At 42.9% G+C, this 120,254-nt stretch overlaps 2 protein-coding genes across 10 annotated transcripts; both read right to left on the bottom strand.

The window, feature by feature from the left end:
* Positions 1-17,146: 17,146 nt before the first annotated feature.
* Positions 17,147-75,855, bottom strand: CYLD (CYLD lysine 63 deubiquitinase). 5 transcript variants are annotated; one of them, XM_068527710.1, is made up of 18 exons: positions 75,802-75,855; positions 75,093-75,170; positions 68,810-69,460; positions 67,345-67,647; positions 65,068-65,173; positions 43,748-43,846; positions 42,060-42,176; positions 36,916-37,295; positions 35,846-36,011; positions 34,724-34,865; positions 33,320-33,442; positions 30,550-30,641; positions 29,650-29,716; positions 26,294-26,426; positions 25,274-25,382; positions 24,328-24,446; positions 23,829-24,045; positions 17,147-22,170 (listed from the first exon to the last, which is right to left on the bottom strand). In XM_068527710.1, the coding sequence occupies exons 3-18, from the start codon at positions 69,311-69,313 to the stop codon at positions 21,986-21,988; spliced, it is 2,862 nt and encodes a 953-aa protein (XP_068383811.1). In that variant the 5' UTR covers positions 69,314-69,460; positions 75,093-75,170; positions 75,802-75,855; the 3' UTR covers positions 17,147-21,985. The 5 variants fall into 5 exon arrangements, with proteins under 5 accessions (XP_068383811.1, XP_068383812.1, XP_068383810.1 ...); XM_068527711.1 differs by having other exon boundaries at positions 68,810-69,433; positions 75,710-75,847; XM_068527709.1 differs by having other exon boundaries at positions 75,710-75,847.
* Positions 75,856-83,354: 7,499 nt separating this feature from the next.
* Positions 83,355-115,050, bottom strand: NOD2 (nucleotide binding oligomerization domain containing 2). 5 transcript variants are annotated; one of them, XM_068528778.1, is made up of 13 exons: positions 114,978-115,016; positions 109,954-110,193; positions 108,606-109,072; positions 106,868-106,973; positions 101,938-103,753; positions 97,282-97,365; positions 96,967-97,050; positions 94,603-94,686; positions 92,602-92,685; positions 92,026-92,109; positions 90,252-90,335; positions 87,039-87,122; positions 83,355-85,561 (listed from the first exon to the last, which is right to left on the bottom strand). In XM_068528778.1, the coding sequence occupies exons 3-13, from the start codon at positions 109,062-109,064 to the stop codon at positions 85,489-85,491; spliced, it is 3,042 nt and encodes a 1,013-aa protein (XP_068384879.1). In that variant the 5' UTR covers positions 109,065-109,072; positions 109,954-110,193; positions 114,978-115,016; the 3' UTR covers positions 83,355-85,488. The 5 variants fall into 5 exon arrangements, with proteins under 5 accessions (XP_068384879.1, XP_068384880.1, XP_068384878.1 ...); XM_068528779.1 differs by lacking the exon at positions 109,954-110,193 and having other exon boundaries at positions 114,978-115,050; XM_068528777.1 differs by lacking the exon at positions 114,978-115,016 and having other exon boundaries at positions 109,954-110,286.
* Between the last annotated feature and the right edge of the window lie 5,204 nt (positions 115,051-120,254).

Raw genomic sequence — 120,254 nt, forward strand, 5'->3', positions numbered from 1 at the left:
TGTCTTCCCTTCTCTTTTCAGGACACTTATCATTGGATTTAGGGCCCACCCGAACCCAAGATGATCTTATCTTGAAACCTTAATTACATCTGCAAAGACCCTTATTCCAAATGGGGTCAAGTTTATAGGTTCCAAGTGGACATATCTTTTGGGCAGGGGCAAGGAGAGACCACCATTCAACCCATTACCCCTAGCCATCACAAATGAGGATGCCTTTACATCCCGTGAAAAATAGCATACATTTACAGCCTGGCCCTGGAATATGGTAATTCTGATTTCTGTCATAATACGGTCTAAAGTGACCTAAATCATCAGGACACTTCCCAGAACCTGACATTAGTTCCCTGTCTCAATGATGTCATGTCAATTGGATCAGGTGAGAAAGAAGAGGCAAGTCTTCTGGATGCCTCATAAGATAAATGCTTTCCAAAGGATGAGAAGGAAAGGATTCAGAGGTATGCATCAGCAAAGTTACCCTGATACCAAAACCAGACAAAAATCTAACAAGAAAAGAAAACTATAGATCAATGTCCCTCATGAACACAACCTCAAAAATACTTTTTAAAATATGAGCAAATAAAATTCAGCAATATATAAAAGGAACACTACATGATGACTATGTGGGGTTTATCCCAGGGATTCAAGATTTGATTAGCATTCAAAAATTCACCACATCAACAGACTGAAAAAAGAAAAATGGTCATTTCAATCCATCTAACAATAGAGATTCAAAGAATGCCCACTCATACCGCCTCTATTCAACATTGTACTGGAGGTCTTAGCCAGTGCAGTAAGGAAAGCAAAAGAAACAAAAAGCATATCTATTGGAAAGGAAGAAATTCAATATGATCATCTACATTTAAAAAAATCTACCATAAACTCTACCAAGTAGCTATGAGAACTAGTATGTGAGTTTAGCATAGTCACAGGATACAAGATTGGTATACAAAAATCAATTATATTTCTATGTGCTAGCAATGAACAATTGGAAACTGAAACTTTAAAATACCATGTACATGGGAGGGAGGGAGACGCAAGAGGGAAGAGATATGGGAACATATGTATATGTATAACTGATTCACTAAAGTGGCAAAAATTGGTTCTCAGGAGACTAAAAAACTTTAAAATATCACAGTGGTATATGTCCCTCCAAAGAGCAATAGTGCATAAACAGATATGCAGTATATCTGTGGCATTAAATTTCTTGGGCAGGGGTAGTGCAGGCATTAGGGGAAAATGTCTAAAAAGGCTCAGGGGTTGGGGGAAGTGTGGTATTCAAAAATATGTCTTGAGAAACACTGGATAAAAAGTTTGTATCTAGAATACATAAAAACTCTCTTACAACTCAATAATAAGACAAAGAACCCAATTTTTAAAATGGGCAAAAATCAGAACAGATACTACATCAAGAAGATATATGGATGGCAAATAAGCACATGAAAAGATGCTCAACATTATTAGTCATTAAAGAAATGCAAATTAAAACCACAAGAAGATACTGATACACCTGTACAAGAATAGCTAAAATTTTAAAAAAGACTGACAATCCAAGTGATGGTGAAAATGGGGAACAACCAGAACTCTCTTGGAAGATATTTTGCCAGTCTTTGGTAAAGTCATAATATATACACCTGGTTATGAGGTTTCTGCTCCAACCTTACTAGTTACAAATATGAACAAGAGACAGTCAAGTAGTTAATTTCTGGGCACCCAGTTTCCTCAGCTGTAAAATGATGTTAATCATACCTGGCTCATAGAATTATTATTCCTACGAAATGAGAATTATGTATAAAGCATTATTAATAGGGTAAATTTTTATCTAGTTACAGCTTCTTCACTGGACAGGAATCAGAGTTTCCACTTGTCTGAATCTATCCCCAACCCTTTAAACTTGCACAGTAGGAGGCGCCCCTGAAAAGCCAGAAGACACCACCCTCTAAAATGCAAACCCATCAGCTGGCAGAGGACCCAGGAAGCCAGGATCACCCGTTAACACCTCAGCAACATCAGGTTATCTGACAACCCACCATGGCCCAAGGAGGGCGGGACACCAGTAGGGGAGAGGGCTCTTTGTGTGGGTGGGGTTCTGATTAAGACTCAAGAGCAAACTTGCCCACTCCACATGGTACAGCCCCACCCCACGCACGGACTTCAGCCCACCTTTGATATTCACTTGTCCAACTGTCACATGATTCACACTCTCAGTCACTCAGGAATTTGTTCATTCATTCATCCTGAAAAGTATTTATTAAAGGACCAGACATTGTGCCAGATGTCAGGTATGCAGTATTGATCTCTCTGAGCCTTTGTTTTCCCATCTGTAAAATGGGCTGCTGGCAGAATAAGTTGTGTGTCCCTGAAGTGCCCTGTATGGTGCCTGGCTCAGAAAATGTCCCTTCTGTGTTCCCTTCTCTTCCTGTTAGCACACCAGGCTCTGAGATTTCCTTTCCCTTAAAATGAGACCAGTGTTAACCTTTCCTGGGAAGTAGGATACGTGGACCCTGGCAACCCCACTCTTTATGTCAGGGGTTGCAAACTCAATTATCTCTGGTGTCCAGGCCTTGGGGAAGGTGACCAGGTGTGAGCAGAGCACAGAGCTTGTCCTCGGTGGTCAGCTTCAGCCCCTGGTTGCCCTTCCAGAAAACAGCCCCCAACATGCCAGATTTCCCAGTTTTTCAAGAAAAGCTGGAGGTCCAGATTTCTTGTAAAAGCTTCTATTTTTTTAAACAAGGGCAACTTTTCACATTTATTCCAAACACCATGCAGACTTTGAGTTTGCAACCTCTACACAGTGGAGAAAAGGCTGTGGTTCACAGCCTTCATCGCTTCCCCTCACAGGGGTAGAATTTTCAGAGACACAGACCGACCTCATCCTTAAAGGCCAGCCCATCCTCACAGCCTCCTGGGCCCACAGTCCACACCGACCAGAGCCTCTTCAGTTCTCAATATATGCTTGTTATATCCACTGCCGCTCCCCATACCCTCACTCCTGGGTAAGGAAATGTCAGATCCCAGCTCTTTCTGCCTCTGGAGTATGTTGACCAAAGTGCCCTTTCTTTGCTGCAGACACAGATGAATACGGGGCTGCAAGGTGCCTGCCACGTGCAGGGGCCACTTACAACAAACAGGACTCCCCTCCCTCCCTGAGGCCCCGCTGCCCTGCCAGCCGCCCGCCTGCATGGCCACTGCTCTCCCAGCCACGCTCTTGCGCACCTCGGCCAGCTCAGCTCAAAGCGACACACGTGTCCCCCCAGTGACAGAGCTGTGCGGTATGAAAGGACTCGGAGTTGATAAAAAAGACTTTTCCCCTTGATGACCATTTGGCCTCTGGACAGGCTTTCCAGACAGCCTGGAGAGAGTTATTACATGATCAAACACCTAGAAAAGCAGTTCCTCTCTTGCCATATTCCAATCCTTAAAAAAAAAGAAGAAAAAGCTACAATCTGGAAACAACCTAAGTGGCTACATTAACCATGGCACAACCAGACAACAGAGCGCTATGCAGCCGTGTGAAAAACTAAGGAGCTCTGTTATGTGGTTCCATGAAGAAAGCAAAGCACAGAAGCAAGTGCAGAGTGTGTCCCATTTCTGTCCACAAAATGGTGATATTTAATTGCCTGAGTTGATTCATGAAAAGAATATTTCCGGAAGGAGATAAGAAACTGGTAAAAATGCTAAACTCTAAGGAAGGGAATTGGGAACAGGGAGGCACAGGTAGGAGGGAGGTTTGCCTTTCCCTTTTATACTGTTTGACATCTTTTTAACCTTACTGTTATCTTAGTGATTTTTTCACAAACTTTTTTTGTTTGGGAATCTTTTTTAGGCTGACAGAAGATTTGCAAAGATAACACGGTTCGCATGTACCCTTCATCCAGTTCCCCTTAAGGTCAGCCTAACTATGGCACATTTGTCAAAGCTAAAAAGCTGACAATGGTACCATCTTACAGACTTTATCCAGGTCCTACTGGTTTTTACACAAATTTCCTCTTTCTGTTCCAGGCACCCATCCAGGGTCCCCTGTCGCATTGAGGTATCATGTCTCCTTAGTCTAAGTCTGTGACAGTTTCTCAGACTTTCCCCGTTTTTCATGAACTTGAACACCTTTGAAGAGTAGTGGTCAGATGTTTTGTCCGGTGCCCCTCAGTTTGGGTTTGTCCTGTTTCCTCGCGGTTAGTCTGGACTGTAGGTGTGGGGGACAAACAGCCCGAAGGTGATGCGCTCTCCCTGCCATACCACGTCGGGGTCCGTGATGCCACGCTCACCCCTGGTAAGGTTAACCTTGGTCAGCTGGTTAGTAGTCTGTTTTGTCAGTTTCCCCGCTAACATGGCTGTTCTTTCCTCTCCACACTCTGTTCTTCTGACGGGGGTCCCGGCGTCCAGCCCGCAGGCAGGGAGAGGGGATGTTCCCCCTCCAGATGCGGCAGCAGCTCCATGTGTTATTTGTCATTTTCTAAAAGAGATATTTGTCCCTTTCCCCCATTTTTTAATGTATTCAATCATTTCTTTATATTAATATGGGTATTTAGGTTATTTGGGGTGTTATAATCCAATACTGCAGCTGTGCGTTTTGTCATCCAAATTATTCCAGCTTTGGTTACATTTGTTTTTTTAATGGTTTTTGATGATAAAAACCTACAGTCATTTAAGAAGGCTGTGATCAAGGATAAGGACGCTTGAGATCATCAGAAATTATTCCCGGGCCTCAATCTTCCATACCAGAGGGGAAAGTACTGGGGAGGGATGACAAGCTCAGGCCCCAGAGTGAGAACCAGGGTTCAAATCCCAGCTCTGCCACTTAGGAGCTGTGCAGCTTTGGGCGAGGGGTAACCTCTCTGTGCCTTAGGTGAAACATTAAAAAATGGGATGATTATGATACACAATAATACTTCTTACCCCCAGTTTTTGTGAGAAACAATTACAACAGTATCTGGGAAGCATTCAGAACACTGCTTGGCAGCAGGACAGCACCCGGTAACCGTAAGCCATGGTTGTCATTGTCATGGTGTGGGGTACTGGGCGCCGGGTGCAGTTGGGGTCCCTGCACACTCATCTCCCCCCATCAGTCCTGGTCATCAGCAAGAGTGGACAGAGGGCCAACCACACGCCCGAGGAAGGGAAGGCTTGGCAGAGATGGAAGGGTCAGAGGCAGGAGGCCTGACTTCCAGTACAGCCCACCTCTGGCTCTGCTGCCGCAGGGAGCTGGGGTGGAAGCTGCGTCAGCCCCCCTGGGCCTGAGTTTTCTCACCTGTGGGGAGGGGGCTCATGAAGCTGGGCTGTCTTTCTCGACAATGGATACATAAGAGCTTTGGAAACTGCCAAGTTCAGGGGACCCAAAGAAGTTGTATTCGGTTGATTCTCAAAGCTGTCTCCAGGCAGGGGGTCCAGATGCTTTTCCTAGCCTGTTCAAGGGGGTCCTCTTTCAGGCTTCAGCAGCCTTGAAAAACTCCAGCCTGCCTGCCTCCTCTGCTCTGCCCCCAGGGTCCCAAGCAGAAGCTAAATAAAGTGTGAGATCCCCACTGCCCACAGCTAATTCACTTGACCTGCCAGGCCAGGGTGACAGTAGCTGGACTGCCCTCCAGGCCCTTCCCTTGAGTGTTGAGTGGCTGGGAGCCCATTTCACAGCCCTAGAAACTGAGGCCAGAGTGAACCACCCGAGTCAACCTGGTGAATAAGTTTCCAATCCAGGACTCGACCCAGGTCTAGACTTCCCCCAGGGATTCCGCTCTGCCCACCATCCCACCGCAGGCATCATCCCTCTGGGCTGGGGAAGTAGCAGGAGGCCACTGGAACGAACCATCTCTTTCCTCCACATCTGCTCTTCCTGCCCTAATCTTGTTCCTTCAGGAGTTAGCCTAGAGTATCCACTCAGCCCCCTCTAGAAATCCAAACCCTTCTCCAAGGCTCCCCACACTACCTCCTAAAGGAAACCCTACTGACCAGATGAAAATTCCAGAAAGGGCTCTGGATTCTCTTGGACCCGACTTTGAATTTTGACTCCCTATTGCTTAGCTGAGACATCTTGCGAGAATTACCTACTTCCTGAGCTGAGACATCTTGGATGAATTACCTACTTCGTGAAATGGAGGTACTCACCTCGTGGGAATGTCACAAAAACTAGCTGAATATATATAAAGGACTTGGCTTCGGTAAACGTTTAGAAAGTGGTAGACGGTACACTCTTCTCCTTACAGCAGAACTCACAGAATAGCACAACCTCGTCCTGCATCATCCATCCCTCCATTCATCCATCAAGTCCTCATGGAGTTCCTGTTCTGGGTCAGAATCCGGGAACCCAGTACTAAGTAAAGCAATACGGTGGCTCCCACAGAGCTTGCAAGGAGCCAGATGCCATCAGAGTGTCACACGATGTAAAATGACAGCTGGGAGGGTGAACCTTGTTGCCCTGAGAGCCCATACTTGGGGGACTTGGTGGAGTCTGGGGGGGGGTCAAGTGAGGCTCCCCCACGAGCCAGTGATGTTTAAGTGAAACCTGAGGGGTGATGAGGGGTGAGGAGGTGTGGACCAGACCAAAGACCAGCATCCCAGCTTCTGGAGGAAGGTCCATGTGCCTGAGAGAGGGAAGTGGAGGGGCAGAGGGGCCAGTGGGCCAGGTGAGCTCCAGGGAATGGGTGACTGAGGGAGCTGTGGAGCCCTGTGTTCTGGCTGGGGAAAGGGAAGCCATCAGGAGCTGGGCAGCCGCTTGTGTCCAGAACATTCTACCCCTGTCCACCCCAGCTGCCAGAGGGGGTTCCCCATGCTCCCTATTCATTACCTGACATAACTAATTGCCTGGTGACATTTCCCATATTATAGACAAATGTGAATTATGGGCCCAGCTGTTCCCCTGCTCGTCACCAAGAATCGGTTGATAAATATGTTTATTCGAGGTCAGCCCGGCCTCATCCATTAGAAATATTGTTTTTCTAAACATTACATTGATTTAATTTAACTCTAATCAATTTAAAATGGTTCTGACAATTAACAAAAGCTTCAAATATGACCTTAAAGTAATAGGATTCATTAGCTATGTTTAGGATTAAACTTGCCCTAATAGGGCAATTTTTCTTCTGAGGGTATTTGGTAAGCGACTAGTGGTCAGTCAAAATGAAATCAATTATTATAAATTATACAGTTAAAGTTGATTATGTATCCCCTGCTAATTTGTATAAATAAGAGTCTCTGACAATGGGAGTAATTTATTAATAACTATCTCTACCCCAGCCCGGTATCACACTTCATGTAGCAGCTGCCAGGGCATCTGTAACCCATGAAGTATTATTTTCCATGGCTGCTCTCGATGTATGCTAATTAAACCCATAATTAATTGGAACAGTTATAGTTAAGACACAATGCTGGCGCCCTTTGCCCTATTATTCATTACAGTCAACTCATTCAAAAGGCAATCTGATCAAAAATTCATATGCTAGCTCGGGCGCCCCTAAAGTAAGGCGATCTTCCTACAAAGGGTGCCTGTGATGTGACAGCTGGCGCGCTGGGGGTGGAGGAGACGTAGTCAGAATCCCAGCCCCGAGAGCTTCTGTGCTTCCCACCCCGCCACTGCCAGCCAAAGCCCGGTGCAGAAGGAACGGAGACTCAGAGCGGCAGATTAGAGGGCCTGGGACAGAATGCCTAGGCCAGAGCTCATGAACTGGTGGTCCATACAATGTTTAAAAACAAACTAACTACAAAAACTCATGTTTTGGTCAGAATTTTACAAATTTGGGAAATTTCACATCTCCTGGAAATTCCTGGCTTTGAAAAATCAGCATCCTCTGGGCCTGCTTCTCCCATCCCTTTAACACCCCCATGCCTTTCCTTCCCTTCTTCCATTACCTGCCTGGTCCCTATAGGCAGTGAGCTTGAGAGCCAAGGTCTAGGACATCTCCCCATTTTATAGGTGAAGAAACTGAGGCCCAGAGAGACAGTCTCATCAAGGAGCATGTGGTGACCAGGTTCCAGGCAGTCTGGGTATGGCTGCTTTCACAAGTATCTAGGTGGAGCTGGGGGCCCAAGGGGAGGTGGGCCTGGCCATGAGTGGACCCTCTCCCTGCTGTAGACTAGATGGGCCAACACCACCATGTTGGATGTTTGCAGTTGGAAACCACAGACTTGAGTCCCTCTAATCGCAGATTCTTTGAGTCGGCTGGCGAAGGATGGGGGAAATTCTTCCCTACCCCCACGTGGGCTCTCTGAGACATATGGCTGGAGGAGGGGACCGGAAGAGAAAAGTCCTGACAACTAAAATGGCATGGGCCAAAAAGAATATTCAGCTTGGAAATGCCCATGAAAATGACCTTCACGTTAACTGTCCAGTCCTCCAGTGGACATGGCGTGCTTCCCGTTGGGTCATCCTGGGATGGGTGCTGAGGCAGCAGGGACCACGCAGCTCCTGCCCTCTGGTCGCCCTCCTACCAGAGCCAACAGACAAATATAAAGCTTTGTGGAAGTCCCAGGAGTCTTGGGAGTGCCTGGGGAGGGGTCCCCTCGAGGATAAGGGAGGCAGAAGCTCTAGAGGTGAGGCTGGGCCTTTCTCTGCACTCAGGCAAGTGAGAGTAGCATTTCTCTAGGGAAAGTCTTGAATTCTTCCTGCAGGAAGTGGCAGGTTGGCGAGGAGCGAGAGGTAGGGATGATGGAGCAGGTCTGAGGCCCCAGAGGCCTTGCTGGCAAGGAAACTGGGAAGCTTCGGATGACTGTGAGAGCCCTACAGAGCCGTGAACTAGAACCACGGATACACACAGATGAGTGAAAATCACAGACACCGCACTGAGTGTGCAGGAGCCTGTCCCCCTTTACATGGAGTCACAAACCTGGCAAAATGAATCATGGGGACAGGAGTCAAAACAGTGGTCATTGCTGGGGGAGGGGGAGGAGCTGCCTGGGCGGAGCAAAGGGAGCAGGACCAGGTGCTGGAAAAGCCCCGGAGGTCGACCTGAAGGCTGTACGGACACGTGAAATTCATGGAACCCTGCACAGAAGACCAGCGTGCTTAAACAAGGTACATCTCAATAAGAAAGGCCGCAGCCCCACGCGGTCATGGCCGCGGTGGACGGGGCATCCCCCAGGCTCCGGGCTCCCTCCCGCGGATCCCTGAATAGATCCCAGTTCAGCGCCCCTAAGCGCTGGCGACCCTCCCTGGCAGGGGTGATGGCTTGCTCTCTGCAGGCGGGCCAGAGCACAACTCCAAACGCAGGGCCACACCACAGAGCATCAGATTGAGCCCTTACCTGGTTGGCATGGAAACCCTGCCAAGGGCCCTCTGTCAGAGGGGGACCTGGATCGGGCAGGGTCCTGCAGACGTGTCCAGAAAGATAGCAGAAACGAGTGGGACCAGAGGGAACCGTCTTGAGCAGAACTCCCCCAACCCTGCCTCCTTTTAGAGTCAATGCTAGGCCTCTGGAGGCAGGCAGCCCTGAATTTAAGTCCCACTGGCTCTGCCTGGGCCTCAGTTTCCTCATCTGGGAATTGGGGTGAGGTTCTTGTAAGAATGGGAGAGGGCATATAGGAAGCACCTAACCCAGGGCCAGATGCTCACCAGCTGGGGAAACTGAGACCCAGGGAACAGACAGGCGTGCTTCTCTCCATGTGTCAGGACCCTGTGGCTGCAGAGCCCCGTGCTGGCTCCTCCTGCAGCCCCAATTCCCCCCAGGCTGTTCTGCCACCAGCAGGAACACGTTCAATCCTGCGGTTCCTCCCTGGTCCCCTCCTCCTCTGGGTGTCGGGACACCCGGTCCTGCCCACCACCGCCCTTTGCGTTGGCCCCAACCACCCCATCTCTTGGCCTCCTCCATCCTCGCATGTCCCTGATGCCCAGCACGCCTCCCCAGCCCTGCGTGTCCAGACCCCTAGCAGGCAAGGCCGGAAGGGGAGTGACGTTTGGGGGCGGCAGGGCTCCGCTTGCTCTCCCCTCCCCCTTTTCCGCAGTGAGCAAGCAGCAGGCTCTGTGCCCATGGCCTCTGGGGAGGAACTCAGCCTGCTTCTCCTGGTGCTGCCTGCCCGGGAGAGGCCAGCTTATATGTTCGCGAGCACCACAGTAGAAGTCTGCTTAACCCGAAACTCCTGCCAAATCCCCAGCTCCTTTGGCCTCAGTTTCTCCAAAGTGCACCTCTCCATTCTGTGCGGTCAGAGGGTGAGGGTGAAGGCTGTGAGCTCTGGCAGCCACACGAAGGCTTGAACAATAGCAGAGAATGGAGCAGAAAGGGCCGGGCGCAGCCGAGTCTGTTTACCCCAAACCGCCCCAAACACAGTTCTCTTCCTTGGCCACCTCATGCCTGCTGGGCTGCCTCAGTCTCCCCAGTGTGATCCTGGCGGTTCCCGCTGTCCCTTCAAGACCCCCTCACCCAGAACGCTCGTCGTGGCCTGGGAATAGCTTCTGTCTTGATCGGGTCATTGGCAGCACCCCCGAGCCCCCGCTGACTCACCCTTCATGCCAGCTGCAATCCCCTCCCTCCCTGGGGTCCTAAACACCCTCTGACCTCCGAGGCCCCTCCAACCTCCCTTCCCTTTCCCCAGGAGCCGTCTTTTCTCCCCAGGAGTGCCAGGAGAGAACTTGAAAACTGGTGGATATGCACCTGTCTTCATCATGCCAAACGACCTCCAAAATCACTGCCCAGACTCCCAAACATCCTAGCAGTATTTGATTTACAGCTCACAGACTTTCCCACATCCATTATCTCCTTCTGATACATGGCCCCTGCCCAGCCACCTCCTTGCATAGCCTGTCATTCAGTCAAACACGGGTTTTGATTTGGATAATACTGACAAAGGGAAAAAACGAGAACATCAAAATCATTTGCCAAAAAAAAAAAAAAAAAATCATTTGCCGTCACTGTAATCTATGCAGTCAGTGTATTCACTGCAAACTTTTCAGTACACTCATACAAAACTTTGTAAAAACAAAATTAGACAGATCTATTATGAAACGTGTTTTATAATCTGCTCTTTTTCACCTAATATATTGTGGAACTTGGCTCATGCCATTTAAAACAAAAAATGATGTTCTAGAAGCATCTTCAACAGCTGCCAAGTATTCCATAGTCTAGCTATACCAGAAATTGATCAAGGTCCTGCACCCTTAAGCTTCTCAAGTGTAGCCACACTGTGAACAATGTTGCCTGTTGCCATTGACTTTTACAGCTAATCTTGGGCATCCTTGTGATTACGTCCTTAGAAAAATGTCCTAGCAGTAGAATTGCCAGGTAGAAGAAAAACATCAAGGCTTTTGAAAAATAAGCACACGTGGATTGAACCCCACATGTGGATTGACTCACAACCTGTGTGTGATTGTTTAGGGTCAGGGGGCTGAGGAAGAACCAAAGCAAGAGAAGTCAGCGGCCTGAGGAGGGGTCTGAGCACATACCAGACCAAAGCACCCTCAGATGTGAATATGGGGAGGGGGCTTAGAAAGCAGTGGGGCCCCTGAGTGTCAGAGGACAGCGGAGATGCTAGCCCAATCCCCCTATATTAAGGGGTGGAGAAACAGGCCAGAGAGACACCACCCAGAAAGGTGGCGACCTCCAGTTCCGGAGTCTTTCCAACAGAGCCCTGTGCTTTCTGTAAAGCGAGCCCTGCTGGGGAAGAGCAAGCAGGCTGCGCCTCGGTGTGGGAGCGTGGACTGGTCGTATCCAACCTGCCAAGCAGAGCCAGGGAGACACGGTGGGTATGAGCCGGGGTCACGGACATACAGCGGCTATAATCAGCATGAGCACCTGTGATGTGCCAGGCGCTGGTCCAGGCATTTGGGTCTGTGATGACAGAGTGAAGGTAGGAGCTATGACTATGCAAGAGATTCCAGCTCTCGCTCACACAAAAAGCAGTTTATGTGAGCCTTCGTCCACATGCAAATCCTTCCTGGATTTTGCTGAAAAAAGTCTTTGCCACAGTGGCAGAGTCTAGGGTAGTGGTTCTCAAACACACACAAAGAGTGTACAAGACTCACTTGGTGGGGGGAGGGGGAGGTGTGCAAAGTGCAGATTCCAGGGCCCCATGCTGGGAGTATGATTCTGTAGTTTTAGGTGGGGCACTTGAGCCTGCATTCATTCTTTTTTTTTGAGGTGACTGATGTGTCAGCCCCATCACATTTTTTTTAAAGTCTTTATTGAATTTGTTATAATATTGCTTCTGTTTTATGTTTTAGTTTCTTGGCCTCGAGGCACGCGAGATCTTAGCTCCCTGACCAGGAATCGAACCCGCACGCCCGCCTGCATTGGAAGGCGAAGTTTTGACCACTGGACCGCCAGGAAAGTCCCTGAGCCTGCATTCTTAAGGCTCCCAGATGACTCAGATGCAGGCGGGCCACAGACCACTCTTTAGGAAACACTGATGAGGGTGTGGTTGATTTTCATACTGAGACCCTGACAACTTTAGCTGTAGTAAATTTAGTAGATATTAGGCTCACCCCGACAGTCTTTTCCCACACCCTGTCCCCCCCCACCCCAGAAGAGCATGTTTCTAATGAAGGGAGAAATGCATACCAATTTAGGGGCTTGACATCAGTATCCCATGATTTACCTACTTTCTTCTCATAAAGCTAGGGATTAGTACTCTATTCTTCAGCAGATCCCTGAGAGAAGCGCTCACACCCGACCTTACGGCATTCACCCAGCAGATGGCACTAACTCATTTTAAATACCATTTGTAAAAGGAGACAAAGCTCAAGATAGATGGAGAGACAGAGAAAGGGCAAGACAGACAGACAGTGAGAGGCCAGTCACAAGCAGAAACGTCCTGAAGTGACACAGAGGGAGCTTAAACCCTCCTGGATGTAATTTGTAATCTGACGTGTAGCCTTGACTAATTGCCACACGTGTTTTCAAAAATCACCTGCTGCTTCCCAAACCTGGGATCTGGCTGCACAGCCAGCTGGGAGTTAAGATCTAGGACATTGACATAACCTATGATCACCACAAGATGGCGATGCTGTGCCAGGAGGACCAGAAGCACAGGAAAATCTAAAACTTAAAAGGCAACATATGAAGGCTTGAGAATATGTCTTGAAAATAAGATCATGGAGGGAGAAGAGAGGGGGGAAAGAGACATGTTGATTAGATTTGCAGCCTGTCTCTCAGAGTACACGATTATGCTATTACCACGACAGCTGCTGCTACCAGCGGCTGCCATTACTGAGGGGTTACCACGTACCAGGCTGTGATAAGCACTTTACATACATACACAGTTTCATTTCAAGTTCATCAAGGCTTATGAGGGAAGTTCCACGATGTCTCCACTTCTGAGAGGAAGCATTATGTGGGGCACCAGAGGCTGGGACCTCTTGTATTTTCTCAAAAGAAATGGGCACAGTGATCTAATTCTGGCCACATCAACAATAGTGAATGGGGTGACTTCTATGCATAAAAGGCTGAGAGTTCCTTCTTTCACTGAGCAGATATTTGAGTGCCTACTCATGCCTGGCCCTGTTCAAGGTGCTAAGGAGAGAGAACTGAAGGAACTAGAAAAAAAAACCCCTGCTTCTAGTGCAAAGAGAGCGCAGTAAACCACCAGGTCCCAGGAGGGGTGCCATGGAGAAATTGAAGAACCCCAGGGCCAGAAAGTGCCTGCAGAGGCATTTTAGAGGATGTTGGTGGTGAGCTGGAGCTGGTCCCACCGACCCACAGAACCAACTGTTTAATTTTCAGGAATTCTGTGAGCCAGGTCTTAAACACATCCATTATTAACGTTAAATTATATGAACTTACAATTGTTATTTTTAAAAGTTATCATTAAATAAGTCATATTTAAAACTTATTCCTTCCTAATTATTTTACATTTCACAATTATCTAATGGGAAGCACACTTCTTCCATAAAGGACCGGATAGTAAATATTTTAGGCTGTGCGGGGCATACAGTTTCTGTCGTTAACTACTCATCTCTGCCCTTGTATCTTGAAAGCAGCCATAGATATGTAATATGAATGGGCGTGACTGTCTTTCAATAAAATGTTATCTACAAAAACAGGCAAACGGGGTGGGCTGGGTTTGGTCCCCCAGCCGTAGTCAGCAGCCCCCGGTCTGTGCTCAGCTATTTCTGTCTGTCGTATCTGGTTGGTGGATATGCTATATATTGATACTTGTGTGCTAATCCTAGCTGCATCTCTTCCCGGTGCCACCTTCAGGGATGTCACACTGGCAGCTTGCAATCAGCCGCTGTGAAAGCATTTACACCTCAAAATTGGCAAACGCTGCAGATCAGGGCTTTTTTTTCTCCCTGGAGAGCTGGCTGTTATACATTTACCAGCACACCAGTGGCTAATGTGGTCTGAGAAGGCCTCTCTGGATACGTGAACTCTGCACAGGAACCTGAAACTGCGCTTAAGTCTGTCTATCCTGCAGCTGCCCACCCCACCCGCCAGAGGTAACATACAGGACATAGCTTGGAAACAGATCTGAACAAAACAGTCTAAAGTTCGCAGAGATGGCCAGAAAGAGTAAAACACACACTTGTTTAAAACGTAGAGATTCCAGTGTCATAACCCCACCATGACACACTCCACGGAGCAGCCTTGCTTGTCTGTCTTCAGCCACGTAGGACGCACAGCCAAGAAGCCATGCATCATGCCCCAAGGCCTGGCCTCATTTATTGCACAGGCTGGTGAGACTCTGCCTGCTGTCAAATGGGATTCAACAGGTACAACCTCAGAGGTCACATTCAACGTCTCACAAAGTAGGGAGGGATGGCAGAGAGAGACTCAGGAGGCTTCCCTGGGGAAGTCAATTTCAATCCAACTCTTCAAACCCGAGTAGCAACCTCAAACTGCTTTGGAAAAGGCAGTATTTGAAACAGACCTGGGTGTTATTTGTAAGGGGATGGTTTGATGTATAACATTTAAGAGTTTTCATAAACTCCTAGGAAAGGGGTAAGGTGAAAGCAGTGAATGCAACTTGCAAATTTCTGTGGCGCTTTTGTAATGGAGGTCACTGCTGGGTAACTTACTCTACCTTTATGATGTCCAGTTCAGTCTTCACGCACCTAATTACTTCAATTAGACCTCCAACTACTCCCCCTTCCAATAAAATTCAGCATTGCACAACAGCCCTCCAAAAGTGGCAACTTGCACAAACCTGACTGTCCACAGTTCAGTGTAAAGGCTGCCCCCCAAAACACCGAGCCCCTTCCTAAGAGCTTTCCCACCTTCTTACCTAATCAACCTGGTGGGTTTTCTTTTTTGTTTATGACATCTAAGTTTCTACACACCTTGGAATATTTCCTGAACAGGATATGCCCCTTGAAGGATATCTTCATTCAATCCCTCTTAGAAGTAGTGACGTTCACCCTGTTTCCAAATCCTTTCTCTGGCCTCTAGAATACATCCCACATAGAGTTCCAAGGCTCTTTCTCAATAGTCTGGGCCAGGAGCTTTACAGCAGATTTTCTACTTCCCCTTTGGAGCCTGTCCAAGTCCATAGTCCTCTTTATCAGAGCAGAAGTTCCACCAGGGAATGACAGGTGGATTATGTTTCCCTCAGTAAACTCCATTCCTCCTGACAAGTGGCCCCCAATCCCAGCTGCATGTTGGACTAATGTAAAGAGCGGTGGAAAATGCCACGTGCCTGGCCCCACTGTCACCGAGCAGGACCCTGTGGAAACTTCCTGGGACAGATGCCTATCCTATATCCTCTGCTTTAGCTCCTCTCTGAAGCCCCTGGATAATAGTATCTGATGCTCATTTCCTGAGTTTTTCAGATGCTAAAACCACCACCAAATGAAAGAAATTTACTACTTGATGATCGGGAGCATTAGCCCCCAGACCTTCTGGCACCTAAGGACTGATGATGTTAACCCCTGCGAGACGGCCCTGTTACCTCACCATCAACCAATCAGAGAATTGTGCACGAGCTGATCACACACCCCGTGACCCTCCCCGCTCACCTGGCCTTTATAAGTGCTTTGCCGAAATCCTTTGAGGAGTTGGGGGCTTTTTGGGCACGAGCCCCCAGTTCTCCTTGCATGGCCCTGCAGTAAACCTTTCTCTGCTCTGAACTCCGTTTCGGTTTGTTTGGCCTCACTGTGCATCAGGCACAGGAACTTGCGTTTGGTACCACCACCTGCAGATTCCAGTGGGTTCGGATGGGCACAGGCATGAGTTATCTTAAAAGCCTCCATCCGTGAATTCAGTGTGCAGCCAGGATTGAGAACTGCTGCTGTAGGCGGCACAGCCCTTCTCAGGAAAGTGAGGGACACGAGGCCTCAGCAAGTCAGGAAAGGAGCAGGGAGCCAGGACCCAGGAGAAGAGGCCTAGACAGGCCGTGGTCCTCTGCCAGCCGGGCAGCCTGCCTCCAACAAGGTCTGGTTTTGACTGTCCACATCCACAGGTGGACACAAGCATATAAACTATCACTGTCTCACTGACACACCCACAAAGAGAAAGAATGGATCTATGAAAAAGCATGAAAACCCTTGAGTCTGAATGAAGGAAAACCTGAGTGATGTTAAAATGGCAAAGTTTCATTATCACCAATGTGTCATTCAGCTATGCATTTCTGAAACAGGAAAGTTCTCGAATGTTCTATAGTCATACGAATATTGCCAACTCAGACCATTCTGGCTTTCTTACCTTGGCATAACAAGTGACTTAAAATCCAAGTAGTTAATTCCTTTAGAAGGCTTGTTATATCAGTTACCTAAAAGAAGGTAAAAGTTTCGGTCCTTATAGCATCATGTAGTCATGCCTCTGGATTATACAGAAAAGTAAAGTGTTTAATTGCCTCCTTGGCAGCTGTGAGGGACCAGGACACACTATTCTATAGTCAACGGCTTTGTGAACATGTTTAGAGATGAACAACTTCTGGCTGGATTAGAGACTGGTGTATCAGAGCTTGGAGGTGCCAAGCTATTTCAAGAAACTCCAAGGAGTCATGATGTCAGGAGGCGACCCAGAGGCCACTGGCATATCTCCCACAACAGGAAAAGTCTGTAAGGTTTTCTAAAACAATCGTGATGATGGCAGAGACTCGATGAAGACACAGGTGTGCCCGGTACAGCATTTTCCTAAAGCAATCTTCTTTCCCGGCACCACTGCAAAAAACTTATGAAGTTGTACTCAATTCTAGTCTTCCCATAACCCAAAACCCTTCCCCAAAGAAATCAAGGAAAAGGAACCATACAAATTTAATTTTAATGATACAGAAATAGTATATAGTACATTTCTTTCCACAGCTGCACTTCAATCATCTCTAAAAAATTTAACAAAATTAAGGCTAAATCAGAGCAATCTGATAGGAAGGGGATATTTTATGTGGTTTTATTTTTAAAGAATGTCTTCATAAATATAGAATGCTCATCAGGCCAAAAAAAAAAAATGTTGAACAAGATACCAAATATGGGAAATGCAATAAAAAATGTGCTCCTTTATACCAATTTCCTAATAATCACGACTTCCCTGGGAGGTTCCAAATGGGATTTTTTTTTTTTTTATTAATGTTTGCGACAGGATACTATGACTTTCTGAAGTACTATAGGCCATTTTAGAAAATAAAACTAAGGACAGTTGAGTCTCCAACACAATCTCTATTGAAAAAAATAAAAAGCAAAAGTGGACAGGTTTAAAAGTGCAAGAGAATTACATCTGAGGCTGCAATGCTCCCATGGATGAACCCTCCATACCTGGCCTTTCCCCCCACCTGTGTTATAGAAAGACTTTAAAATACAGTGAAAAAAACTGGCATCACTGACAAGACAGAGTCAGGAAAGCAAATGGGGTTCTTGAGTGACCTGCTCCAAATACTGATGTTTATTGTGAGTAGGAAGAAGGAATGTCTTTCTTTCCCCCTTTTTCATTATCCTTGGCCATATTTGCTGGTTAGCTTTTTACCACCACTTTCTGACTCAAGAAAGACCCTTCGGCTGTTCCAGGATTTAGAGTAAGATGAAGAGTCTTTTTTCCTCTCTTTTCCCTCCAATAAAGCTTCTGAAGGGAAACTAGACAATGCAGTGCTGAGTCCCTGCAGGAAGCCTCGCTCTCTGCAGTCCCAGTCTCTGAACAGCGACATAAGCCTGCGAGCAGAGAACGCACCTTCACAGGCTGGGCACCACACCTGGTGGCCTTCCCTCCTCCACCCTCTCTCTTGCACACATTTCCATTTTAATATGCTCTCCTCCTGCACCACCCCAACTTGCCTTGGGAAATTCCAGTATTATTTTCACTGAAGGAGAATTGTGGGTGTGTTAACATCACTGACCCCTAGAAAAGGTAGTCTTATTTCTTCATCATAAGCCTTAGAGTCCCCCTACTTTAACAAGGACAGTTTACTTTATGACCAGAATCTTCTCATATAGGGTTAAAGTTTTCATTATAAAGTAGCAGCTAGTTAGTTAACATTTTTTTCTTTAACTTTGCGTAAGAATTTTGTTTTTCCATTTCTTTGGTTCCCAGAGCCTCAATTTCCCCTCAAGAAATTAAATGAAATGCAAATAGCCAGGTAAATAACATCCAATATCCTCTTTAAGTCTTAAGTGTGTTCCAAAGATGGCTAAAACCTCTAGGAAACAGTGGGCTGAGGCATAGATACTAAGATGCATTTCTTTTATAAATTCACATGTAAACACAGAAACAATATGACAAACATACAATTACCCACGTGAAATGTACAGTAATTAACACAATAACATTCCATGATCACACAATCACGTAAAGAGAAGGTATTTTTGAGATCTTTCAGTTCAGTGCCTTTCAAATCTGGCTGATCATCAGGGTCACCTGGTTGGGCTTTTGACGTTTCCTAGACCCCATTCGTGAAGTCAGATCCAGCAGGCATAGCCAGGGACCCAGAAATTTGTCTTTTTTTCCTATAAAATTCAATAGTCCCACCCTCTTGCTATATAGAGGAAGACACTAAGGCCCAGAGAAGTCAAGATGTTGCCCGAGACTAACAGAGCAAGCGACAGAGAAAGGGCTAGCACCAGCTCTCTTGTCCCCTTGCCCACCACTTTTTCTGTCACACCTCACTACGTCCCAGAGCTTTCCCCCAACCTGGTACCCTTACACTTAGGCTAAGCAGCCTTTAGTAGACAATCTGTTATTAGAAGTAGGTGGTAAACTGCTTGAGGGCAGGGACCATGTCTCATGTTCCTTCTGACACAATCCTAGGTTATAAGTGTCTAAGAAATACTTGTTGGCAGGCAGTCCCTCAGCTAAGGCCTCATTCTGTATTCTCCACTCACATCTCTGCGATCGTCCACACAGATGCAAAATCATCTGGCTGGATATCGAGATCCACCTGAGGAGGGCAGTAACGCCTCTGAATTTATGAAGGTGCCATGTTCACACAACAGGAATTTGAATGAAAATGCAAGTTCCGTAAGAATTACCATGTCTTCCCCTTGTTCCTGAATTATGTGAATTATGTAAAAATAATAATAATAAATGAATCCATGGGATAGAAAGAAGTTATTTACCTATAACATTTGGCAAATATGAATTATAAAAATCCTCAGCTAGCCCAGGGAGATAATCCTTAGCAACTGTAACAACTATATTTTATTGAGTTTTGTTACTGTTTCTCTTGGTTTGCAATGTGTATTCCTGGTCTTATAAAACATTCTTTTGTGGATGGAGTCAAACTCCTTCATAAAGCTGACAGCAAGGGCCTGAAGCCATTAAGACATGGCTGCTCTCCCTCCCCACCCCACACACATAACTTCTCACACACAAACGCACACACACTTACATGTGTGTACTTAATGGAGGTGGGGGAACATGACTTGTTTTATAAATAAGATGATTCTACTATATTGCCATCTTGATTGTAGATATGATATGGAAGAAAGGATAACAAAAACATCTCAAAAGCCAACAGGAAAATATTAAAGAAAATTTAAGGCTGAAAAGTAAATAAATCAACAGGCACATGGGCCACTGGTGCCACACAGCCCAGCCCTGCCTGTGCCCACCTGACACACGGGCCTCTGCTGGACCAGGAACAAGACAGGACTGCTGGGGGGGGGCAGGGAGGACACCCAGGGCCGGAAAGAACCCCGCCTCCCCAGGAACCACCACAGAAGGCCCTGCCTCCCTTTACTGGGTACTCCCTCCCCAGCTAATGCTAAAAGAACTGTCAGCATTCTTCAGCTAACGCTCGAAGAGTCTGTCCTTAGAAATCATTTATGGATGAGGTCCCTCCCACTTGAAAGCGCCTCCACCCGCCTTGGGACACCGCACACGCGCCCTCACAAGTCCTCTTCAAGTCTTCTGCCGCAAGGGGCCGGGCACGACAGACCTTCCTCAACTTGTATTCTGTTGTAATTTTCACAGGAAAGGCACTGTCTTCTCTTTTTTAACTGTTAAATCCAGTCTTACCCAGATATAGAGTCCTACTTACTCCTCCAGATAGCCTTTTAAAATCACATTGATAAGCTCCTTCATCCATTTATTCCCCAGCACGTATTGATTAAGCGGTGACTGGACTTGTAGAAGGTCAGGGCTAGATGGGACCGTAGACATCCTGCATCCCATGCTCCTCATCTACCCCGGGGTGATAGGGCGGGGTCACCCCCAACCCCCGGATCTAGTAACCATCTCACCACCTACTCAGGCACTGAGCAAAACTTCATGCACAAGTTGCGTACTTTTTCATTCCAAAACTGAAAAAATCACAAGATGAAAGAATTTTTTGTACCTTATTATGATTTATAAAGCTAATAAATATTAGGAAAATGGAATGACAGAACCAAAAAGTAAATGTGACTTGAAAAAGAAACAATTGCAGGGTTTGCAAAGATTCTTTCCTTTTTTTTGGACATTCAATGTTTTATGAAGTCATATGCTAGACACACATGACAACCTCTGCCTTTCCGCGTGGTTAGGAAGTCATTCCAGAGAGACAATGACGCCATACAACACATCCCACGGCACTTACATTTACAGCCTATGCTTCTAGTCTACAACAGACACACACTACGGATATTAGCTACAAAAACATCCATTTTCTACTTATTTAATCAGGAGGAAGGCAAAGCTACTGCTAACATTTCAATAAAATAACTGATTCGTAACTGTCATTATCTCAAGGGAAATCAGATGGAATTTAATGCGGGGACTGATCTAAGTTCTGGACAGTCTTATCTAAAATAGTAGAGGTTTAGATATCCAATACATCTCTTCAGGGAAATTTTAATGAGTGATTCTATATGCCAAATTTTTTTTCTTATGAACCATATATATTTGTGTAGGAATATGTTATATTTATCACCCCAACGCTTTAATAAAACTTACTGTGCCCTGTTGCATAAGATAGTTAGAGAGCCTTAAAAAAAAAAAGCTGTTAGCTGACAGTTACTACTCTGAACGTAGAGCTTCATTTGCTGTATACGCTAATCCTCCAGGAAAATTACATCAAAAATGGACATTTTATGACAAAAATCACTCATTTATCTCAAAACCAGAACAAATAGAAAACACCACTAAGGGAATTTAAATACTTTTCTGACCACTACTGCAGAAACACAGAAACTCAGCAGATTTCAGACATGCAGGAATCAGCACTATACAGGGAAGAATTAACAAATCAAACTCAGTACAACTTTAATAACTGGATTGAAAGTAGACTCTTAATAAAACCAAAATATATCCTCCTCAAGGCAACCATCAGCTACAAAGGAAAAGTGATTTCATACCCTTGGTCCATAAAGAAGACACATTTATTTACATTCTCAATGGACTAGAAGAGGTTTTAAACTGTCACAATTAAAATTTTATGCTTCCAAAAATATCTTATGATCAATGCACTTAACTTAAAGCTTCAGGTATTAATAACTCCATTTAGACATCTTAAAAAACCAACACAAACGTACTTTCTAGAGTGCAAAATGCTTCTTATTAAATACTTTAGTAACACAAAAGCAATTTGTTTTTAAACGCAGGAATCCTCTTCTGAAGGATCATCACCACAAAGACATCCATTGCCGGCAATGGACGTTGAACAAAACTGCCAGCTCGCGTGAAATGCAACATTAAAACTGTGCATCGCGTTTCTGCACCTGTCCAGATGACCCCGTTTATTTGTACAAACTCATTGTTGGACTCTGGTACATGCACATGTATGCATCACAAAGAAGTCTTCGTGCACAGCCTTGGATTCTTCTGGAATCCAAGGAATGCAGATCTTCTAGAGACATTTTCAAGTACTCTCCTACTTCTGGGCATGGGGTAACTTGAGGAATGTTGAAGCCATTCTGACCACCTACGGAAAAGAGGAAGAGCTGTATTTAGGGCAGTCAAGTTCTAAACCCTTTTGCTGTCCTGCCCCACCAAAGTAATTTTACAATTCCATAATTTAGTTAAGGCTAATTCCCAGGACCTGAAAGACCTTATTTTACTTCCGATTTCTAGAAGTTAAATCCTCTTGTTAACTCTTGACAGTCTCATTTCTTGGTTTCTGAAAGGATTCCGGGACCAACAGTGAATACTACTGACAAAAGGACACATATCCTGAGCAAAGTCCAAAACCTACTTCCCAGGCTTCTCTGTGTATTCAATCAGGGAATAATGTTACATACACATATGCACACACATTCAACTCTTCACATTCCCAAATCCCTTCCCAGACACAAGCACCCCTCCCTGTATGCTTTACCATGAGCCTGTCCAGTTTAGGGCAGATCTAGTAAAATGAATACCATTTTATTCTGCTAAATTTAAAATATGTATTTGTGTGATTCTCGCAAGGTTTTGTTCTACATTTCGTTAGACTGAATGAAGATGCTATGAGGCGTGGTCTTAGGGATTCCAGGAAAGGCTTTAGCCTCCCAGTGGCTTTTCTAAAAACGCCTGGAACCCTTGTGCTTTTGAGTTACATGGCTAAATGCAAATTTTTAACTGGGGTAAGGACCTATTTACAGCTGGGGCTGTGCTATATCCCTCAAGCGTCTGAGAGCTGAGAAAACACTGAGAACCCTTGGGGTACAGCTTGGGCATCTGATCAAGAGGCTGCCACAAGGTGGCGTCCTAGGTCACCAGAGGGCCACACCTGAAGACTCGGGGTCTGGAGCGTGAGAGAGTGACTAAAGGAAAAACGGGGTATCAGAGAACTGGAGGAACGTTAAGTCATACTTCACAACCTTGCCTAGGACCAGTCCTGATCTGTAAACTATACAGGCAGGGGTACAGCTGTTTTGACAACGGTTTCGTTTTTGAAACCTACTAGAGCCCCAGACACTTCACATGCACTCATTAGGTATCTGTTAAATAATGACCGAACATCCTAGAAAGCAGCCTAGAAGGTGCAGTATATTCCCCACTTAAGGAAGACACATTACACACAGAATAAGCTTATTTTTCCAAAGAAGACATTTACTTCTATTCTTAGCTTTGTCATCTAGAAGACAACAGAAAAAACATAAGCACTGAGGTCAGAAAGACTGAATTAAATACAAGCTCTGAGACCTTAGGCACCTTAAATCTCAGCTTTAGTAAGAGAAAAATAGGAATCATTCCCACCTTGCAAGGATTTAGGTATAATGACGTAAAGTACCTCCCTGAGAGCTTGGCACGTAGGTATTTAGGAAATGGTGACTATGGTACAGAAAATAAGAGAAGCCTGAAAGTCAAAGACGACAAAGCTGAAAATAAAACCTTTCAGCCCTAAAAAAAGAAATTTCCAGCTCCTTTTTTTTTTTTTTAAAAAAAAAGACTCTATGCATGTCAAAATATCACAACAATATTATCCCTTAGTTTAGTAGCAGGGCTGTTAATGCATTTCAAGATTTCGGACTTTGTCACCAAGAAATTCCTGAACGGATTTTCCCAACACTATTTTATTACTCAGACCAGGCTAGCCCACTATGGTTATCCCACTACAAACTCAAATGTCGCCACATGTAGAAAAGGTGTGGAAAGTACCATCCCGATCAGCCATGCTGTCAAAGAAGAGCCAGGCAGAGTCGTCTTTCCCGTACTTCACAAAAGCGACATAGTGGCTTGTTTCTATGCAGAGGACAGCAAATAACTCCATCTTCTGACAGGGGATGCAGCCGTGTCTCCAGTCCCAGTCAGGTAAATCTTTGGGAAGTGACACTGGGTTATATTTATGATTCAGCCTCTTGGGATGAAGGTGAACCTGAAAGGGAACATGAAGAGAATGCCATTAAGAAGCCGAAACACAATGCTTTGAAGGGAATGAATGCCACTTACTCTAATTGAATACATCCCCACAAAGAGCAACTGAGTACTCGACAGAAGTCCATCAAATAAACAGAGGAGGCATAAACAATACCATTTAATTATGGAATTTTTAAAGTTAATTATGATTCTGAAAACTTTTCAAAACCTGAAATCTGTTTCAACTACAAATGATTTACTGCTTATTAAGAGAATATCCATTAAGTGAAGTCAAACTTACTTGAGTGTTGCAGGTTTTACAAAACTGCTTGATTTTTCCAGCTGAGATGTCAGGGTCATCGTAGCATTCTCTACACTCATACATTGCGAGCCCTCCACATATCCGGCACTGCCTAGGGGCTGAAAACGTTGGGGGTGGCGGGGAGTTAAGGGGTCTTTAAAAATGCATTCTTTCATTAAAAAGATTAAAAAGAAAAGTTAAGCTTTAAAAAGGATAATGTTCATGGACTCAGTGAAGTCCACCCCTCCCCATCCCCATAAACATTAAATTGGATTTTCTTGGATTCAGGATATCTTTAAAGACATTTTCTCTGACCAAATGACAATTTTTAAAAAATAATATATTCTAGAGTGTTTCCCCTGATTATAAAATTTCTATTGGTGAATATGCAAAGATACAAGAGAGTATAAATAAGAAAACTGACAGCATCTACAATTTCAGTTAGCAAGAGATAACCACTGTCAATACTACTGTGAATTTTCTCAGGTAATTTTGTATCTGCACACTCACATAACTCGGCGTGTGTGTGTGTGTGTGTGTGTGTGTGTGTGTGGCTCCTCTTATAGAAAATTATCAGCACACTCTCCTTTTCACTTAACATTACATCATGACCACTTTCATATAACATTGGTCTTCAAAAACATGAATTTTAATGGCAGTAGTTCTGTTGTAGAGAGACACCATAATTCACTTAACTACTCTCATTAACATATAGAGTGCTTCTAATTTCTTACTCATAAACATATTTACATATGAAATATTGATTTACATGTCTGATTATTTTTTCAGAATAAATTTTAGTGTAGTATTTCCAGGCTCTTCAGCCTCTTCAGATACCAAATTGTCCTTTAGAAAACTCGTATCCTGTTAAGACTCTTATTCGCAATTAATGTGAATGACCTGACAGACTATTTCTGAAAAACAAACTAAAAAATCTTATACTTACTGTCTTCAAGTAAATCTGTTATATTTAATTCCAGAGAAGGAAAAATTTTTTTAAATAGTTTAAAGTCTTTTCCAAATCGAGGCATCTGAATAATCAGACACGATGGTGCCTAAAAAAAAAAGATACATAATTTTAGAATCAAAACGCTGGAAAAAAAATTTCCCTGAAATAGTCGTGGTTGTCAAACCAAGCAGTGGCTCCACCATAACGTGGATGGCTACTCCGTGTTCACAAATGGGATCCACATGTGAAATGGACTGTGAAGGCAGAGCGCCAAGGAGCCACAAGCCTCAAGCAGTCCAAGATCTGTGGACACATGGACACGGAAGTCAGGCAGTTCAACAACCTTGGGTCTCAAATAATATGATGACCATGCAGAGTCATCTACTTTGGGTTTATATTTTTAAAAGGCTTTGGAAAAACCTGAAGGACACTATTCCTTATATTTCAACAAATAAATAATGGTAGCTGTTAAGGTTTTACCAGAACATTCCTTCAGAGATGGATACAATGAAAATGAACCACAAGCATGTACTACTAAGAGCATGAAGATACTCAGTAAACAGTAAAAGAAAAGTAATTTAAATCACTTGTTCATTTACAGTAAGTGAATTTTGTCTTTTATTGAAGGAGGAAAAGTAAACATTTTTTTTGGATATATTTGGATAATATGCTTGGGTAAAATTTTTAATTGGGTAAAATGTTAACCTGGGTGAAAAGACAACAACAACAAAAAAACACAAATCTTCTTTGCTTTAAGCTACTTAAAAGTTTTCAAGTTACAAATTAGAATGATATTTTCTTTGGCACCAAAAATCTAAAAAGTTCAATCTTAATTCTAAGGTATTTTCTACATGGACAAAGTTGAAGCATGGCATATTTTTTTTAAATTTGTGTTTTCTTAACAATTTGTGCTCCTAACTGTTCTCAGTGGGTTAAAAGTAATAGTTATAGAAGCTATAGTTGTCTGGAGAACCCTAATGACTTGCATAAAAAATACAATAAGTAATTATCACTAACCTCAGCAAATTTCAGGTTGCTGTTGATAAAAGACCATTCTAATAATTGCTGAATTGTAGGAACTCCAACTTTCTCATCTTTTTCCATAAAAATTTGATAAAAGTAACAATCTTGAACTTTTTGACCTGCTGATCTAAAAATATGCAGAAAAAAGCCAGATAATTTATTTATGAAATGCATCAAAAAGTGAAGTGGTCCCAGAGGCATTTGAGAACAGAAAAACTGTTGAGAACAGAAACCGATGGTGCAACTCTGACACTCAGAACAACAGGGGCAAAGACAATCATTTAGATAAAATAATTAAATGTACTTATGCATAAGACCTTGCAAATGATTTCTTGTTTAAGTTCTCATATTGAAAAGTTGCCTTAGTGATTAGAAGAAAAATAATGCAATAACATCCACAGTCAAGGAGCACTGTGTGAACAATAAAAGCCAGAAGCTAACGTCACTTGGTTCAACTTAACTGCCGAAGCTAGAAAGGAGGGAACCGCATTTAATGCTTGAAACAGGAAAGTTAATTTGTACATGCCTGAATGGGACAGACCCTAAGAGACCTTCCAGATGCAACTTTTCATTTCTAAAATGAAGGCCCTGAGATCTGGGGAAGGATAATCCTTCCCAGTAACTCAAAATCAGAGCCAGGTATAAAACCTAGGTGTCCTAACAACTGCTTACTATTCTTGGCACTAAAGCATGCTGTCTCTTTAGATGGTCACTCATTTATTCAACAAACACCAAGTTAGGGCCCACTATATGCCAATCACAGTGCTACCCTTATACTGAACATTTTCCCTTCTAAATATTTTACTTCAGAATGCATGAAAATTCAAGACTAACTCTACTAAAAGAATCAATAATCTTTCAATTTACTATTTACCCTTTTTAGCAGAATTTCTGCATATAGAATCAGACTGTTTATAATTAGATTTATAAGTACAGTTCAAGATTCTTAGGGAAAAATATTAACGTAGTTTTCATAATAAAATCTCAGCTATTGAGAGGCCAACCTCAGAAACCCTCAGTTTCCCAAAGCAACTTCCCTATTCTCTCTAGTGTCTCCCTATTCTCTCTAGCGTCTCCTCCTACAATGACAATTAGAATTTGTCTTCCATGTCTCTTATCTCCTCTTTCTTGTTTTCTAACTCTTTATTGCTTTGGGCTACATTCTGGGTAATTTCTTCAGATCTATCTTTCAAGTAAGCAATTCTCTCTTTAGCTGTGCATACTGCATTCAGTGAGGTGCCCTCTCCCAGCCATATATACATATATGGCTATATATATATAACTACATATATAGTTTTTTACTCTATTTTGGGGAGTTTTATTTTTGTTTATTTTTCTTTGTTATCAAATCTGCATTTATCCTCCCTAGGTATCTAAGTCCTCCTTTTTTCTCTTAAACCATTTAAGAATATTCATATTAAGAATATCATTTTAGAATGGTCTCTTTTAGACTACTTTACTATTTCAAAGTTTTAAGGTACTCATCCTCCTATTTGTTGCATCAGCTGACGCTCCCTCAGTCAGAAAGACCGGCTCATGGAGGGGAAGAATGACACTTGGGAAAAAACTGCTAACTTTTAAAGTTTTGTTTTTTTTTTTATCTTTTTATAATCTTCAAACTAGTGATTCTCAATCTGAAGAGGCTGCTGAAGGGGGAGGAGAGGCAGAGCTTCCCAGGGCCCTCTTCAAACTCCACAAGACCTTCAGACACTGAGACATATTCCTATATGTGACTGACCCTTCTTCACCCACTCTGAGAATCGCTGCAGTATTCATCCTACGTAACACACCAGGAGTGTATTACAACCCAAGGTGTGTTGGGCTATGAAAAAAAAGAATGAAAACTGTTTTAATCATCTGAAATTCATCTCTTCAAGATGAAAAACAGAAGTGATTTTTTTCCTCCCAAACTGCCTGGCAGATTTCCTACATCATGTATTCAATATATATTTCCTTCCTCCTTTGTGTTTGAAGGTTGACTTATAAAATACTGAAATACCACATATAGTTAATTCTATATCTGGGCTTTCTATTCAGTTCTATCTATCCAATTTCTAATTGTATACCAGTATCACACTGTTTTAAATGTCTGTTGTTTTGTCTTTATAGCTTATAATAGAATTCTTTAAAAAAAAAAAAAACTGCAATGTTTTCACCCATTTCACCTTGTAGAGAATTCTAAAATCATTTTACTAAGTTCCAAAGGAAAAAAAAAAAAGTTAAGATCTTGATTATGTACAAGTTATTTTGTAAAAATTAACATCTTTAAGTTATTTAATCTTCCTACCTGGAACACAATCTTTCTCACTAATTAATTAAATCACCTTTTAGCTCTGTGCAAGTCTTCTTTAAAAACCTATCTCAGTAAAATTGATTTCTTGGCATTTTATACTTTCATGAAGTATGAAATTATCCCTTTTTCATATTTGCTAGTGGGGATACAGGAATATGACTGATTTCTCCATGGTTTTTTCCTGCATGGTCAAATTACAAATTCTTGTGTTAACACTAGTAGTTTCCAAACAATTCTCTCGGATTTTCTGGGTATACATATAGCTATGACCTTATTTGAATAGATAATAAATATATCCTATCTTATTTCATTAGCTAGAACTTCCAAAACAATATCAAACTATAACTGCGGTACTGTCCACCCTTCCCTCCGTCCTTCTTACTCATCAATTCGACACTGGCATCAAAGAACATCACTTAAGACACTGAGATGAGTAAGAATACTTGTCCGTGATTAGCTTTTAGGGAAGTAAATAGTATATAAGCAAGATTTTTCAACAAAGAAACCCAGACTAAAATGTAAAAAGGCCCAGCATTCAATCTGGAAAGTTCATCCATTTAGAACATCTCACTAAGAACTTCACTGCATTAGATTCAAGGCTTTCATTGAAGATGGGGGGAAAAAAGACCAAGTTATAAAACTGGGAACAAGAGAGCTAATTTAGGGCTAAATTAATTCTTTGACTAATGGGTAGTCAAAAACAGTGCTCCCACGGTGTTTGATTGAGTTCGAATAATATTCTCTTAAAAGGATTCATTAATTTAAATTAAAAAAATATTTATATACAGTTTTATAAGAAAACAATTTGCAACAGTGCTTATTACTGGGGTTAAAATTAAAAGCACAAATTTACACTGGATTTGTTCTTCAAGTTAAGTATGATACTATGGCAAAGATAATGATTTAAATTAATTTGCATTGCGGGAACCTAACATATTAAGATCCCTAAATAAATACAATATTAAGTAATCATTAAGGAAATCATTTCTACTGAGTGATGGCAGTGGAAATGAGGATTGTCTATTTTTCCAACGCTTCTGTAACAATTTAAAATTACCTTATTTTTAACAATGGTTCTACCCTTAAAATATGATGAAACAGGATATTCAAGAATTCTTCAGGATCTAGGAGAAAATAAAAAATCAAATAAGTCACAGACAAGATTTTTAAATCATTCTATTTTTTCTTTATAACAGTCATATTCCTATACAGAATTCAATTTCATAATCAATATTATTTCAATTAAAAGCATAGTTCTCAATTTTTCCTAACGACAAACTACAAAGGATATTTAAATGATATGATAAAGTATTACGTGACAATTTTGTTATAACTTTATTATATTTCAAAGGGTATAATAATTCACATATAGGGAAATAATTTTAATTTCTTTGGGGGGGGCTTAAGTGTAATAAAACCTGACGTATGACGTTATTTTTTCCTGCTGTTTAAATAATTATCAAGTCTGTAAATATTATAGCTAGTTACAATATGCTGTTAATACATTCAAAGTCAGGAGTTGAATCTCTGAGTAAATTCATTAGCTATGAATAGATGAAAACACTGTCTCTGACCATAAACTTAATCCTAATCAGCCATTTGTAACTCCCTTTATAACAAGGAAAGCTAAGTGAGAAATGTGGATGACTCAGTGCAACTCTTCACCCCTGAAAAGAAAACAACTCCGAATATCATTGCCGGATGGAAAGATCTCCTTATTTATTCATAATATAGTAAAACCAGTCAGCTTCTTAAAGGGGTTCATTATTCCACATATCACTCACTTTTAGAAGAGAGAAAGCATTTACAAAAAGAGAAGAAAACTGTACATCACATAGAAAAAAATTATAGTTTAAAATAAAATCCCCAAAACTACACAGATATAACATTTCAGCCAACAATTTAGCATTTATGCTTTCAAGTTATTTTAATGCATATCCTATAAATTAAAAGTCACCTTTTTCTTCAGAGGTAAATCCTGATGCAGCCTCAACTTTTTCAAGTATTTTCCTCAGTTTCATAATCTTTGTTGCACATACGTATCCGTATCTATGTTAGTAAAAAACTATTAATTAATATTAGCATATATATTAAATTAATATAACACATTTTTTATTGAAGGATAGTTGGCTTACAATGAACATAACACATTTTGATAATCAAATATTTCTTATGTAACTCCAGTGTGTCATAAATTAGTAAGCTTAATACGTATTTCAGAAAATACAATTATAAGCTTCTTCTTGAGGTTTGAAAATTTTAAAATCTACAATCAGAATTATCCCAGATACTATGATAACCTAAAAATAACTATCATATACTAATAAAAGAAAAAATATTTTTAATTTATGATGACTGTTTTTTAATACTATTTTACTTAAGGAATTAAAACATTTACTTTACAAAACAGAATATACAATTTTGAGAGAGAATCCTTTTAATGTACTAAAGGATGAAATAGCTACTACCAAGGGGGATGGAAAAGGGCAGTGATAAGAAACTGAAATTCTAAAATCTGCAATCAAACCAGTCTTCGTAATTATGACATTTTCTCTTATCTTTCTCTGAATACAGGATACATTCAATAAGCTTCCTGTCAATCCCTGACAAATTCTAATTCTAAAAATGGCTTCAGAAGACAGCTTAGAGGCCACCAGGGGCTTCATAAGAGCAAGTCAGAACCGCCTAATCTTATATCCATTTTTCATATCGGCTATTCACTCACTCATTAGCTCTTTGCAGCCAACATATATTGAGCATCTACCACTTACGCAGTAATCTAACCTTTCAGTCACTGGGAATACAAAAATGAATAAGGTGAAAAAACAGGGTCTCTGCCTGCAAGAAGCTTGAAATGGAGAGAGCACGTGTTTCAGTACCAAGTAAAACCAGTCAGCTATAATCTAGATATGACTGCTGCAGACACAGGGAATCTTGATCAAAACAGGGCATCTGACTAGTTTCTTGTTGTGGACAGGGTGACAAAGTCTGATGAACCATGATTCTTAACTGGTTGGACAACAGTATTCAAAGAACGCTTATCAATGGACTTATGGTGTTTTGGAAGGAAAGAAGGAAGTGGTAACATGCCTTAGAGTTTTGGATTTAATCTGTCTTGTTCTAGTATCAATCACTTGGGGGGAACATAGACAGTATGTTTAAATTTTGCATTTATACAAATATAATACAAAAGAATTGATGTAAAACTCAAGATTCATAATTATCTTAAGGGGGTAAAAACTACAGTTATTTTCATCATTACAGAATTCAAAGAAAACAAAAGATACAAGTGGGAAATCTATTCACCTATAATATACTTTCCTAGTCATGTTATATAGTAGGTCACTCTGAATGCTCATTATATTTCAGTGTCCTGCATTTTGGGGTCAAAATCTTGTATCAAACTATTTTTTATTTTAATTGTTAAATAATAAAAGTATGTCACAAAATTTAAATTTATCCTAATATGGACTTTAAATTACATAGTTTGCTCCCTATATTCCTAAAAGAACAGATTCGTTTTGTGATCTATGGTCCTGACTCTTCATAGTTTAAATTTTATACTGTGATATTATCACACATTCCTCCTACCACTTAACAAAAGTCCTTACTAGATGTCTTGTACTTATACCATTACAAATTGTTTCCTGTGGCCAAAGAAAGACATACTTATAATTCTTAAACTAGGAGATAACCAAAAACATCACCTTTTTAAGAGAGGTGGAGGGAGGCCTAAATATCTTCCTTTAACCGAGAAATGTGTTAATAAAATACATCTCATCTATTTCTAACATAAAACTATTAAATACTTGCTACTCTATAAATAAAAATTTCCCTTGCTGCTATTCATTCAGATAAAATTAAGTTTAAGAAGCCAGATCATACCGATTAAACTAATAAGCATGATTATATTAGGGGTAGTATTGGAGAAGATTAGAATCCCAAATACCTTATATCAGCTTTTATAAACCTACTGTAATTGCTGAATTATAGTACACTCTACCAAAATGGTTTAATCATTTCATGGCTTACACTATGTACTACACCTTGGCCAGATTTAAAATGTTAAAGAAGTAAAGACAGTACAACGGGACTTCCCTGGTGGCGCAGTGGTCAAGAATCCGCCTGCCAATGCAGGAGACACAGGTTCGATCCCTGGTCTGGGAACATCCCACACGCCACGGAGCAACTAAGCCTGTGTGCCACAACTACTGAGCCTGTGCTCTAGAGCCGGCGAGCCATAACTACTGAGCCCGCGCACTTAAACTACTGAAGCCCATGCACCCTAGAGCCCGTGCGCTGCAACTGCTGAGCCCACACCCTGCAACTACTGAAGCCCGTGCACCTAGAGCCTGTGCTCCGCAACGAGAAGCCACCGCAATGAGAAGCTCGTGCACCGCAACAAAGAGTAGTCCCTGCTCACCACAACTAGAGAAAGCCCGTGTGCAGCAATGAAGACCCAATACAGCCAAAAAATAATTAAATAAATAAACAAAATAAAAATTAAAAAAAATAAATAAAAGTAGCAACAAAGACTGAACAGAAATCTTCTTTAAAAAAAAAGATAATACAAGGACTAAAAGTTAAAAAAGATGTTAATACATCATCAAGAGAACTAATTCTCTCCCATTTCTCATTAAAGGAAAGCAGGGAATAAATTAATTACTGTACCAAAAAACAGCACCTAGGATACCACCTAAAGGCAAAAATAACTATCTTCTACTTACATTCTCAGAGGATTAACGATTTCTGTCCTCAGCAGCTCTTGAGTTTCACTATAATATTCTACATCATTCTTTTCTTTGGGTCTAAGTAACACAGTGTCCAGAACGGAACTAAAAGCAAACAAGCTGCAAAATAAAAAGAGTATTTTTCCTCATGCTGTAAATGTACTAATTTTTGAGAAACACATACTAAAAAGAATATGAAGAGAAAAATCACAAACTCTGGAGAACAAATAACATACAAATTAGTGTTTTTTATTAATACAGGTAACCAAGACCCCTGTCAAGGTTCCCATGGTTCAATCATCAGGGCCTAGAGATCCTTAAGGAGAATACTAATATCAAGAAGGCAAACTACAGATTGACAGTGTTAAAGGATTTAAAATACGCCTTCAGTACACTGGAAAACTTCTTTGCAAAAGCTGAAAGAAGGCCTACAAACCTGAGTCAAACTACAACAGAGGAGAAAGTTTGGAAACTAATTCCCCAAGGCAAACACATAGCCAATATGTAACCCACTCTAGATATACTTCTCTCTCTCCACAGCCCTTTGCAGAGGTCTGAATTCCTTTAAATGTCAAAATCACTTGCGAGTGACTAACAGCAGTGACTTGCTGATATCAAAGAAAAAGAAAATTTGGCTAAACAGATTTTTATCAGAAAATCTGAAGAATATTACATCAATTCTTGCTTTTGTCAACACCTCTGAGAGACAAAGTATTCTGCCCAAAAAACGGCCCACCACTTTTATTCTTCTCCCTGTCTTTAAAATTTTAACATCCCATTAACTTCCTAATTCTTACAACATGGCTGTACAGAGCTGGCAGGTTATGCTCAGTTTAACTGGCAATGTTCTTGGTTCAAGCTTCAGAGTGTAAAAATTCTTGCCATGTTAAATCGTTCTACTTTGGAACAAACTACTTATACGAGGGCAACTGTGCTTCTGCTGAAAATACTTCTTTAAAATAAAGTAGTTTTATGATTGCCTCTGCCTAGTAAAACAAACACACAAGCCAGTCAATGGCTTATGACAAGTTATTTGATTTGTGCACAAAGATCCTGTACTTATTCTCTTCAGTCCTATGATTTCCCACATACCCTCAGAATATCTGTACCACCTGTAACACTATCATTCACCTCTTATCCATCTTTCACTGCATTACTTTTTATATTAATTTTTTGGATACAGGCACATGAGGCAACATTCAGTAGCTTCCAAGGAGTATATAGTGAAATGCAAATCTCCCTTTCTCTCCTGAACCCCAGCCCCCAGTTTCTCCACTCAGAGGCAATTAGCAGTTTATTTCTCTCTCTCTCTCTCTCTCTCTCTCTCCGACACACACACACAGAAACACACACACCTGCCCCCATGGCACTATATTCCTACTGCATTAATTTTAAACTTACCAGAATAAGGTTGAGTCTAAGTAACAAGAATTGTAATGACCCTGGATACCTTTCTTCTTTCCAATCATTATCTCTAAACCTTCTTTTTCCATTTTTGGTGGAGTATTTTCTTCTACTACTTCACTTAAGTAGCCTCCAAATGCTGCAAAGATAAAAATGAAAATAATTCTTTTAAACTATTATACTTATGTATTCCCATACATATTTCTTCACTTAAAAATATCTTTTTGTATTTTGATGCACAATTTATTACCCAACTTAAAACTAAGTTAAAGGTAGGTTTTGGTTAATTGTTATTCAGCTTGGCTTATAAAAAATGCTAACGTTCGTTTTCAACCTTATTTCCTCCACAATTTAAAGAACACTTTAGAGTATCAAGTAACGTAAAAAAGCATCTGCCAAGTAAAATATTTTGTTCCCCAAATATTTTATTTGTCTGAAGATGTTCCATTTCCAAGTTGGAAAACAAAAAATTCCAAAGCACTACTTCAACTGTAAGAAAAATTGTTTTTCATAAAGATGGCTTTCCTATTTATACCTGTTTAACCCTCAAGATGCTTCACCACGATTATCCAAAACTGGAAAGGGATAGTATCAGGAAACTGCCACCTACTGTAAGTGATGAGGAGATCTGTCCTTCATCAAGCAATTCAAACTACTTCTTAAAATAATGCTGACTTCTTGATAAGATATGCTCATTGACGTACTAGACAATACACTGAGAAGGAAGTCATTCTTGATAAGATATGCTTATTGATGTACTTGAACAATACAGAGAGAGGAAAATCAGTGCCATAAAGAAGGCCACATTTCAATCTCTACCTCCTGGGTTGTTGAAAATTAAATGTCTGTAATCAACAGGAAGGGGAAAATAAATCCCACTATTTCTCAACTTTTAAGTCTCAAGCATGGTTTCCTGGCTAGTACTTTTTTTAAATGTCCCCTCTTAGGATAACTGTAACTTTCTCATACACCAAGTAATAATTTTTTTCTGATTTAAAAGCTTGATGAACACTGGCAGGAAAGAAAGAAACACTGTTTACTACCAACTACTGCAAAATGACATGAGGTCAGAACTAGAGTCATTCCAGATTGATAAATAAATGAAAGGCACACAAATACCTAAAGAGTTACAGCGTTCGATCTGATTGGAAACTGGCTGCAGGGACGCAAACCTAGAGTCCGGCCGGCAGCTCTTCAGTTTAACAAACAGCGCCTTTTTCAGGGCACAGGTGAAATACCGAGTACCCCTAAAGGTTCCATCTGTACAGCCTGCACACTCGTCTTCCTGAAAAAGAAAAAAAAAAAAAAATGCTTAGACATGCATTATTCTCCATCTTGCAAAGATGGTATACAAAGAACTAATAAGACTTGTTTCAAGTTTACCCTTTCTTAGAATTCCGTTGTCACACCTGTACTGAGAACTCCATCAGGAAAAAGGGGTTGACTAATCAGTGTTTCAGCCCACAGCTGACGATTTGAGAAATTAATGCCTTATTCCAGCATAAAATCCTCAATGTATTTCCCTTCAGAATACATGTTAAACCTTCCCTGGTTAACTGACTTCCCTGCACCATTTCCAAAAGCATTAAAACTAGTGGTGAGAGGGGGCCAGAAGGGACTGTTTATTTTAACAACCCAAAGAGAAAAACAGCATTCAATGGCCTGTAAACCAACAAATAAAAAAACAAGAAATATATTTAAATAAAAGCTAAATGTACTCAAATTCTCTTTCTGATTATGAAATGTCAAACAATATGCTTTCTAATCTCCAAAATCTTTCCCTCTACCAAAGATCTCAAAAGGTCACTAAAAATGGTGATTCATCTTAAAGTCAATGATAGAAATATTAGAACTGATTGCAGGAGGGAGGCTAAGAAAAAAAAAAAAAAAAAGAAAAACTGGTAACAGTTTGCTTTCCTTACTGCATTCTGTTTAATATAACGAGCCTAAACATATTAGCCTAAAAATCTACTTTCATTCCTTGAACATAGATCAACTAACATTAAGAATAAGTGGATCAGATGCTTAATGGGTGGCAAAGGATGTCAGGCAACGTGGTAATAAAATTTTTCTCTAGTGATGGCTTTGTGGATAAATAAAATATCTCACCAAAAAGCAAAGAATAGGGAAAGACCTGTACAAAACCCCAGACAGAAAAGAAATGCAGTTTTTAGGTCAAATTGAATTACCAGTTCCAGTCCCGCCAGTACTTCATTGAGTCCTGGCGGCTGCCCAATCCAACGGATCACCCCGTAGAAAGGAGGATTCTCTTTAACCTCGGCCAGCGAGCCCACTTCCAGGCCATGCGAGTTACCAGAAGATACGGCCAAGGGTGGACTCTCCTGCACGGGTGCATTGTTTAGCTCTCCCATCACAGACTGCACTGACAGAGAGAGCGGACTGTGGCTAATACTTCCATTGGTGTTGGGCATCTTTGTCAGACTAAATGGTAAAGAATGAAATCTGTTCTCGCTGGATAGTGAGTTCATGGAAGGAGGTTGCAGTGGTGGTGAAGCGTGTCCAAAGTCTGGAGAGATCTCCGTAAGCGATTTTGCAGGGTCTTCAGCAACTATAAGAAATTATTCTTAATTAGAGAAATCTATTCAAGAATATTAAATATGTCCTACATCTCTAAAGATTAATATATACATAAGTCCAACTGCCCACCTGACCTCTTCTAGTATGATTCTCGTAAGCATCACAAACTTACTACCTCCAAGACAGTGTTCTTGATTCACATCCCCACCTCCAAATTTTTCTTCTTCAGTAAATGGCACCCAATTATCCAAACCAATAAAATATGTTATTGATTGGAATTGTATAGGTTATATTCTTTGTCCAAAATACAATTAAGTTACAAAAACCAATACAAAAAAGAGAGCAAAAAATTTAAGAAAGATGCTTCTAAATAACTAATGAATCAAAGAAGAAATGATAATGTAAATTTTTAAAATAAAGAAAAAATAAACACTTGAACACAACTAAAGTAATACTTATAAAAGAAATGTATAGACTTAATAGTTCACTTTAGAAAAAAAGGAAAGGTAATATTAATAAACTCAGCATACAACTTAGGAAGTTAGAAAAACAACAGAATAACCTCCCAAAAAGTAGTCAAGAGGAAAGAATAAACACAAAAACAGAAATTAATGAAAGAGAAAACAAACATCCAATGAAAAGAACCAAAGCCAAAAGCTGTTTAATTAAAACAACTAATACAGTTGCCAGGCAGGTACTGCAAATCAGTGTGGAAAGAACAAACTTCTTAATAAACGGTGTTGAGATAATCAACTATCCACATTTTAAAAAAATTAAATTGGACTCCTCTGTCATACTCTACACAAAAACAATTTCCAAATGTCTTAAAGAAAAATGTCAAAGGCAAAACTACAAATTTTGGAAGAGAATATAGAAGAATGTTATTTATGACCTTAGGGTAGAGAGAAATATCTTAAACATGAGTATACAAACCAAAAAGGAAAAGACTGACAAATATGACCACATTAAAATTAAGAGATACTTGTCCATTAAAAGGCATCCTAGCAAGAGTAGAAATATGAGCCACAAACAAGGAGAAAATATTTGTAATCCTTATTTCTGACAAAGGATTAGAATTTGAAAAAGGTCTATAAATCAATTTTTTTAAAAGACCAGAAAAAAATAGAAAAAAAAATGGACAAAAGACTTGAAAAGGGAGCTCACAGAAAAAGAAACCTAAATCACCAACAAATCAATAAAAAGATTCTTGCCCTCACTAGTAAATACATAAAAGAAAGTCAAAATCAACATGAGACAGCATTTCAAAAGGTAAAGGTCTTAGAACATTAACTATTGGTGAGGATGAGGAGTCAATGATACCCTTACACAAAGCTGATGGGAGTGTGAATTGGTATAACTATTCCAGGAAACAGTTTGGCATTATTTAGTAAAGGAAAGCTGTGCATATCCCATGTACATCTAGTAATTCCACTCCTAGGTACATACCCTAGGCATGGGTAAGAATGTTAGTAGCAGAGCTGTTAATAATAGCAAGAAAATAAAACCAATTCAAATGTCCATCAATGGTCGAATGGATAGTTACATTGTGGTATATTTAAATACCGTACTCCACAGAAATGAAATGGAATGGAATGCAATGCTATACAGCAATGAAGACAAATAAATCATCATCACATACTACAACTTGGATGAATCTAGAAACATAATGTTGAGGGAGGAAATTACACAATATACATACAGTCTGATTCCTTGTATATAAAGCTCAAAACCATGCAGAACTAACAGTATGCTGTTTAGATGGTCAAACTCATAAAGCGATAATGAAAACCAAGAGAGTGATAAACACTAAGTTAAAGATGATGGTAGCTCAGAGGAGAGTGAAGAGAGCAACAACAGGAAGAAGCGCTGAGGGGATTTCAAAGGGAATGATAATGTTCTTTGCCGTAAAGTGAGTAGTGACTCCATGGGTGTTCACCGTACTTTATACCTTATCCATTTAAGATTCTTTACTGATGATATTTAATCTAAACATTTTTTAAGTTATTATTTTCTTTCCCAAACCCTCAACCCCCCAAGCCCAACACTCAATTCCATAAAGCAAGATGTTGTTTCTACCTCCAAAATATACCTCAAATTTGTCCACCCCTCTTACCCTCTCCCATCATCTCCCCCGTCAAAGCCACCATCATCTTTCACCCTGCAACCAGTCTCTTACCTGGACTCTCTGTCCCTCTTCTCGCCCCTCTCCAATCTAATTACCATACCACAACTAGTGAGATCTTTTTAAAATTTAAAGATCTTACGTGATCTTGTATCATTCCCTTGTTTAAGACCGTCAATGGCTTTCCAGTACTCTTACAATAAATACTAAATTTCTTACCAACACTTACTAGGTCCTAAATGATCCGGCTCCTACCTACCCCTCCAAACTCATTTCATACACCTCTTTTCCTTGCTTACTCTGCTGCAGCCACTCTGGCCTACTTCCTGTTCCCCAAATATAATTTCTCACCTCAGGACCTCTGCCTTTACTATTTCCTCTGCCTAGAACGTTCTTCTCAAGCTCTTTTTCTGGCAGTTTCATTCACATCATCCAGATCTCAACATAAATATCATTTCCTCAAAGACTCTTTTCCAAACCGCCTCTGGAGCCAGCTTCCCACCAGCTGCTATCACCTTGTTCATTTCCTTCATTGCACATGTCACAGTTACCTTGTCTGTCTATACATTTGTCTATCATACCAACTAGAATATAAGCTCCCTACAACGAGGAACTTTGTTAGTCTTTTCCATGGTTGGATCCATAACACTTGGTATAGCCACTAACACAAGAAAATACTCAATATTTGTAATAAAAAAAAATTGAATAAATGAATCAAATGTTATAAAGAATAGCCTTTAAAATGTGTAAGTAAAACAACTACAGATATGATGTTCTTTTACAAGTGAATTGCTTCTATTTTCTAATTTAAGGATGCAGGCTTACTCCATACAAATTTCATTACTTCATATGTCTTTTTGGACCAGTTAGAAGGTCACTATATTAATCCAGGCAGTAAAAAACAAAGGAAAGAATCTGAACTAAGGCAGTGGTTTCAGAAATGAAGAGAGGGGAAGGATTCTAGTAATATTAACGAGGAGGAAATCCCTAGGACTTGGTGACATCTGGATGGGACTAATGAGAGAGAGAGGAGGTTCAGGATGAAGCCGAAACTTATATTTTAGGCAACTGGACTCATGTCTCCTTCTCCTCGCTCCGTAAAAACATAACTCACAAGGCCATCAGCGACTGCCACTGGCTAAATCCAATGGGTTTTTGTGTGGTCTTTATCTTATTTGCCCTCTCAGAATTCGACACTGGTGTCTATTAGCTTCTTGGCTTCTTGACCCAATAACCTCTTGTTTTGCCCACATCCTCTGGTTACCTTTTCTCTGTCTCCTTTGAAGACTTCTCCCCCTCCCAGCCATTATGCTCCTCAAGGCTCAGACTTAAGCCACACCCTCCATCCCTACTTTCTCTGTAGGTGATACTACTCACAGGATTTTAATCACCACATACGTGAAGGCAACCTACAAATTTATTTCTCCAGCTCTTAACATCTCTTTTAAGCTCCAGATCTGCATATGCAACTGCCCGCTTGATAAATCAACTCTGGGAAGTTTAAAAGGCTCCCCAAACTCAACATATTCAAAGCAAATCCATCACTTTCCTCCACAACCACCTAATCCATCACCTTCCTCCATCATCACCTAAGTATGCAGGCCAGAAAACTAGGAGTCATCACTCACATCTCTTTCTTCCTTACCTCTCACTTTCAATCTGTGAGTCCTGTCAATTCACTTCTGATATCTCATAGCCATCCACCTCTCCCCATCCCTTCCCCAACAAGTCTAGCCCCAGCTACTATAAGCTACGGCTGAGCCCATCAGCAGCCTTCAACGGTGTCCTTGCATTCACACAGCCCCTGCTTCACTCCACTGTCCACCCTGCAGCCACAATCATCTTTTCAAAAGGCAAACCCTGCAAACCCCTTGCTGAAAATCCTTCAGTGGCTTGCCATTTCCTTTTAATAGGGTACACCAGGCTCCACATGCCCTGGCCTTGTTTGCCATTCCATTCTCATCTCAGAAAATGTTCTCTCTCTCTGTTCTGGCTACTCTGGCTCTCTTTAGTCCTTGGCAAACACCAGCTCCATTTTACCACAAGGCCTTTACATATGCTGTTCTTTCTGCCTAAAACGTTCTTCTGCCCCATTTCAATTTGTTATCTATCACTCCCCTGGTAAATCTAAGCTCATATCACTTCCTCCTAGAAATATCCCTGAGCCCCTCAAGTAAAAGCATCCCTTAATATACTCTCACAGCATCACACGCCTTCATTACACTCATCAAGACTGCAATTCTTCATCTGTTGCTGGCACACAGTAAGCATTCAATATACTTGTTGAACAGATGAACAAAAGAAAAAAGAATAAACCAGAAGAAAGTGATGTCCCAAACCAAGGGAAGGTAGAGTTTTTTAAAAGTGGTATCAAAAAAAAGGATATCAAGATAGTAAAGTCTTTAAATGATTCAACTGATTCTAGAGATCTTCTACCTTAAACAGATCAATGAAGTGCAGAGAACAAGCTGCTAATACATTTTCTAAATATTACATTAACCTTAACAGCAGTGCAGTTCAAATTGTGTATAATATTTTAATTCAGCAATATTAATAAAGAATAGTCTACTCATTCTGTTTCCAAAAACTATCTATATTGGTGAAAAAGCCATTTTTTCTCTAGTGAGTTAAAAGGAGAGAATCATTATAAAGAACACTAAAATTATAGATTACCTTCATCAATATACCATGAATTTTTTGATTTGGATTGTGGTTGTGAGTCAACAGAAGACCCATTTAAGGTATAAAATAATTCAGATCTGTTTCTATTTCCAGGGTCTGAGGTAGATCCTATGGAACAAGAAAAGTTCCTTTTAAAAATAAAGTCAATATGGTGTGAAAGTTCTTCCGTAAGAGAAAATAATATGTATATGGTGTTAACAATTATTTACACAACCAACAGATGTATACAAACACAATATATTTTATTAGTGCCTTCAGCTTTTAAAATTTTGGTAACCATTTTTGCAGTGTCAAAAAGATTCTTCAGCCCAAGAAACAATATAAGAGGAGAACAGGAGTTAAGTTAAAAGAAAAGCCTGCTTTTTTTTTTTTTTTTTAAACAAACTGCTTTAAAAAATCATTTCATGTACTATGGCTTATTTCCAAATGTCAAAATCACCATTCCCCAGTTTCATTTGACGAACCTCTTGGTTCACAAACTTAACATATTATTTTAAAACGGTTGCCCTCAAAAGAAGGCAGTCTTCAAATGTGTATAAATAGATGCATAAATTAAGTTTAAAAGATTTAAGGTTTAAACATTTTGGAATTGTTAGTCAACAAATCCCTTGCTGAATTTCTTCATGTCTCTGAAAAAGTGAAGCAGTATTATTTCTTATACATTAGATTTATTAAATGTAAGAAAGTGTTAGTGTAGCTATGCCACAGACACATCAAGACATTCCCCTGCCTCATTACTAAGAGGACATGCTATCGTTGACAGCAGTGGGTTCTCTAGAACCTACAACATAATCTGATTTCTTTTTCAATTTAAAGCAGATAACTCTACACTTCATACCTATAACTAAGATCTGCTACAACATAAGTAGTACACATACCTTAAGAAAATCTTCAGGCTATTCATATTTAAGTGAGAGTAGCAAATTGGTGCTAGCCTATCTAGAGCCATAGATTAACATAAAAAATGCTATCTATCACTTATATATTCTATTTAATTCTACGTCTCCCAGGGTCCAATGTCACATAAAATATTTCTTAAAGTACAATTTCCTTTTAAATAAGCTGAAAAAGTTTTCTTCACTAGATAACTGAGGAAAAAATATTCTTTTCTTAACCTACATCTGAGTTAAAAATTCTTGCAGCTTTTTAAATTAGCTGTTTAGCTTGTATAACTACCACCCTATACATCTATGAAATATGTGGAAGCTAACCAAAAAACAACTAAAAACTCCACATGTATTGTAAGGGAGTCTCTGGAAGAAAGACAAAAATTTTTGCTTAGTGGTTTGGAATTTAATTTGTGTCGCCTCTGTTAGCAAAATCCACATAATCTATAGTATACTTTATCCTATAAACACTATCCATAAATGATTATTTTGTACAGTGCAACTCTAAACTATATGTACAAATGTTACAAGTAGGGAATTCCAAAAACCAGCATATATGGACCAGAAATAGACACAGGTCCCCACAGGAAACTTTTCATCATTTAGAAAAGGTTGCGAACCCTTGGCTTAAGCAACACCATCTATAAACATTTTTTAGTAAACTACTAAAAATGTTTGCAAGAAGAAAGTCTACATATACATTAAGGAGTAATATGTTTTAACCTTTTTTCAATGCTATGGCAAATCACAAATCATGTAAATAACTAAGAACTGTATTCTATTAATCCATACCTGTAGCCTTTGGTTTATTATGACTGGATGAACCTTTGTCCCCAACACCTCTTGACATAAAGGCTAGTTTGGGAGGCCTCCTTTCCTGTGTAATGCTATCTGAAACAGTAAACATGTTTTTTAAAGATAAAAGCAAATTTTTATAGAAGAGAAACAATTGAGCAAATAATGACAATAACAACAACAATCCCTTTCCAACAAAAAAACAGAATTTTCAGAGTAGTTTTACAAATTCGTCAAGGCCATTAAAAGTACTGAAAAAGATCATACCAAAAAAAAATCATTGCTGTATTTCAAAACATAATTTCTACAAGATAATACACCCCAAGTACAATTCAGCTAAGTGCTTTAACTTCTTGAAAATTTAACCACTTTTAATCAATTTTATTTGATATGTTGAAACACCACCAAGAAAACCTTACTCAGTTTTTTGCAGGATTTCCCAAATCAGTATCCCCAGAACACCCCTGTGTGTTATGAAGTGTCCCACTCTCAAATATCTCTAGAAGATGAGATAAACAGACTTCTTTACTGCATAACCCCAGAACCTTTAATATGCTAATATGCATTGTGAATCTCTCAAAAAGGGATATAGTAAACTTATTTGATAAGTTTGATAACTTATTTGATAAGTTTGATAACTTATTTGATAATATTTTTTGTGCCACTCTACTTAGCATCTCAGATTAATATATTTCATGGGACACAGATTGGAAAAAGTCTGGTTAGGTGTATGTATCAGTTTTTAAAAATATATATATATATGTTAAGAATAACACAAACACATATACATATAAGAGAAAAAACACAGAGAAATACACAAATGAATAATGCAGAAAGCCAGAGATAAATAGCAACAATATTTCTGAAGAAAACACTTAAAACTTTTTTGAAAAATTGGTGCAATAATTTTGTTTTTGATACAAAGACTACCTTAAACCTTAAAGGCCAGTGATTTTCATAAGATATTCACAAAAACTGATCAAGCAAATGTAGAAAAGTCAGTCTGGAAAGTTTTCCCCTGGAAAGTTCAACATATCCGTGGAGTCCAACATGACACTTAAGAGTCCTACCTGATAAAGCTGTGTATCGGCAAAAACAATATCACCCACAGTGGATTTTTGAGAACAGAAAGAGAAAAAGAGGGAAAGTTTTACATTTTAAACACAAGGAAAAGGCTATTTTTTTTAAGAAAAAGGAAATAATACTGAATTAATTATATATAAATGATGCTTGGTAACTTTTTTCCACAGTTGGAGGGCGAGAAGAATGCGTTATTAAACTATATCTTAACTGTCTCATAATGTGATCAAATGGAATATTATTTTAATTCAAAAATATGAATACTGAATAACCATGTGTTTAACCAAGTGATATAGTAAATGAAAGGCTATTTACCAATATTTTTATGATGTTACCATTCAAATATCTCTAAATACCACATGTGAGAGTTACTGTGAAAGGTAAAACTTCTTAGACACTGGCAAAAGTTTCCAAATTACAGCATATAAATTGATTAAAGAAAACTAACTCCCACTATTAACTGTAATTAATTGCATGTAAGTACATTTTGAAAAGATATTCACATGTATACCATAATCTATATACATTATACAGTTAGTGGTGATTATAATAAAGGCAGAAAATGGTCTTAACTAAGGCCGCCCGGCAGCACCAAAAGGCCCAACGGAGGAGCCGGTGGGGACAACTCTGCTGGTGATGCTAGGGGAGAGCTCCAAGGGTTAGGAATATGCAGGGCACTGGAGCTGGAAATGGTGGTTATCTTCTGCCAAAGACTTTGTCATGGGGGAGGTAGGCGCTCAAATATCAACTCGGAGGAACAGGACAGTCCTGCAGAATTCTATGCAGATAAAGGGTCACATGCCATATCTAACTTGCCCTCCAGGAGTTACATACCAACTAATTCTTCTTTCTTTATCACAACTATACTCATGATCCAAAATCAAAGCCTTCTATCTTAAATGAATTTTAAGAGATTACCATCTCAGGAAAAGGCAAGTATGAGAAAGTAAACAAAGTAAGGAATAAATCTGGCAGGCAATTTTGTGAGATTAAAACAATCCTGATTAAAAGATATTAAAAGAGATAGCAAGACATGTCCGCCAAACGGCATGTATAAAATGTTCATAGCAGCCTTATCTGTAATAACCAAAAGCTGGAACAATGCATTCTACAGGAGAATGGATAAACAAACTGTGATCTGTTCATGCAATGGAATATTACATAGCAATAAAAAAAGAAGAAACAACTGATATACACAACAACATGGACACTGTGTTGAGAAAAGAAATGAAGCCAAAAGTACCCATTATATATACACAGCAGGAGTGCATTCAAGATGATAAAATTGGCAGCCTGCCCATCACTCTTATTGATTTAATCAGAAAAAGAAAAATCCCTGGAAGAAACTTGGGTTGGAAATCGTAACAATAAACCAGTGAACAGTAACAAACCACAAGAAATGTCTGTGAATTTGAATGACCCACTAAATTGAGAAAAATTGCTTAACTGATGTACTGCTTAACATCATCAGCCACAAGAGCATAATTCAAACCCAAATGAGAATTTAATATCCATGGAGAAATCTACTGAAGAAAATGTAAGTTTACTTGGGTAGAATGAAGAATTATAAAACCCAATACCAAACATACTATACACAACAACAATGCAAAAATCTCCTTACGGTGAGACTACTGATCAAAATAAATAGTTTCCTTATATTTTAGACAATTTTATATGAAAAATTGTTCAAGAAATCCTGGAAGGTCCATAGAGATAACATCAGGGTTGCACACTGTGATCTAGTGCTTCAAAATAACTTTTTGGGCTCTAACTGTCTCATATGAGAGGAGTCCTGCCTATACAGACAACATTCAGGGTGATTCAGGCTGACAATCTCTACAGAAGGCCACTTAGCATTATCTATCAAAGTGTAAAGTACACATACCCTTTGACCCAGCAAGTCTACTTCCAGGAAGTTACCTTTTTTTTAAGATCTTATAAATATTTTAATGTAAATATGAGTATAATATATCCCATTTAAATACTCAGAAAAGTATACTGACGGCACACAAGAAAAATCTACAGGTGACATGATATTGAGAGAGACAAAACACGAAAGGACAGAATTAGTATCCAAAATGATCTGAAAATGGAAAACTGGATAGCTCTAACAACATGAAGTTAAACCAGAATCATTAATTCATTAGTTTATAAGTGCATTCATTTAGTCAAGAAATACTACCAACTCCATGCAAGGACGGCATTACCGTGTCTCTGGGAATATAATTCAAACTGTGACAGGGCTGTCCCAAAATCTTTTCCGCCGAAGTCCTGTTCTATTGCAATAATTAGTCTACATACAGACTGCGGTATTCTGTTCCCCTCCAGGTGTCTAAGTGTGAAGGTGTCTTTAACAAACCAGGTCTTATTCAGAATATCTGGAAGGCATGCCGTATGAGAAATGGCTAAAACTACTCAAACTATTTAGGCTGGAGAACAGAAGATGTAGGTGTCAAAGACACTCATCTTTGAATATCTGAGGGTTGCTACAAGGAAGGAAGAGGGGCTGGATTTGTCCTAACTTCATCCCCAGTTAGAACTAGAATCAATGAGGGAAGTTATAGGAAGGTAGAGGTAAGCACATATCATACAAGGAGTGACTTTTTCACAACTAGATCTGTCTAAAATGAAATACTCTAATTTTCTTCAGGACAAAGTGACTCTTCTATCAAATGAACACAAGTAATCTTTTAGCTATACTGGATACATGCAAACTGAAACATACATATGACATTACTCACTGAAGCATTGTTTATAATAGCAAAAGATTGAAAACAGCCTTAATGCCCATCAGTAGGGGACTGGTTTCAAAAAATTGATACATTTATAAAATGAAATACAATGCAATAATTTAAGCAAAAGATTAAGTATGCAATTTATGTACTAATATAAAATGATCCCTATGATCGATCTATTGTCAGCTTTTTTTAAAAAGGTGCAATTTACTCTTCTGGGAAGATAAGTTGGTGTACTTTTTCCTATTCCTCCTGATAAGTACAGCTAAAAACTCTGGATGTAACATATGAAACAAACCTGAGAAGCCTCTGAAAGGCAAAGAGGAGAAGGCAGATCAGCTAGGGAGCATAGGACCTAAGGAGTGACACGAGATTTCCCTGGGTTTTCTTATTGCCTCACATATCCCAGACTTAGAGCTGAAGAAGGCAGCAACCTGGAAATGCCAATGGCGAGAGACAAAAACTCCCAACAAAGGTATCCTCTCATTAGTCAAAGAATGAGAAAAGACAAACCCTAGTAAGACAGAAACTTTTAGACAATAATCACTCTACTGCAGCCAAACACAGAGGCCACACCCACTCCAACAAAGGCCAAGCGGGGAATCTGTACTTCTGCTTCCACCTGACAATAATGAGGTGACACACACCCCTTGAAGGAGCAAAAACAAAGTTTAAATATGATCTAGGACCTCAGAATATAATACCCAACTGTCCAAGTTTCAAATAAAAATCACTCATTATACCAAGAACCAGGAAGATGCCAAAAAGAATTTAAAAAGACAGTCAATAAATGCCAACACTGAGATGACAGAGATGTTAGAATCATCTGACAAAGAACTGTAAAGCAATCATGATAAAAATGCTTCAATAAGCAATTACAAACACACTTAGGAAAAAATGAAAAATAGAAAACTTTTTACATAGAAGATAAAGAGAAAGGAATATTAGCATACCACTAAACAAAGTCATCAAACCACAAAGGAAGAGAGCAAGAGAAGAAGGGAACAGAGAAGAAATACAAAACAGCCAGAAACACTGGACTCCATAAAAATCAAAATCTTTTGCTTTGTGAAAGACTCTGTTAAGAGGATGAAGAGATAAGCTACAGACTGGGAAAAAAAATATTTGCAAACCACATATCCAACAAAGGACTAGTGTCTAGTATATATAAAGAATTCTCAAAATTCAACAGTAAAAAAGCAAATAATCCAATGAAAACATGGGCAAAAGAGATGAAAACAAAATTCACTAAAGAAGATACATAAATGGCAATCAGTACATGAAAATAGATATTCAACATCATGAGCTATCAGGGAAATTCAATTAAAACCATAGTGAGATATGACTACACACATCTCAGAATGGCTCAAATAAAAAATAGTGACAACACCAAACGGTGGTGAGGATGTGGAAAAACTGGATCACTCATAGATTGCTGATGGTAATGTAAAATGGTACAGCCACCCTGGGAAAGTGTGGCAGTTTCTTAAAAAGCATGCAAATACCACATGACCAGAAGTTGCACACCTGGACATTTATACCAGAGAAATGAAGACTTATGTTCACTTGTGTTCACTCTACACAAATGTTGATAAGCATTATTTATAACAGCTAAAAACTGGAAACAAATCAGATGTCCTTCAATGGGAAAACTGTTAAACAAATAGTGGTATAGCCACAACATGGACTATACCTCAGCAATAAAAAGGAATAAACCAGTGATACACACAACATGGATGAATCTCTAGAGAATTATGCTGAGTGAAAAAAGCCAATCTCAAAAGGATTCTTGAAATGACAGAATTGTAGAAATGAAGAACAAATTAGTGGTTGGGGACAAGACGGGCAGTGTGACAATGAAAAGGCAACATGAAGTATCCTTGTGGTAATGGGAATGTTCTGTATATTGACCATATCAATGTCAACACCCTGGTTGTGATCTTACACTGTAGTTGTATAAGATGTTCCTTTGGGGAAAACTGTGTAAGGGGTACACAAGATCTCTCTGTATTATTTATTACAACTGCATGCAAATATATAATAACCTCAAATATTTTTAAATCATATATCTGACAAAGGGCTTATATTCAGATTGATAAGAATTCTCAAAACCCAATAATAAAAATAAATTAACAAGAACTTGGCCAAAGATTTGCACAGATACTCCACCAAGGAAGATATACAGATGACAAATAAGCACATAAAAAGATGTTCAACATCACTGGCCATCAGGATAATGAAAGTTAAAGCTACAACTAGATGCCACTATATAGCTATTAGAATAGCTAAAATTTATAAGACTGACCATACCAAGCGCTGGCAAGGACATGCAAAAACTGGGATTCTCACACACTGCTGCTGAGAATGTAAAATAGTATAACCACTTTGGAAAGACCGTTTGGCAGGTTGCTGTTGTTTTGTTTTGTTTTGTTTTGTTTTGTTTTTAAAGTTCAACAATCACCTACAATAGTACCAGCCATTCCACATCTGGGTATTTACCCAAGAGAAATGAATACCTATGTCCATACGAAGACTTATACGTGAATTTTCATAGCAGCATTATTCATAATAGCCACAAACTAAATAGAAACAAGCCAAATATCCACCAACAAGTGAATGAAAAAACAAACTGGTATATCCTTATGCTTATAGGGAAAACACAGTGTCTTTTCCTTTGCTCTCATGCTCACAACAATTTTGACACTTCTGGCCACCAAATGTGTGAGGAGTTTTCCCACACTAAGCTGTGACACCAGCTGGGTGTCCTACAATTCAATTTGGTTCTGACGCTATCTACCTGGGGTTAGCGGCAAATCCCACAAGTTAAGGGCTCAGACCCAAAAGACCGTAAGCTTTGCAGTAACCTGCAAGCTCTCAAAACCCCATACTTTGGGAATGTTTACGGAGACTTCATCAGATAGGCATGCTTGATTATTAACTCAATTTCCAGCTCCTCTCCCCTCTCCAGGGGATGGAGCTGTGACTGAAAGTTCTAATCATGGCTTGGTCTCTGTAGTGACCAGCCCTCCACCCAGGAGCCCACTAAGAATCACCTCATAAGAACAAAAGACACTTCTATCACCCAGAAAATTCCAAAGGATTTTAGGAGCTCTGTGTCAGGAACCTGGGTCAAAGACCAAACATGAGCAAGACTCAGGGGCAGAGACATATATATATTATACATTTATATATAATATATATATATTATACACACATATAATATATATAATGCATATATATAATATATATTATACATATATAATATACATTATACATATATAATATATATATGTATTATTTCTCACTATAGAATGGAATACTTCTCAGCAACAAAAGGGACATGTGCATGAGTCAACAAATAATTACGTTGAATGAAATAAGTCAGACCAAAAAAAAAAAAAAAAAAGAATACATCCTGAGTTACTCCATTTATATGAAATTCTAGGAAAATGTGAACAAATGTATACTGACAGAAAAAAGATCAATGGTTGCCTAGATTTTGGAGGATGGGACACACAGAGTGGAAGGAAGCAAACACAAGGGGCATACCTTGGGGTGATGGACATGCTCACTATCTTGACTGCGGTAAAGGTCTCACGGGTCTACACATTCGTTAAAACATAACAAACTATATACTTAAAATATGTGCAGTTTACTATATGTCAATTAAAACTCACTAAAATTGTTAAGATTATAAAAAGAAGGTACAAAAAAGTGTATAAAATATGCAAACACTGAACAACAAAGAAACGAATTAATCAAGAAGGATACAGAAGATAATTAGGTAGTTGGGGGGCAATGCTAGGAGGAAAAGGTCTCATACACCCTTTGAAAATTCTGTGCGAACATGAATGTACTACATAATCTAAAAAATAAAACTAGTATTACATTCCTAACCCCCCAAACTAAAAAAGACAATACAGATTGGACTAAAAAAAGCAGAAATTTAGGGGAGGCACTAATTGATATGCTTCATCACAACAGGTTTAAGAACCTGAATATAATGTCCAATTAGACATGTTAGAGGTTTTTAATATTTAAAACAGTAACAAACGGGACTTCCCTGGTGGCGCAGTGGTTAAGAATCTGCCCGCCAATGCAGGGGACACGGGTTCCATCCCTGGTCCAGGAAGATCCCACATGCCGCCAAGCAACTATGCCAGTGTGCTGCAACTACTGAGCCTGCACTCTAGAGCCTGGGCACCACAACTACTGAGCCCACACGCCGCAACTACTGACGCCCGCACTCTCTAGGGCCCGGGTGCTACAACTACTTAAGCCCGCATGCCTAGAGTCCATGCTCCACCACAAGAGAAGCCACCACAACAAGAAGTCCACGCACCGCAATGAACAGTAGCCCCGGCTCGCCACAACTAGAGAAAGGCCGTGCACAGCAACGAAGACCCAATGCAGCCAAAAACAAATAAATTAATTAAAAAATAAAAATAAATAAAACAGTAACAAAGAGAGGAAAAACTCTTAACAGGTTGAAGACGCCTGCATTTTTAGTCAATGGTATTCTTCAGAAGCCTACTGTAATAAGCAACTGAATAGGATGAATTCTTTCCTAATCTCATCAACTGTTCAACTGCTTCCAAAAAAATTTTTTTAATGCTGTAAATAATTTTGTCCTATGAGTGAAGGTAACAGGGCAAGAAAAAAACCAAGAAACTAAATGAGATTATGACTATTTTCTTCTTTCTCAAGAAATGGGTGTTAATGATGACATGAAATATAGATGAAGACCTATTTAATTTAAATAAATGAAATTAATTTTTGTTTAGACAACTTTGCTTTTTAAAGCCTATTTGCAGGCTTTATTTTGTTGGCAAAGAAGTATAATTGGTGTATTATGTAATAAAAGCTGGTATCATTCCTAATTATCTTCTATTCATGGTTTATGAAAATGAAGGTTTAAAAGAAAAAAAAAAGCATTCTTTGCCTTGCCTGTCACTGCTCTGAGAGCCAGTAACAATGACAATGATAGTCACTGATCTATAAGATCAAAGTTTGCCTGACAAGTGATTCCTAAGAGATTCTTGTAACTAATTTTGATTATTTTAATCCTACATCACTATTTAAATGAAATATAATTGTAAATGTTTTTGAAGATAAATACTACTAAAGATGAATTCTTTGTGAGGTTATATATAATTCCATCACATGAAAAGTAGAAATGGTAGCTTTTTCTTTTCTTTTCTCCTTAAGTGCTACTGTAGAACCCGAGATCATTTACATTTCAAACCAAATCGAGATATGGAAAAAGTATACAGAAAGAAATACAGCTCTGGAGTTTGAAAAAAAGGGGGTGGGGGCATTTCAAATCTTTATTCTACAGCAAACTGAGAAAAACACAATCAATTATACATAAGCCAACCTCATATTTCAGGTATTTTTTTCTTTCTTAAATTATAATACTGAACTAATGATTTCCCCAGCCTCCCAACTTACTTGATATAATGAATTATATTTAGTTGTAAAACAGAAAATTCAAAGAAATTCAATAAGGTAGGTAAAAAGGATGGTTATACTAATAAGGTTTTGAGCTTTCAAAAGTACCCTTTGGACATTTTAAAAAAAAGAAAAAAGGGAAGAAAGAAAGAAAAAGAAATACCCACAGAGATATTTGATTTGGTAAGACAAGTTAAATTACATTTATCCATGTGGTTCTGGTGAGACAATATTAGCATAGAGTTGATTATCCCTGTAAGAATAAATAATGAAAGAAAATTGATTTTACAAGGGATTCCCCTTAGCTATCCAGCAATTTAACATTATAAAATTAGCATTAACTCACAGAATTTGCTTATTAGGACAGGGCTTCTCAACCTCGGCAAGGCTAACATTTCGGACCAGATCTTTTTTTGTGGAGGGCTGCTTGCTGCACTGTAGGATGTCTAGCAGCATTTCTGTCTCTATCCCCTAGATTCAAGCAGTACTCCTACCCCAGATGCGATGATCAAAAACGTCTCCAGACATTGCAAAATGTCTTCCGGGGGCAAAATCACCACAGGTGGAGAACTACTGGCTTACAACTAAAATGACCTTCTTATGAAGGTTTTGTACTAATGCTAAAAGTAAAAGTAAAACAAAACAAAACAAAAAACTTTAAAAATTGCTTCACATACCAAAAAAAAAACACAGTAAACTGTGACAGTCTCAAAAGAAAAAACTGCAATGGATACCAATGCACGGATGATTCTGATGTTGTAATTGGCAGAAAAGAATTGTAAAGAGGCTATTATAACTATGCTTAATGAAGTAAAGAAAAATATGCTTACAGTGAAGGAGAAGATAGGAATATCTCATCAGAGAAATAAAAACTAGAGAAACAAAAAAAGGAACTGGATGGAAAGTCTTAAAATACTTTTAAAAACTTAAAAATACAATATCTCAAAAAATAATGTATTGGATGTGTTAAAAGCACAATGCGGACAAAAGAGGGGGAAGTGAATAAAACTGAAGGTAGAACAATAGAATTATCTAAAGAACAGAGGGACTAAAATTTGAAAAAATATTAACAGAACCTTAAGGATAAGGGACAATACCAAAAATTTTGACATATATCCAACTGAAGGTACAGAAATAGAGAACACTGAAAGGAACAGAAAAAACATTTGAAGGAAAAGAAAAATGGCTAGACGTTTCCTACTTTGTTAAAAAATATAAATTTACATATCCAAGAAGTTTAGCAAATGCCAACCAGGATAAAGATGAAGAAAATCATGCTAGGCACATCATAGTTAAATGCTGTAAGCCAAATATAAAGTCTTCAAAGCACCCAGAGAAAAACAACATATTACATTCCATACAGGGTCACAATGATTCAAGCTACTGATGACTTTTCATCAGAAACTATGAAGCCCAGAAAATCATAGAAAACCAACTTTAAAGCAGAGTTCTATATATACCCAAAATATCCTTCAAATATGAAGGCAAGATAAAGATATTCTCAGACAAAGAAAATTAAGAGAAATTCATTTCTAGAAGACTTCACTTCAACAAACACCACAAGAAGTTCTTCAGGATGAAGGAAAATGATAAATAGATGCACAGATCTTTTAATTCTTTAACACGTAAATGATTATTTCAACAAAAAATATAACATTTCCTTGTGCATTTTTAAAGTACATAGATGTAATGTACATGACAATTAATAGCATAAATAATGAGGAAGAGGTAACTAGATTTACATGGTTACAAGGTTTCTACACCTTAAACTGATGTATATAATTGGCACAATATTAACCTGAACTAAACTAAAACATTAAGGATATATACTATAATCCCTGGAGAAACCACTAAAAGCAATATTACAGTGAAATATAGCTTAAAAACCAATAGATTAATTAACATATAATTCTTAAAATTTTTCAAATAATCTACCAAAAAGGTAGAAAATGACTGTAAGAAGAATGAAAAACAGAGGGACAAATAGAAAACATAAAAAACAAAAATTACTTTAAGTGTTAACAGATTAAACACAACAACGAAAAGACAGAGATCATCAGAATGGATTTTTTTTTAAATGACATACTGCCTAAAAAAAAACAAGTGGGATAGAGTGGGAAAATGGAGTAAAGAAGGTGGGGCGGGGGGAAACATCTCAATCCAAAAGAACACATTGGGGATAGGGCAGACAAAGTAGGACAAATAGAAAACACACAAGATGGTAGAAATAAATCCAATTGTCAGCAATGATAACTATTAATAGATTAAAATCTTCAGTTAAAATATAAAAATTGTCAAACTATATTAAGAAACCAACTATATGCGGTTATAAGAGACATAACTAAAACATAAATGATGAAAAAGAGACATACCTGGAAAATACTAACCAAAAGAAAACCTATCTATATCATACAAAACAGAATTTAAGGCAAAAAAAAGAAAAAAAAAAAAAGAAAAGAAATTACTGGAGATGGAGGCAGTCACCACATAATGAGAAATCACTTAGAAGATACAACAATTCTAAATTCTAGGTACCTAAAAATTCTAAACTTGTATGCAGCAAATTAACAATTTCAAAATTAAAGCAAACACTTATAGAATTAAGAAGAAATTAACAAATCCATCATCACAGGGAGATGTTTTAATATACCTTGTTCAGTAACTGTTAGACCTCACAATTAAAAACTCAGTAATGATACATAAACTTTGAATAGCATAATAAATTAGCTTGACCTAAGGGACATATAAAATATGCATGAACTACATGCAACTCCAATTGAAGAAAACACATTCTTTTCAAGTACACACAGAACATTTCTGAAAATTGATCACATACTAGGCCATAAAGCCAGCCTCAACAAATGTCAAAGGATTAGTATCATATTCTCTCACCATATCAATCAAATTGAAAATTAATAACGATAAAAACAGACACCTGAAAATTTTTAAAGTACATTTTAAAATAGTTGATGAATTACATTAAAAAAATCATGAAGGAAATTACAAAACACTTCAAATTTAATGGTAACAAGGTAACTATATATCAAATGTTATGGAATGTAGGTAGTTAGGTACATAGAATCTATAGCCTTAGATGCTTTACACCAGAAAAAAAGACTAAAAATTAACAAGCTAAGCATTCAAACTAAACAGTTTAGAAAAAAATAGAATAAATCCACAAAAAGTCAAAGAAAAAATAATTTTTAAAATTACTGAAACAGAAAATCAATATATCTAGAAAGGATTAAGAAATCCAGAAGATGGTTTTTTGAATAAATGAAAGTGAGAATCCTCTGGCAAGATTGTTTTTCTCTGTCTGCCTTATTTCACTTAGCATAATGCCCTCACAGTCCAACCACATTGTCATAAATGGCAGGATTTCCTTCTTTCTCATGGCCAAATAATATTCCACAACATCTTCTTTATCCATTTATCCGTTGATGGACATTTTGGTTGTTTCCATATCTTGGCTCCTGTAAATAATGTTGTAATGCATATGGGAGTGCAGACATCTTTTTGAGATCCTGTTTTCATTTCCTTTGGATATACATCCAGAAGTGGGCTTGTTGGATTGTAGGGTAATTCTATTTTTAATTTTTTGAAGAAAAAGGCAAATACTGTATGATCTCATTTATATGTGGAATCTGAAAAGGACAAACTCAGAAAAACAGAGAGTAGAGTGGTGGTTACCATGGAGTGGCGGGGTGGAGTGGCTAATCATTAAAAAAGAAATAGTGTGCAATTCCACTTAAATGAAGTACTTAGAGTAATCCAAATCATACAGACAGGAAATAGAACCGCAGTTGCCAGAGGCTGAGGGTAGGGGAGAGATGGGCGTTTACTGCTTAATGGGTACAGAGTTTTACAAGATGAAAAGCATTAAGGAGGCAGATGGTGATGACTGTTATACAAAATTATGAATGTGTTTAATACCACTGAACTGTACTTGTAAAAATGGTTAAGATGTAAGTTTATGCCATACGTACTTTACCAAACAAAAATGTTTTTTAATTTAAACACATGCATTAAAAAAATTTTTTTTTAATTTTACCCCAACACTTTCCAAGGAACAGGCCCTTCCTGAGGCAAGCCCATTCCAGGGCACTATGTAAAAAAATTTTTAAACATGCAATGCAAATTTGTTCTTTAATTTTGAAACATGCAAAAATTAGCAAACTGGACCAAGCAATGCATGACTCATGATAAAACTGGACTTATATCAGGAATGTAAGTCTAATTTAATATTAGAAAATTAGCAGATCAAAAGAAAAGAAACACAGGACTCTCTCAATAGATAAAGAAAAAAGTTTGATAAAATTCAATATCCACTCATGATAAAACTCTTTGACAATGGGGAATAGTGGGTAACTTCTATAACCTGATAAATGACAGCAACAACAATAAAATCCTACGATGAACATCATACTTCATAGTGCAATGCTGAAAGCATTCACTTTAAGATCAGGAGCAAGGCCAAGATGCCTGCTATCACCACTTCTATCCAATATTATATTTACAGGGACACTAGGATAACAAAACCATATTTTAAAAATGAAAGATATAAGGATTAGAAGGAAGAGGTAAAACAGTATTTGCAGATGATAATTACTTGCTACTAAAAAAGTAATCTACAGATAAACTGTGAATAAAGATTTTAATAAGATTGTTTATAACAAAACTCAGCACACAAAAGTCATCTGAGATACTACCTCACACCCACTAGGATGGCTAGAATCAGAAAGTCAAATAACAACAAAAAGATGAAGAAATCAGAATTCTCATACACCGCTGTAAAATGCGAAATGGTGCAGCCACTTTGGAAAACAGTCTGGCAGTTCCATAAATGATTAAACATGAGCTACCATATGACCCAGCAATTCCATTCCTAGATATATACCCAGGAGAAATGAAAGCATACATCCACACAAAAACCTGTACACGAATATTTGTAGCAGCATTATACATTATAGCCAAAAGATGGAGGGAACCCAAGTGTCATCAACAGATGAATGGATAAACAAAATGTGGTATATTACTACAATGGAATATTATTCAGGCATAAAAAAGAATGAAGTACTGATATATGCTACAACATGGATGAACCTTGAAAACATTATGCTAAGTGAAAGAAGTCAGTCACAAAAGAGCACAGATTATATTATTCTATTGATATGAAATGTCTACAACAGGCAAACATACAGAGACAGAAAGTAGACTGATGGTTGCTTAGGACTGAGGAGGATGAAGGGATAATGGAGTTATAGCTAAAAGGTACAGGGTTCCTTTTTGAGTTGATGAAAATGTTCTCCAATTGACTGCTGTGATAACTATACGTATCTGTAAATACACTACAATACACTGAATTGTATGGCTTAAACTAGTGAATTATATGGTATGTGAATTAGATCTCAATACAACTGTTTTTATAAGTAGACTATATTTCTACTTATCACCAAAAAACTATTAGAAAATATGTTTTACTTTATAATGTATCAGAATACATGCAAGAAATGGAGAAAATTATAAAATTTTACTAAAAAGAGATTAAACAAATGAAAGGCTACACATTGTTCATGTATTAGAAGTTTCAATATAATAGAAATGTCAATTTTCCTCAAATTATTCCACAGCTTAACTGCAATTCCAATCAAAATCCCAACCGAACTCTCATAGTATTTGATAAGCTGACTGTTAAATTTACAGTGAAGAGTCAAAGGCCAATCACAGCCAAGACACTCATTAAGAAAAAGAACAAGCTCAGGGTTTATTGTTTTGCTCTTCTGATGTCAATTAAAACACCTGGTTATCAATTTTAATAAATCTGTTTAGTTATAAAAAAAAAAAAAGAACAAGAAGGGAAATGTACTCTTACAGCTGTAAGACTTCTTCTAAAGCTATGATGATAAACGCCTAGAGGTCTTAATGTAGAAAAAGAGTAGACCACAGAAAGAGATCCATATATACATATGTTAAAACTTGATTTATACCCAGCAAGCATGGTAGAGAAAATTGGGTATTATGTACCTCATATCCTACACAAAATAAAATCTAGGTGTATTATACACTTAAATGTGAAAAGCAAAACTACTAAACTTTTAGAAGACAATATAGAATAACAGGAAAACTCAGAAGAGCAATGAGACAGGACTAGGGCTCTTATTAAAACATATTATAATGAATCATTAAAAACAATGTGGTGCTGAAGCATGAACAGACAGAATAGAAAGTCCAGAAATAACTGAAGTATATGTGGGAGTTTAGTATGATGAAAGTGGCATCTCAAAGGAGGAAGAAAAAGATGGACTTTTCAATAAATGGTGTTGGGACAAGTGGGTAACTATCTGGGCAGGGGGGTGGAAACTAAATTAGATCCATATTTCACATCATACACCATATAAAATAAAAATGGATCAAAGATATAAATGTAAAAAATAAAACCACAAGAGTACTAGAAGAAAACATGGGGAAATTCCTTTATAACCTTGGAATGACAAAATCCAGATGCCTCTAACAAATTTGATAAATTCAGCTATGTGAAAATTTTAAATCCTGCGTGACAAAAATCACCTAAAGCAAAGTCAAAAGACATTAAACTAAGTGAAATAAGCTATATACAAAGGACAAATATTGTATGGATTCCACTTACATGAGGTATCTAGAATAGGCAAACTTATAAAGACAGAAAGTAGAGAACAGAAGTTACCAGGGGCTGAGGGAAGAGAGAAATGGGGAGCTATTTCTAAATAGGTATAGAGTTTCTGTTTGAGATTATGAAAAATGTCTGGAAACGGCAGTGATGGTTGCACATCATTGTAAATATACTTAATGCCACTGACTGTACACTTAAAAATGGTTAAAATGGTAAATCTTATTATATATATTTTATCACAATGTTTAAAAATGAGGAAAATCAGATAAGCAAACAATTAAAAACACTAATGACAAATGAGGGTTGGGGACAAATGAGACAGGAACATTTGCACCTCACATCTCAAAAGAGTTTACAACCCTAATACATAAAGAAGAAATTGGTAAGAAAAAAAATGATAATCCAATTTTTTTAAATAGACAGTAAATATGTATAAACAGTCCACAGAAAGAGAAATACAAATTTCTCTTGACCATACGAAAGGATGCTCAACCACATTCATCACAGACATGCAAATTAAAACTATACTGAAATATATCCTTCACCTATCAGATTGGAAAAAAAATTTATGACAAGGCTATAAAAAATCCCCCTCATGGAACCCTCCTATGCTGTTGGTGAGAATGTAAACTGTTGCAGCCACTATGGAAAACAGTGTGGAGGTTCCTTGAAAAACTAAAAATAGAGGGACTTCCCTGGCAGTGCAGTGGATAAGTCTCCACACTCCCAATGCAGGGGGCCCGGGTTCGATCCCTGGTCAGGGAACTAGATCCCACATGCATGCCGCAACTAAGAGTTCACATGCCACAACTAAGGAGCCCGCATGCCGCAACTAAGGAGCCCTCATGCTGCCTCCCGCAACTAAGACCCGGTGCAACCAAATAAATAAATAAATATTTTTTTAAAAAACTAAAAATAGCGCTACCATATGATCCAGCAATCCCACTCCTAAGCATATATCTGAAGAAAACTCTAATTCAAAAAGATACATGCACCCCAATATTCACAGCAGCACTATTTACAATAGCCAAGACATGGAAGCAACCTAAATGTCCATCGACAGATGAAAGGATAAAGAAGATATGGTATATGTATACAATGGAATATTACTCAGCCATAAAAAAGAATGAAATAATGCCATTTGCAGCAACATGGATGGACCTAGAGATTATCATACTAAGTGAAGTAAGTCAGACAAAGACAAATATATGATATCACTTATTTGTGGACTCTAAAAAATGATACAGATGAATTTATTTGCAAAACAGAAACAGACTCACAGACATAGAAAACAAACTTATGGTTACCAAAGGGGAAAGGGGGTGGGAAAGGGGTAAATTAGGAGTTTGGGATTAGCAGAAACAAACTACTATATAAAATAGATAGACAACAAGGTCCTACTGTATAGCACACGGAACTATATTCAGTATCCTGTAATAAACCATAATGGAAAAGAATTTGAGTGTGTGTACACACACACAAACACACACACACACGCGTATGTATATATATATATGTAAAACTGAATCACCTTGCTGTACACCAGAAACACAAAATTGTAAATCAACTATACTTCAATAAAAAAATAAAGAACAAAATAAAAAAAATAAATAAATCACCCTCACACTGTGCTGGTAGGAATATAAAGTGTTATATCCACTACTGAAAGCAGTTTAGCAGTATCTAGAACAATACAAATCCATGCAGCTTTTCACCAAACAATCCCACTTCTGGGAATTTATCCTATAGATAAGCTAAGCACATGTGGAAAATATATGTGTACAAAGCTATGCAGCATTGTTTGTAATAGTAAAAAATTAGAAACAATCCAAATATCCATCAATAAGAATCAATAAATTATGGAACCACAATACAATGGAAAAATAAACACTGTAAATAATGAGAAGAACCTCTCTATTCAGATACACAAAGAGCTCCAAGATATAGAGTGAAGAGAATAAAGCACCGTTCAGAACAGCGTAAATACTATGCTTCATGCCTAAAAAGGGAAAAAGACTATGTATTTATATTGTATAAAGAAACTCTGGAAAGATATACAAGAAACTAAAAAAAATAGTTACTAGTGGGAGGCAAGGAGTGGAGTGAGGGGGCAACTGGAGCAGAGGGGATAAGAATGGAAACAAGATACCCTCCTATACTGTTTCATTATTTTGATTTGAGCTATGTGAATGCATTTCTTATTAAAAATTATTTTAGTAACTTGATAGTTACTAAACTCAAGGGTATTTGTATTGGTCAAAACTCAAATGATACAATGTATATTTCATTACATGTATGTCTTTTATCTCAAAAGGAAAAAAAACCCTAAATACTTATCTCTAGTTAATTATATGTGCACTGAAGTATTTAGGAGGAAGTGTACTGATGTCTGTAACTTATTTTGAAATGCATTAAAAAAAAGGTGGATCAGTGCATGGATAGAGGGATGGATAAATAGATGATAAAGCAAGTACAAAAATATTAATTGTAGACTCTAGGTCGTAGGAATAGAGATGTTCAGTATAAAATTCTTTCAACTTTTCCATATGTTTGAAATTTCATAATAAAATGTTGAAAAAATATTTTATTAAAAGTTTAAAATAGAGAACTCATAAATCAATAAATAGACAAACAAATCAACAGAAAATTGAGCAAAGACACAAACAGGTATTTAATAGAAGACACAAATGTTCCATAAACATATGAAGTTATTCAACCCTACTTGTAATCAGGGAACTACAAATTAAAACCACCTTGAGATACCATTTCCCAAAGGCATCAGATTGGCAAAAATATTAATCGGTACCAAGTGTTGAAGAGGATACGGAAATACGCAAAACCCAAACATCCATTAACATTAGAATGGGTTATTAAATCATGAAGTATTCACACAATGAAATATACTATGAAGCAGTGAGGGTGAACAGACTACTAATACCATCATCTACAGGAAAGACTCTCAAAATACACTTTAAGTAAATGATGCAAGCATTAAAGAATACAATCACTGTGACTCTGTTTATACTAAGTTTAAAAACAGACTAAACTAAACAATATAATATATACCACCCCAATATACCACCTCAATGCAAGCCACCATCCTCTATCTCTCATATGGATAATTGCAACAGTCCTCCTCCTGATTTCCCCGTTTCTGCCTTCTAACACACAGCCAAAGCGATCATTTTAAAATGTAAGTTAGGGTTAAGTTGTCCTTCACTCAAAACCCACCTGAGCTCCCCATCTCCCTCAGAGTAAAGCCAAGAATCCATACACCAGCCCACCTGGCCCTGCCTGGTCCAGCTCCACTACCTCTCCTATCACTCTCCCTCGTTCAAGTCACAATGAACCCCTTGCCATTCCTCAAGCTGGCCAAGCCCTCAAATCTCCATGTCAAGAGCTCAAATGTCACCACATTAGAGAGGCTCACTGGGACTACCCTATATAAAGTAGAAAAATCCCACCCCTCACAACCCAGCACTCCCCTTCCACCTTGCCTGTCATTCTCCATACAATCACCATCTAATTGACCATATGTCTTATTTATTGTCTGTCTTCACTCACTAGAATAAAACCTCCATGTGGGAAGACCTTTTACCTGTTTTGCTTCCTACTATACCCTCAACACCTAAAAGAAGCCTAAGTAAGGCTTTAATAATATTTGATGAAGGAACAACCTTTTACAAAACTGCTTTTTAAACAATAAGCATTTATTGTAACATTAAAAAGTATTTTGATTTATAAGATCACAAATTGTGCTTTTCCATAAGCAGTCATGAAAAGGTAAATTAAATATTACTAGATAAAATGTCAAGCACATGTATGCTTCCCACTGAATGTAAACCATTTGTTTCCAAAGGGAAGCAAAGAAATAGCTAAGAATCCAATGTGTAAGAAATTAAAAACTGATTTTAAAGAAGTCAAGGAAAACAAAGTATGTCAGAGTTTTACAAAGCAAAATCGAAATAAAGCTATCATTTGAATCCCATACCTCCAACTAAATAAATGTATTCTTGCTGTAAGGCTAAAAGCTAACGTAGAAAGCATTTTCTAACTCAGCAAAACAAGCATTTATTACTTGCCAAGCCAACAGGGAAACAGGAAGGACAAAGAGGGCAGGCTAGAAGGCATCTCAAGGATCACCTAGTATTAGCTCCTTCATTTTTACAAAAAAAGAAACTGAGGACCTGAAATGACCTTTTGAGTTTTGGGGAACTCAAAAGTGTTATGTGTCAAAATCAACAATAATGAAATAACACTGGAAGCAAAAAAACCATTTTGTTCAGTTGTGATCCTTGCTATAGTAAAATTCAGCTTTTAAAGAATTAAAGACAAAATACATCTCCATGGAAACAATATTCCCAAGTATACATGTCAGGCTGAGAATCATGTTCTTCTATGCAGGGCTTCATATCCTAAGTACACACAGGATGTGGGGTGAGGAGGTACTGAAAGGGCAGAGCTTTATAATCAGACAAGTCTGGATTGGAATTCTGGCTCTACCAGAATCAACCAGGATCTTACTTGATCCTCGTCAGTCTTATGTCTATCTAAGCACCAGTTTTTCATCAGCAAAATGGGGATAATTAAGACCTACCTTATAAGTTTGTCAAGAATGTAGAAACTAATTAAGAATTAATGTCCAATCTAATTAAGAGATTCATAATTTGTGGCTACTGAATGCACACTTTCAATGCTCAATAAGAATCACCACCTCTGATTGCCTCTGTTAGTTCCATGACTACCAATAGACTAGCTTATAACTGGAATTCTACTAAGAGCAGGGAGAAGGTGCTGTTGATGCTGCTATCAATAGGAATTTATCAATTAGTTGACAGCAGCCATTAGGTGCTACTTGTTTGGGGTAAAATAAAAGGTTGCTTAAGATTATTTTTAAGATGTAAAAGTTGAGTGAACTGTTTCTGACTACAGAGTCATGAAGCCTGATCAATTACGCCATTCTCAAAACTGGAAGGGATATCGTAGGGCATCCAGCAAGAATCCTCTCCACAGTATATTAGATTATATTAAATGACCAACTTCTGCTTAAAGGCTTCTAGTTTAAACCAGGCTCTCACTCAAACAGGTAGCAGTTTATTACATTTTCTGACCCTTGTAATTATCAGAAAGGGTTTTTTTTTCACCCACTTAGAAGGGACACGTGATGAAAAAGTGAACAATAATGAATAAATGCTACCCCACACTCACATACTTTTAGAAATGCAAATCTTTAAATATTGTTTTTATTTGGGGGTAAGGAAGGATAGTCTATGTAATAACAATTCCATAATATAAAAGTCAAGTTCCAAAAATGCATCTTGAAGCTTATATTTACATCCTCATAACGAAATATGTCTTAGAAGCTCTGCCTTCATAATATTTAAAACACAAAGAAAACATACCTGGGATGATATCATTGATATGCAAGAGAATTGTACTTTCAACACTTGCAAAACTACAAAGCTGTACTCCATCAAATCTTCCATCCCAGTTGCCAATAGGATTATCCTAGAAATTAAATAATAGAATAAACTTTAAAACCCTCCTCAACAAAACGTAAATATGAAAGTCTGTATTTTCCATAAAAGGATCCTCCAACAAATGAGATCCAAGAACAGTCAAGCCATAGTATACACATGGATGAGCAAGGGATCAAAAGCATTTGTCATATTTCACTGGACAATACTTATCTATACAATAACAATCCATCTACATAGGTAGATGTATTAATCATACACTGTTTCAGCCAGAAGTCTGCCCCTAATTAACCCTAGCTTGCTCTAGTCACTTCACATTCCCTGAGCACTTAAATATTCAATTTGAATTCCTGTGTGCCTTTCTGTAGACAGAAAGTCTATTTTTTTAACTGTTCTTTTGTCATTTTATGGGTATGCAAGAATTCCCTCCAAAATGGAGATCTTTATATTAATTATAAAAATGTACTCCACGAACAGCACTCTATAAGTGCTGTGCACGGAGCCAGATTAAGAGACGGCCCAGTCAGACAACTGCCCTGAGCACCAATATGGACAGCATGCGAAATGTCATCAGAAATAGGAGATGAACACTATTGCATTTTCCAGAACTTTCCTTTCAAGGAGTGCACTAGAGGGGTTTGGAATGAATACTTGCACAAGCCAACTGGAAGACAGACAGAGGCAGGGGGAGAAGCTGGCGGTGCAATCACTAGGCAGCCTGCCCCAAGTAAACAAGATGCTCCCTAGACTGCCATCTAAGGGGCGCCAGGCCTAAATGGCTTTTACCAAGTTTAAGGCCCAAATGACCTAAATCAAGAGGAAACTAACCCCAATGACCAGTGGCCCTCTTTCTCCAACCTTCCCTCCACTCAGCCCACAATCTCTTCTCTAAGCAAGTTCTGAATATTTAAAGAATAATGGTTTAAAGATGTGCTTTATTTCTAGCTATCCCGAGGGACCCACATGTTCTACGCTGGCTCTAACTTCTCACATGGTAAATGTTCAGTAAGTGTTTGTCTAAACAACATAGTAACGTTTGTCTAACTAATGGGTATCAAATAGAGTTTCCTAGAATTTCCAAGCACAGCGTAAGAGACACTTATGCTAGAACATTCATATCCTACTAAAAAGTGCACCTGAATTGATAAAAATAATCACTAAAAACACCGTGAGTACAAGTCTATTACATCCTCTCCCAACTCTTTCTAGTATTTAATAATTCCGCATGATTTTCCTTCATTATACCTAACAAATTCTTGTCCGAATTTTCAATCTATGAGAAAAATGTTCTCAAGACTTTATCTTCTCCTTCTCTTAATCCCACAGGTATCGTCCAATTTGCCATATTGGGATGTAACCATTATTAACAAATATGACTGTAAGGTAACATTAAAAATAAGTGACACAAACAAAAGGACAAATACTGTATGATTCCACTTAATGAAGCACCTAGAATGAGCAAATTCACAGAGACAGAGAGAATTCTGGTTACCAGCAGAATACTGGCTGAAAGGAGTGAGTAATAGGGAGTTACTGTTTAATAGATACAGAGTTTCAGTTTGGGCTGGAGATGAATAGGGGTGATGGGTGCACAAAAAATGTGAATGTACTCAATGTCACTTTAAGGTGGTTAAATTGGTAAATTTTATGTCACATATATTTTACCACAGAAAAAAAAAAAACCTCTTTTGAGTGAATTACATCCTAAGAAGACACTCTAATTGTCTTTTCCTCTAAAGCAATGTGCCTTTCCTCTATTCAGGTATTGATATTTTCCAGGAATGACTTTTACACACTACTCATTAAAATCAGATCAGCCAATTAAATTCAGTAAAATATTACAAAAAGAGAAACACAGATTACAGGAAAAAAAACCCTTTTCAAAACAAAGAAAAATAAGACATCATGCAATATATTTCAGTGGGGTTTTTTTCTGTTTATTGGTCAGCTATTATAGAGCAAATTTAAAGACTGAAAACATTATTCCAGTTTATTCAAACAGGAAAAATGAGTAAGTGTAAATCTATAGCTAGACTCCTGTCCCCTATCAATGTTCCTTTACCAAAGACAAATTAGAAAGTGTTCTTTAAATTACTACAAATTAGTCCATTTTAGATATTCAAAGTGTTTAATTTGTACCTAAATTGGTCATAAAACTAATAGATATATTCACAAAGATAACATAATTCAAAAGTTTCTTACCATGTCCACACCTACAAAATATCCTAAGCTTTCTTTGCCTGGCAAAACATCACAGAATATAACTGTTCCAGATTCTATAGTTTCTCCAAGCTTCAAAGAAACTCTGGAGTTTATTTCCAGAGGGGGAAGTTCAACTTGCATTGTGTCCACTGGACCTGCATAATCACTTTCCAATCCAGTGTCATCATCTTCTATGAGTTCTAGCTTGTCCAATGCAACAAATACTCCACAATCTTCATCACACTGAAAAAGCTGTTTCCCTTGATATATCCCATCAGTGAAACCTTGGCCACGACCTTCTTCCTAGTTTTTAAATGAGAGAAAAAAAAAATGATTGACTGATAGAGAAAGATGATCCCTAAGGAAAAAGATCCACTCTGGGGACTTCAGAGAAATCACTGAACAAATTCTAAATGACACATATAAGAAATATAATTATTAGAAGTTGATATTGAATTTAGGGTGTTTAAAAAATAAGGAAGAAACTGTATCTGATGTTGAAATAAAATTACTTGATAATTTCAAATCATAACTCTACTGTGAGAGAGCTTGGGCTAGATTCTACATTGTGATTTTAACAAAAATTTTGTCATAAAAAGAAAAGTTTCCTTTAATATGACAGTAATGCTAGCTCCATTTATTGAGCGCTTACTGTGTGCCAGCCACTGTGCTAAATCCTGAATCTATATATCACAAAAACACTGCAAGTTGTGTATTAATATTACTATTTTACAGATGAGGAAGCAGATTTAGAGAAGTGGCTTGCTTAAATAACCTGGTAACCCAGCTAGTAAATGGCAGAGCTAGGATTCAAATCTCCAATTGTTTTACAATTGCTGCTTTAAAAAATTAAATCAAAAAGCAAATAAGGCATGAAATTCTATTTGCAAGAATGTCAAAATATAACTGACATTTAAGTTCTTGAGAATTAATATTAATTTTGGAAACATTATCACAGAGTTCTTGGTTCTCTTCTCAGTAGAAACAAATTCCAAGATGATTTTCACGTATATCACCAGGGACAACTAAAAGCAAGTCGAAACTGCTGCAACTTATATAACCAAAATTCACTACTTAATAGTACACTTTAAGAAAAACTGAGAAACCTACAGATGATAATATCACAGGATAATTAACAATTTTAAGTAATGAATTCGTTTACAATTGATAGAGTTCATTTTTAACATTCATTGTTAAAATTTCTAAGATACGAAAGTCTTCAATAATTACATCATCTACTTGCATTTCCTACTATAGTCGGTAGTTTTTAAAAGTTTTCAATGCAGCATCTTCGCATTATCTCAATTTACCATTAGAAAGTAAATCCTAAGGATTATGAATATTAAAAATTACAGAAGATTTCGGGGAAAATTTATTTTGTATTTAAAAGGGGAAAAAACACGAGTGCACACACAGACACAGACACACATACACACAGCCCACTAAAATGGCTTATCAAACTTACCAGTAATTCTACTCCAAAGAATATTCCCGATACTGTCCTCTCTGCTAATAAGGGTCCTCTGAAGCGTACAACTCCAGGAAATTTTTCTTCCCCAGATCTCAGCTGGACTTTCACAGGGCAGCCCACATCTATTTGGAGGCCTTTACTTAGTCTGTTTCTGTTTTTAAACAGGCTGAACCTCTCTTCACAATTGGTAATTGCCAAAAGTAACTCTGTGAATTTTTCCTTTATTTCTACAACATCCTTTTCATCAACAAACAGAATTGCATGTGGTTGCTCTAAAATTTTTAATCCAATCTGATTTTTCTTGCCTTTTGTAGAAGGAATCCTTGAATGCCCCACAGAACGGTCTTGGATATACTGTCCTATACTCCCCTTTGGTACTTTAAGGAGTTTTTGTGTTTGTTTGTCTGTAACACTGCATTCTTGAAGAAGCAAATAAAAAATCCGCTCTTCCCAGTAGGGTGAAGTAACTTTTTCTTGGCTCCATAAGCCCGAACTCATTGTGATATCAACTCCAAAACATTAACTCAAAAAAAGGGAACTACTAAGTGTGTAGTAAAACCGCAAAAGATAAATTCACTGGCAGTCCCAAAGCATGTTTTTAGCAATTTGGTGTCCATGCTGTAAAAAGACAGCAAATCAAAACGCCTGGAGGACAAGCAAAAAGAAACTTTACACTTCACTCTACGTGAACTAAAATTAAGGTCAAAGACTTTTTAAATTCTTCATTGGACTAGTAAAAAACACACACTAATGACATACTTCCAAAAATATCTTAAAAGGTTAAAAGATATACTATATTACTTGTTTCTACTGTAATCTTGCATATTTAATTAAGGAGATTCAACTGTAAATTATCTCCAAAGACAATACAATAATGTTTGTTTCCAAGGCACTGAAATTTATGAATTCAAATTCCAGTAAAAGATAACCTTATATACATATTCTGACATTTTCAAACTTTCAAAAGTAGAAGTTTTAATAGATCCTGCCTAACTTAAATGGATAAGCTGTTATATTTGGGCAACACACACAAATCAAAAAGGTTATTTATATATATATATATATATATGTCTGTACAGGTAGTTTAAGTAAAAAGTTACCCATCACAATTATTATATTGAACATTTTTATCAATAAAAATACCATAAATCACATTCTGAAACTTCAACCACAATTCATTTATCTGTGTACCATAGTTCGATAATGGAACATTTTATCTAACTCAGTTTCATTTCCTTAATCTTGTACATTTTGTCCTTAGGCAAATGTTAATAGTATTAATCATAGCTATCATTTAATTTCTCTCAATTATAAATATCAGATATTGTAAATCTGCTTATATTAAAGATATCTTAAAAATCAATTTTGTAGCCATCAAAACTTGGACTACATAAGGAAGAAATGTAACTGCAGTACAGCATCAAATATAAAATGTTTTTATACCACAAGTTTAACTATGTATACTAGAAGGGAATACATGAAAGATTATTTCTGTTTCAGTTTCAATTTTTCATTAAAAATTTTTACAAGAATACTAATCTTTTGCAATTAAAATAGCCTTCTCAACCCTACTTGAATCACTGGTTTAAAACTACACAATTTCATCAATTCAAGTAAAGACTTTAATTCATTATGTTAATTAATTATCTTACTGAAAACAGTTCTTAGGTATTCTCTGTCACATGCATGTGGCTATTTGGTTTCTGAATACGGTATTTATTCCATCCTTCTCTGAGGTAGCCATATCCATTTCCATTATTCTGGGTAATAGCAGCAGATGATAGCACTATCATATTTATCTATTTTATTCTTGGAATTAAAAAATAAATACTCCTAAAACTTAAGAGCCAAATTTTAAGTTTAACCATTTAACTTAATGATTAAATGTGTAATCTGGCAAATCTACACACGGAATAACATTTCTTTTAGAACGCACTGGTAGATAGTGAGGTTCTCTATAATGGTAAAGTTTTTAAAAGTCTGTCCCTCTACAAGCCAGAATGAGACATGAAGATTACCCAAGACAGGGTAAAGGGCTTGGCACCTCCTCAAGTCAACATTATCGAAATATATGCACAACAAATATATGCACAATATTTAGTGAGGGCAGGCGGCATAAAGTGATTCTCTCTTTTTTTTTCTTTTTTTATAATGTGTTTGTCTTAATTCCACTTGAGGGCACTGTCTCTTCAGCAGGAATAGGATCAATTTATGTTTGCTACTTATATAAGACACCTATGGAAACCCCGTATAAACAAAACCCCTTAGGAAGGCGACCCAAACCGTAATTTGGCTCTCTATTCCTTAAAAGTCCTCAAATGAAGTATTTGTTATTGCTGACTAAAATTCTTTTTAAATGTCAGCATTTTTCAACAAGGAAATAGCCTCATTTTTATCTTGATCACTGAATTATCAACATGAATATAAATTATTATGTGTGACCCTCAATATGCAAGGGTGTTCGTTACTTTGTTATGAGGCTTTACATCATGCTTTCTGAGTTCTTCATCTGCCTTCTGTAGATTTACAGTCTATGGTTTTCCCCTGCCATCAGCCATTTTCTGTGGTTTCCTGCAACATGAATTTGACTTCTTTTACAGCCTTGCTGCTTTCCAACTTATTGCTTCTAATCAGTTCTGAGAAGCCAGGTGACGAAATATGGTTGTGTGTTTAAAAAAAAAAACAAACAAAACAATAACAGAAAGAGGAATGCATAAATTCTGAACGGGTCTTTTAGGAGTGAAGTGCGTAGGCTTTATTGCACAGACGTTATTTCGGTTGTTCCCGCAAGGATGAGACGGTCAAAAAGCAACTCCTAAAAAAGTGAAGTTGTTTTGTTCTCTTTATAATATATTTAAATATTTTTGGCCAAAAATTGTTTTTAAAGTATGGCAATTCTATTTTGAAAAGAAATCTTTTAAGTTCCTACAAATTATATCTTCAAATATTAAAATTAAGAAATTCCTTGAATCTTAATTAGTATATGCCAACGACTTCTGCTCTATTGATGCTCTAGCTTAACAATCCATGTCATGATTTAAAATAAAAACCACCAGTGCTAATGGAATATTACCAAGACAAAACTAAATCACTATATGGAAGGCATTAGGACACCCTACTTTAAATGAATTTGATTACAAGATTGTTTTTTTGCAAATCATTTAAGAGACAGTCCACAGTAAAATATAACTACTTTGGTTTATAAAAAGGTTGAGGGCGATTTAATAATAGTTAATAAGAACTCTATTTTAAAGTTAACTACACAAGGAGTAGTAACTTTTTTCTGACTTGCATTAGCACAAGTCAGAGTGAGCTTAACTCATTAACAGGATGGGTCATGTTAGACAACTAGAATAGCCAAAACAAAAGTTATAAAATATTTAAAAAGCATTATCCAAAAAGTAAAAAGGATGTGGTTTTTCCTCTTTGAAAAAGAATACATGAAGAAAGCATAGGTTTGGAATTATCATATTAAAAATTGGTTCTCCTCATCGCAACTGACAGAGAAAGTTGAACAGGGAACTTTATGGCTCTATTACAGGTATATAAGACAAATTTAATGATCATTAATATCTCAACTTACTGGCATTACAGCAGACTATGCTAATACAGACTTTCCTCCCTGTAGAAATGAATATGATGCCCACATTCTTCTTTCACTGGGATATGCACAACACTTAAATTAAGTCTTAAAGAACCCCAAGCAGTAAAAACTGACTCAAGACCACATGGGAAAGACTTAAATCACATTGTCAGTGAGTTCTTTATCAATCAAGGTTTGTTAGTTTAGTATTTTTATGGACTCAGCACAGTGTTAGACACTGAAAAATACAGAAGATTTAAGACTGATGGCTGCCATCATTTGTGTTCTTTTATTACTTTCCAGGTCTAATTGTTTAAAAATTGCCTCTAACAATATACTGTACTTCACTTTGAGTGTAAATGTATCCAAACGATTCATCTAAAATACCATCGTACTTACTTCAGGCCGAAAAACGGAGTAATTATGAATATCCTGATAAATACTATAAGTACTGAATGAAGATTATCAAAGAGTTGGAATACAATAATATTTTTAACCCTAAAATCATACTGAACAGGAGTTTCTTTTGACAACATTTCGGATGAGGTTCAGGGTCGCATAGATTTGAAAATATATCTGGTTATCTAAGCTTGTTGATGGTCTGGATTCTGAGTAAAAGAGAATTTAATTGTACTACAATAAAGCCATTAAACCAAGATGAGGGTGGGAAGGCACAAATATCAGTTTCCTATCAAATGCAATGAAAAGATGATTGAGAAATAAGTTTCATATGAAAATATTAAAGGTCCAAATTAGTTCTAAAAGATAATATATAGTACAGATGAAGACCATTAGCTACATAAAAGAGACAATGGTTAACTTATCTAGAAGAAACAATGTCATTTTGATTCTCAAGTTATCAGGTTATTGTTCAAAGAACTTCACTAAAGAAAACAAAAACAGATGCAATTCAGTAACATTTTGCATCTCCTGAGATATCCTGACTTGTTCTAAGAACCACAGGGGGCTATGTATATCAGAATAAACATTACAACACTAAAAAATTGCCCATAATTATAAATGGCAAACAGGTAGGGAGGTCAGTGTGCATACCCCAAAAAAAAAGATACACAGGACTTTTTCCAAATGCTTCTAGATGGCTAGAATAATTACCATTTTAAGAAAGAATATTTCCCATTAAAAGAACAAGGTTGTATATTCCCAAACAGCAGAGATTCCAGAAAAGAGACCAGAAAAGAGTCCGTTTTCCTCATAGATTAATTTGTGACCCAAGTACACACATATTCAGTCCCTAAACAAGTGGGTTTTATGAGGTTTAGAAGAAAGTCTGGCTCCCACATCCGCATATGCACGTCCTCCGAAGAACCTGAAACACTCCTGTCTCACTGGAGTTAAACCTGGCCACTGCACTTCCAAACTGTGAATTCCCTAAGTCCTTCATCTTTATATTTCCACTGCCCATACAAGAGCCTGACAGTATGTTAAACAATCAGTACGTAAGAAATGAATGAATGACTTGGTTAACTCAGGTGATAACAGTGAAAGCCAAACTTCCATTTCCTCATCCTAATCGTTTAAGTGATTAAAAGCTTCTTTTAGGTTAAAAGAAGAAAAAGAGAAAAGACTCAGGAGTTGAGAGTATTTAATGGTTTTTACCTAATTCCCTAAATAAATGCTAATTCAAATTCTCTGGCTCAGTGAAGGAATGGTCAGTCTTTATACCACTTCATTGTTACACACATAAGAGGAAACAAATAAGGAATATTTCACAATTACGAAAAGTTGTTCTGAGGTTCATTTGAAACTGGGTTCCCAGATCCTCACAACATGTCTGATGCCTATAAATTCTGCGCAACCAATGAAAATACCTTGACAAATTTAAGATCACAGTGTGAAAATCAGGAACAAAATACTAAAAGTTTGATGAATAGGATAATTTACTCCTGTCTTTCTTCCTGTGTTAAAGACTTCCTTGAACAAAATCACAGTTTAGGCATGCCAGATCACAAGAAATCATTCCTACTGCATGTCTGTTGTTTTATATAACAAGTGCCCTGGTCTTACCAGCTCTTCACTAAAGTTACCCTCCAAAGGAAGGCTTCTTCGAAAGAGTACTGTAAAATTTTGTAGCAGAACATTAGAGAATATTCTAGGTGTTATCAACATTCACAGTACATGAACTTCAACAAGAATTTCCAGCAAATCATTTTCACCTAATATTGTGCTAGTTCAAATCCACCCACTACTCAGTAGGGAATTAGCAAGCTAAATTCTTAGACCATTCAATCTACTTGGGGCATGAGGGGGTGTGCAGAAAGCCAACGCTTGAATGAACACCCTCTCTCAAGGCCTGGATTTTTCTCCTGGAGCCAATGACTGCAAAAGGAACAATCTTATTAAGATCCCTATTAGCCCGAAATCAAAAGCAAGGCAGGGAATGCTCCTTAGCTAAGCTAAGCTAAGCATACAACTTTCCAGGGAACCTGGGGAGAGGAAGGGGGCAGGCATGATGGGGACTGAAAAGCTTGGTGGCTGGAAGGTGACAACCATCCTAAAACATGCAAATGCCATAGGGTGGAATAGAAAAGATGCCAAGTAAATGAATAACTGGGCAGCTGAGCCGGCTGAAAACCAAACTCAGGAACACCATCTTCCGTCAAGACTTCACGATTTCCCCAGAGATCTTTAATATGACAATAAAGAAAAAAAAAAAAGAAAGAAAAGAATGAATACCTTGCTTCAATAGAGCGCACCTTTCAACTAAAGAACTCCGGGTTGTGTAAAACCATCCTCACCCTGGAAAGGGAGAAACTGAAAGAAAAACACAACACGCCATTAACGAGGCCAGAACCCCGACTGCTCTTCCTGGACGGGAGCCACAAACACTCCAAAACCCAAGGCACCGATGTGAGATATTACAGCCCAGGGCTCTCGATGCCAACCCAGGCTGTCGGGAGCCAGCCAGCGGCCCGTGCCTCAGTTTCCCCATCTGTAAATGGGGGGCCCAAGGGGCAGACGGTTTCCTGCGCTGCTCCCACCCCCAAGTCCTCTCTTCTCCCGGGGTCCTGGCGGTGGCAACCACGCTCCCACGACTTGGGAGCCCTCTCAGGAAGGCCGGGGGGGGCGGGGGTGTCGGTGGGGAAGCCCCGGGGAGTGGGGACGTCCAGGCTGACGTCAGCGGGCTCAGCACCCCGCGGGCCCGGCCGGCTAAGGGCCGGGACAAGTAACGGGCCGGCGCCGAGGCCCGACGGCCGCCGCGGCAGCTCGAGGCGCCCAGAGGCCGGGGAGGGGCGCCCGAGGGACCGGGCCGCCAGTCGCTCGCCCGCTCGGCCGCCAGCTCATTCACTCACCTCGGGCGGCGGGACGTCACCCCTTCCCCAGTCTCGCTAGCCCGCGTACCGGGCCGGCCCCGGCGCCTCACACCCACCGCCCTACTATTTACCTCCAACGCGCGAGCCCCAGTGCAGCCGAACCTGCTACCTGGGCCCGCCCCCACCTGCCCCGCCTCCGAACCGCCCAGGGAAGGAGGGAGGGAGAGGGGTGGGCGGGGGCAACCGCAACGCTAACCAGTCGCAGCCCGAGCTGCGTTCCTAACCACGCTCTGATTGGGCCGCCCTGTGACAGACCTTCTTCCAATGGCTGCCGGCCCGGAGCGGACTGAAGGGACTTTCCGCTCTGTCAAGCTCGGTCGAGCCAAAGGGAAAGCGGAGGGGAGGGGAGGAGAACAGGAGATATGGGGGGCGGGGAGCTCTGGCTGATTGGACGAAAGATTGCGGGTGCCACGGCTCCATTGGCTAACAACAGAGCCGGGGCGGGGCGCTGTGCTTCTCCCGGCTCCACCCGGGTCTTCGCTTTTGGCTTAGCTGTCAAAACTCCTGTAGACTGAGAGTTCGGAGCTGGGGTGGGGAGCAGCCTAAACGCAAGCTAGGAATAGGATTTCAGGATTCCACGAAAAAGCAAAGCTTTAGAATAAGACCTAAGTTTGAATCCTTTGCGCTTTCAATTAGTAGCCGCGTGACATGGGGAACTCAATCACTCTGAGCCTCAATTTCCCCATCTGTAAAATGGAGATAATCGGATCGCCCGTGTTACAGGATTGTTGTGAAAAATCGTATGTAGAGTCCTGACACACAGCAAGAGCTCTGTAATGTTAAGTCTTTTCCTCTTCCTCAGATTCTGTGTGGGACCCCTGCTGTTTCTGAACCTCCGTTGCCACCTATCCCAGTTCGGAGGGAGGTCTCCCTAGGGTGATGGAGAAAGGATTTCCACACAAGTCCTCCCACAGCTCTGCACCCCTGGCCACCAGCCAGGACTTGGGGTGTAGTTAAGGATCTTTCAATTAGAAGGGAGATTTCTGATTCCCAAAAGTGCTCACAATATTTAAGGAAGTGCTTTTTATAATCAGTCCCAGAGCCTTGCAGCATGCCTTGCTGCACCGGATACTCCTGTTAATTAATTCCTTCTCCTTTGACGTTTTAAGTACCAATTATAGGAGAAGGTGATTAATACTGAGGAAGGAAGACGTGGTGTGTGTGTGTGTGTGTTTAACCATGAGAGGGAAAATTTCCTCAGTGGAAAGTGACATTTCTGAAAATCTGGAGAATTTAAACCAATGAGTCCATAAAATAAGTCACAGGAGTGATTACTAACATTACTGGTAAACAGGCCACCCATCTCCTTTGCCATAAGAGCCCAGAATGAAATGAACATCTTTTGAAAACCTCAATCCCTTCTTGTCCTTCCTTAGTCCATCCTTAGCCATCTTCATGATCACACTGCAGGAGAAAGCAATAAAATGGGACTCAACAGGCCTAACTCTAAGTGTGGCCTTAGGCAACACTGTTCCCTTCTAGATCTAGATTCTCCAAAAAAAGTCAATAGGACTCCGAAGTCACAGTCTGGCTGTCGGGAAGAAAAATTCAGCCTGAGGACTGTTTTTGCTTGACCCATACAGTGAGGAGGAGGAAGTGAGGTGAGGGAGAAAGATTTTGAATCCTTTTAGACAGGGCAAGCACTCTCCCTTTCTCCAGTTTGCCACACTCCTCACCATTCCCTATTTTATCCTGCTGGAAATCTTCTCTCATTTACATTATCTGCTGGCTCCTGAAGGCATTTGAATTTGCCACCCCTGGCATAGAACCTCCTCGTGTCCTTTCTGATGATGGCATTTGGTGCTGCTGAGCCCTAGGCTTCAGGAGGGCTTTCTTCCCTACCAGCGGTGGTCAGCCCTCCTGTCACAGGTTCCCTGAATCAGACAGTGTCAGGGCCCAAATTCATCCAACAGATATTCTTCCAAGCCAGACGGGATAAACAGGGCTTACCTCAATTACCATCTCCTATCAATTGGTAATGACCGCCTAGAACACTGTGTTGAAAACAATTCTAAAGCTGTGTTCAGGCTCACAGGGAAGAGAGATGCCTGCCAGGGGATGAAATGGGAAATGGTGTCATGGTGCTTTTATTTGCAGTCCTTAGTAAGCTAGCCTTTCGTTTTACAGATGGGAGATTAAGGTCCAGAGAGGGAAAACAGCTTGTCAACAGTCACCCAGGAGATGAGCTGGGACCCTGATTCTCCTAATTGCAAGCCAGGGCTCTTTCTACCTCTGTTTAAATGGATTCTCCAACTGAAATGCCCATCCTCTCTGCCTTCCAAATCCTCCTTCATTTAAGGCTCAGCCAGAGTCCACCCACTTCCCGGGGTCTTTGCCGATGGCTCCAGGCCCCACTGATCCCCTCTGTCTACCCACCACCCCGCAGCCCCTTCCACTCAGCCTGGCCCTGGCTTCACACGACCGGTGGTTCTGTTACTGCGCGAGCAGCAGGAAACACGGCAGCGTATGAGAGAGACGCCGCCCTCGTCCTTTGGCAAGGAAGGCAGACCTTAAACGAATAATTACACCATCACTTAACTGGGGAGGTTAGAGGGAGCCTCAGAAGGACAGAACTGCTCTGAGCACACATCAAAGTAGCTGGGTACCCAGTGAAGGCCTATTTGAGGAAGTCATCTTTAAGATGAGGTAGGAAAGTTGACTGTCAGCCGGGGTGAGGGGAGCACCCCAGGCAAAGGGAACATGTTACATGACATATTGGAGGAACTGGAAGGGGCAGAGCACAGAAAGTGTGGGCGCAGAAGGGCCGGTCAGGCAGGGCCTGATGAGCAAGGACCAAGGGGTGGTCTATATCCCAAGAGCAGTGGGAGCCCTCTGAAGGGTGTTAAGCAGAGTAGTAACTGTAATTCTACACTACCTTGCATACTTCTCTTATGGCACATAGCAGGACCCCAACAGAAAGCCAGTGAACTGAATGGAGCTCTCTCTCCCAGGAGCTGGTCCCCTGCTGGGACCCATAGGTAGAGGCCTGTGACTTGGAGTGACACCCAGTCAGGTCTCAGCAAAACCTTCACAGCAGCACTGGTCATGCTTATTCATGAGACCCCACCCCATGCTCCCCAAATCGCTGCCACAGGCTACCCCTACTTCCAGCCTTGCCAAATTCAGTGTTAATTTTATACCCTGTTGCACAACCCAAGGTGAACTCCTGATATTCCACACTTCCACTCCCCCATCTCAGTAAATGGCAACTGCCAGTTTTTCATCCAGCCTCCCGTGGGTCCAGTCCTAGGAATGTGTGCATTCGTGAACTCTAAACCACGAGGCTAAATGGACCAGGCGTCCCCACAGACAAGGACACCATACCACTGCTTTCCCCATGATAGACCAGTGTGGTGTTTCAGTCAATGGCTGAGTCGAGAGCCCTCCATCTCGGGGATGTGCTTCTCTCTTAGCAAGGGCAAACTCTAGACACAACTGAACATTCTGTCTGAGGGCTTGTACTCCAGTCACCTAAAAGCCCTTTTTGATCAGATAAAAGAGATTACTTTAATCAGCTTTAAACTAATCCAGCTGAACTATAAATCCATGTTCTCCTGTTTGAGCTATTTGCTGTTATCAATGACAAATGATTTCTGTGTGATTTAGAAAACATACACAGAGAGAAAAAGGGTTTCGTGCTCTCCATTGGGATCTTTGTGCTACATCTAGAATCTCATTTTGAGCAGTAGATACGTTAGGAATGATCCCACGTCCCAGGAAGCCTTCCTCCCTAAGGAAGGAGACAGTAGCAGTGTCGGAAAAAAGTGACTCATTATCAGAATCTACCCCAACTTCTATTTCTGCCCCATTTAAGTAGGTGGATTCTCCCTTCATTCAACAAATATTTGGGCACCTACTATGTGCCAGGCACCGTTCTAGATTCTGAGGATGCTGCAGTGAGCATAGCCCATGTTCTCATGGAGTTGACATTCTAGGGGAAGGAAGAAACAAGGGTGCATCAGGTGGTCATGCTGAGAAGAGAGGACTAAGCAGGGAAGGGGCGAAGAGGTGGTTGGGGACTGCTATTTTAGGTAGATTGTTCAGGGAACGGCTCCCTTGATGTGGTAGCATGCGAACAAAGGCCCAAAGGAAACTAAGAAGCCAGCCATGCCGCCGTCTAGGGAAGAGTGTCCCAGTAGGAGGACACAGGCAAGTGAGAGGGTCTGGAAGCAGTGGTGTGCTTGGCGTTGCCAAGGAAGAGCCAAGAAGCCAGTGTGGCTGGAGTTCAGAGAATGGGGGTGTGAGTGACAAGGGTGAGGCCAGAGAAAGCACAGGGGTGGTCCAGGCCAGCAGCAGACCTTGCCTTTTAGCCGGCACCAGATGGGAAGTCCTGAGGTGTTTAAATCAGAGCCCTGGCTCATCTGGCTTATGTTTTAATGGGCTCACTCAGAGGGACAAGGGCAAAAGCAGACAGACCAGTCAGTAATCAGGCAAGGGTGGGCCCCGAAGGAGCCCCTTGTTTCTTGGGGGGTGGGAGAGAGCAGGTGGGAGGAGGGGAATGTGGAACTGAAGATGTCAAGAAAGAAGGTCCAGATAAAGAAGAGATGCAGCCCTTCCTGAGAGGAAGGATTTTTCAGGTGATTGACGAGGGAGGGGTAGCGCTTAGGGGATTGGATTTGTGGATTTTTCTGGAAGTGATGATAGGTGGGATTAAATTTAGAGGAAAAAAAGGAAATCTTGGGGAATCCAAAGAGCTTGGATTGCCAGTCTGCACAGCTGCAGTCTCCCCCTATGTAATTCTCCAAGGGCAACTGCCCAGGCCGGTCCTCGATGTTGTTCATGACCTTGCTGCTCGCTGGAACCTGCCACCCAGGGCCCGAGGCCCTGTGTCCCCTCCCGTAAGGCCTTGCCAGGGAGTGTGCCCCGAGCGCTGTGTGCTTCACCCACTGTGCTGCGCCAATCTCCCGAGCGGGAAAGGAGGCGTGAAGGTGTTGGTGCAATAATGAAATGATGCTGCATGTAGTCTCAACGCAGCCCGCTTGGAATGGGATTCCGCCCCCCACATTTCTGTGGGGTGTATTCATTTCAGCATCTGGGTTTGGCACTCTAGGTTTTGGGGAAAAAGCACTCAGATTGACATTTTTTTTTCTTCTAAGATGATGGTGAATCTAATTAAAGTCTCAAGCTCTTTAAAAAATTCTTCTGCTCTGATACCTTTTTTTTCTGCGTGGAAGAATTAAATATTCTGAGCCACAGATCTGGAATCTGCCTGCTCCCGGATAAGCCATTGGCCACCAGCACACATCTTTCAGGTAACCTCTCTGCTGGAAAATTTTAAGAGTCCTAATTCGCAAGTTACCTGCAGAGGCCTAGAACGCCTTTGGTGGACCTACCGGCCTTTCGCAAGTTAGGAAATGTCCACTCTGAGCTCTGACGGTAATCACATGTCAAGATCTCGGTTCCACCCTTACCTGGGCCCTCTTAAATTTTTTTTTTTTAATAAATTTATTTATTTATTTTTTTTTTTATTTATTTTTGGCTGTGTTGGGTCTTCGTTGCTGCGCGCAGGCTTTCTCTAGTTGTTGCAAGCAGGGGCTACTCTTCGTTGCAGTGCGCAGGCTTCTCAGTGCGGTGGCTTCTCTTTCTTGCAGAATACGGACTCTAGGCGTGCGGGCTTCAGTAGTTGTGGCACGTGGGCTCAGAAGTTGTGGCTCGCGGGCTCTAGAGCGCAGGCTCAGTAGTTGTGGCATACGGGCTTAGTTGCTCCGCAGCACGTGGGATCCTCCCGGACCAGGGTTCGAACCCGTGTCCCCTGCTTTGGCAGGCGGATTCTTAACCACTGCGCCACCAGAGTAGTCCCAACTGGGCCCTCTTGAGCTCTTCGTTCTCCATAATCTCTCCCTGGGTTATATCATCCAGGCCCAAGGACCCCATTCCCCTTTTGATGCTGAGGACGCCCATGGTGTTATATCTGGTGGTGACCTCTCCCACGGGCTCCAGACCCACGCCAGAACGTGGTGTCTCCATTTGATCTTTCTACTTAGATACCTCAAACTTGAAAATCCAAAACAGAAGTCTCTCCTGCTTCCAAACTTGCTTCCTACCCAGTTACTCAAGTCAAAAATCTAGCAGATATCCTTGAGTCTTCACTTTCCCTCATCCCTCTTATCCATTCCATTTGTAAACCTTTGGGAATTGACCTCTAGAATATCTCTGGAATCCATCCTTTTCTCTCCATCTCCACTGATATCCCCTGATGCTGCCCAGCTGCCTCTCCCCTGCAATGGCTCCTAGATGGTCTCTCTACTTCCTCTTCTCCTCACACTTACCTTTATGCATTCCAGTCGCTTCTCCACCCCAGAACAAGAGAGATCTTCTTTAAATGGGTTGCATTGCACTGCTTAGAACTCTCTAATGGCCTGCCATGATTCTTTCCCATGGCCAACTAGGCCCTTCATGAACTGGCCCTACCTACCTCTGCAGACCCATGTGGTGGACTCTCCCCTTAGCTTGCCTCAAACACACTGTTATTAGTTTCCTGTGGATGCTGTAACAAATTATCGCAAGCTTGGTGCCTTAAAATGACCCAGATTAATTCTCTTACAGTCCCGGAGGCCAGAAGTCCAAAATGGGGCTAGAACAAAGGTAGCTGCAGGACTACACTCCCTTCAGAGGTTCTAAGGGAAAATGTGTGTCCTTGCCCTTTCCAGCTTCTCGAGCTGCATTCCTTGGCCCATGAGGCCCCTTCCTCCACCTTCAAAGCCAGCAGTATAGCCTCTTACTTCAGTGGTCACCTTGCCTTCTTCTGTGTCAAGTCTCCCTTTGCCTCTCTCTTACAAAGACATTTGAGGTTGCATTTCGGGTCTACCCAGATAATCTAGGATAATATCCCTATCTCAAGATCCTTAACTTAATGACATCTTTAAGTCCCTTTTGCCATGTAAAGCAACATTTTCAGGTTCCGGGGATCAGGACCTGGCTATTTGAAGGGGGGTGGATTATTCAGCCTGCCATACCCACCAAGCTCTCTTCCATGACAGGGTCTTTGTACAGCTTGCTCCCTGTGACTGGAATGCTCCCCCAGATCCCCCTCCCTCTTTGCATGGCCAGTTCCTTCTCCTCTGGGGGCCTGTCACCTTACCTGTCACCTCCTCGCAGAACCTGTCTCTGAACAACCTCCAATCCAAAGGTTTTCCTCTATCTTGAAACTTTATTTTCTTCCTAGCACTTGCCACAGTGGACCTTATTTTATATATTTTCCAGTTTACTTGTTTTCTGCCTGCCTCTCCCTCTCCCCTCCCCATCAGTGCCTTGATGACAGGGCTGGTGTCTGTTCTGTTCAGATGAATTTGCAATCCAAGATGGTGCCATGCAAACAGGCTGCTCTGTCTACTCCTCTGAGAAAGCAGGCCCCCCTCCATCTTCCTCCTGATCTTCTCTATTTGAAAGAATGGTCTGGACAGAACCTGATGCCACCAACAAAGAGAACCCAGCCCTATGTTCAAAGCATCATAGTTTTTAATAGCCAAACTATGGAAACAACCTAAATGTCCGTTGACAGATGAAAGGATAAAGAAGATACAGTGTATATATATATATATATATATATATATATATATATATATATATATATATATATATATATATACACACATACACACACACATATATATGCAATGGAATATTACTCAACCATGAAAAAGAATGAAATAATGCAGCAACATGGATGGACCTAGGGATTATCATACTAAGTGAAGAAAGATAAATACCATATGATATCAGTTATATGTGGAATCTAGAATAGGACACAAATGAACTTATCTACGAAACAGGAACAGACTCACAGACATAGAGACTTGTGGTTGCCAAGGGGGAGGGGTGGTGGGGCAGGGATGGAGTGGGAGATTGGGGTGAGCAGATGTAAGATCTATAGAATGGATAAGCAACAAGGTCCTAATGTACAGCACAAGGAACTATTTCAATATCCTGTGAGAAACCATAATGCAAAAGAATATGTACATGTATGTGTAACTGAATCATTTTGCTGTATAGCAGAAATTAACACAACATTGTAAATCAACTATACATCAATAAAATAAACTAAAACAAACAAACAAAGAGAACCCACACACATGCTCTCCCTGGGCAAGGGCCCAGGGAGATGCCACAACATTTAACCAACCAGACACACACGAAACCATTCAAGGAAGCAGATTTCACCTTGATGAGCAGCCACCTGAGTCCTTGTTAATTAAATGCAGCTAAGAATTATTTCGCCAAGGCCCACTCAGGAGGCTGCTTGCCGAGGAGAACTGTTCCCAAATCTTCTCCTGTTAGAGACTCCCGGAGCCACTTGGAGAGAATGGAGGGAGGCTCGGGTGTCCTTCTTGCATTTCTCACATTTGCCACAGCCTAAAGTTCATGCTGGATTAGACTTTTCTAAACCAAAGCCAAATGTGTTTTGATTGCAAGCCTGTTTCTAAAAATTGCTTGTGCCTTAAGCAATCAACTATCTGGTTGAAACATCATGTTTCCCCCCTTCAAGTAGAAATTTGTGCTTTAATATTTGACAATGTTCAGGAATATTTTTAAATGTTTGGTCTCAACAAAGATAGCTTCGGTGACTCAATAGTTTTCTCCTCTGTGATTATGTGCGGCACAAAATTCATGGCCCTATTTTTTTGTAAAAACATAAACTTGGGAGAAAAAAACAAAGTGGTTTATAAATATTAACCAGTTTTTCACAGATAACAGTGTTTAAAATAATAACACTTGCACAGCACCTGACAGTTTAGAAAAGCTTCAACAGGCATCATTTTGAAAAATTCAGAAAAAACATTTGCTTTATAAGGAGGGGCCTTTGATTTTGCCCTGTAAACTTTTGATCCATAACTTTATATCCTAAAGCATTCTGGCACAAATAAAACTGAACCGTCTCTTATGAATATATTTTGGAAGTCTGCTGCCAGAGTTCAGTTCACAGGCATCAGAGTGGGGCTGTTCAAAATTCTGGCCCAGATTAATTTTAAAAAGCTGCATTTGGATGGGGAGTGGTTTCCAAAGGTTTAACTGAAGAGTAATTGATTTCACTGGAAATAAAGGTCCAGATGTGATACCAGCTGTAGTGTGGTCATATTTTTCTTGAAAATCTAGAATGTCTTGAGAAACACATGGCTGTCATGTGTCCCCTTTCAAAAATGTCTTTAAGTACCAGAAGGAGAGCAGGGTAAATTAAAGCCCTTCCCATCCAGGATGTGTGGGGTGTTGAGGGGGATGGGAGGGCGGGAGGAGGGCTGGGGTGTAACGGAAGGAGCAAAGATGAGAACGCCAGTATTCTGAATCCTCAATCACAGAGGAAGTGCCATGTACAGGGGTCCAGGATGAGTGGAGGAACCAGACGTAGAGAACAACCTAATGGGTGACCATGAGTTGAGACACAGCAGAAAGTTGCGTCCTGAATACCCCTCCTCACGTGGAGCTCTCTGCACCAGTAAGCACGCAGTGGCATCCGTGGCTCCACTGACCCATGTCAGGTTGGCCGGAGACCAGCCCCATCATATAGAGGGGGGCTGCCCCTCTTCTACATCCCAGGACTGAATCTTGGGAAGAACTTGACAGCAAAAATAGGCTTTGGGAAAGTCTGCTCTGCAGGGCACTGATGCGCCTTCCTCTGCCAGAACAAAGGTGACCTATTGGGTTGGCCCTGGGCAGGCCCAGGTGCCATCTGAGCGGACTGCTGTCAGATGTCATCCCGTTTCTGGGATCCAAACCCACGGCCTGCTCCCAAACAAACCGAGATGAACGTTGACCTAGAGACATCAAAGCAAGAGTCTGGTGTCCCTGTGGCTGAGCTTCTCAATTTCCTCCGGAGAGAAAGTGTTTCCTCGGAGCCTGAAGGCGATAAAGCAAAGAGAGGTTTGAGTAAGAACAGGACCAGAGCAGTGGTTTCAACCAGGAAGCTGCCGCTTTATGAACCCATGCCTGGATGGCCTGGCCCTCCGGCCCAGCTGCAGCTCTCCTGGGAGAGAAGTCTATGCAGGTTTTACCTTCTGTCAGCCAAGATGGCTCATGAATCACTGTGCACGATTTAACAAGCCTCCATGGCTCTGCAGAGTCCACACTGGGCCCAGCCAGCCCTGACTCCCAAGGCTGGCCATTCTTTTTAAGGCAACAGCAGAATCTGTCAAGAATGCAATGAGCAAGTCCCAATGTCCTCCCAAGCTCTGCCAATAACATCAGAACCCTTAAAATATCAACCTGATGCTAGCTTGCTCCCCCTGGACACAGAACGTGACATTTCTCAGAACTGTGCAATGGTTTAAGAAAAAAATAAAGCCCACGCTCTACCCAGGACCCGAGGACCTCACAGGCTACAGGGATTACACAATCGCACAGAAAGGAAAAATCTCTCCATCGCAGGACAGATTTTTACAAGTCTTTATTTTTAACTTCATCATTTGATAGCTACAGTTGCTACTGCCTTGATGTGCTTTTTGAGGGAGGGACAAATCTGCATATGTAAAGCAGGGTTCACGAGCTTTCAGGGATGAGGCATGTAATATACAGCAGCCAAAGGGGCCTGGTCCAAGCCAGTCGGCGTAGTGGGGTTTAGGGTCAGCCTGAGCCGGTTTGCCCAGCTGAGTGGGGTCAGCCTGTCCTCTACTCTCCTTAATTACTGGCATTCTAAATGGGGTTCCAGAGTGGCCAGCTTTTTTGAGAAACCCCTGAAAGATAGATTTTTATAGGGAATGTCCTCATTTTAAAATATTGGTTTCTAGCCCAGTGCCTGAAACATATATAGTGTCATTCACTCATAACATGTTAAATCAGGGGAAATCTTTCTACCTATAATCTGAGTGATAAATAGATCCCTGGAAAGAAGAAGGAGAAATCTTTGAAGTTGTGATGCACTGCTCTTTTCAAATACATAAAGGAACATGGCTTTTCATCACGTATAAAGACTTGGAAACACCGGCCAACAGTTCCCATCCTGTGTAACAGCCGCCCAGAACTGCAGAGGGTCTAATTTAACAGCTTTGACCTGTGAAGGCAGATGTAATACCCAGGGAAGGCAGGAGCTGAGTTCTTTTCTCTGTTTCCCTCTTCAACCACACCCCAAATCCCACACGATTGCCTAGAACAGAGACATTCCTGAATAAACGCTCACGATTTAAAAGTGAGAGAGTTGGTCCCAGCTTAGAAACATGAAGACATCTTTCCCAGGGAACCAGATCCATCACATGTAGAATGGGACTAAATGTCAGGGTCATAAGGAATCTTAGAAATTCTCAAGTTTCTCTCTCCCTTCACCCCAATTTATAGATTGGAAAACTGAGGGAGGTTAAAGAGGCCTGCCCAGGGGCCTTACCAGACTTCCAGGATGGTGTCATTCTTTTCAAGGGTCTGCAGGAGGGCTTCTGCCCCAAGGGAGGTGATGCGGTTGTTAGACAGCCTGGAGAGGAAGATGGAATGGTGAGCTTTGAGGATGCTTGCTTCTCTACTTGAGCCTGTTTAATTAAAGGAGGCTTTGGGAGCCGGCCAGCCTCCTGAAGCCCACCTGCCCCCTCAGCATGTCCCTCTCCTGCCTGACATTCCCAATGAGCTCATCCGCAAAGGCTCAATGCCCAAAGTGAAATGCACTCCTCTCTCCTCCATTCACCAGATGAGTATTAAGTAGCTGCTCCCTTAGGAAGGAGCATGGTGGTTAAGAATGTGCATTTTAGTGCCAGACTTCCTGGGTTCAAATCCACCTTAACGCTACTCCCTTTTTGATCTCAAGCAAATGAGTCCCAATTTCCTCATCTGTAAAAAGGACCTAGAAGAGTACCCACCTCATGGAGTCCAAGAATTAAACAAAGAATGGCATATTCTAAAGCACTGGGCACTGCACTTAACTGATAGAAAATAATCGATGAACAGTAATATTGTCATTTAAGGGCCTTGGGGGCACAAGGACACAGACTAAATAAAATATGAGGTTGGAAATGGGGAGGGAAGATGGCATACGGTCAGGGACAGCAGGGGGAGAGCCAAGTGGTCCCCACACTGCTCTTTTGCTCACAGCTGGCCTTCTAGATAATCTCCACTACCTGGCTTCCCCCTCAACAATTTCGGGAACTTCTGAGAAGCTGACCCTAAGGCAGTGTTAAAAATAACAGCAGCCAATAATTTTAGAGCTCTTACTATGTGCCACTTCATAACCTACATCACCTGGGCTCACGCTCAGAACCCTATGCGGAGGGTTCAGTTTTTACCCCATTTATACTTGAGGCAACTGAGGCACAAATCCAAGGAGGAACGGCTGGTAACGGTGGAGTTGGGGCCCAAACCCCAGCTGTCAGGCTCCAGAGCCTGCAGTCTTAACCAAGCCTTGGCACAGACCACGTCTGGAAGAAGAAGGATGTAAGCTTTGCTTTTCTTTTTTAAGATATGTGAGAAGCTCGATTTTTATGGGGAAACAGTGGAGGAGGATACAGTTCAGTGGTGCTGAATTATAAGACTCTCGACAGAGCAGCGTGGGACATCGGCTGCTCCCATTGCCTGGCATCTGTGGGGTTCGAGCGGGGTAAGCCTGTGACAATGAGGGAGGACAAATGCGCCTCATCCACACATGGTCGATAATAAACCAGGTATTGCCAAGAGCCGCCCTGTGTGCGAAGCCTGGGATCCCAGCACGGACAAACCCAAGCTTCACCAGGGCCTCCGAGCCCGAGCTTCACCCATGTGACGAGTGGAAGTGTTTTCCCCAAACATTTGGCAACTTCCTAGCCCCTGTGAAGCAACACAACAAGTGTTGCCAGAGTGGATGGCGGGTTGGCAGCAAAGCAGACGTTCTCCCAGCTGCAGCTGTCTGCTGGTCTCGGAAGGTGAGTGTCTTCCCCGGGCCACGCTTGCCAGGGCAGAGGCTAGTCTCCTCTAGCAAAAAGAGCCATCTGCTGGTGCGCTGACATCCCTGGGAAATGAGACCTTTGGCACCATGGCTGGTGTGGCGCCAGCCTCAGAGAGCACCGTTCCACAAGCCTGTGGTGACCACTGGCTGGGCTCCTGCTCATATCCGCCATCCCTCTCCTTGTGGCATGGGTCCCTGACCACCGAGTGCACCTCTAGTGGTCCCCCGATCACTTCCCCGGCAACACCACCGCTGCCCAGCCCTCCAGCTCTGGACCCGCAGGACCTCCACGAGCTCCCATCCCCTTTCACCAGCTTCCTCCACTGCCCTCAGCCTGATCCACTTTCCATCTCTCGCCTGGAAGGGTGCAAGGGCCTCCTGGCTGGTCTCCCTGCTTCCATCTTACCCTCCTTCCACCTGTTCTGCACAAAGCAATAAGCACGATCTTTGGATGATATAAATCAGATCACATGAATGCCCTCATTAAAACCCTCCGAAGGCCTCTCAATGTCCTTAGAATAAACTCCCGAATCTTTCCCAGGGCTCTGAGGCTGCTGTGGCTAGCTCCTCCCACTCCACCGTCCACTACAGTCCAAGCTCACAGGCCCTCCTTCTGTTCTCAAAACCACCAAGCTCGTTTCTGCCACAGGGCCTTTGCACTTGCTGTTCTGCCCACCTGGAATGCACGTCCCTAAGACCTCAGCATGGCGGGAACCTTCTTGTTATTCAGGTTTCAACTCAGATGTCACCTTCTTAGAGAGGCCTTACCCAGCAGCAACTCCCCTACCCTCTTCAGTCACTCCCTGTCATCTCTCTCTGGAATTCTCTTGAGAGCACTTATTACTAACAGAAATGGTCTCATTTGTTTACTTGTTCATCATCTGTCTCTCCTATTCAAATTTAAGAGCTATGTGAGCAGGGGCCTTTTTACCAGACTCAGTGCCTCAAACAGAGCCTGGCACGGACTGGGTGCTCCAGAAACATTTCTTGCATCAATACATAAATGGATGAACGCACACATGAGTAAAAGCAAGCATGCCTGCCTGCATAACACACCAAGAGGAACCACTGCGGATGACCATCAGAATTCTCCTGCCTGAGTCAGAGAGGACCCCTGGAGGTGGGGAAGGGCCCGGCCTGTAAGCCACCATAGCAGATGCTGTGGGCAACCCGCCCATATTCCCTCAGCTCTCACCTCTACCTCTGAGGGCTGCTTGCCGGGAAGACCCCCATTCTCTGCCTGAGGCCTTTCTGCTGACCCCAGGAGTATGCTCGGCCATGTTCGGGGCAAGCCAGATGTGCCAGAAAACAAATATCCCCACAAGCACACTTCAATATGTGAAGGACAGCAGCTGGTGGATAAATACCCCCGCTGCCTCTCGCCCACAGGATTGTACCCCAGAGGTCCCCAGTGATAACTGGCTTGATAACACACCCTTTTTTGGTTAGTGTTCCTCCCCGGCCTCATTTCACTACCCTCTCGCCAGTGTTTGCGGGGACTACCTCCCAAGTACACAATGTACACTGGAATCCCTGCCTGGGATTGGGGGAACACAGAAAAACCAGCAGTTTTCTCCCGGGCCACCTCCTGTGAGTTAGCCGGGCTGGGAAGCCTCCCGGATCTCTGATTCAGAAACACCCCCTCCCAAGGCCAGTCATTACTGTCCCAGCTCCTGCTTACAGGTTCCTTACTTCAGGACTTTCAAACTTGAGTTTTTCTCAAGTCCTTTCGCGAGACAGCACACACCTTCATCCTGGACATGGTTCTCCTCCAGGCTGGCAAGAACAAGGGAGAAAACCCAGTTGATATGGTAATGTTTATTATGGAAGATGACGCCAATAAAAATGAATGCATGTGCCCCCCCCCACCCTCCAATTAAGAATATCCAACATCTGAAAACCCACATTTACCAATAAAGTAAGAACAGGTCAAGCAGGGTATGAGGGTTCTCAATTCCTGGGACATCTCTGGGAGAGAATTTGCCCCAGGGCTCCTTCACATAAGAAGTTCCCTCATGTCCCAGTGACTCAGTACCCATTTTCCCTTTCTTTCTCATTAATGGAAGGCTAATGTCATTTGGAGCAGCCACGTGCTTGGTGGAAAAACTATATTTCCCACTCTCCACTGCAGCCAGGGTTGGCCAAGTGACATCCACATGGCCATCAACACATAAGGAGAAATTGACAGATGGGACCTCTGGGAATGTTCTTTAACGGGGAGAGACCCAGCCTTTTGCCCTTCCTGGATATAGAGACTGAACCTGGAATACAGAAGGAGTGCTGTGGGTGCTGCAGCAGCCACCTTGTGACCATGAGGAAACCAACCATGAGGATGAAACCACACACTAAGGATGTGAAGGATTAGAGAGACAGAGTCCAGACCCCTGCTGGCCTCATGTAGCTGCCATACCAGCCCTATGCTGCCTACCTCCAAACTGCATGTACATGAAAACATCAATCCTTTACAGGTTTAAGCCACTGTAAATAAAGGCATTCCATCACTTGCAGCCTAACGCAGTCATAACCGATACACTCACAGTGAGGCACTCCTCTAACAAGAAATTCCAAGCTGTAGAACCCAACCAGGATATACTCAATGGTACAATGGCAGAGCTAGTGAGCCCTGGGCCCTGTTAGTGGGCCCTGCCAAGGCCCATTGGCAATATTCATTTTGTGGCCATGCTCATAGGTTTCAGTGCCTTTATGCTTCCCAGAAAAATCAAACATTCAGCATTTTATCTCCCTGATATAATTTGGAACTGCCTAGAATATGTCAGCAGAAGGCTAGACAAGTGGCAGCTAAAGGATGGAAAGCTTGGAATCAGGATAAATATGATTCATGGTTCATCTTTTAACTTCCGCCAAACTCCGCTCCACCTTGAACGTGACCCTGACTTTAATATCCAGTGTTCTTAGGCACTCACATTCACCTCGAAATGACAAAACAGCAGTCATTGGAGCAGCAGCAAGAGTAATAGAAATACTGTCACTACTACAATTTCACATTCAGGGAGTGCTTACACACACTCCAGACACTGTACTAAACTCCTCACAAGCATTACCTCATTTAATTCTTACAAAAGTGTTTTATAGTGGAAAGCATCCATACTCTCATTTTACAGGTAAGAAACCTAAGATTCAGAGATTGTTACTTAACTTGCCTAAGATCACAGCAGGCCTTGAAGGTCAGCTGGCTGGATTCCAGAGTCTGTTCTCTTAACCATTATGCCCCAGGGAGGCAGTAAACAAACGAACAAACCAATCAATATAATTAAATGAAAAGAATTAGCACCTATATGCCAGGCTCTATAAGCTTCAAGTCACCCAGGACAAAGACAAACACAATCACCCAATCATTCAGTCATCCATCTTTGTCTTACACACACAATGGCTTCCACAGATGAGGCCAGAGAACGAAGAAAGGCTGACGTCTGCCTCTCTAGAGCAATGAATCCCCTAAACTCACCAGAGTTCTTCCAGGGCCACGTTCTTTTCCAACATCAATGCTAAGGCTTGAGCGCCCACACTGCCAATGTTGTTCCCCACCAGGCTGGATGTAATCAAGGAAGAAAAATATGTCAGAGCAGGGAGGGACCTCAGAGATAAGATAACCCAGGAAGTGCAAAATGCATGGCACCCATTGCCCCATGTCCTAGTCTGCTCCATGTCAGACATCACTAATTGATTACAGTGCTCTTTTTCATTAAGCCCAGAAGTAGCTTTAGAATCCTTCCCAACATAGTGTACTGCGCAGCCCCCACTAACAGACTGGAGTTGGCCCTTGAGCTAAAGTGTATCTGATCTAGCCCAAGACCTTCAGTGTACAGATAGGGAATCAAGACCCCTGAGAGGAGAAGTGACCCAAAGTCACCCAGAAAGACTCAAGTGTCCTGACTCCAAATCCAGTGGCTTTTCTTTCTCATCCAATTATCTAATATAAGGGGCTAAAAATGAAGTTCAAAGATCTTCAGAACTGGCCCAAGCTCCTCCCTCCTCCTGTTGGCTCCCCCATGACAATTTCAGGACAAACACTGAGGCATACCTGAGCCACCTCAAGCTCTGGTGATCACCCAAGGCTTCAGCCAAGGCCTGGGCTCCTCTGTCACCCACCTTGTTGCCCCAGAACCTGAAAAGTACAACAGAGTCAACAGATAGTGTCAGTGAGAACCTGCCATGTGTTCTAGACATGTGCCTTTCCTCTCTGTGGCCCCAGTCAGAGGGGCAGGACCACCCAATCCCAGAAAGGCTTCAGGGGGACTCCTAGGTCCCAGCAAAGTGAACTTGCCTCCATTTTTTGGAGGGATGGCCAACCTTCACTCAGGTTTTTTAGCTTCTTTAAATCAGACTTACAAAATAGTTAGAGGCCCACCCAGTGTACACCCTCAGGGACGAGGAACTCATTCTCAAAGCCAATTCATGGTTGTGATATTTTTCCTGACATTAGGTCAGACGTGCTGGTGCTAACTGCCACCCATGAGTCTCTAACTACCTCTGGGACCCCCCAGAACAAGGCTAACTGTTCTTCCACAAGCCAGCTCTTCATCTCTTGCTCCTGCTTCACGTCCCCGGGCCCTTCACGGCATCTAACTTCTTCACCTATTGGCTCATACTCCTCAGACCCACCCTAATTTGGACACACCCCTTTTCAAAGGTGGAGCCCAGCTCATACCTTGGGACCTGGCCATTTTACGTGTGGGAAGTTAGGCTGGACCTGTAGGTGCCCATGTGAGCAGAGACAGTGGCCCTGAGATGCTCACTGCACTTTCACTCATCAGGTGAATAGTTATTGAGCTCTGGCCCTGTGCCAGCACTGCTCTGTGCTCCGGGGATGTGACACTGTAATAGCAAAAACCCTGCAAACAACCTAAAGTGTGCATCGACATGCAACCAGCTAAACACATCACGACATCCACCAGAATACTAAGCAGCTATTCTTTAAAAAATGAGATCATGTCATATGAAAAAAATGCCTATAATATACTGTTAAGAAAAACAAAATGCAAGCTACAGAACAATTTGTATCATATGATAGTGTTTGGGATTTTAGCACAGGGCCAGGCCCAGACAGGTACCTTAATAAATAACGTGTTGAAAGATAAACACCCCCTCGATGTGCAAGATGTGATCTCAAGCAGGAAGGAACTCGGTGGGGCCGCGGCCACCCTTTCCTAGACTCTGTGCTGCTACTAATGCATCCTGGAAAAGGTGCTGATGTCTCCAGCAACGCGGTCCCACTCAGGGCTCAAACTGAGCCGGAGGGCAACTTGCCTGCCTATAAAATGGGTTGGAACACCCGGCCCTAAGATCATTCTCTCTTCCTACAGTCTTGGGTTCTAAAGCCCCCAGTTCTTATCAAATGGATTCTAGTTTACACCAGGGGAAGACAGGACAGGAGAGGGGCTGCAGGGGACTGTACAGGTACAACACTGGAAGGTATCGCTCTGCCCAGCAAACAGAGGAAGCCCCACTCAGGGGCCCTGAGGTCTGCAGGACTGCCCTCCCCGCCTGTGTCTGACCCCTCTCCCCTCCCTGGCAGGCCTGGCATGACCCTACAGGCGGCAAGGGCTCTGCAGGACTTGGTGCAGCCCCTCCCATCCTGGGTCCAGTGTCCAAACTTCCCCACTTCCTTCTCTTTCCTTGGCTCTCACCCTAGGCTGCGCATCATCTGGGGAGCTTTTTAAAATTACTGATTCCTGGACCTTGTATCTGGATATTTCATTTAATTGGTCTGGGGCAGGCAGTGGCATTCTTCAGGAGCTCCCAAGTGGTTCCAACCTATAGACAAAGGTGAGAAGCACAGCCCTAGCACCCTCCAGGACTTCCTGCCACCGCTCATGGGCTCTGCCCTCCCCCAACCCTGACATCCTGAACTTCCTGTTTATTGAGCGCCAGGCAAGGCAGAGGCAGCCGAGGGCCACCCACGCTCTCCCTGCCTCGCCCTCCCCACTGCAGCCTGGGCGGCCTCTGGGGCCTTTTGGCTGAAGAGTTGGCTTCGCCTGCCCCTGAATCCCCACAAGCCCCTCCGCCCCAGAATCCCACCTACCCCAGGAACTGCAGGGAGGTGTTGGCTCTGAGCCCCTGGGCCAGCACCTCGGCTCCCACGGCCGTGATGTGGTTGTTCCCCAGCCTGGAAGGAAAAGACAGAGGAGGCTGAGAAAGAGAGCAGGATGGGAGCACCGTTAGCGCCCCGGGACCGGGGTCTGGCGGGGGAAGTGCGGCCTGGACAGAGAAACAGGGGAGACAGCTTTGAGGACTTCTCTGCAGGATGCAGGAACCAGCCCTCCAGTTCCAGCTGGGCAGACGCAGTGTGTGCTGTTCATGCCGGCGGAGCTCCCTCAAGGCTCCTGCGGACTTCATTTTCCACCAGCAAAGGGAAAGGAGTGGAAGGGCCTGTTTTGCAAAGCAATGGGACAGGTTTGCGCAGGAACCACAACAGGCAGCCTTCCGGGAAGGAGGCTTCCCCCAGGGAGCAAGGGTGGACTCACTGTTCCACTCTCTCCTCGCTAGAGCCCGCCTCCCCCCTGCAGCCTTCCCAGATTCACTGTGGCTGCCGGGTAGCCTCTGCCTGTTTGGAAAGGGCCTGGGGCAGGCCCACGCGGCTGAAAGAAAGACAGGGATCCTGCTAAGCCTTCGGGCAGGGGTCGAGGAGGGGGTTTTAGCAAAATCCAGGCACCTCAGAGAGTTTCAGGGAGGTGCCCAGAACTCTCACCCACAGCTCGAGGCTTCCTGGAATAATAATACAGTTTCATCTTTCAAAGAACTTTCATACACTTTAAGCCACTCTGGCCGACAACAATCCTGTAGGGCAGGTATTATTATTCTCCTCCGGAAGGGGTGTGGCAGCCTCTCAGACCTCTGAGCTTCCTGGGTAACCAAGGGCCCCAGCTGCCGTGCTGAGAAGTCCGACGTCCCCTCTGCACCAAGGCCTATTTCCGACGGGCTGCTCCCAGCCAAGGACTGGGAGACCCGAGACTCCTCTGCTGGGCACACTGGCTGGAGGACTCCCCAACAGCCTTCTGTCCTCTCCCCGATCTGCACTGGGGTCTAAGATGCTTCCTCCCACCCCTCCTTCCTTCCCTCTCTCCCTCACTCAGGGTCAGACCTGCACTGCAGTCGGCCAACTCTCCCAGCCTCCCCCAGCTTCCTTCCCCAATTTTCCCTCATAGGCATTTTTCCCAATAAATGTGTTGCACATCTAATCCCTCCTGGGAGGACTGGACGAACAGAATAAACGTGCTGAGAACTTACGTGACTTACCCACCATCTTTCAGGCACTAAGCTCCCTACAGAAAGCACTCACTACATTGTGCCAGCTTTTGATGTACGTTAACTCGCTTAATCATCACAACAACCTATGAGGTAGCTATAACCGTTATCTCCATTTTATAGAAGGGAAAACAGAGACACAGAGGTAGTGGGCTGACCCAAGGTCACACAGCTAATGAGGATTCAAATCTCCAGGATGCTGGATCCAAACCTTGGTTGGTCTGGCTCCAGAGCCCTGTGCTCTCAACTATGATGCTATATTGACCAAAAACACAGGTCTCAAGTTCTGGGTGCAGCACCTTACTGCTACCCTACAGCCCTCCCTGGAGGTTGGGCCAGCCCAGCTCTGGCCACAGCTGCTCTCGGGTTCCAGGGTTGGGGGGAGCAGGTGGTGGCAGCAAAAGAGAGTCCCTGGTACAGAATGACACCTTTGGTGTTGGCCTCAGCAGCCCTGCCTGAGACTGAGTCAACAGTTTCAAAATGGCAGCTCCTATCCCTAAACCCAGCCCAGCAGGTAGAAAGAAAGGATGGAGGCAACTCCTCACTTTGTCTTCTTTTACTGCCTCATAAATCCAGGAGGCAAGAATATCCCAGAGAGAAAGAGAAGCCAGGCCAACCCAAGGACTAGCTGGAGGGGCCACACAACAGTGTCAGATGGGAGAGAGACTCCAGTTGAGGCCGAGAGGGTTGGGAGCAGCAGAAACGCAGACTTCCCAGACTGGACCCCCCCCCCACCCCAGGCAGTAGAAGGACCTTCTGAGAACTTTTTGGCAACTGGATGCCTCGCTGTGGTGACAAGTGACGGCTGCATTCCACCTCCTGCCAAGCACGTGCTCAGTGTACATCAGGGAACTCGGGCACCCCAGAGAGCTGGTGACACTCTTAGACACAGGGAAGAAAAAGGTCCTGGAAACCCTCTTCAGTCCTGGGAGATAAAGGTCAAAGGGCAGGAAGCCTCAGCAGAGTTGGTCCAGAGTTTGCTGGGGAGGTCACAGCATTAGTGAAACCCTGCTCACAACGAGACACTGCCCCTGTATTCAGCGAGGAGATCACGCGCCCATCATGAGCCGAGACCAGACCAAACTGATTCAGTTGTGGGGACGAGACACTGTCTCCAGGGGTAGGGAAGCCCCAGGCTCACCTCAAAGCCAAGAAATTCTGCTTGCATGCAAGGAGCTTGGCCATGGAGTGCGCACAGCCGTCGGTCAATTTGTTGTTGAAAAGACTGGAAAGTTCCGAGAGAGAAGAGACATGGAGATGAGATGAGGCACAGTGGACAGCGGCCACCCAAAGCCCGGGTAGCCGGGTCCCTCAGGACAGGAGTCCCCTGTGCCCTCCAGCCACGCAAACGTCCCTGTCCCAGCCTGTCCCTTGCTCACAGCTGTTGCCCAGGCGGCATGGCCTGGAGTGAGGCTGGGGACACGGGGCCAAACGTCCACGGCCCAGCCTGACTTACGCTAACTTCTGCAGCCGCTCACAGCGAAGGGCATGTTCAGTGAGCTTGCAGATGCCTCGGTCTGAGACGTTGTTATCTCGCAAGCTATAAAAAAGACAAAATAAATAAATTTGAAAACAGAGCCGATGAGAGAGGGGAAAAAACGAACAAAACCCCAAAAGAGACCTTTGCTCAAGCCAGAAGTGCCAGCATCTGTGCTTCTTGGAAACGCCACAAGGAAAGAGCACCCCAGAAAAGTGGAGACTCCCCCATGCCTGGCCAGGGTGCTGACGTCACTCACTCTGTAGGGTGGGGGGCTTCGGAAGTGGGGACCCAGAGCCCACGCTAAAGAACCCTGGAATCCTCAGAAAGGCACTACCTAAGCTGAGGCACTTTTTCCAGCTCTGTAAAAGGGAAATGAGCATCGTGAAGGTTCCGAGGTAGAAAGGAGCAGATGCATGGGAAGGGTGCAGTGGGAGCTAGGCAGACCACCCCTGGGGGCTGCGGTGGTTACCACCATCCAGGTGAGCAGGTAGATGACCAGTTAGACAAGAGCGGCCCAAACTTTGGAAACCAGTACCCAATGTCAACACCCCTGCAAGCCAGCCCCTGCCTGGCAGGTCCCTTCTGACACTCTTCTGGGGGCAGCGTTCCCAAAACTCACCTGATCACAAGATCATCTGAAAGTGTCCCTAAAATACAGACTCTCGGGAATTCCCTGGTGGCACAGTGGTTAAGAATCCACCTGCTAATGCAGGGGACACGGGTTCAATCCCTGGTCAGGGAACTAAGATCCCACACGCCCGTGGAGCAACTAAGCCCGTGTACCACAACTACTGAGCCTGCGCTCTAGAGCCCATGCTCTGCAACAAGAGAAGCCACCCCAGTGAGAAGCCCGCGCACCGCAAGGAAGAGTAGCCCCCGCTTGCTGCAACTAGAGAAAGCCCGTGCTTTCTCTAGTTGCAACAAAGACCCAAGGCAGCCAAAAATAAAAAATAAATCAATAAAATAAATAAATATAAATACAGACTCCCGGGCCCCTCCCCTGGAGCTGGTGAGTCTGCAAGTGTGGGGAGGGGCTCAGGGATCTGTGTATTTTAATAACTGTGCCCATGATTCTGCATCTTCAGGCCAACTTGGGAGGCCCTGACTTAAAGGTTAACACCTCAGGCTCTCTGGAGTCCCTCAAAGGAAGTTCTGATCCTGGCAGCCACTTACTAGCTATTTGCTGGTCCCTTTATCTGTAGAAAAGGAAGGATGGTAATGCCGACCTCACTGGGCTCTGGTGAGGATTTAAAGAGATAGCGCACATAAAGCCCTGTGCGCACCTGGCACATAGTAAAAGCTACCTGTAATATGATCGCTCGCACTTGTGGAGCACTTCCCAATAGTAACAATATTTAATCTTCTTCAATCTTTTTTTTGTTTCTGTTTCTTTTCTTTTCTTCTTTAATCTTTAACGAAGTAGGTACTATTATGATGTTCACCAGAGAGAAGGAAACTGAGGCCCAGCAAGTGAAGCGACTTCACTAAGGTTGCACAGCACCTAAAGGATTGCGGCCTAGGTTTTCTGGCTCCAAAGCCCACTCTAAACGATGCCGTTGTACAGCCTCTCCCTTCCGGCCTGCTCTGGGCTCTAACATCAGATTCATGCATTGGTGCATCACAAAATCAACTCAGAAGGTTTGGAGCAGCATTTTTAAATTGGAAAGAGAAGAGAAAGGAAAAAGAGAGCAGAGTGTATCGCGGTTAATAGGTTATTTTGTGAAATTTCAATTTGACACGCCCGTGTGCCTGCTCACACCCTCTCCGACTGTGGGTCAGAGTCAAAAAACTTCGAAAGCCATCGCCCTAGAGTCAGAATCGGGGTCTAAAGAAACCTACACGCATTGGGGCACTTTGTGTATGGGGCTTCTTGAAGCCTGAGGGTTTCGGTTGGCATGGAAACAGCTTCAAGTGGGAGAGATGCAGCTTGGCACTGTGGGAGAGAAACCTCTCTCTCTCTTTTCCTTTCTCTCTCTTCCCCCCCTTCCCTCCCTTCCCCACTTCCCTCCCGCCCTCCCTGTCTTTGTCTCTTTCCCTCTGTCCCTCTGCCCCGCTCCCTCATTCACTATCTGTCTCTGTCTCTGTCTGTCTCTGTCTCTCTCACACACAGGAAATGCCCACGCAGCAACCTCATGGTTTCTGCCCCTCCCCCGTAGCAATGGCGGTTTCAATACCCAAGTGTGTGTAGGGTAAAGCTCGGAGGAACTTGGTCAGGGACTTTCACTGTTAATGGAAAATCAAGCTGGTTCCCACAGAGCAGCAGTCTTCACAGTGTGGCCTCTGAACCGCTTGTAGCAGAATCACTGGGTTAAAAACCTACATTCCGGGGCCCCCACCTCAGACCTACAGAATGGAAACCACTGGGAACAGGCCCAAGAATCTGCATTTCCACAAGTCCCTTTGCACACTCCAGTCTGAGCATTAGAACCAGACCATACTGGTCTTTCTCTGAAAATCGAGGCAGGGCCCCAGCCTCCACCCAGCCCTTCCACACACTGTGGCGGTCACGTGGGCCTTCCCAGCCCAGGAGAAGGGGAGCCACTCAATCTAGGGATCCATCTATGAGGATTATCCAGATCAGAGGTTCTGGACCCCTTGGGGTTCAAGGACCCTTTGGAGAACTACTCTGGAGGTCCACTATCCAGAAAAACACACATTCATATTTCTATCAGGAGAACAGCTCCCACAGAGAGGTCTCGAAATTCCTGAATGCATATATCATGATTCCTCCTTCCTGGGGAACTAGGGTATTGTGTTGCCATCTTCCGTCTACCCGGCCAGATCCACTCTCCCCCTTCTCCGCCTGGCTCTCGGTGGGGAGCTGATTCCCGTGGACTACATCGTAGACACCCTGCTCCTGCTCCCTGTGGGTTAAGGCGAGAGTTGGGAGGAGAGGAAGGCCAGGGTTTACCCCCAGCTCTCGTCTTTCCAGGCTGCTGCAGCCTCGGTCCTTTCAGACAGACCTCTCCGCATGCTCTTCTCAGCCAAGAGCCACTCCTCCCACCCCCACCCCTTCAGGTCTAAGGAGGTCAACAGCCCTGTCCCTACCCCATCCCCACTGTCACCGGCCCCAGGACCCTGCACCATCTCTACCTGCTCTTCCTAACTCCTGCCCAAGCTTCTCTAAGCTGTCCCTTTATTAAACTCTCCTCAAATCATCCAAATCAGCTTCCTCCCTATATATACATGTTTATCACATACATTAACTATGTATCATATACATATTAACTCTCCATGATATGTTATATATTACATTATTATTGCATTATATTTATAAATCTATGACCATGGTCCTGATAACAAAGGCCACCACACAGTTTCTAGTACATATCCATGTGTTTGGCTCCATGCAGAAAAAAAATCTCGCTGCTTTGGCCCAGAGAAGGTAGGTCACCCTAATAAAGTCAAGGAGAGGTTTCTTCTTTGCTCAGAGTCAATCTAAGGTCACCGGGGGTAGACCAAAAGCCCTGGAGAGGCTGTGAGTCAATTTCAAGTTAAAGCTATAACTTCTGCTTTCTCAGAGGTTTAAAGCAGGGAGCAGGAATCACCTTTCAAGGCTGGAAGGGAAGTTGGGGAGCCTGCAGCATGCTGGCCACCTGACCTGGGCACACCCTCTGCCCTCATCTGGCCCAAGATGTGAAGAGAGGCCCACGGGGGCTGGGGCAGAAACGTGGGAAAGCTCACACCTTTAGACAGGGGCTGAGAGTAAGGGCCAGGCCAAAATCTCTGCACTACATAAGGAATAAAAAAGCAGGTGAAACTCTGTGGCCACTTTCTATCTCTTGGGTCTCGAAATTTCCACCTCATTGGGATTTTAAAGACTCTCATGGGACTGTGGGATTAACAGATGTAGCCTACCATATATAAAATAGATAAACAACACGGATTTACTGTATACCACAGGGAACTATATTCAATATCTTGTAACAATCTACAATGGAAGAGAATAGAAAAAATATATAGATATAGACATATATATGTATAACTGAATCACTTTGCTGTACACCTGAAACTGATACACTATGTACATCAACTATATGTCCATTAAAAATAAATAAATAAATAAATTTTAAAAAATAAAATAAAATCTCTCATGGGGTGCAAGTCACCTTTGATTTGGAGGTGGTTCCTAATACAAACACGTATTACACCCAACTTTGCCTGTGAGTTAAAGGTTGCCATGGTGCCTTTGAAGCCCGTCCATACACAGGTTGCTTGTGGAGAGCAGAGACTGGTAACCAGAAAGATGTGATTTGTGAATCCTAGCTCTGCCATCTCCTATGTGACCCTGGACAAGTCCCCTCGTTTCTCGGAGCCTCTAATTGAGGATAATGGGGAAAATAATGTCCCTGCCTACAGCCCAGGGTGGTCATGGGGATTAAAGGAGGTATCTCTGGGAAGAGCATAACACAGTGCCTGGCACATGGACCATTTCATGAATTACGGCTATCGCTATTATAAGTCGAAACTAAGGCCCAGACTGGGGAGGGGACTCGGCTGGGGTTGCACCAAAGGGGTGGCAGGGCCTGGGGCTGGGCCTGGACTCCTGGCTCCCAGCACGGGGCTCCCCTACCTGCACCCCGATGGTGGCATTCCCCCCGTGCCCAGCCAGCATCTCCCAGCAACACTCACTACAGAGCCTTGCAGACGCCGAGGCAAGGCAGCAGCTGCTCCACGCCAATGTCGCCCACAGAGTTGTGGTCCAGCTGCAGGGCCACAGGCTGCCGGAGGTGCCGCAGCACAAAGGCCAGGGCAGCACACTCGGCCGGGCCCACACTGCAGAATGTCAGCTTGAGATGCCCGACGTCCAGCCTACGCACAGCCTCCCGCGCCAGCCGCTCCTCCTGCATCTCATACAGGCTCCGGACGAGCCAGATGAAGCTGGGCATGGCATGCATGCTCTTGGCCTCGCCCGGCACGGCTGGTGGGATGCAGCGAAAGTGCTTGCGGAGGCTGCGGGCCAGACACCGCCGGGTGCAGGCCTGGCGGCAGAGCAGGGCCTTCTCAGACACCTGGCACTCGGCCAGCAGGCCCCGGCGCTCCTGGGACAACAGCCCCGCCAGGAAGGCCGCTGTGATCTGGAGGTTGTGCGGCTCGGCCCCCTGCAGCAAAGCGGCCACGCTGCCTTCTTTGTACCCGGAACCCTGCACGCACAGTTTGGGCAGCACCCTGGCCAGCGGCGAGCAGCCAGGCCCGTGACCGTTGAAGAGGTGTCTGAGCGAGGATGGCGGCGTGTCGGCACTGAGAGCGAGGTAGAACGCAGCGAAGAAGCACTGGAAAGTGATGTGCAGGAATTCCAGGGGGGCTGTGCTCCCAGGCACAACCCTCTTGGCACGCACCAGGAAGCCAAGAGAAACGTCCTCACTGTCGACGTGTGCTGCCTGCAGCTGCTTGGTGGAAAACACGTAGCAGCACGTGCCCAGGCCCCACAGAGCCAGGCGGCCGAGGCGCAGGAGGGTGGGGAACCGGCCCTGAAGCAGGCCAGCTCCCAGACCATGGGCCGCTGAGTCCAGCGGGGAGGCATGCAGCAGAAAGTGCTGCAGGATCAGGAGGTACATATCCGTGGTGGTCTTCGGGGACCCCCCGCCCTGCAGCAACAGTTCCTGGTGGCATTTGGACACCATCCAGGAGAAGACGGGCAGGTGGCACAGACTGTGCAGGGCCGAGGTGGCTCTGAGCAGGCGGATGAGGCGGTCGGCCACCCCAGGCTCGCGATGGCGCCTCCTCAGGTACAGTTCGATGCCCTCTTCCGAGAAGCCCTTGAGGCTGAGCTCTGTGCGCACATGTTTCCTGAGGCTCGCCGACACCGCGTCCGGGCGGCTGGTCAACACTTTGCGGGCATTCTTTAGCAGGTTGCCCTGCAGAAGGTTGAAGAGCAGACTCTGGACAGACGTGGGGGCGGTCGGACAGCAGTGACGTTCTCGATCCATGAACCTGAACTTGAACTCGTCAAAGCCGTCGAAGGTTAAGAGGATGCGCTCGGGGTGGTCGAGGAGGACCTGGAAGACGTCCTGCTGGCCAAGGTCGGGCCAACAGCAGTGTTCAAAGAGCAGTGTCCACACCGACAGCGGTTTCGCCAGGCACTGCAGCTGTCGGCAGCTGAATGGGAAGACGAAGATAAATTCCTGGAAGGCCCTCCCTGAAGCCCAGAGCAGGTGCAGTTGCTGCAGAAGCGTGCTCTTGCCGCTGCCCGCCTCGCCCACCACCAGCACAGTGTCCGCGTCTTCGTTGAGGTGGCCGCGGGTGCTGAAAAGCTCCTCCAGGCCCAGGGTGGCGGGGCTCTGCTGCAGAGGTCCAGCCATGTCCGCCTCCATCCGGATCTCTAGAGCATTCTCTGTATATATTTCCTCCAGGCAAAGGTTCTCTGTCCCATCGTAGGTGCTCAGGAAGCGAGACTGAGCCGATATCGTGGTCCTCAGCTTGGACATGTACCTCTTACAGGCGGCATCTGGAAGACAGAAGAAGAAACAAATGAGGAGGCACCATGATGAAGATGGGACCGGACCAGAGGGTGGGCTGCCTGGGGGAATGGGATGTGACACATGGGCGGTGCTCATCCTGGCTCTCCACTCATAAGCTATGGACTTTGAGGTTGGTCACGTAACCTTCCCAAGACTCAGTTTTCTCCCCTGTGAAATGGGAGAAGCAGTGGTTCCTACCTTACATGGAGAGGGACCCATGTAAGAAACCATGGCCCAATGAAGACAATGCATGGCAGTTCTTTGTTCAGTGTCCCACACAAAGTGGTCAAAAGACATTGCCTAGCACCATTGTTATTACTGACATTGGAAAGAGCTATAGAAGATTAGAAGGAGCACCAGGTTGGGGTCAGAAGACCCACATTCTGAGGCCTGTCCCACCATATTGGTTCAGGAGCTGCAGACAAGTCCCCTCACCACTCAGCCTCAGTTGTTCTTCCTAAAGGGAAACAGAAGGTTTAAGGGCTTAGGAGCCCGGTTTCTGAAGTCAGATACACCTAAGTTTGAAATCTGGGGCCAGGGACTTCCCTGGTGGGCCAGTGGTAAAGAATCCGCCTTCCAATGCGGGGAACACGGGTTCGATCCCTGGTCAGGGAACTAAGATTGCACATGCGGCGGGGCAACTAAGCCCGCGCCACAACTACTGAGCTTGCGCACCTCAACCAGAGAGCCTGGGTGTGGCAAACTACAGAGCCCACGCACTCTGGAACCTGCGCACTACAACTAGAGAGAGAAAGCCCGCACGCCACAACTAGAGAGAAGGCCATGTGCCGCAACGAAAGATCTCGCATGCCTCAACAAAGATCCCGCGTGCCGCAACTAAGACCCGATGCAGCCAAAAATAAATAAATAAATCTTAAAAAAAAAAAAAGAGAAATCTGGGTCCACCATCAGCTTGGGCAAACCTCTCATCCTTTCTGGCCTCAGTATTCTTATCTCTAAAATTGGAGACAATTCGCACCTTGAAGGATCGTTTTAGAAAGAAATGAGATAAAGTAGAGTTTAGAAGAATGCTGACATACGGTTAACTCTCACAAAATGGTGTTGATTATCATTATTATTATTGGGTGTGATAGGCACAACAGTGGCCCCTCCGAGGTGCCCACATCCTAATCCTCAGGATCTGTGAATGTTAACTTACTTGCAAAAGGGACTAGACAGATGTGCTTAAACTAAAGACCTTGAGATGGGAAGATTATCCTGGATTACGTGGGTGGACCCAGCACTGGATGGTGGCAGGGTCACTGGGGTGCCCAGGTCAAGGACTTGGACAAGATTCCCTGATCAATATCCACTTCCCCATCCTCTTCATACAACCCTCTGCCATAAAAATTCTCATGTCTAGGATGTGTCCACAGGGTTGCTGTCTTTCCTTTATCATCCTAATACCAGCATGAGCAAACCACTCCCTGTGTCAGGGGTTAGTTCTTTTTATAGGAAATGGGGAAATGATGGTCCAGAACCCCAGGGCGGTGGGACCTCAGAGCATCACAGCCTCACTGCCCCCAACCAGGTACTGACCCATTTGTTCTCAGCTCAAAGACTAACAGGTAATTCTCACAGAGCGCTCTGAGCTCACTGAAGCTGTATTTATGGTCGTCCAAAGGGACATGTCCTGTGATTGTGCTTCCTGTTCTGTTCCCAAAGCTGATGACTGTCACTGCTTTTTTTTTTTTTTTAATATTTATTTATTTATTTACTACTTACTTGTTTGTTTGGCTGTGCCAGGTCTTAGCTGTGGCACGCGGGATCTTCGTTGCCACACGCGGGATCTTTAGTTGCAGCATGTGGGATCTTTTAGTTGCAGCGTGCAGGCTCTTAGTTGCGGCATGCGACATCTAGTTCCCTGACCAGGGATCAAACCCAGGTCCCCTGCATTGGGAGCGTGGAGTCTTAACCACTGGACCACCAGGGAAGTCCCTGTCATTGCTCTTAATGCCATCTGGATAAACTAGGAGCACTGAACGGAGACTGTAAAATATGTATATTTTCTCAATACCCTGATTTCCCATGCAGGTTTTCCAGCTGCCATCAAAATTCTCCAGGAAAAAAAAATATCTCTCATTTTAAAAACAAACACATGTCAATCATCACTTTTGGAATCATCACCCTGGGGAATCTGGCACCATGGCACGGTGTTACAATGCATGGAGGGCCAGCTGCGCTTGATGATATCAACATTAAACATTAACCAGGGTCAAGCCAGGTACCATGCTCTGGGCAGCAACCCCTGTCACAAACCGACGTCTGTGTTCTGTTCTCAGGTGAGAGGGTGCACACCCAGGCTCCAAGCACAGGCTTCCGACATCCTTCCCACAAGCCTGCTCACTGCCCAGAGGGCAGGGCCCAGGGTGATAAATCCATCTGTCAGCACCATGCACAGTTCAGGGACCCTGGGTGCTGATGAGCTTTCCTGACGGTGATGTGGGGAATAAGACACACCAGGCTTGCGTCCTCTCTTTGCAACCGACAAGCTCTTCTCCCAGGAAAAGAGGAAGTGTAGGTGCAGATGGTCTAAAACCAGATCCATCCCCCCCTACCTTGTCACTCAATCTCCCTGTCCCAGTTTCCACATCTGTAAACTGGAAAAAACAATACCTACTTCTCAAGTTTGTTGCCAAGGACAGACATCGTAAATAAAGCACCTGGCAGGATGCCTAGGATGTTCAAGCTGTGCCATCCAAGCCTCTCCCATTCCTGAACTGGGTCGGTGACCATGTGAAATGAGAGATATCGCATTATCTAAATCCATTTGGCTCCTGAGTTTCTCATGATGAGTAGCTAAACTGCAGAGATCAAGAGGTACCAGCCATTAAAAAGTGTATCCACATCTTTCCAATACAAGAGTATGGCTAGTAAGGAACATATGTATTAGCTCTCAGGACAAGGTAGCTCCTGTGATCCCGTAGCCCAGTGAGACAGTGGTGATGTTACCCTTAAAATGAGGAAACTGAGTCTTAGGGGGGTTTGCACAGCCAGTAAGTGGGATTCTGACAAGTCTCGTGCTGGAGTTTTTGCTCTTAAGCATGAATCTGAAAGTCTTTCTTTCCCTTTCTGATGAACTGCGAAGAACACATATATACCTTCAAAAGGCAGGGCCAACGGGACAGGTAATTCCTGAACACATTGTAGAAGGAAGGCAGCCAACCCATTCGCCTTCACTGTGGCAAGATCGAGGAGCCTTCTTGCCTGTGGGGAAAGCAAAAGTCATTATTTTTCCAGAAAGGCGGATGGAGAAGTGTGGGAAGGTTTCTACTGATTACGACAATACCATGGGCATCTCTCTTCCACCACAATAAAAGGCCAGAAAAACATCCATAAACAAGGTGCGTTTAAAGAAGTCAATACAGTATCGGGTAGTGAAATGAACAGATGAATACACATCCAATCTGGTTCCCTCTCAGGACCCACTGAAAGTGAATAACTGAAAATAGAGGGAAAAAAAGAGCCATAACCCTACAAAGGATAGGAAAAACAATTCTGAAAGATGTAAATCACTTGGATGAGAGGTGATTTCATTGAGTCTCTATAATCCCTCCAGGGCCAGGCTCAAGGAGCTAGTGCTCAGGGTACAACTGTAGGTTTCCGGTGCACTAGTGAGAGAGGACCAGAACATGTCTGCTCTATAAATACTTGAACATAAATACTATAAATACCTTAAAACAGCCTTGAACAGACTTATTCCATCAGTCTCAACCAGGCTTACCTAAACTCACGTGGACACCAAATACATATTTTAAAAAAATAGACAAAAACAGTAACTAGAAAGTCCCCCAACGCAGCCCATCCTAACACTGCAATGCAATTCCAATTCATTCATTCATTCATTCAATAATTCATTATTTGTTCAACAAGTATTTCTTGAGTGCCTACTATGTACAAGGCTCTCAGCACAATAAGCTTTAAGACAGAGCCTGGCACGTAGTAGGCATCAAAATAGATTCTGGATGAATAAATTAATGATGAATGAATTAGTCAAAGCACTGTGTCCAGCACTGGCCCTCTCATGAACTACTATGAGCTTTTTCAAACCACTTTTCTGGGACTCAAATTTCCCAATCCATAAAGTGAGGTGTTAATGACTGTTCCGTCTGCATCACGGGAGGCCTGAGGTTCACTATTTTGGGGAAAATAAAACAAAGAGTTTCAAAAATACCCAAAAGACACTCTTCTGTTCTTGTGGAATGTCACATTCAGAGGCAGTTATCCCAACTCCAAATGTCTATGATCTAATGCAATTTCATATTAGAAATCCTATGTGGGCATTTAAACTATATTAGTACATAGAATTCTATATTCATTATTAAACACAGATTTAATTTAATGAATTTTTATCATCTGTTGAGCTGTTAATTTAAAGCAGACAGCATTAAAAGTGTACAAGTACAGAATATCACTGATAACAGAATTGACAGTAGCCAACGGTAATGTTAATGAGTGCTTACTACGTGCTAGACACCGTTCTAAGAGTTACGTAGCTCACCTCATTGAATTCTCCCATCTGTGTTTCCCAGATGAGGAATCTGAGACAGGAGAGATGAAGGATGGTGAGTTTCCATAGAGAAGCCTAAAGTCACAGGCCTTGAGCCTGCAGCGTCCTGACTCCAGAATCCAAGATGCTCGCCACCATATAACACTGCCTCTCATCAGAAGTGGCATGATACCAAAAATCCAGAGCAACTTTCACCTGCTTGGCTACCCTTAAAGGGGAAGCGCCACGACCCACGTCTCCCCACAGGGCTGACTGAATCACAAACCAGTTTCGGTAACTAAGCACGCTTTTCCTTTGAATTCTGATGAGCCAAGAGGGAAGAGCCTTACCCGCTGGGATGACGTGAAGATGGGCCTCCTGATTTCATCACATTCGTACTGGCTGATGAAACCCCGCGCCTGTGCCAGGTCCAGCACGCCCTCCACGTGGCCGTAGAGTCTCCTGACGATGGCTGGCCGGTGACTCTGCAGGTCACGGGCTGGGTGGGGTGAGTGGGGCTCCCAGCAGCCGGGAAGCTCGGGGGGCTGTCTGTCAGCCTGGGTCTCCTGCACAGCCGCAGTGAGTAGTTCACAGCCCCAAGCACCCTTATTCCAGACAGTGTCCAGGAGGCGCCTGGCCAAGTGGGAGACAGGCTGGCCCAAGAGGCTGAGCCCCTCGTAGTCCTCCCAGGAGAGGACTTCCCAGGAAAGCAGCCAGTCCAGAACGCTCTCAAAGCCCTCCAGGGACCCCGAGACCAGCAGCTCCACCAGCTGGCTCCTCTGTGCCTGGAAGGTGTCCTGCGTGTACATTTCACAATCTGGGGAGGAGAATGAGGTCCAGTGCAGGACTTCTCAGGAAGCAGGCGGGCGGCAGTGGAGAGAGCAAGTCAGCCCCACCCTGAGACCAAGACGGCCACAGTTCTACCCTCAGACATTACCAATGCAAGCTCCCCATTGTATGGATGTACAAACTGAGGCCCAGAGAAGGCAAGAAACTGGCTCGAGGTCCCACAGAGGGTTTGAAGCAGCCAGGAGTTAAATCAAGGCCCCTGGCTCCCACATCCATGCTTCATCCCTGCTTTAAGAAGTTTTAAAAGGCTTGACTTAATATTAGGAGCAATGTCTCCTAAGGGATCAGGGAATCAATTCTCTCTGAGGCCATATGAGAGGGCCCGAACATGCTGGTTGGATTCAGGCTACCGCAGCTCTCTTTTCAACAATGGCTAACATTTATTAACCGCATACAATGTGCCAAGCACTATTCTAAGTGCTTTCATTAACCCTCCCAACCACTCTGAAGTGGGTACTAGGATCAGCCCCATTATACAGGTGAAGAAACTGAGGCACAGAGAGGCCTGAGTACAACTGAGGCTTGTCCAAGGATACAAGGTAGATGAGGTAGAGCTAGGATTTGAACCCAAGCAGTGCAACTCCAGAAGGCATGTCTTTAATTCCCTTATATTTGGGTTCCCCACAGGGGCCCAAGCCCAGGCCCGTGTAGGTAACCCACTGCTACCGCCAGGGACAGACCCAGAACATTGCTATAAAGATGCCAACCCAGGTGAAGCGAAACTCATGGTACAAACTAAGACGTTTCAAAGCTTATGGTTGCACTGACCCCAGTCCACTGCCCCCTCCCCAAATGCCCAGGCCCTCACCACCCCCCAACTCCCTTCCACCACACACTATGTGCCGTCACCTCTGTCGATGGCTTGCTCTGGGCTCAGCCTTCAGACTCTGGGTCCTGGGAATCTGTGGGGGAAGCGATCTCACGGAGCTTCAGGCCCTGGGAGTGTCCCCATGCGGCAGAGAAAATCTCTCAGCAGGGTCCCTTCTGCGACAGTCACAGAATCCAGGGCCATAAGCTGGGGCAGTGCCCACAGAAAATGAAAGTGAAAGGAGGTAGGCATGAAAAAAGAAGAGGAACGCCAGCTTCTTTCTACAAAAAAGGGACATTCCAGGATACTCAAAGGAGCAGATGCCAAGGGTCTTGGAAAGTCTGTGTATTTCCTATTGGTTGTTTATGCGTCTAACTCCCTTCTTGGCCCAAGTGGAAGCCTGGGTTTTACTCATCCTGGCGTCACTAAGCTTGGCACGGGGCTGGGCCAAGGGGAAGTACAGTGGGAATGTTCATGAATCAAAAATCCACTGAGGGAGGGGGTGGGGCTGGAACGTTCTGCGCCTGTCCTCATATGCCATCCAAAGTGAGGGAAAGGAGAAATCACCAGCTCGGAATGCTGCCAACACCTAGGCTGGAAGCCTTGCGCTGGCCAGATGAGGAAACTGAGGCAGCGAGGTTACCCATGTGTCTGGCAGCTTAGGAGGGAGGGCATCCTCAGTGCGGAGGCCACGGTAAACCAGAAAGAAAAAGAGTTCTCTCTGGCCAAGCAGGCCTCCTTCTTGCGCCCACTGCCAAGCAGAGGAGTCAAGAGGGTAGAGGTGGGGAGAGGGGAGAGGAGAGAACAGGACAGGGTAGGAAGAGCTCTGGGCTTGACCCTGGATTGGTTCTCAGCCCCATCACCACCCCTGCCCAGGTCCTGGGGAAAAGAACTACCACCCACCCTTCCAGAAACAGCCCAGAAATGGGGTCAGCACTCTCTTGCCGACCTAATGCCTGGAAAGCATGTGTGCAGCCAGAAATTAAAGAAGTTGAAGTTAAGTTGAGACAGGACATTCTCTGCCCCTTTTACTCAGAGGATGCCTAAGGATGGACAGCTGCTCTCTCCTCAGCATCGGGAGAGCCTGGACCACCCTCCCTGCCCCGTCAAAGATCATTAGGCTTAGAGTAGGCATGGCCAAGTCATCTGCAGGCAGGCCTTGAGCAGGAAGGCAAGGCTGAGTGGCACAGGACTGGCAGGTCTAGATTTGCCCACAGACCCCATCTCTCTCCCAGGGAAACCCCCGAAAAGATGGGCAGAAGCCAGAGGTGGCCAACCAGCTGTGAAGAACTACACAATTCTCAGCAGTTCTGGCACAAAGCCTTCTCCCTCCACCATTAGCTGCACTGAGAGACCCCACCAAGCCCAGTGATCTCTGACACACCCGTAGACATGCTAGGCCACAAGTGGACAAGCTACAAGTAAGCAGGGGCCCTTCCCAAACACTCCGAGTCTGGGTCAGCCGATGGATGCTTGAGCCACACATACCCAACTCGTGATGTCAGGGCACCTGGAGAAAGAGGCAGGCCCAAGCCAGAAGGTTTGCTGCTCCATCTTCCCACCAGTAGCTGGAAAGTCCCAACTCTGTCCTGGCCTTCTTCCAGAAACCTCAGAGGTGGGAGAATCCCCAAGGACCAATCTGGCCAGCATCCTGTCTCTAAGAGGGCATTGTTCTTTCTCATCTTAAACATCCAGGGCAGAGGACCTGGCCTGTTGCTGTCCTCACTAACCAGCACAGGAAGTTCCTCATTATATTTAACCAAAGTTTTTCCCGCTTCCGTTTAAATTGGGAATGGGAGAAAACAGATGTCCATTCATCACCTATCTCATAAAAACGGTCCCTAAAATCCTACCTCTTGCCCCTTTACTCCCTGCTCAGCCTTCCCCTCTTCAGACTAAATCAGCCTCTCTCTGTTGCCTTTTCTTCTCTGCTTCAATTACTGCAACTTTGGAGTCATTGTAGTCTTTTCTAGAGGAAGATGAGGTCTGTGCAAAGAAAAGGTCACTTCCTTGCAGAAACAGAGGGTCAAGTGGAAGGGGTAACCCACGTGGGCCCCCCCTTATCCCCAAGCCCAGGCCAAGCCCTGACATCTCCTTCCCTCCTGAGACACAGCCAGTCTGGTTTCTCTGGAGCCCTGAGCCAGTTGATTTCCTTAAGTGCTGAAATCTCAGCCTGCTGGGCCACTGCAGACAGAAGAGAGGGAGGCCCCGGAAGCTCAACCTAACTGTCCTTCTCTCAGCTGGGGCCACGCCCCTGCTGGGGCAGTGGACCCATCCCTCTCACTTCCTGCGGCATCTTCCATTCTTGCCGCCTTCACCGAGCTTCTCTCTGGGAGAGCAGTTCTCACCAGCACATACACATACTATAATTTCTCCACCCGACCCCATTTCTCTGCCCCCTTCACAGCAGGACTCCTTAGCTGTTGTCTATACTGCTGTCCTCAAGTTCTCCCCTCCTATCCCCTCCGATCGTGTCCCCTTTGGCCCCCAGCTACTTCTGTCGTGGTCGCCAGTGACTTCCAGGCAGCTGGATTCTCAGCCCTCACCTCGCTGGCTCTGCCAAAGGCATCTGTCATAATCACTCCCTCTTTCTTCCTTGAAGCACCTGCCTCATTGCCGTCCAGGACACCCCAACTCTCTGATTTTTCCTCCCATCTCACTGGCCACTCTTTCTGTCTCCTTGGCTAGTTCCTAATGCTGGGAGCCCCAGAACTCCCTGGTGGGACCTCTTTTCTCTGTATCACTCTCTCCCTAAGTGAGCTTACCTGCTGTTATGGCTTTAAATACCAGCTATATGGTGATGATGTCCCACAGTTTATTTCCAGCTCCAACCTCCCCACTGAACGTTTCCAACTGCCTAATGGACATCTTCATGTGGATGCCCAATGGGCATCTCAAACTTCACAAGCACAAAGCCAAGCTCCAGCTCTTCCCCCTAAACAGGTCCCATCTCAGCCGATGGCAGCTCTAAACTTCAAGATGCTCAGCCCCAAAACCTCCGAGTCACCTTTGACTCCACCTTTCTCTCACATCCCAAATTCTATATCACCCCCTACCTTCAAAATATATCCCAAATCTGAAAATCTGATATCTTTTCATCGCCTCTATGCCGTAGGTAACAAGCCCCCACGGTCTCTACCCAGAATGACAGCAGTGGTCCCCTCACTGGTCCCCCCACCCTTCTGCCCTCACCTCCCTGCATTCTCTCCTGTCCACAGCCAGATGAACCTGCTAACCTCTAGGTAAGAGCAGGTGACGTCTCTTCTCAAAGACCTCCAGTGGCTCCCAGTGCACTTAGAGTGAAAACCAAAGCCCTCGCAGTGGCCGTCAAGACCCCATGCAATGGATCCCCACCTCCCCACCCCTTATGTCTCTGCACTCATTTCCTACTAATCCTTCACTGGCTCCTCACCTACCCTGCTCCAGCCACGCTTGTTCCTAGAACAAGCCAGACCTGCTCCCACATGTCATGCTTCTGCCCGAGGACCTTTGCACATGCTCTTCCCTCTGTGGGTGCACTGTCCTTTCCCCCAGTTATTCACATAGCTCCCCCCTCGCCTCCTTCAAGTCATTGCTCGGTGGTCACCATCTCAGAGATGCCCTCCCTGACTAAGCTATATAAAACCACAATACCCCCGCCCCAATACCTCATCCCCTTTGCCTGCTTTATTAGTCTCCATAGCACTTCTTACCACCTGACAAACCTTGTATTTACTTATTGGACTGCTGTCCAACTCCCTTCTAGAAAACCAACCCCATGAGGGCAGGGGATTTTGTCTGACTTTTTCATTGCTATATCCCCAGTGTCTCATGCAGGGCACTGATCAAGATTGTGTGAATGAATAAAAGAATGAATTTACTCTGCATGGTTCCAGGAGGCAGAAGTGGAGCCAAGGGGTGGAATCTGCAAGTCACAGATTTTGACCAAATGAAGCCGGAGCTGCAGGCCACTGAACAGTGCTTCATAAGGAATGAGCTTCCCATCACTGAGCGTACGCAACAAAGGGATCCTGCTGGGTGGGAGGTCAGTAGGCTAGATGGGGTCCCTTCCTGCCTCAGATCTCAGAGTGCCAATTGGCTAAGGGGATCTGAGTAACCAACCAACTTAGGGGCAGAGTGGTTGGAACAGGAGAGCAGAAGCAACCAGAATGTCACTCTGGTCTTCACCAAGGGGTCAGGAGACGGGTGACATGGCAGGTTTCTCCCCTCTATGGAACAAGGACCCTGTGGCCAGGGAACAGCCCATGGGGAGATGGAGCCCACCACAGGGAGGAGACTAAGAGCTCCAAAAGAGAGAGAGAAGCAAGATCAAACTCAGAACCAAGGGTCCAGCTGTGGGAGGCCTCCCTGGAGGGGATGGAGGGAGGCTTGTGAGTTTGCTGCAAAGCAAGTAGGACCAGATGGCTGTTGCTCAACATTAGGAGCGAAGGAGAGGATGAACAGCACAAAGGATGGGATGCCGGCAGGCCCTGGTGTGGGCGGGTCTGGGCAGGGATGGGATGCAGAATGGGCAGGGGTCTCCACACCCACCACGGGGGAGGAGGAGGAGGTAGGAGACCCCCATGACAGTTACAAGGCCACAGGCAGGGTTAGAGATCATCCAGGCACTCTCATTTATACCCACCCATCCACAAGTAAGGTGAAAATGGGGAAACTGAGGGAGAGAGGAGGGGACTGAACAGAGAGTAGCTTCCGCTCAGACCTGAAGCCTGGCCTCCTCATTCCCAGGCCGGCCCGGTGCCTCGAAACTTCATCCTGCATGTTCTGCCCCCACAAACCCCTCGATCCCCAAATCACGGTCTCTCTCCAGACCTCAGAGGCTCCTGGGGCAGAAGTTCCGCCCACTCTCCCAAACCCCCTCATCGTTTGTAGTCACAGCCCACCAGGAGGCTCCCCAACCTCGAAACACCCCCTTTCCGTCTAGACCCCGGGACTCCTGAAGGGGAAACCGAGGCAGCCCCATCCTAAGGCTGGCGGCCTGGACCGTTCGGAAGTCAGGTGTCCCAGTCCCGGGAGCGGGACCCTCGGCACCTGCCGCCCCCGCGCGGGGCTCACGACCACTCACCCCCGGCGCCCCGATTCCTCCCCGCAGCTTGAGTCTTGACTCCCCGGCTCAGCTCCAGCCTGGGCTGCGCGGGCACTCGGGCCCCGGCCCCGCCCCCGACGTGCCCCGCCCCCACTGCCCACCCTCTGCCTGGCAGCCCCGCCCCTCCCGAGAGAGCCAGCCGGACCGTGGGCGGAGGAGCAGGCAGGGCAGAAGCAGGCTGGACGGCCGGTGCCGCGTGACCCGGGCCAAGTATGTCATCCTTCCTGAGCCACCTTTCAACCGGAGGGAATCGAAGAGTCTCTCAGGACAAGTCCCCCATCCAACACACACACACACACACACACACACACACACGGAAATATCCTGTGAATTGAAAAGCTAGGAAAGCTGTTGGGGTCAGTATTACCCAACGCACCCTTTGAGGGTCAGGAAGTTCATAGTCATCTAAAGCCTTACTATTGTGAAGTCCCAGGACGGAGCTCTCTGGAGTGTGATGGTTGCATGTTAGGTAACAGTGGACAGGGCATTTAAACTTCCTCTTTCTACATTTTTCTTTCAATTCTTCTAAGTTGAGGCAAGCCAGCTCAGTTTAGTACTAATAGGGCTTGAACACCTCTCTAACACTGCAAAGCCTACTTGGCTCTGTGACATTATCTAACTAGAATTCACCAGCACTGTTTTGTTTACATTAGATTTATTTTATTTTATGATTTCTTATTCCTGGCAATTGCTGGTTTTTCATTGAAGGTATTAATATAAACATTCCTTTTAAAACATTTGTAATTGGAGGCTTCCCTGGTGGCACAGTGGTTAAGAATCTGCTTGCCAATGCAGGGGACATGGGTTCGAGCCCTGGTCCAGAAAGATCCCACATGCCGCGGAGCAACTAAGCCCGTGCACCACAACTACTGAGCCTGCGCTCTAGAGCCCGTGAGCCACAACTACTGAGCCCGCATGCTGCAACTACCGAAGCCCATGTGCCTAGAGCCCATGCTCCGCAACAAGAGAAGCCACTGCAATGAGAAGCCGGCATACCGCAACGAAGAGCAGCCCCAGCTCGCCACATCTAGAGAAAGCCTGCATGCAGCAGCGAAGACCCAACACAGCCAAAAATAAATAAATAAAATTAAAATAAATTTTAAAAAAAAACATTTGTACTTGGAAAATTTTAAATGTAACGTCAATTTCAAGGAAAAAACTGACATTGACATAGTGCTTTACAGATACTCATTTAATCCTACCTACAGGATATTGACTATCTTTACCCTAATTTGTAGAGGAAGAAACTGAGGCACAGAAAAGTTAATTACTTTATCCAAGTCATGACAGCAGAGCCGAGATTTGCCCCCCAGATGTCTGATATCAAAGATCATGCTCAAACCACTACCCCACACTGCCTCCAGGTAAATACCTGCACTGCTGGTGCACATTTGGTTGAGGCTGGGAAATGCTGTGTTAGAGGCACTGAATCTAACCCCAGGAAAATCATTCCAGATGGTGTACAGATCCGTCTACAAAGATGTTCACCACCATCTTATCTGTAACAGCAAAAACCTGGAAGCCTCCTGAATGCCCAGTAGTAATAGCAGATTACTTAAGAAAAGTAACAGAGCAACTGAACCTGGAAAACTTACCCGATTCATCTTCTCTTATACTCCACATCCAACCTGGGAGCAAATTTGTCAACCTGACCTTCAAAACATATTCAGAATGCAGCCACTTCTTACCATAGCCACTATTACTACTTGGGTCCAAATCACTGTCATCTCTCACCTGGCAAGAGCGCCCAGCCATTCCCCATGATTCTAACTAGTCTCTCCTCAACCTCACACTGAGCAGCAGTCTCCGTGCTGGTCCCCTGCTCCAAGCAGCCCACTCTGCTCCAAGCAGCCCACCCACCCACCAGTGTCCAAACCGTTCTACAGCCAGGCCCACATGATGCACCAGTGTCCTTATAGCTCTTGGTCCTCCCACCTCTGTGCTTTGCTCACTCTGGGCCTCAGTGGGAGGCAACAGGTTGAATAGCATAGACTTTGGACTCCAGCGAACTTGGATTTGAATCCCAGATCTCTATACCTTTGGGCCAGTTATTTAACCTTGGCCTCAGTTTCCCTAACAGCTAAGTGGTGCTGACAATTCACTTAGATCTTGTCGTGAGGAGTACAAATATAGAACTTGGCACAGAGTAAGCCCTGAACTCTGTATAATATGAATGTTATTTATTGAATACTTACTATATGCCAGGCACTGTACTCTCATCCCTCACATGAGCCTCTTTATGGAATAGGTACTATTCTTTGCCCCCACTCTTTTGAGATGAAGAGACAGGTTCCAAGAGGTAAATAATTTTCCTAAGATGACTCAGCTACAGGATGGTGGAGCTGTTAATCAAGCCCACATCTTTCTTTCACTCCTTTTGTTGGGACTTACCGATCCTTCAGTGCCCACCTCCCTCCAGGGTGCTTTCCACTGTCGCCACGGAAGTCTCCAGTCCTCTGAGCTACCAAGGAGCAGCCTGCCTGTGCTCTTGTTTGCTCTCAGCCTGAATGGTGTTCTGTTTCAGTTCATGCTCCATGTGTCCATCCTGTTTTCCCACCAGACTGTGAGCCCTTGAGGGCTTGAGACATTCCTTCACCATTGCTGGACCTTCACCTCTGGCCCAGTGCCTGGCCCAAGTTTGTTGAGTGACTTATTAAAAGAGAGACAATGCACGAGGGAAAGGCACAGTAGAGAAGGCAGCTTTTTACTGAGCTGCCTCAAACCTGAGGAACCCAATGTACCTGGGGCTTTTGGATAGCCTCTGGTCTTACCCATCCCCATCTCAAGACCAGACCCACATTTTGTCCCCTCCCCCCACCTCCAGCCCTAACCAACTCCAAGCTCATCAGTGAATCAGGCGGGTTTTGCTGAAGATCAGACACCCAACAAATCCAGCTCCCCTGATGGGTGGGCCTCCTCTTCTGCAGACTCCTTACTGTGTCTCCTCTCTTCTCCCCCTCCCCCATATGGTTTCTAGAATCACCTTCAGTTTCTCAAACCCTTCCCTTCTAGCCCCAAGCTTACAAATTCCACTTCAGCAAAACAGAATATTCCACCAGCTGAACTTACTGTCTTTGAAAAACAGTTTCTCAATCCTCCGTCATTAGTTCACTCACAGCCAGCTCACATCACCTTTCTTTTCAGATAAGAAAAAGGCGTCCCCTTTACCTGAGGGAACACAGGAGCCAGCTTGGAAAAGCAGAGTGAGGGCTGGATTTCAGCCCCACTCCTGCCCTCCTGAGGCGCTCTGGGCAGGGCACAAACCTTCAAGCTACGTGCAATGGCCCTAAACTCCCATGCAAACTCATCAAAGCCTTTACCTAAGCAAACAGATCTCCCAGGAACACAAGATGTTTGTGTCCTGCTGATAATTAAAGTTAGATTTTCTCCACATTTTAGCCATGAATTCTTACACAGATCAGAAGGACTGACAGAGCTTGTGTGAGGCCCAGGAAGGGCTGAGGTGTTTCCCCAGCCTGCAGTACAGAAATAGAAACCCACACCCCAGTCCCACACCCCCGGCCCACCCGTCGCTCTGCTATGTCTCAGTATAACCACATCGGTGCCCCACAGCGCACTCTGTCTGTGGCCCTAATTTTAAAACCCTGCAGTATTAAGAACTTTAGAGATTTTTTAAAAGCTAATGTTTGTGTACCCAGCTATGGGAAAACAAGATTGACATGACCGGGTTTTGCATCACCTACTTACGAACAAACACCTCCCCAGTTTGGGTTTTCTTTGCCAGACACGTGGAGGCACGCCTGTGATCAATCAATTCTTACTGAATTTCTCAAAAGAGGTGTTTCGGTGTTGGAGTCCCAAGCTTGTCAGACATCCAGAGCAGCAGTGAGTGGTAGTTTACAGTATTGTTATCTGCCCAATGTGGAATGCTTTGGTGCTGGGAGGATCCTTAACTTAATCTCATGTTGCAATTAAGGAAACTGACATTCAGAGAGGGCAGTGGCCTGCCCAGGTCCCACAGTGAGTCAGGGCTGATCTGGAGTCACAGCCCGATCTCCACTTCTCTGCGTTCGCCCACTCATTCATTCATTCACACAGTTACCGAGCACCCACTAGGTGGCAGGCGCTGCGGTGGGTACTGGGGACAGAACGCTGCCACAGACCAAGTCCCCGTGATCAAGGCATTCCAGACGGGCACTAAACAAGTAAACAAATAAGCAAAACAATGATAGTTCTTGACGGGGGGGTCAAGGAGGGCTGCAAAAAGTAGAGACAATCGAGCTGCACCCTGAGGATGAGAAAGAAAAGAGCTTGTCATGGAAGGAAGCGAGAGCAGGACATTGATGGCTGAAGGAATTGCAAGCGCAAAGGCTGTGAAGCACATTTGAGGAACAGAAAGCAGTCCGGATGGCCGGTGTGTGGTAAGTGATGCCGGGAAGGGTGCGAATGAGGTTAAGAAGGGGGCAACCAGCAGATTACGGAGGCCTCAGCGGGGGGGCTGGGTTTACTCGGAATGCGGGGGGAGGCCAATGAAGGGTCCAAGCAGGGTGAATTCTAGGGAAGACACCTAGACTCTGACATGCCAGCACTTCCCTTCCTGAGTTCCCAAGGCCCCTTGGTGTCCCCTTTGGCTTCAGTAGTGCAGTGGGGGGAATGTCCATTCCTGTCCCACACCCCCCCCATGACAGCGGAGCCCTGTCTGTCCTTGTAGACACATAGAGGTCCTCTGCCACCTCGAGCCCTGTCCTTCAGAGAAACGCCAACACCCGGCAGGTGGCCAAGTGTGGCCTCTCCTGGTTACTCTGGTCCAGCTAGTTCCTTCCTATGCAGGCCAGACGCTCCTGCGCGTCTAGGGGTTTCCAAAAAGCATCTCCCACCCTGAGAAGAGGAAGCAGTGGCTTCTACACACTCTTCCCCATGATTGCTGGTTGGGGGTGGGAGGCACACAGGGCTGCAGAGAAGGGCTCAGAGTCTACACTGGTATCTCGCAGGTTCTAGGCCCAGGACAGGACTCAGAGAGGAGGAGAGATGGAGTTCCAGCCTCCCTCTATACAGAGCCTGCATCTCCACGCCACACCAGGTGTTCTATGGGGCAGTGCAAGGTGGAGGTGAATGAGATATGGCCCCTGCCCCCCCAGGGGCTCACCAGCTAGCAGGCCAGAGGCACACAACTGATGCCCCTTCCCCTAGAGCTAAACAGACCCTGACATGTGTGGATACTCTTTTTATAACAGGGATGGCACTGCCAAGCAGTGGGATTGGATGGCCATTTCAATAAATAAGGCCAGTAGGTGA

Source organism: Eschrichtius robustus, chromosome 19, assembly GCF_028021215.1.
Source record: "Eschrichtius robustus isolate mEscRob2 chromosome 19, mEscRob2.pri, whole genome shotgun sequence".
Taxonomy (NCBI): Eukaryota; Metazoa; Chordata; class Mammalia; order Artiodactyla; family Eschrichtiidae; genus Eschrichtius; species Eschrichtius robustus.

Excerpts from the sequence above, each read along its gene's own strand:
- CYLD (XM_068527710.1), bottom strand. The coding sequence starts at position 69,313 with ATGAGTTCGGGCTTATGGAGCCAAGAAAAAGTTACTTCACCCTACTGG. Across the intron at positions 30,642-33,319 it reads ATCGTTAATCCTCTGAGAAT|ATACGGATACGTATGTGCAA; the intron begins GTAAGTAGAAGA and ends TTACTAACATAG. Across the intron at positions 25,383-26,293 it reads GCAACCTGAAATTTGCTGAG|GCACCATCGTGTCTGATTAT; the intron begins GTTAGTGATAAT and ends TTTTTTTTTTAG.
- NOD2 (XM_068528779.1), bottom strand. The coding sequence starts at position 109,064 with ATGTACACGCAGGACACCTTCCAGGCACAGAGGAGCCAGCTGGTGGAG. Across the intron at positions 103,754-106,867 it reads GTTGGCCCTGCCTTTTGAAG|ATGCCGCCTGTAAGAGGTAC; the intron begins GTATATATGTGT and ends TCTGTCTTCCAG. Across the intron at positions 87,123-90,251 it reads TCAAGTTTGAAAGTCCTGAA|GCTGTCTAACAACCGCATCA; the intron begins GTAAGGAACCTG and ends CTTCCTCTCCAG.